The following is a 144,179-nucleotide window of genomic DNA, read 5'->3' as shown; positions in this document are numbered from 1 at the left end:
GTTAAAAGCATCCTCTGTGCAAACGGTGAACCTACCAACCTGATAACAGCAAAATAAAAAAAAACCTCCATCTCCAACTGGAGGAAAATATTTTTCCATTTCACTTTCACGTTGTTGAGATAACATTCTTGCATTATTGAGGGAGGCTGATTGCCGAGCGCATCAATGCACTTGCATTCATTTCACACCACAAAGAGAATACTTTGTCACTCTCAAGGTTGGAACTGCTTAACGAAAACCTGTCGGAAAAAAACAAAAAAACTGGTTTGTCAAAAACGACGACATTCCCGTTTAACAAAATACATACATTATCTGTAATCATAAATCTCATCTGATCCACACACACACACACACAAAAGGATAATGACTTGCTATTGTTTGGTAAAACACAGCGACATGTCCGAAATAAAAAGGACAAGTGGACCACCCAGGCTGCCTTTGGATTCTCACGCAGCACTTGCAGCTGATTTGTTATCACTTAGGTAAGTCCTTTATAAATGAAAGAGTCACTGAGGTGTTTTTCCTCGCCAAGGTCACACGGAGTCACAGTTAATTGCCTGTCATTCAGTACCCATGCGACCGCATTCAAGAGGGAAAACATTTATTTTAAATGAATAAATAAAGAAAGAAAGGATTTGCCGAAATTAAAAACAACCAGTGTCCACCTCGGCTCACACGGTGGTTGCCTAGACGTTAACATGAATGAATCATGTCCATAATTATTCCATTATTCCATTATTCTGTTGTCTGTAGCCCCTGCTTCCTACACACACCGTGAATTTCTCTGTGAGATGAATAAAGTATCTATCCAACTATCTATCACACTCTGCTCTGCTTGATTTGATTCCTTTGTTGCATCCTTTGGCATAAATAGCCGACATAAAAGACATGCTAAAGCATTAGAATGAAAAACTAGTCGTGACTGGGTCCTGTGGCTGTTGTTGGGCTCATCTCTGCAAGACTGCCTCTGCTGGTGAGGATTATTCGGTTTGTATGGATACAGCATAGTTCCCCTCAAAAGAAAAGCAACAACAGCATTTCCACTGAAGGTGTATGTATGAGAGATGCAGGTATCTGCGCTGCTTCCAGGAAGGACTTTTCACTAACAACCACAGTGATGCTCGCCGCTCACAGTGTGCACCTTTGAAGGCACTTTCCACACCTTGTTTTTCACTGATTCATACATCGCACACCTGCTCTAGGACTCTAGGATCACACCATGCTTACTGGGAGGTATTACGCGAGTCACGGTGTACATCAGGGGAAATCCATACATGAACAAAAGTTGTGGCTGAATATGGAAGTGTTTCACCTGCGTTCTTCAGTAAAAGCCGAACTCCACAGTGAAGTGTGTGTCACATTTTCAAGAAATAATAAAAAAAAAACGACAACAAAGAAATAGAAAGATAAAAAGCAGTAGCAGTTTTTAAACCGACTCTATTACCCAACCAAGACGGATGCAAGTCAATAAGCGGATGAACTAGATTCTAAACTGCGGACACTTATAGTATAGCCAATAAATCAGTTAATTTCCCAGTTTACAACAGACACTAAGGCTCTGACTTTGTACCTGACATTTTGACATCCTTTCCAACTTGGGAGGAAAGTTCAAACTCAAACATTAAAAACCATATATTTTGACTTCAAACTATAAAGCCTTGAAGCACATAAGCTCCTCTGAAGTACTTACGAGCAGAGGCCGATAATCCACTAATGGTGCTCTTCCACTCTACAGTTCTGGCACGGTTCGACTCTACTCTACTCGGTTTGGTATCAGTGGGCACGTCGATTTCCATTACTATAGAACCTCGTGGGGACGCGGGCGGGGGTCGCCATAGCACGGCTGCACGGAACTGCAGTGACGTCGTTTTACACGCGACACAAACCAGTGACGGCTAAAGCAGTTGTTTTCGGGTGCAACCGGATCATTGGAATCAGCTCATTAAAATGATTTAAATGAAGTATTTTTTCAGGATTTTTAACTGATCCTGTGTCGGACGCCGCGCTCACGACTCTTCCAGTGACGACACTCTCTGCCCAATCAGTGGACCGTAGTCTGTCAACCTCACATTTTAGTATTGCTCACCAGAACCTCACCAGAGCAGGTACTAAAAGAAACACCAGGTACCAGGTACTATCCCTAATTGAAAATCAAAAAAAAAAAAACACCTAGTAGAGTCGAGCCAAGTCTAGAACTGTATAGTGGAAAAGCGCCATGATGCATTTTCTTGGCCCAGTAGAAAAAGAAGTAATGATATGTTGTTCTGTGGAAATGAGAACACAACTTCAAATTAAAAAGGGAATAATGTGTCATATGATATTCGTTCAAGCCCGAGAGTGACGCTCCTAATAGACGCTCAGATTTATGTAAGACATAATTGGCTAAAGATGGGGGCAGACATTTATTTGACATAATTCTTCACCCAGAGCAGTCGTGACCCTGAAGATAACGCAGCCACAGGACTGAACTGAACATGCATTAACTCCGTCAAGCTACTCTCCAAATGGATTGTAATTTCTCTTAAAAACGTCAGCTATCATAGAAGCTAAGGCTGAATTCATCAGGAGGAACATTTATCTCCCCACTCACTCTCTGCCTTGCTGCACATTTTTATAATGATTAAGATTTCCGACTGGTTACAGAGGAACAGATCATTTAAGGTAACTGGTTTCACTTGTGACAGTTGCTCCTAACAGGGAATGCCTCAAGAGAAACCATCTGTCCAAGATTTGTCTGACTTTCTTTATCACCATTAAAACAGAGTTCAGCACAGCATGGAGCAGCTCGCCATGATTCACATCACACACAGCTTGCCTCTCATTAACGATGCCACCACGGCCATTGATGTCGCACTGGCTGCCGTTACTTATGGGCCAGTGCCTACCTGGTTTTTTTGTGGAGCTCAACAAGCAGTTGAAAATTGAAGTACCGTCTCCTTCCACTGACACGCTGATGAGAATGAATGAGAGTCGCGTTAATGTGTGGCTTGCTCCGCGAAGCAAGGCTGCCTGCCACTTAGCATACGGCATAAAAGCAGAAGGTGCATTGCCTCAACAGATCCAGCACGGAGCGTAAGAGGACTGAATCTGGAGAGGAGGAGAGAAGACGGGGCCTATCACTCTGTGTGTGTACGGCTCTTCTCACAAGGCTGACAATCTGCCTACAGACTGTGAACTGTCATGGTACAGAAAACCTAGCAGCTGCTCACTGCTAATTGCGGGCCTCAGGTGAGTTGGCAGCTGACGCTTTTGAAGACACCTGAGTGGTGCAAGTCAGAGTAAAGTCATCACCGGAATATTCAACTCAGGAACTCGTTTTTAGTGGAAATATGTCTCCGTCTGTAGCAGAAGTTGGGACTGGGCTTATTATGGGAGGTATTAAATAACTGTGTGATCTCATTATGTGACATTTGGTCATTGTAATTATTCTGTTTTAGCACCTGCAGAGTGATATTTTACTTATTAAAAGCCCAATGTGCCCATAGGTATATTTGTATACATGTATAAGAACCATTTTCTACCGCTTTATCCTGCACGTGTGGGTCGGGGGGGGTGCTGTGCCAATCTCAGCTGACATAGGGCGATAGGCGGGGTAAACCCTGGACAGATGGCCAGTCCATCACAGGGCCACAGATGGAGACAAACAACCGTTCACTCTCACATTCACACCTACGGTCAATTTAGAGCAGGGGGCCTCAAACTCAAAATGACCTGGGGCCCAGTGCACTTCTAATCTGGTCAGGAGTCCAACAATGAATATTATATCTTGATAAGCCATCCTGATGTTGCAATTACAAATGTTTAGGATGACATTGCACACCATTTCAAAGTAAAAGGGTTTGTTTTCATATATAAACAAAAAACACATTTATGAGGCAAAATGAATCCGTAAATAACAAAAACAGACATGAACATTAAAACATTCAATCAAAATATAGATGTAGACAATTGTAATTAAAACACCAGACAAGCTTATGTGTAATTAAATGTTGAATTGAATCATTTCAAAATAAGGGGGAGAACATGCAAACTGTGGGTCACGAACCCTGGTCTTCTTGCTGCAAAGGCAAGCACGCTAACCACTACACCAACCGTGTGGCCCCAAGTCAGTCAGTCAGTCATCATCTACCGCTTTATCCTCTGCTAGAGGGTCGCGGGGGGTGCTGTGCCAATCTCAGCTACATCGGGCGATAGGCGGGGTACACCCTGGACAGTTCGCCAGTCCATCGCAGGGCCACACACAGATAGAGACAAACAACCATTCACTCTGACACTCACTCCTATGGTCAATTTGGAGTGTCCAATTTACCTATCCCCACATTGCATGTTTTTGGACTGTGGGAGGAAGCCGGAGTACCCGGAGAGAACCCACGCACACACGGGGAGAACATGCAAACTCCATGCAGAAAGGCCCTTGTTCCAACCGGGGCTCGAACCCGGGTCTTCTCGCTGCAAAGGCAAGCACGCTAACCACTACACCAACCGTGTGGCCCCAAGTGTATCAGATAAATAGAAAAAAAAACATTTAGGATATGCAGCCCCAGACTAAACCTGGAATATATCTATCTGTATTAGATCTGCAGTCTCACCATTAGATGTCACTAATTCTTACACTCTGAACCTTTAACAAGTATCATCTTGTACTTTCTTTTATTTTTTTTAACAAGATGTCAGGCTGTGCAGCATGGTGCTGCAGCGGTTGGTACCGGTGCCTCACAGCAAGAAGGTTCTGGATCAAATCGTGCTTGTGAGGAGTTTGCATGGTCGGTTTTCTCTGGACTCCCTCGGCGCCTGCAGGTGTGAATATCAGTGTGACTGGTATGTGGTATGTTCTCTCCGTGACAGGCTGGTGACTTGTCTCGGGCATAACCTGCCTCTCACCCAGGTTGTACAGTTAGTGGAGGGTCAGAAGATGTTTGACCAAAAGTCGTTTTTTAAGGTCATTACATGTTTTTGCTGTGGGAATGTATGGATATTCTAAATGTATGGGCTAAACTAAAATAAAGAAGAAAAAAGCAATATAGAAAAACAAGTGAAGCAACAGCAGATATATTGCAGACATTTCCAGGCCCAGTGTGGACATAATGGGATAAAAACCCAATGAAACCATACAATCTGATTTTTAAAATAGCATTATAATAAAAGGAGTGTGACAGCAAAGTGTGTCAAATGTGCTTCTAAATCCAATCCGCCTGAACATTTGTTACACCTAAAGCTTTCGGAAATACACACACACACACACACACACACACACACACACACACACACACACACTCTCAGGTGAGATCGCAAGGAAACACATTTGAACAACATTTGCAGCCATTTTGTTGACTAATTCTCTGTTGTCACCACATAAATGGAATCTGACAGGAGCAGCATATGTGTGGGATGGAGATAAAATGTGTACTTTCTTGTTTATTCGCAAAAGTACATACACTCCAATAAACTGCATATGCTAAACTGTAATCAACTTTTTAATTATGGCTTTTTCCAGTGAGGCCGTGTGTGTGTGTGTGTGTGTGTGAAAAGGAAAAAGAACAGGGAGATGAAGTAATGCTGTTTTCTATCCACTTCCCTGTTGCCCCGTGGCGATGACATGGTCTGTAGGAGTTCCTCCATTAGTACGCGCTGACCTAATGTAATAAACATCCAGGGCTGATTCCTCCCAGACCATGGGTACTTTATCACAGATGATAAACCCTGTTCTGGTAAGGCTTGGGGGAGGAGTACAAGAGGGGGTGGATTCAGCAGAGTGAGGGGGTGTTTTTTGGGGAGGGGGGGGGGGGGGTGAGGGTTAGGAGGGTGAACCTGGCCATTACAAACGACAGAAATGGACCATCATGCTTTTGCGTCAGCCTTAAACCCCATTTCTCTCTCCCCCTCTCTGTCTGCATTCTGCTTCAGTTGTCAGGAAAATTGGCGAGCAGTGGGAACGAAAAAAGTGGATCAAGTTGAGCAAGCTCCAAACTCTGAGGCCATGCCCAGACAGTGAAAAAAAAAAAAAGAGTAACTGTCCTTCCACTTGACAAAACAAGTGGAGGAGAAGTTTAAAAAAAAAAGAAGAAGAAGAAAAATAAGGGCTATTTTTAGACCAGCCATCTTATACTGGAAGGAGAGGTTGTCGGATTTGACTAAAACTTCAGAGCACTCACAACCCACATCAGAAATCATAGGACATGAAGAGTGAGAAGATTAGTTTCTGTTGAGAGATGTTAAATTTCCCTCTTAAAGCACTTCAGCGGAGCCAGCCGTGTTCAAATGGAAAGGTTTCTGCCAACCATGGTTGGTTCTGTCCTGAAGCGGTTCAACTTCAGAGGAAAACAGACTTTCTTTTTTTTTTCTTTTCTTCCTGCAAAAACATGAATGCTAAAATGAGCTGTTAAACATTATCACACCGCTCGTCTCCTCTGGTATCTCTCACTTTGAGAACTCGGGGTGTGATATAAAATGTGTGGTATCTGTCAAGGAAGGAAGGTGTTTATCTTTGGGGGGGGGGGATTCTGCCGGTATGTGCACAAGAAGAAAAAAAAAGGTAAGAACTCACAAACCTGAGAAACAGTCTGAACTTCACACACAAACACAGACACACACACACACACACTTTGAACACTGTATCAACAGAAACACACTTGCCTTGCATTACTAAAGGCTGACTTTTCCTCCTATAAAAAGGAGCAGGTTGGGTTCAGTGGAAAAGCAAAGGAGGATTTTGTGTGCCGGTGTGTGGCAACGGCAGCGCTGAGCTTTAGTGATTAATATACCTCCCACAGTGAGTTCTCAGTAAGTGAGAACCGTGGGAAGCTCTGCAATCTGGTCAAGTGCTGGGCTCATAGAAGTGTATTTTCACTTTTTCACCTTAAGTCCCCACCCTCAAGAATAAGTCATTAAATATCTGACTTTCGGAATCGTCGCAGGATGACATCATTATTTCCTGCTGCTTTCCTCAATGTCAAAAGTAATAAAGTAATGACATTGATACAACTACTTCTGTGTGGGGGGGGGGAGGGGACCTCTAACTTCAAACCAAGGATGAAATTTTATCAAAGTTTCAAACAGCGCACGTCGACCAGTGTGGCCGCAGTTGACAACGCGCCATTCAAAATGTTCAAGTGAATGAAGTAAATAGCGGGGAATGCTCTCATGGTTACATAACCTTCCTCAAATCTTCACATTGTCCAACAGGCATCGCAAAGTACGTCCTGAAAAGACTCTTCTCATGCTGTTCAACACTGCGATCTTCTCCATCTTTTGTTTCCCCTTCAATAGAACATGTTTCTGGTCCCTGTCATTTATTAGCTTAAAGGTGACATCGAATGTTGGTAAAGCACATATATGTTAGTTATGGAGGTCTACTTACATATATTAACTTGTTTTCATGGTTAAAAACCTCCCAGTCGCTGCAAACGAGCCAATCAAAATATCTCCTCACTGACGCTCTCGTCAGCCGCGCTGTTTCCGACCAAAATCACACCCCCAGAACGTCGACTGTGTTGTGATTGGCCAGCCAGCGAGAGCTTTCCTACTGTCCTGTGATTGGCCAGGTACCTGGAAGTGACGTAATTGGTAGGCCAGCTCTCAGATACACAGCTCCCCCTCTGGCACGGTGGATGCTCTGCATCTCAGCAGCTACAACGAGAGTAGTTCTTCTTCTTCTGCGGTTGAATGTACGCAACCGGATGTGCCCGGACTATTGCCTGCACCAGGAGGCGCGACGGTGGTGAGAGGAGTGGTGAGGATTTCTGAAGACATCATCAGCATAGGGAAGTGCCGATCCGCTTAGCAGAGCCCAGGAAAACAATACAACACTATTTTCTCAGCAGTGGCTGAACTGTTTGTTTTGAAATTTCAGGGTTTCATAAACGAGGTAATGACGCAGATACACACACACAAACGCAGCTTTAATTGGAGCTTCCGGTCTATGTCGCCTTTAATCACAAGGCTGCAACTAACGACTGATTTAATAGCCATTGATTATTGAAACCATTCGTCGACTTATCGGATAACCTTTCACCTGCTTGACCTCAATATATACAGCCTAAAAGCGCATCAACGGCTCGCAGGCACCAATACACCAGACTCCTCTGTTAAATGATGAGATATTTTAGACATTTCCCTAGTAATTGTTGGAGATTAACACATGTTTTCAGGATTGCTAAGTCTTTTTAACTGATCTACAGTTCGGCATTGTTCGACTTTATTCTTTCTTGCGACGGCACCAGTCAGTGGCCGGCTGTTTGACAACATCACTTCAGCTCAGCTCGCTTGGAACCTCGCCAGAGCAGGTACTATCGCTAATGGAAACGATGAGTTGTAATTTCTGTGCCGGAAAAGCAGTGATCTCCAAGAAGTAGCAGCATGGCTACAGATGAACTATTCTGCAGCCATGCTGCTTTTGTTGCCTGCACTTTGACTTCTTCTCCTGCTAATTACAGTACTGCTCTGGCAGATTGTATGGCCTCTGCTGGTAAGCACACAGTGTGTGAGGTTCAGAGGGATGACACGGCAAAAAATGAGTGATACACTTTTAATCAGCTAAATACTTAACAGTAATTAAACAGCTAAAGGTTAATTATTAACATGGCTAGGTCTAATCTAAGTATTAACTACAGTAGGAAGGTCTTTACTAATTGTAAAGGTTTTCCTTTATTCCCTGTGCATTTGTGGTTTGCTCTACACAGACAAAGGATAGCCATGAACATCTAAACCTTAACACAGTCAGCTGCCAGGAGAGAGAGTAAAGTAATTAATGGATCGCTACGGATGCAAAAAATGGTGGAACACTGAACTGTACGGTCAGGATTGCTGATTTATCACTTGCATCATGACAGGGTGAATGTGGCTCCCAGCATGTGTCTGTAACATTCAGTACAGGGAAATTCTGAAAGGACAGTTTTGGGATTATTTGGGAAAATAAACAGACGTGTGAATGAAAACAGCCAGAGCTCAGAAGTCAGTTTTACCCATTGTGCCAAGGATACGGCTGCATTTAAGGATGTCGCCAAACTATGGATTGATTATCAAGAAAATAATCAATAGAATAATCACAGCGGGATTACACAGTGAGTCACAAACAACATAGATTGTTAGTATTCCACGACTGCTTAAGTATGCAGTGGTTAATCATCATTTCAAATACCTCTGGATTATATTACCACCCACTTTCACCGCGGGAATGAAGCCAAATGTTTGGCTGTGTTATTATACTGTAATTACACTGTATTAGCATTTCCTGGCACGTTTTACAGTTGTTTTTATTCAGTTGTAATTGTATATCCTTAAAACCGCTAAACATTCATCACTTCAAAATCAGTTATTACTCACAGTCAGAGAAACCATTTCCGACACCGTCGTAACATCTGACGGTGTACTAACACGATTTCGCGTCGAGCCGGCCGTGACAGATAACGGTTTCTTGACTAATATGGAAAATCTCATAACAGAACTGTTACATGGGAGGGGGTTGTTAACTCTGCATCAAAAGTGACATTATTAACCAATTAATCACAACGGTCATAAACATTCATGGAGTTTAATTTATGCCTGAGTCATTTTTCCTGACATTGTTATGGCGGCGTTACAGCAGCCTCGGCCCTGGACTGCTGGATAAGACAGCTCCGTGCTATCCAGCTTAAGACTCCCACTCGAGCTCAAATTTTTACTGCAGAGCTATCAAATCCGTCTCCATGCTGAGCGCTGGGTGCACTTCCTGCTGACATATTTGCATTTTCATACATCTTCTGACAAATCTTGGGGGATACAGGCCATTAGGAACCTGGGCTAAAGGTACTATACATGAATGCTAAATGAGCTGTTAAATAAAATCACCATCCTCATATTTCCTGTGCGGGGAGCTTGGCAGGACCTGTCTAGGTGCTACCAGTGACATATTGCTACAAATGTGAGTGAGTGGAACATATAGTACAGGGGCTCACTTGCAAAGCAGGGAGTGCCATGCAGCACATGCATTATATCCCAGTGTCCATATCGTCAATGCATAGGCAGCAATTATGCATTATATGTTTAAAAGCCATAATTCTGTTCCGTTAGAGACACAAGATTTCAGTGTTTGTAAGTAAGACGGTCATGTATCATCCGTATTCATCCTTTTTTTTTTGTGACTCACCATTTTATATATCATCTCCAAACAGCAAATGAATAGCAGCAATAACAATGATGATAGTAAAATAACAACAATAAAGACACATACAGACACAAGGGTCCCAAGGCATATTGGTGATGTTAAAGCAGAGCATCTTTCCAGTTTCTCATTATCATCTGCTTGCCAATCATAATACATGTCTGGACCAAGCTTTATCGTGTGGTTGATGGATTTTAGGATAACCTAGTATATATAGTTCAGGGCATAATTTGTAATCCGTCCCCAATACCTCCTTTATATATTTATGAATCCTGGTCCTGAAAGATATTTTTTGTGAAGGCTCATGTATCAGTGATACATCAGCATCCACACAAATATAAACATGTGCTGTACTCGTGCGCGTCACGGTTGTGTGCGTTCAATATGGAACTTTAAAGCTGCCCCTGTTTTCACAGTGTTCAAGGTCGGTTTCTTGATCATCAATATTAAAGGGTTTATCAAAATGGCCTTTGGCATGATTTGTTTTCGTCAACGCTGATGCGATCTCCCCACCGACTTCACGCCAGTGCTCGTCTTAACTTTGAAAAGCCATTTTTTAATCCTGAAAATGTAAATCCAGCCCATCTCAGCCTTGAACTTAATTCTCTTGGCCCCCACCTCCCGCCCGCTCCCTCACTGTGTCTCTCCTTCTCTCTCCACATCTACCCATCTACCCACACATCAAAGCGCAAGCTGTTGAAGTCCTGCGGTGAGTGCTCAAGAGGCCCCGCACCGTCCATATCCACTGAGGTGTCTGCATGCGAGCAAAGTTTAGAGAACCACCAGAACCTTCAGCAACTTAAAATCTTGTAAAAGCGGGATTATGCTCTCTGATTCTCTTTTATATCCCACAGTCCGACAGCGCTGTCGGCCTAATACCAATCAAAACAACCAATTGTCAAGTAGACGGATAACCACAGTCTCCAGGCAGTATCAGGGGCTGCTGTAAAAACAGAACTTCCACAGAATACAGCGTTTCAGACACCGCTGCCAGAGTGCAGGTTAATAGTAGCCATGTTTATTTCCTCTCAATTGTGGAGGAGGTTAATAAAATATTTCTCCATCACCTCATACTGGCAGCTTGTCTTTTGTTGATTAAGTGCACACAGTCATTTCGGTGGAAGGCTGAGTATAAACAGGTCTCGAATGCAATAAAACATTTTACATCAGATCATTTTATTTCGACTATTACTTAACTCACAAAATGCAGTGTCAAACCTCTGCTATAAAGTGATTTATAGCAAGTATGGGGGGGGGGGCATGAGTTTTCAAAATTCCACGTGAAATATAAGTAGCTGGAAGGCTTCAAATGACGGTGTATATAGATATATATACATACATACATATATATACATATACATACATATATACATATACATATATATACATATATATATACACACATATATATACATATATTCAGTTTCCAGGCATTATATTATAAAAACATAAACATATTCAACCCATAAATTGAGTTGCTGTTGATAACCAGCCATCACATACATAATATGTATTATGTGATGCTTCCAGGATGTGTTACATTCTTTATTTCAAGGATGTTGTAAAACCAATGGATTGTAATGTGTTAATGCTTCCTGTATGTTATTATCTTGACATCGTGGGTAAGAGGGGGAAAAAAAAATGCAGTTTATAAAAGAGGAGGAATTAAAGTGTGTATGTGTGTGTGTGAATGTGCGAGTGTGCCTTAAGGCCAGCATACTTTCCATCTCTTTTAAAACACTCTGTTAATTGCAATTTCACAGCTAATCTGCCAACTGCACACTGAGGGAAGACAGCCGTCCTTTAAAATATACACAAAACATTCTGTTTACAACTTATTAAATACATGTAAATCCCTAATATATACATACAGTATATACATACATATACATATATACACATATATATACATACATACATATATACTTATACATAAATACATATATATACATATATACATATATACATATACATAAATACATATATATACATATATACATATACATAAATACATATATATACATATACATACATACATACATACATATATATACATACATACATACACACACACACACATACATACATATATACATACATACACATACATATAGACACTCATACTACCACTTTGATTGATATGTTTTACAAAACTCTGGTGGAGGGAAGGCGGAGACAATGACCCGAGTAAAGAGAGTCTGCGGTGAACTGTACATTAAGGAATTAACCCCAGTTCTCTCAAATATGAGTGAACACGAATGTTGAAAGATTAACAAAACTCTGCTGAGAATTCTAGCAGTGTTTTGGCGACAGACGTTACACAGCGACCTGAAAACGACAGCAACGTTTGGTACTTTACATTCTATTTCAACGTTTTTGTGCGGGGGGGGTTGCAGGTTTTTAAATAACGCACTCTCCTGGATTTGCCACATGACTGCATTTGTATTTTTAGACGGACAGAAATAGATTAAAATGTTCCTAAATTCTTCTGAAATTCCTCTCAGACCTTGAAAAGCCCCTGGGAGTGGATTATATTTTTAGTGGTATGAGATATGTTTTCTCTGGTGGGCAAATTCTGAGAAGTGACAAAAAAGGTAAATTATCTCAAAGATGCCAAGGGCAGTGGAGGTTGGCTCCTATATTTTCTTTGTCTCGTTATCATGGGCTCAGGTCTTAATGCTGTGGCTGCTGCTATTGTAGTGACCCGAAGCAGTGTCTGTGCTTTACTGCTGTACTTCTTTTATAATCCTTTACCAAAATTGGGCAACTATGACCACGTTCAGACCCAGAATTAACATCTGTTCTGAGGTCTGACCCCTTGTGTCCCGACTGCCCCCTCAAAGGCGGTTTGAAAACACACACTGAAGAGCATACCAGAACCCAATTTGTCCTCATGACGGATTAGAGAGTCTCCTCAGGTAACGTCTTTGGATCCACTGCAGTTTCACAGTGTCTACTCAATCTACTCAGCCGCCATCATTTTTTTTATTTTTTAATACAATTCTGATTTGTAATTCATTCATTTGCAGCGACTGCCCTAATATGAATGATTCTCACACAATTTCCTTTCTTCTGTAAAATATATTTCATGTTACAGCAGAGTGAGTAGTGCATCAAGTCAATCAGGAATCACCCATGTGGTTGTTGTCAGACTATTGAATGGTCGTTATCAAGTTCAACACACATCAGTCCCATACGTATGGGCCAGTAGGGCCTACTTGCCTACTGTTAGGCCCAGTAGGCTTTTATCACCCATTTCTATCGGTGATCCACTAAACGGAGGGTTAAAGCGCTGGGTACTGAACTTCGGTTCTTTTATGGTACTGACCGAAATGCTTCGATAGTACCCAGTATCGAAATATGCCTTGTTTTTAGGCCCCAAGTTTTGGTACCTAGGAGTTAGTCACGTGATCTGATAATGCTGCCAGTGATTGGCTGTAACGTTACACGTTTTTCTTAAGAACTGCTAAGAAACCTCTGTAAGTTTCTGTGAGGCCCTTAGTGAAAATGACTTGTCACTTGTTTGCAATTGCTCTTTTTGCACTGAAAATAATTTGTTTATTTTTTTATGTAAAAAAAAAACAACAAAAAAAAAAACAACTGCACTGAGTGTAAAAATACCATCTATCTGTCATTAATATGGGCATTTGCACAAGGAATGCAAACGTTACTGTTGTTACCGGAAAGCTTTGCCTGACGGCTAACCTGTGACCGTCAATATTATAACCTAGCTTACCTGGTGCTGAAAGAGTAGTTACCAGCAGTAACCAAACCTTTCGAATGTGGTAATGACAGATTTACAGATTTACAGACGGACACATTTTAAAAACTTGAATTCCGCACGATTGTTTGGCTCAGTGGAGCTGTTGAGTGCTATTTTGGTGTTATTAATATATTACTGTTGCAGCTCAGGTGAAATAATAACATTTATTTTGATTCAATCATTCATTTTGAATAGGGACGCTGCACGTTATGAACATCAGCTTGTAAACATGTCAACATGATTACAGTCACTGGCTAATTTACATCTGTTGTCCCTGAGCAGGTTGACGGTATGGAACAAAATACACAAGAACATATGTAAGAGATAAGGTATAACAGCAACAACAACAACAACAGATGAGGAATAACAGCATATGCTGTATTCCAGTTCACAAAACAAGAGACAATATAAAATGTGCGATGCCTCCAGGCAAACGAGGAAATAGGGATCTTCATTTTAAAGTGCTTAAGGGACCACAATGTCAACGTGAACGGCGCTAAAGTGCCTGTTTTGTAAAGAGTTACAATAAACTGCACGTAGCATAAAGTAAAAAGAAACGCTGACACTCAATATTAAATAAAGTTTTAATGGAGCGATGATCAAACACTTTCCTTCAGATTAAAACATTGTTGAGGAATGTAATTCCTTCCACACTTCAAAGGGAAATTTAGTTAAGACGAGATAATTACATTTTCACCATCTCAAGATAAATGATTGTGTGCGTTAAGAAAAAGGTAACGCGCGGTTACATCATCAGCGGTTTCCTTGTTCGCCCCAACAAATGCGCGCATTTATGACACATTATGCATTATGCTCCCAGTTTCCCCCGCGGGGCTGTAAAGTTTAATCTGATTCAGTCTGTGGAGAATCCTAAAAGACCTTTCAGCAAAACTCCAACTCTTCTTTCATCAGCGCAAACTCGTGTTGACCGCTGTGTCATCCGTTCTGTAACTGCGTTTAAATGGAAATGTTCTCTTCCGTTAGCGCTTAATGCAGAAAAATAAATGAAAAACGCAAGAAACATGAACAGCCTGGAGCAGGTTGTAGAAAAGGGGGGAAAATACGCTCAAATAACCCCTGCTCATCATAAGCATCATCTCTGTTGTTCATCTGAAAATCTGAATTTTTTTTACCTCCCCCGATGATCTGCTCTCTTTCTAAATGAAGACAGACACTTTCATTTATTTGCATAATTTAGTGTGATATTAATTTGTTATTCATACATCACATTAACACAAGTGTTTCTTCCTTGGGCTTCGTCAGACAACTTAAATTTGATTTGTGTTGCCACATTTGCCTCCTCCGTCTATACTCGCCATGACATGAAGTGCACAAAAATGCCTGATTTGGGAGACTTTCAGTTGAATAACAAGGTGCTTCAGTCCGGTCGCATCTGCTTAACGACAGATCAGACACCACAAATGATCAGTTTGACCAAATCAAGATTTGACAAGAGTTTGTGTTTTTATACGATCGAGACCCAGTACAGATCCAAGACTAGTACATGATACGTGATTACACAAAAAATGTATTCACCTTTAGCAGCACAAAGTACAGCATTTACAAAGAATTATTATGTTTTCTTCAAGATCCAGATCTGATCATCTGCTTTATTAGATTAATAATTAAAAGGAACAAACCCTGTCAAAACAAGATTACTGACATTGGAAGAAATTGTGCTGAATTTCAATTATTAACAACTTCTGTTGAGAGTTTTTTTATTGAGGAGTATTTAATTGGTTTGTCCTTCTATATAAAATCTGTGAGCTTTTTTCCTGATGCACATCGACCTCATTATCCATTTCTCCCAAGGCTCTGTGAGAATTAGTTCATGTGAGAAAGAAAACTTTTTTTTTTTCTTTTTTTTCCCCCTTTTAATGCAGGTAAATACCTCCGGCATGAAAAACACGCACCAAATCCAAGTAAAATAGGCAGGTGCCCACTGTTTCCGACAACAATAATACCTCACTTCATCCACATCAGAGACTCGCCTCGGGGGACGGGGATGCGAAACACAGATAGATCCTGTGTAGTTCTGTTGGCGACGGTAGAAAGGAGCAGAGACGGTCACATCAATTACAGCTTTTTTTTTGTGCAACAACATGAAGCAGGAAATCACATTTTGTTACCTCCTCATGAGACATAAGTGTGATAAGACCACAGCGGGAAAGATCACCAGGGTGCAGGTATAAGCATTCTCAGTGTGCATTTATATACTGTACATGTGAGCAAAATGATAGCATTGAAAATGAATTCAGCCCTTTGTTCAGTACTTCAGTATGTTAAAGCTGCTGTCAGTAGAAATGTGTGTTAAACAGCTCTACATTCTACAACTGCTGTATCACTGATGTGATGTGTTGGCAACTGGCAAGGGTTTCTTTGTCGCCGGTGTAGGAGAAACCTTTCATGTATTTCCATACACTTCATCCAATCAGTCTGATTTTAGTCCGACTAAGACAATAATTTGGTTTTCTTTGTCCAACTATAATCAATATAGTCTTAGTCGGACTAACATACCTGGATAATTCGCTTCATAGTCCGATTACTCCTGCATGTATACGCTTAGTCGGGCTGAAGTCGCACTTGGCGCTCTGTGCATGCACCAAAATGACCTTTGTCCCAGAAGAAGAAGGAGACGACGTATAGCTATAGCGTCTTTCTAATTTCTATCACGATTAACATGTACTGCAGGTACAAAACAGACGGAGCGACAGCACGACTCATCTCACCGCTCATCTCGCCGTTTGCCGTTTGTTTTTCTGTGATGAACAGGTCAAAAGTAAACTGATTAATTATGCGCTAGCTCATAGAGGGATGCAGCGCCCACACACGGAGACGGAGTCAGACGTACACAGCCAATAAATAGATTTGCTGTATACTGGGACTACTCGTTTTAGTCAGACTACAGCCTTAGCCTGGTTAAACAAGTGACAGCTGAATTGCTCACACGGTATAAATTTTTTTTCTTCTTTGCTTGTTTATTATTATTATTATTATTTAAATCAACAGACCAGAAAATATATATACAAATATTTTATTGTATGTATACAACAAAAGGAATATCTAACTCGTAATGTTTAAAATATAATATAAATCTTTCATGTGTAACAGGGGTGGTATGGATCTAAATAATCATTATTAACATCTAAAATGTCTTTACAATGTGTTTACATTTTTTTACAAAGGCCTGTTTTTGTTTTGCGTTTGTGTTTCGGGCTTGTTGTGCCACCCACCCACCCACTAACACAGCCCATGGTATTTCACCACCCACTTTCACAGAGGAGTTAGTCACTTCCTGGCAACACTATACAATGTTTTTATGGGATAGCAGTACCTGTTTTAAAAGCCGATGGCTGCAGTTTCACACTTTTTAAATAGAGCATCTTTAATCATTGTTTATATAGCAGAACGTTATCATAGACAAACATAGGTCTGGCACAATATTATAAAAAGTCGGAGATGTTTAATATTCCCGATAATGTTAAGTAAACCAGTACCTCTAATAAACCTGGTAAATGTAAACAAAATTTTTCTTTGAAAACTAATTTCTTAATGTAATTATGTAAATGTAGAAGACACGCTGTGTTAAAGATAAACAAAAATATGGGCCTGGAGTTTAATTTAAAGACAGACTATTACAATCACAGGGTTGGTCAAACAAAGTATAATTATCACCTCAGTGCTCAGCTACCAGGAGATCACAAACAGCCACACTGATTCTCCAAAAATAAAAGGCTAAACGCAGAGTTTAGAGCTGCAACTAGGGATTATTTCCATAATCGATTAATCTGTCAATTATTTTCTCGATAAAGCGAGTAATCGTGTGGTCCATAAAATGTCAGAGAACATTAAAAAATGTTGATCAGTGTTGGTCAAATCTGGAAATGATGACGTTATTGAATGTCCTGTTTTATCCATAAACCAAAATGATTGAGTTTTAATGATTTCTTTATTATATGAAGCAAAGAAAGGAAGAAAATAATCACATTTAATAAGTTAAAACAATCAGAAATCCTGTTTTAATAATGAAAAAGCCTCAAAGCGATTAATCAAGTAATTGCTCTAGCAGAGTATGCTGAAAGTAATTTGCACTACACACTCACAAAACAAGCACAGACATAAAAACGTGGAATTTGACCTCTTGAAAGACTAAAAATATTATTTGAATGTCACATTTGTAATCATCCTATAAAAACAGGAGCATCATGGAATCATCGAAACAATTTTTCAGCATTAGAATTATTTTCTAATTAAGGAAAAGAATTCATGTCACTGATCAAAAAGGGAGGAAAAAAATGACTGTGTCGCCGCGCTCAAGGATTTGGTGCCGAATTAAAGACTCAACAAGCTCAAGCTGCTTCGTTAGATTTCCGTCCACATCCCAAACAGAGCAATAGGCACAATCGGCAATGATTCAGGGATAATTGTTCCATACAGTCATCTCTGACTACTGGTTATACAGACCAGTGGTTTAATATCCAATCAATCTGAATGAATTATGAGCTCCTGTCAGCTCTATTAGAAATACAGGCTTGACCATTACATTTTTAATTAACCCCAAGTACAACATATTGGATAGCTGTCCCTTGTGTCACCATTTATAACTCTGGCTAATAGAATGAAATGGCCTTACATGTTCACATACGCCAGTTGAAATCACATTGGAAAGTGAACGTCTTTGGCGAGAGTAGTGCAGAGTTTGTACTACTTATCGAGTGATTAAGGCGATCCCTTTATTCGACTCTAGTTTCCATGGAGATGTGGCTTGATTTGACGAGCACAATGCCTGTGTACGTGGGTCTGCCTATGAGAATATGTTGATGTATATATGTTTGTGTGTGTGTGTGAGTGTGTGTGCACACGCTTGTGTCCGTGTGTGTTCTTTAATTTGCACAGAGGTCTGAAATAAGAACGAGATGCAGCTGAAAGTAAACACCCCCCAAACCATTTCCCTTGGCGTAAAATGCACATCTTCCACTATATGATATTACGATTCCAGTAACCAAGGCAACCAGAGGCCTTTAAGGAACAAAATCCATATATGTTTGATGTCAAAGGCTGCACGTCTACTCGAAACTTGAAGAACTATTTACCAGAATCACCATAATCGACAAAAACTGAACACAATCTGAATCCGACACATGGCAGAGTAACGGGGCCCAAGGCGGCAGTGTCTGGGAAACCAGATGTGATATTAAGTGATTGAGTTTCTCAAAAAAAGAAAAAAAAACCTTGAAAAAGCTACAGGGTGGAGATTTCTTTACCAGAGGCAAGTTTTGTTTGATGAATAATGCAGTCATCTACAGTATGATCAACAAAATTGCAGAAATCCTTACAGCACATGTTTGCACATCTTTCTCGCCCGCGTTTTAAAGTATGCACAGCAACCAAGTGAGTGTTCAGAGTGCTTCTAAAATGTTGTCTCCCACACAAATTTAAAAAACAAAACAAACCGATAATTAACATCTCTGTGACTATGTTCGCATTCACTCATTATCAGCTTCACAGGATTTATTGCAAAGCTGCTGCATTAGATCTCACCGTGAGTCAATTTCTTTCATAAAGCAACAAAGTGAAACTATTTCACCTTAAATTTAACACTTCTAATTCATGGTGACTTTTGAGTAAAGCTGGGGACTCACGATTCAGAGTTGGGCAGAGTCTGCTCCAGTCAGCACTAAGTCGGCATGGCTATTTGGCACAGAAACATGTCAGTGTGTGAGGGGTAAAGACTCAAATCGGCAAGTATGTGAGGTAGGGCTGCAACAACTAATTGATTATTAAACTTCATAAATCGATTAGTTGGGTCTTTGTTATTACACGTACAGTTGCTACCCCCTCATGTGAGGCAGTAAGCGCCATTAAGCTGGATGCTGACCGCTGTAAGAGAAGAAGAGAACAATGCCAGAAGAAGAAGCGTTTGAAAAATGGCGGACACAGCAGAGAACAATATTAGCAGAGAGCGTTATGTGCAAAATGTGCACAGCTGCTCTTGCACGGCACGGCAGCACAACATCGCTGCATGAGCACCTGTAGAGGAAGCACCTTGGAGCCATGGGTGAAGGAGATTCACGGTAAGTTCATTTTATCCGATTGATAATCGAAAAAAATATCAAAATAATTGTTCGTTGCAGCCCTAATGTGAGGGTAACAGACCAGACCCAACTTCAGTCGCAGTCAATCAAACTGCATCCGCAGTCAATGGACGCAATCAGGTAGTGTGTACGATGTATGACTTGCATCTGTTGTTATTACATCAACGGGCACTTCTGCTTTAGGGAGCCAGGAACTGTGAGGCATTCAACTAATCACACTGCGGCCATTTTTAACCTGAAAGTCTCCTGAAAGACTAAAGGACCTCTCCAGGATAAAGCCCCTCAAATTAAAGGACCCAAAGCACTCAACAGTTTGGGAGTGTGCATCAAGGTTAATTACTTTACAAGGCTATTGAAAACCCTCATTATATTATAAAACTGTTTTGACGAAGGCTTGAATACAGCTGGACAGCGACAATGACGGCAGCCAACGTTGTCCATGTGGACTGCATTGTGTAAGATGAGTGATGGGGACAAGGAAGACTCATTTACAAGTGACAGCTGAGAGGAGGCAGGAGACAGAAACACGTAGGCTATTTAGCGTTACAGCTGTGGTAAACAGGATCACTGGAGAAAATGGCTGCTGACTTTCATCCACAAGTTATTAAATTACTCATGTTTCGGGATCGATGCTCTGTGTCCTGAGCTCTTATCAGATGAGCACGGACTGACGCATTTGTTTCATACACAACAAATGACCTGAAGCAATCACTCCATCTCTGTTACTCTCTGCCCGTATCGACACATGCGTTATTGCATTTCCTGTCCGACTCTCTTTTAGACGTTCTGTTTTTAGGTTTCTCTGTACCATAGTACCACAGTTTTTGCTCAGTGCATCCAGGACTGTAAATTACCTTCATGTACTGTAGTCTCCTGTCACTCTCTGAACTTCCCTATGACTTGAGATCTTTTGATTTGTGTTGTATTATGTTTGGGAATTTGAAGAACTATTTGTGTTTTATCCCTGAATGTTGATAATTTATTATTCTGTTTTACTTTTGGATGAATTTTTAATCTAATAATAGTGTATATTCTGTTTATTTCATTTGTCTGTAACCCCTATTATATGTGTTGCTGATAGTCTTGTCCAGGACCTATTATGTAAAAGAAATATCAAATCTCAATGAGGCTTTCCTGGTTAAATAAAGGGTTTAAAAATGTACATTATGCTGAAATGTTATAAATGGAACTTTTGATAAATAATGCTGCAAAATATCTGCCCAATGTGCCTTTAAAGGAATACTTTTATGAGACACTGTGCCTTTAAATGAGTATTTTTGAAAAAATTTGCTTCCCAATCTCAGTTTCCCCTGAGTTGAGAAATATCTTCATTCTTTTCTTTGTTACGTGCCCACCAGTGACACTTGGTCCTGTTAGCGTAGCTGTTAGCAAAGATGGCGGGTCCCGTCCCCCTACGAGTGGGTCTAAAAAGTGTTTAATTAGCGTTGCAGTTTCAAGCCTAGGACCAAGGCTCGGACCAAGTGTCACTGGTGGGCACGTAACAAAACAAAGAATGAACCTCCCAACCTAAGCACAATTTTTCAAAAATACTACCCTAGTCTAGAAATACAAAGCTAAATGCAAATCGGTGAAGTATTCCTTTATGTAAAAAAAACAAAACAAAACAGCAAAACTAATTATCGACAAAATAAATACATTCATTCCCTTTCAAACACCCAACAACTTCAAAGACTTTGACTAATTTCAGGGGCCTGTGTGAAAGTCTGAGTCAGACACACTTATACATTGAGAGACACATTGTACATGTGCACACGCAGATTGACTGAGCTGAATAGAATAGAGAAAAAAAAAGAGAGTTTCGGGACTTCCTGAGGTGATACTGAATTCACTTGATCCTAATTATGCTGTCCTGCTGGGGAGAAAAATCTACATCATTATAGCCATTAGTTGCAATCATGACCGTTTAAGGCCGGGACTGTCATGCACATTGGCCAGCCCACTTTACCCTAAAGTACATGATCTTGTGCAGTGGAGCTGGCTATGCAACCATCATCGCATGCGGCGAGCAGCAGCTCCCATCGAGGTAATGCGACTTTGATTTCTTGGCTCCCATGTGGGGTTGTATCGTCGTAAGGTGCAGGAATGCTGCGGTTCTATGGGAGGAGTGGAGGTGATTCATGACGTGCGATGATTGGTAGATGGTTGTCATGTGCCACAGATTAACCGCCATGTGTGACGGAGAGCTGGCTCAAGTTTCCAGATCGCAGAATACATATCTTTGAAGATATGTATTTGTGGCCTGTAATCCATCATGATTACAGCCTTTCAATGACTTTTTTGGTAGCTTTTCTTTATTTTGATGAGGTTTTTAAAAAATTTAAAATAAAAAACATCACATCTTCGCCTTTGCTGCCACAGGAGAGCCTGCACTAATCCTTTGAGTGCATAATTTCTCCGTGGTGAATCTATTACACTTTGCTCTCAGGGTATTCACCGTGCGGCAACAGAGCAGTAGAGGTTACCTGCAGTTCAGTCTGCAATTAACTCTACGCAATTAATTGCTGATTTCAGGAGAATAAACTGTAGAGGAAAATAAGGCACAAAATTTGTCAGGCTATGGTTTGATTGGCTTTCATGGGAGCTTAGGCTGAAATGGTTCATGCATAATAGCGAACACTGCGCATTAGTATGCCATTAGATCCCCTTTTGCATACAAGGATGAGTATACATTTGGAGAGGAATATATAATCAAAAAAAGCCTTGTGTGTTTGAAAAGCTGCGGAATACAGGGGGTTCTATATTTGTCCAGGACGCCCATTAACTATCCTTGACTTTCATACGAATGAATTTAGCCTTCAGTGACAAGAGGAAGACACAGCTACTCAGTATGCATTGCCTACTCTGTTATAATTGTACAGTTTGTGTGCAAGCACAGGTCATAGGCTTTCAGACAGTTTCAACCTCCAGTGGCAGAGTGGCATGAGCTCTATTTGAACTGGGGTTTGATCTCTGGAGGCAAGGGGAAGACGAAGAAAGATGGGCATATTGTCACAGCCGGGGCCGCGATCCGAAAAAGACAATTAGGCTTCTTTGTCTACTGGAGGAAAAAAGACTTTGAGACAGAGCCATCCCTTTACAATTAGCTCAGGGTCTGGCCCTTTTTGCCAGGAGAAGAGAGGACGCTGTTGATTAATTTAGACAGAGAAGAGTTTGCAGCCTTTGAACCATTTTCGAAATGACATGGAAGAAACTAATCACAAAAATCCAGCAGCCTCAAAGAAAAAAGATATGACAGCCTAATTAGTTTGGATCCAGCCTGGTTCAGGACAGAAAGTACTGATGCTGTGCTGTGAACCAGGGTGTAATGATGAGAGAGCTGGAGTGTGACTGCCAGCATGGCCCCTAGACCCAGAAGTTTTCAGGAGGCGTGGGAGGAGAGGCAGCCAAGCTCTCCCCTGTGACTTGACAATGTTTGTTTCTCTTTGACATAATGAGCAGAAAGTGTGTGTGCAGGCTTGTGCTTTCTAGTAAGCATAGACTATAGGCTGATCATAATAAATGGGGAAAAGGAACCGAGCGCTCCGTCTGGTGCTCGGCACTACAACTTCCCCTGTCAACAATCTCTAATCACTGAAGACAGGTCCTATTAAAGGACACAGACCAAGATGTCCGGCCTTCACCAGCGCCCCCTCTGAGTGCTAATCATTACTCTCTGTGTGTTAAATAAAGAGAGAGCTGGCCCCCTTCTTTCTTCCCAGCACAGGTCATTAGTCAGTGTAAATTTGTAATGCTCTGACATTTAGGCTAAGGGATAGGGCATAATGTAAAAGCAAAGCTAAACTTAATAATTGGGGTGGAGTGAAAAGTGGAGAAATGAAATGACAAATAATGACAACATAAATCCACATTTTCCCATTTAATAGAGAGAGAAAAATCAAACCTCATTTAACACTAAACAACTCTTTTTTTAATATAGTTGTTAAAAGCTCCAAGATGCATGCAGAAGATAAAATGTGATTCATAGGAAGTATTTTAATCCTCAGATAATAACAATCTGGAGGTCATACATTAGTGTTTATTGCATGTTCTTAATTATATTTCACATACCTCGCCACAATTTAATTATAATAACCAAATCTCTTTATCTGTTCATCTATGAGGGTGAGAGGGTTTGTGGCTGTCAATAACACATGCAGTGAGTTTACGCCTTCTCTCCCAGTTATGGTCCATTTAATCCGCAGAGCTTTTTTACTCCAGGTTAATATGTGCCGTTGAATGGGAGACCTTATTGGGTTGCGTTTTAAATTGATTTAGCTGTGACGATGACCAAAGCTCAGCACTAGAGTTCTCTCAGACAGCACATTTGAGGCTGGGGGAAAGCCAGTTCTGACCACCTGTCAACTTAAAAGCCACTTTAAACAAACAGCACGGGGGAGATGGAGGGAGAATATTGACTTGTGCTTTCCCCAGGGGGATAGCAGAATGCAAGGAAATAGCGGCGTGTCGAAGAAATCCAAAGAGGTGAGACTTAGCCTGTTTTCAGATCCTGGACAACTGTGTCTCTGAAAAACTACTCTTCATAACAACTAACCTGTAACAAAAAGGGTTTTTTTATGTGGCCCCCTTTACACATGACTTTCGAAGGTGTTTTTTGTGATCAGATAGTGCTTTACCGCATACATTTCCCTGGTATTAACATACATCTCCGGTGTCCACATCAAGATGCGATTACAATCCAATCCCCCTTCTTCTTCCACCGTGAAGTTGCACTATTGTACAAAGTCTTTGCAGGAGAAGAAGTTGTCTTTGACAAGCGGAAAACCAGCGCATATCCACAGAGATGCATCAGAGACTCATTCAACGTGGTCACAATGTGTCTCCGACCTCCTCCCAGATCGGACAACAATCCGTCTTCAATGCGTCTCGTGTGTATTTACACGTTGGGGAGGCTGTAAAGGGCGGCCATTGAGTGTATCCCAATTCAGGGGTCACGTAATACATACTAAGCATGCATGTTCACATCTACAAATGTCAGTAAAGAAGATGTTTCGTGTTATATTATAAAAAAAGATAATAATGCACTAAGTAACCAAAATTAAACAGAATGGGCTTAAAGTGTAAACCACCACTTGAGATATTGGTAATGAAGTCACTAGTGTAGCCTGGATGAGACAGAGGTCAATCATGGCACTTGCCACAAAAGGCCCCTTGTTTATTTTAACATGTATACTATCAGGTATTCACTTGTTTTGAAGGATGGTTCTTGTAATTAAAAGTGTATTCTCCATGGTTTGTCCTTGTTGGGCCACATCTCCAGCATGCACTGAATAATTGTAGAACAGGTCATTCCCGTTGAGGATATACCTTCCATTGCTCAGGGTTTGAAGGATGCATTTGTCAGGCGCAATTGGAGACGGCTGCAAAACGGGACAACCAAGCCATGGTGGTGTGTCACAACACAGGCCATGAAATGCATCCTCTGAGGAGGTTGGCTCACGAATTAAGATACAGCTTTTGATACACTTCTACATGTTTTTGGCTGTGTTTATTGGTCTGTGTTGCGATCCACATATAAAAAAGAATTCAGGAGTTTGGTGCTCTCCGAGTGCTTTGTTTTAATTATCAACATAATTTTATTGTCTGCCACCTTTCACGTAAAGCTGCCTCCGAACACGTTTCAGCCAGCGAATGTTTCCTGAAGTAATTTTCTCCTATGTTATCTGAGAAACAGAAAAAAAAAAATAAAAAAATTCTAGGAGACGGGGAAACTGTGAAATACTTTGGCGGGGTTTCTTCTCCGTGCTGCAACCTGGAAACTTCGTAGTCATTACAGCTGGAGGATTTAGTCTATTTCATTACTGAGGCGCTTTACCGTCCCACACCATATCTGCGCTCGTCACTCCCTGTATCCATCATATCCTTTAATGTAAGCTTTGCAGGATAAGCAATTTAGAAGGACAAAAAGGGCAGCTTGTGTTAATTCCACGAAGCTCCAAACTTTTAATTAGGACAAGCCACGAAACAACAACATTAACAATAGAATACGAAACAATAAAAGGGTAATTATCATGAAGCCATACTGGGGCTGCCAAGAACATCATAAAACTAATTACCAGTGTCTGACAGCAGATGGTTTGGGGGGGTGGCAAGTATAACTGGGAAGGTATATGTGCAACAGAGGATGAACTTGTGTGTGCATTGTGTGTGCGTGAATGCATGAAGAGATAGTTATTTCCACACAGACTTATTTAGTTCTCCTGAGTCCATGTCTTTATTGCATTCATTGAGGCAGTGATTCTCAAACTAGGGGGCGAGCTCCCTGGTCACCAACAGTAAAATATACATGGTGTCCATAAAGTCTCTTTACAATTTAAAAAATGTATTACAAAGGCAGTTGATAAGATATCTTAACCCGATTTGTTCTATTGTAATCAGTGTTTATCAAAGTCTGTAATCATACGAAATTGTGTGTTTCAGGTATCCTGTTGGTGAAGAGAAGGCACAATGTGTATCACGGTTTATTGAGACAAAATCGGATGTGCGGACTGGGGGTTATGTTAAAGACATCGTGTATCGAACAGACACGGGACATTACTGTCTTGAAGCAAAAGATTTCTGATGTCATTGCTACCACTAATGAGGCTATGCTACTGCGAACATGGCAAGAAATCGAGTACCGTCGTGATGTGCTTTTTTTCTGCCTTTAAATGGGGGACACGCCATAGCCGTTTGAGAGCCACTGCATTGGAGTGACAGAACAGTAAAATGAGATTTTGAATTCAGGCCGTTAAGAGAACAGACGTTACATCATCTCAGACTGGGACTATCATGGACTTTTGAAGCTTTACTGACAGGTCTTGTCCTGCACATTTTTAATTGCCTTCAGATGTGACTGCCTGCAGTCGAGGAAGAACAGATCTAAGTGGAGGCAAAACGGCTCAGCCAAGGTCAACTAATGTGTCAATTAAAGAGAAGAACAAGCAAACACGGCGGAGTCAAAGCAAACACCCTCGGAGCGATTTCCTGTTGACATAAAACAGTTTGATGTACACTATGTCAAACTATCCCCCCCTGTGCCGGTCACCCATGCAAAACAAACTCTCGCCTAATGGAAAAACATATTTGTGTATGTCAGAGAAGACTAATGGCATGTTTGGCAACGATTTCCAGTGTTTAATTAGAGACAATCTGACTTTTAGTTAAATAAAAACGTTACTTCATACGGCTACATAAGAACGCAAAGAAAGGGGTGCTTGCTTATCAAATTTCTCCGCCTGATCACTGAGATCCATTTAAAAGCCTGAACCTGGAACATGGTGAGGACACCACTTTATATTCTTGAAAGCATCATGGCTGCATTCCAACTGCACAGGAATAAATGTAATTAACAATTACAGTCTGCCCCATTTGACATCTCATTATTTGAGCGTTCCTGACGTCCTTCGCCTTTCCTGCTCGCATCTCCATCTCCCTGCCACAGAAGTGTTTTTGTTAGTTCAAACACACAATGACAGTTGGTGCAGAGACAGACGGGAGTCTAAAGGAATGCTTGTGTTTAAGTACATTTTTGGCTTGAGCTTTAAAACCCGGGGGTTGAAAGAACTTCAACCAAAACCAGTGGATTAGAAAATCCATTTGTGAGCTCTGACACTGTGCTGCCCACTGATATTCTGACATAAAGAGAGTATGTGGTATGCACATAACAAACACAGAGTCAAACATGTGGTAAGCCATTAAGCCCAGGAGAAGTGGCTGATGGATGATATCTCTGCCTGCCTCGAATCACTCACATCCAGCTCAGAGGGATGTAGGGTGACTGGATGAGGTCTTGTAAAACTTTTCAAAGTCACAGAGTGAGCTGACCATCTCTTATGAGCACGGTGACAGCAACATATGTTCTCCTCTGGAGTTACTGGAAGAGCGGAAGTCCCTGCTCATCATAATGACACGCATTTTACATATAAAACACCCAAAGCGGGGGGCGTGTACGTGTAAATACGTGTACTATTCTCATTTAACAGTCAAAAATATGATCCAGTAAGACATGGAGGACGACACCCAACCATGAAAAGGGAAAAAAAAAAAAACACCACAGAGGCTGTCTATCCAAAATGTCCGCAGGCAAAGAAAAACCTTGTCGCTCGCTCCGAGTTCCCACATTAATGTCAAACTAATATTACCCACCGTCAGTGGCCATGTGCATCAAAGAGAAACCGTGCATGTCTGATGAAACACTTGCAAAATGACTTCTAAGCACTCTACACTGGGTTGACAGAAAGCAGCTCTAATATGGGCATATAGAAGGCACTTGAGCACTCCAGGCAAGCTCACTCTTTGATTTTTCCATGGCAATCCCACTTAGAAACTAAATTATTCAGTCTGTTTTGGAAAAAGTGTGCACTTCAAGTGTGAGAATGGGGTGGGTCTCCAAAAGAGGCCACAAAATAGAGTGTACATAATGATAAAAGAATTGTTAAAAAATTGCTTAAATTATTTGAAAATACATACACGCAAGCGGTGGTGGCAACGGATGTAGAATCATCAAAGATGGATATAAACTTTTCTCTGATCAGTTGTAAAAACAACTCAACCATTTGGTGATGAATAACACCCAGGTTTTGGTAATTTACACCTATAGCTACACTCTGATCAAAAAAGTCTATTATTATCATAATGATGCCATTTCACCACATGCAACACCTTTGCCTGTCTTCATTATCAGCTTTATCTTTTTGCAACATGGTGTGTTAACTAATTAAAGTGAAGCAATTTCAGTGATTTCCTACTGTAGCAAGTTATTTCTTATTATAGTATTTTTTTTTAGTTCTTTGAATTATGACCATAATATACTACATTGTGTGTCAACAAAACCTATTTTTTTTTCATCTATTTCTCAGCATTTGGACTGCATTTCGTGTCCTTTCCAGATAGCACAGGCGCAGGCTTTTCACAACTTTCCATGAAGAGAACATGGCGGTGATTAAACATGACACACACCAGCCAAACGAAAAAGAAAGGTGAATGCCTGTGACATGTCACGCCTTATAGCACAGAATCGTGAAGATGTTAGATGTAAGAACAACTGCCAGTACAGGTTAGCATCTGCATAGACATGGTTAACACACTTGAGAAAAGGTATGACAGGTAACATTACATATCACATTCTGGATATGAAATTGACTGGGTTTGGTCACAAAATTCCTCCCAACATAAAGACAGCATCTCTCCTCCACATGACAATTTATTAGAAGGGAGCCATTCAACACAATGTGCAAAAACACAACATCAACCATTTTTATGATGAAGGTAAAAAAAGCATTAGTGCTCCAGAAATGACATTTAAACATAACACAGGGATATTCTCCACTCCGAGAAAACAACAAGCTCCAATGCATGAGAGCTTGTGTGAGTAATGCAGAGTTTACAGCAGGGCTGTTCAGAATTAATCAAAAATCTTATCAAAATTGCAATGTTTCTTAAAGCAAAAATGCATTTTAAAATTACAATTTTATATTAAATATTGTCTGCAGACTGAAGAGAACACAGATCTGCACAAATATCACACACTAATCATTTTAAATATGTTATTCAACTGGAAATTACAATAATTATGTATAAATTACCATCCCCTCTCATATCGTGAATCATATCAAAATGATCGCAATTGGATATTTATAAAAAGAAAAAAAATCCTTCAGCCCTAGTTTACAGCATGTTCAGCTAAGTGAAGAAGCTAATGTGATGCATTCAAGGACCCCGGTTAAGTTTCATCACCTTTGCCAGGTCAACATAGATAAGGAAAATAAGGAAAGGAGGGTGAAAATGAATAAATAAAATTCCATTCTCAACTCAGTTATAATGTTTATGCACACACACACACACACACACACAATACAGCCTGAGCAGTATCCTGCTCTCGCCATTTTACCTTTACTTCTCGCCACGTCTCTGTTACTACAATACAAAAAAGTGCCTATAATCTGTTGGATAGTAATGAGTGACAAATAGCCTGACAGCAGGAGGAGGATTTTCGCAAAAAGGAGCAAAGTGCTCTTTCCATGTCCTTCATGGTAACAAATGGTACCAATTTAGGTACATCTAAGTGAAATGAGCAATATTAATCACAAATGAAATTACATTTTTGTTTTTACAGAGACAGTGAAGTACCGAAAACAGGTAGCATGTAGTACTGGTACCAAATTCGAGCACAGGTACTGGTACAAGTGTATATTAAAATGTAAGCGGCACCCAACCCTATTCCATTATTGTTATTACTATTAATAGAGCCACTGCAGGCTTGTTCAGGCAGTCACCTTGAGCTGGAACTGCACAGCGCGACATGCCTCAATCTCTGCACATTATCATATATACCCTCCAGATTTGTGAGTGCAGAACTCTTTTTAATATTACCCATTTCTTCTTCTGCCTGTCAATGCCACTGCTGCCCTGCATCAGTGCTGCTGCCTGTGGTTCCAGCCCCACCACCCGACTCAGCATCCACCTGTAGCACTGTTCAGATTCAAAATGGGAATGTGCGTAAACAACAGCAGGAACAAATGCTCTTGTAAACAGTATATTTCACCCGCTATTCACCCGTGACATTGAATGTTATTTCTCTGTGCTGACATGCTGCAAAAAAATAAAATAAAAATGTATTTGCAGAGCATCAGCTTTTCAACATTCTGCTCCACCATATCAATGTTAACAGCTTGTCTAGATGTGAGACGTGCGGCCCAGATAACAAGTAAAAGGAGTATTCTCTCTCACTGCTGTAGAAATCCCTGCTAAGAGAGAAAAAGAAGCTACACTTAGGGGGGATCAATACTAGCTCTGACCGAAGTAAAATGGATGACACATCTGACCTGCTGAACTTGCTGCAACAAAACGTCGTCGGACCATAATCTGTGCATTCGTTCAGGATGCTCACACAGAGAACTACAGAGAAAACAAGGACATACCTTCAAGAGCAGCTTGTTGAGGACACACAGAGACTGTACTCGGTAGTAAAAACAACAAAGGTGCTAGCTGCCATTGAACAATGACAACCTCTTAAAATGATTTTACAGTGTAATAGGCCTGCAAAGATAACATTGAACTACACTGCGTTGGCACTAAAACAACAGTAACAACAATGTCAGGAGGACATTAAACTGTAAAACATTCTACTCTGCAGTGGGTAATTTTGTTACGTTTGTTACTGGAACTTTCTCTTCTGCTAGATTGGTCTAATGCGTTTGCATTACTGTCCGCCTAAGTAGTGTCTTCATTGATTTAATGAAGCCTGTTCATGTACCGTTTATCAAATATGTTCTTTCTATTGATCAGGTGAAAATATCCAATTGCCATAAGAGAAGAATCGCTCAAGGGAAACTGCCTCATAATTAAGAACCTGCCCAAAACCATTAAACTGCTTCGTAGCTCAATCCACTTTAGTTTGGAGTGCACAGCCTCCAATAGTCCATTACTTTGATCTACAGGTCACAGAGGATCAAAACTCAATACACCGGCTTAGATGATGATATAAGCTATATCAAGTTCAGTTCAGTATCTGACTTTCCTGCAGTATATTAGCTGTAATTTCTCAACGCGATGGAGAAATGAGGTAAAAATAGCTGAAGACTGTCACAGTGCATCAACTCAGTAACACAGTTGTTACAGCTCAATGGTGACAGAAGAAAGGAATACGAAGAACCCATTCCAAATAGCTCCCTCTAAAATCACCATAAAAGGACAGCTGCATTCCATCCCGTTTGAATGTCAGTGACATTATCTGCTGTTGGCGTTCCAAAGTTCAAAAGCTAAACTAAGGTTCCTGAACAGCAACGCCATATTTGCAGGGCTTTTCTATGCCGTCTACATTTCATCATCAACTTTCACCACTTGCAGATGAGAAAGGGGGGAAAAGTAACCATAGAAATTGCGACAAAAAACTAATTATTTTTTAGTTTCTGCGCAAAAAAACATTTATGGACATTTATTTTGATGTTTGGGCAACACTGCAAGCTGTGGACCAAACAATACACTGATTCATCAGAAAGTAATGAACAGATTTATAGAACATCCATCCATCCATCTTCTACTGCTTTATCCTCCACAGGAGGGCCATGGTGGGGCACATCCTGGACAGGTCGCTAGTCCATCACAGGGCCACATAGAGACAGAAAGGTCCTTGTTCCGACCTGGTCATGTAGGGCTGAGTACTATACCAACCTTGTGGCCCTAGTTGCATACTATATGAATCCTTAATAATAAAATCTAAAACTTACAATACCTACCTCATTTCTAATTGGACACTCTAAATTGACCTCAGCCACAGAGAAGACACATTCAATGGGAGGGTTGTATCACGAAGGACATCCGGTGTAAAAAATCTCTGGCAAATCGAATATGTGGATCATCCACAGTGGCAAAATACTGTTTGTTTGTTTTTTTTTTTTGTCTCATTGGAACAAGAATGGATTTGCTGAGGTGAAAAGGTGATCCCAGAGTTACTGTCTATGTCCTTCATTAGGCTGTTATTTCAGCAACACCCTGAGCTCTCCGAATAATGAATAAAACCAGTACCCATAAAGTACTCAAAAGACTTAAATAATTGTACAAAATGTTTTTTTCACTGTAAAGCCTGTCAACGTACAAGAGAAACGACAAAGAAATGAGACAGAAAACATCACAACCTTGGAGGAGGTAAAAAAGAAATGTGGTCAGAATACAAAGCAACACAGAGCCACGGGGCCCATCAGCATTGACTGAGTAGTATCATTTAGTTTAATGCTATTTAAAAGATGTGGAATCCTGTAGTCTTGGAAACATCTTTTGGTAATGCAGTTTACGCTGACCTGCAGTCTGATTAGCACAATTCTTCCATGAAATTGCTTAATTTTGAAGCAGACATAAAACGTGGAGTTCAAAGGCTGCGGGTGCATACCAACAAGCATGATGTAATGCTTCTTTTTAGCATCAACTCGGGCTCTGTGCTCATGAATGTGGCGATGATCACAGCTGTACTTTGAATTAAAACATGAGTCAACTGGCGTGGCGTCGTTTTATACACGACACACACGAATACAACACGACACTCTCTGACCAACCAGTGGCTGGCAGTCTGTTGACGTCACATTTAGTATCAACTCAGCTCAGCCTCGCCAGAGCAGGTACTGAAAGTACTAAAGAACTAAAGTACCAGGTACTATCCCTAATGGAAAAGCAAAAAAAAAACCAAGGTAAGTCGAGTTGAGCTGTGCCGTGCTAGAACTGTATAGTGGAAAAGCGCCAAGAAACAGGTTATGCTCTTCGTTTGGTAAGGGAATTATTGACCTCAAACAAAAGTGGAAAACAGAACAGTGTCTGTGGGAAATATTGTCCAATTAAATATATGAAATGTCCTAAGCTACATCATCTACTGTCTCACAGAATTTCTCCTGGCATTAAAACATTTGCACATAACTAATTTTAAGCAGTTGTTGTTGTTTTAAGATTTTAACTTTTCCCACAGTTGGGATAAACTTAGGTGATTTGTCTCTGTAATTACCTACATACCTTTGCAGCAGCAGCAGCCTAAGAAACCTTGTTGGCCTTCTGTACAGCTGCACCATGATAATATCCAATTCCAGCGGTCTCAACATGCAGGTACAATAAGTGGTAAATGATGCAGTTAGTCGCCCTACGGAGAGAAACGCTCTACCTACTGCAAAGAATTTGCACAAACCCTAGTGAGCTAATTATGTTATATTTCAGGATAAAATCATCTGACTCCATCAGCATGGAAAAAGAAAAAAAAAGAAAAAACATCTTAGCAAAATTTCCACTCTGTGTTGTGTTCACTTCTGTAAAGAAGCAAAATGCTTGCCGCCCCTTTCAGTATAACCACCCTTTTGACACAAAAATGAAGGAGTCCACGCTCACCCCCGTTGTCTATTTGATGTTGAAAAGCTTCCAGCGTTTGATTGAACGCATCCTCTTTTCGGAGCTTTAATTACATCATTTACGAGGCGAGTAGAGTTCCCACGTCAGGTGAGGAGCAATATCCTTCTCATCATAGCTCCCTCCAGATCACAGCTGTCATTGTGTGTGACAGCAGCACCAGCGTCCAACATTTTAGTCTCTGAACATAGCCAGGAGTTTTTCTGGGTTTCTTTTGGAACGTTTTCTGACAGTTCGACACCAAGAGACCCCCCCCCCCATCAAAAAGTCCTTTTCAACAGTCATGTATTTGTGCCTTGCATCTTATCAGCTTTGATGATAATCATGCTAAACTAAATTTAGGTATCAAGAATGCTAAGTGGCTCCTTTGAAAAAGAAACGTACCTCGATTGACTTGAGCAAACGCACAATACTCTCCGTCTCTCATGCAGCCAAACGGTGGCCAGTCCATACTTCACATAATTCCCTTCCAGCTAATGTGACATGTTATGGTCAGTGCTCACCATGTTAATGAAAACCACATTTCACATAACCTTATACTCTGGGCAGTATAAGAATTAAAACCACAGATCAAATGCAAGACTCCACCGATTTGTTAATGACCTTCTCCTGGCTGGAGTGTTGTCCAGTGAGTGTAATGAGGAGAATATTCAGAGTGAGAACAGAAGTAAGGCTTTCTTCATATGATTCATTTACACCACTAAATACCACTTCATCTGTATCAACTGTCTTAGTGGAGGGTCTTTTTTTGTTATCCTCTTTCTCATTGTACAATTACCAACATCTCAAAAGCCATATACACATATTTACCAAGCAACAATTCATCATGCAGCATGAACACAATTAGAAGTTAGAAGAGTCACTCTTTCTTCTGTACTGTGCCTTTACTGAATGAGATGTTTTGAAAATGTTCCAGTTGCATTACTGACGACAGGCTGGAATGTTTGTTTCAGTTTCATGTCCTTGTTACGTATGCGTCTAAAGCTTTTTTATTTGTTTGATAATATTTCAAATTTATGGTTCGACATTGGCTTGTCGGTTTCAAAATAATGGTGTCTTGTGAACCCATTTGGGCCGGGCACATTGATGATAAATCAATCACTTAATTGTTTATTTGTTTGTGTGCAGCATAAATCAAAACGGAAACATTCTTCTTCTTTTTCTGGAGATGTAGGTTACAGCCCAAGGAGGGAATGCTTGATTTGGATCTGGTTCTGGATTCAGGATTTATTTTTAAACTAAATGTTAACCTTGCAAGATAGAGGAGTGTAAATGGGTTTTGAACTTTCCCAAGTGCTTTCTCTTGGAGACAAATGTTTGCACTTGTCTTTGCTGATTTATCCTCCCGAGGTGTCACATTGACTTCCAGCTTATTTGAGAGGCCCAATATTGATGCATTGGCTCCAGTCAACTCATTTAATAATGTCTGAAACCTCATACTATTCCTATTTGTAACAACTAAAATGACGACCGATCTAAATAATGGACATGTGCTTTGTCTGAGGGAGAGGTGAATAAAAATAAATTCAAATTGAAGCTAATTTAAAGGTCAAAATTAGGTCAAATGTACAGATCAACCAATGAGACTTGAAGGAGAGTTATATACTATATATTAGAATCCCTATAGTGTCTGAGATCCAACTGTTCCACAATAAATTACACACACCAGCCGCTTCATTAGAAACACATGCCACCTAAAAAAGTGGCTGGAGCGGCACCCAGAGAGGCCTTTTGCTGTCGTAGCCCATCTGCTTTCAGAGATGGTCTTCGTCATACTTTGTTTGTAGCGAGTGGTTATTAGAGTTAATGTTGTGAGTTACTTTTCCCTTGTGGCATCATCAAGGCATTGTTTTGTTGTGTTTTTTGCTGTGGAAACTGCCAAACTGCCATATTTTTTGGGACAATCCTCTGTACACCCTAGAGATAGCTGTGTTTGTACCCAGTAGATGAGCACATTCTAAAGTACTCAGACTAGCCATGCTGCATTCAAAGTCACTTAAATCATCTCTCGTCCCAATTCTGTTGCTCACTTTGAACATTGGCATGTCATCCTGACCATGTCCACATAAATGTACCTAATAAAATGGCTGGTGTGTTACACATATAATATTGACATGAGTACCCAAGGAAGCCGTGATAGACAAAATGGCAGCAATACAGGGGATGCAGAAATGCAGCTATAACAGTAAACGCAGCACAATAAAATCAGTGTGAGATTGAGGGGGGGAAAAAGTAGAGTAAATATTCACTCACCATTATAATAACAGCAGGGCGAGAATGAAGATAAGTGTCCTTGGTCCAATAATGTTGCAGCTGCATCTTCCAAGTGTGAAGAATGCCTCGTTTATACTCGCTGAAATGTGCTGAAAAGAAACAGTGTTTACATTTGACAAAGGAGGCATGGGGAAGTCAGCGTGGGGGACATAAGCGTCCTCTGCAGTCAAGCGTTCAATAACGTGTGTCTACAGTGCATTATTCTCATATGAGCACCTGTATACCTTCGCACGATGAGCGGCGCAGTTCTGACTGGACTTTGTTCGGTGGTGTCATCCATGGCCTGCGGTGGAAGACGGCGAGTGCTGCCGCGGAAGCGTGCGGGGGAGGAGGAGGCGCTGAGCGGGCCAAACTTCTGTGACCACAGGTGTTTTGGTTTGGAAACTTCCGTTGTTGTCTACTTGCGCGTTGACCTCGCCGTTTTACCTCAGCTGCCAGCAGTATCACAAAAAAAAAATGTTGTTCTAAGTTTACTTTGGTCCCTATAACATACAGAAGTTATCTCCACAGTGGGGAGGAAAACAAGTCCAGAACCGGAAGTTCCGCAGTGTTTCCGGTAGTAAATACATTTTGCGTTTGGACACCTTATTAATTAATTGATTAGAAATTAACTATTGAATTAATGAAGGGATGTTTTAACAATCAATAAATATGATATTGATTTTTGACATTTGATGTTTTCTCTTAATATTCAAATTAGTAAGTAGAACTAATTTACAACATAATCAGTAGTCAGATGGTGGTGAACTGGCTACCAGCAACAAGGTCACAGGTTCGGATCCCAGTTCCCCTCCCACTGTGCAAAAAACATGCAGATTAGATTAATTGGACACTCTAAATTGACCTTGAGTGTGAGAGTGGATGGTTTGTCTCTTATGTCCCCCTGCGACCCTCATGTGGAGGATAACGCATTGGAAGATGACTGAATGAATAAATGAACATAATCAGTAGCTCACACGATGGGGCAGTGTCTAGCATCGTGGGCTCACAGCAAGAGCCGCTTTACCTGGCTGGATCCTGGTTCCTGGCTCCCACAGTCCAAAAAACATACAGATTAGATTAATTTGACACTCTAGGTGTGAGTGTGAGAGTGAATGGTTGTTCATATCTGTATGTTGTCCCTCATGTGGAGGATAAAGTGGTAAAAAGTGAAAATGAAATCAGTACAGCAAGCAATCCGTTTTTTTTTGACATTTTTTGGACACTCTATCTTGGAGGGTTAAGAATTGTTTTTGCAAAAAATACTGAATCCACATCCTTATCCCAAAAAAGGCTCTTTTATTCCTCACCGACATCAGAACATTTTTACTTTTTGAGTTATGCTGCTGCATGGCCAAAAAACACAAGCTCCTCGTTGAAGGTAATAAGTTCAATCAATTGACTGATTAATCTCAACACGGTCATCAAGGCTTTCCAATCATCGAGTCAATTAATCAGGAAAATCAAGGGAACAATCATTAGAACTCGCCGCCCTCGTTCGTTTTAATAATTTAAAAAAAAAACAATCCAGGCATCACATAAGATTTGATGCTTTGCATGTGCTGCTCCATCCAACATTTAAAAGAGGAAACTCCCTCGCCTCTGAAGAATGTATTCTGTGTTGCGTTACTGTTTTTGCACTCCCCTACTGTCAACACGCTGAGATAAAACACGCATGACTGTTAGCAAAGCTTGTGCCAGGTCAGGGAGGATGTGTCACTGCTGGTCCAAGGCATTTTAAGTAAAGGCACTCAGGCCAAGGCCTTTCGAGATATCCCCGGGTGAAACTGAAACGCTGCCAGCAGCACAGTTTAAGCCTAACAGTCACTGAAGTAGTTTCGGTCGGAACTTGAAGTCAAGCCAATAAGGTGTTAAGTATTTGTTCAGCCTATCTGACTGAGATTCCTTTAGACATGTTTATTTTATTACATATTCCCAGAAGCTGTGCCGTTTTCAAGGAGGGAAAGGGCAATGTGAGAATAATATCTACTGTTGAAATCTGGTTCCTGCGAGTATGAGAATAGTAAACATATTCAGCAGAGGAATGTGCTTACACATCTCTATTTCAGTGATTTTTTTATGATTTTTTTTCACTCCACTTCGAGCCCATTGTAAAAGAGGTCTAATTTCAACTTCCTGTCAAACCCAAGGTGCATGGAAACGTATGCTATCATGATATGACGATGAATTATTTGTTCTCTAATGGGGCTGGGAAATCTGAGTCCAACTTTTTATTATTCCCCAACTGGGAAATAATCACCTGGAAGTCTGCTGTGCAATTAAGTGCTCCATCTTCCTAAAGGCTAAAAGAGGCCAAGCATGGGCCAGCTCATTTTTCTATTTTTGACATTTTCAAATATTTGTGGCACCAAAAAAAATCCACCTGGCAGAGGTTAAGCATGCTCACATTTGGATTGTTTCTTACTTTTTGATAAAACTCTACCGGCCGCAACATGAATGTTCATTCTCTTCCACATGAGGGTCATGGTAGGGGCGTCATGAATGCGCGAAACATAATTCAATCACATAAATATCAGATTAAGCTCATTCAATTGTGTGCACTTCAGTAATGCCTTTGTAATGTTTCCCAACCTGATGACCACGTATTTAATTGTTAAAATCACGCAGAGCTTCTATAACGAGGGTCCATTATTAAATCAGGGATGATTATTGGAAGCAATGGTGTTCGCTGCGACCGACACTATGCAAATCCGCGAGGTAATTTGTTACCGCGGCAGAATTAGCGCTATCCCATTTAACGGAGCAGCGGGGAAGAGCCGAACAACAAACAACCACGGACCCTGGCACTCTCCAACTGGACAGGGTCATCAACAGATCAGCGTGAAGCTGATAGCGCACGAGTCACATTTCTACTAACAAGGCCAGATAAATGTGATGGTAAAAATGTGGAAATCGTAGGGGATTCATGTATGGGATAAAGAGTCGCATTCATGACTCTTTCAGTGATGACACTCACTGACCAATCGGTGGCCGGCAGTCTGTTGACCTCTACTAAATTAACTGACAACTATTTTGATAATCGGTTAATTGGGTCAAAGCTTTTTTCATGATTAAAACAAGATTTCCGATCGCTTAAGCGTCTTAAATGTGAGTATTTTCTTAATTTCCTTGCTCTGGATAACAAAGAAATCATTAAAAGTTAATCATTTTGGTTTGTGGACAAAACACGACATTTGAGAACATCATCATTTCCAGATGTGACAAACACCGATCAACATTTTATGGACCAAATGATTAATTGAGAAAATAATCGACGGATTAACCTATTATGAAAATAATCGTGAGTTGCAGCTCTACATTTTAGTATCGGCTCAGATCGCTTGGAACCTTATCAGAGCAGGTACAAAGTACCAGGTCCTATCCCTAATGCAAAAGCAAAATAAATCAAGTGGCGTTGAGCTGTGCCGAGCTGAGTCATGTGTATTCAATCTTCTTGACGATGACTCATTTTGTTTTGGGGGGGGTTGAGGAGAAACAGATCTCCATCCAATTACTGCAATCACGTATCAACTCAAACATGAAAGGCCTCAATCCCAAAATGTCCTGCTCGTCATCCAAATCGCTCCCCGCTCGCTTCTTGTGTGATTAACACCACAGATTTAGGACGACGATGGTGGTATAGTGTGCCGTCATCCACAACAGAGACTCGGCTGTGTTCCATGTTTAGCTATGATGTCATGCTGTGTTGTATTGGCTACTCAAAACAAAACGTCCCCTCCCCTCTTACAGCTCATCTTAACCGATATACATAAATATGCGGAAGGCATATAGCCGTGTCATGGCAACTTTGAGAGGAAGTGTGTGGACATAGATGCTGGCTGATTATTCTATTATTCTATAGATGGAGAAAAAAAAAATCAATACAGTGTGTAACTAATTTCATTTTGGCTCATATGTCTTGTCAGCCTGTGCTCAGACGAGGGGGCAATGGTGGCCCTGGAAGATTTATTTAGATATATGCTGTATGCTACTAGTTATTTATATTTGCATTTAAAAGCATGACTTGAAGAACATTTCTGTACTATACATGCTGCTGGCTTTTTGTTTCTGCACACCACTGCATATTTATCGAACATCTGTGTAGCCTAAGTAACAGCATTGTTTGCCATTTGAAAAAATAAAATGAGTCCTGATTGAGAAATTACTTCAGCCCAAACGCTCAACACCAGTAGCTCAGCACAACAAATTATTCATCATGACTGAGGAGCTCCGTGGCAGCTCGCAGACGTTTCCACTCCATTGGCAGGATTAATATAAATCATAAACATGACTGTGTTCCATGAAGGACACTGGTAGGAGAAGCCTGTTTAACATGTTGGTATTCACATAAGAAATCTTATTAGCCCTCATGAGATAATGCTTTTTTCCTACTTAGCATGCGGGGAGCTCGTCCTCTCAAATCATAAAGACGGTAAACAAATTAAATTAACGTCATAATATTGCAAGGACAATTTTCAGCAACCATTCATCGTTACCTAGAGCAAGGCTGACGGTATCGAATGTCTGACGCTTGTGGGAAGAACAAGCGACGCGGTTATGCATGAAATGGAACATAGTGAGTTTTTGTGTTTTATTTATTCCATATTTTCGGGCCACATTTGACCTTTTTTTCACCTAATTCCCAGCAAAGTTTGGAAACAAAGATGTCCAGCTTTTCACCTCAGAGCTTCGACCAGAATTTCATCTCTGCCTCTCTGACTTAAAGAATTATCATCTCGTCATTGTGTTTGAACAGCAAGTCATGAAAAATAGGATTATAGACCAAGCAAAAACATGCCTTTGAAATCTGTCCTTTTTTACCCTGCTTAAACAAGGTGATTCACAGCACATAAATAGATTAAATAGCAAGAAATGAGCTCATATAAAACTGCATCCCATACAGGTAATTAAAATCAGCAGATAACCAGCAGAGGCATTTAAGAATAAACAATGTGTCAAGGACGATAACGGTGAAATAGCCCGCTGGAAGACACAGAGGAGGAAGCCAGTGTTAAGTAACAGGCGAGGGAAGGGGCAAATGTTACAGTGAAGATTTCTCAAAGTTTCTTAAAAGCTTGCACTCAACGGAGTGGATCGTGTGAAAGAGGTCACATAGTTTGGGGCACAGTCACCTTTACTTACTTTCCTGGATTCAACATCGCTTAAAAGGATTGCTAAAAATAAAATGCAAGTAATGGGAAGTGGTAAATCTCAGCTGGGTTCCTTCTCTGCTGTACCACCACATTTTGTGGTGCCACGGGGAGACGGCGAGTTAGACCTGCTCCACGTTTATACTGTGGACGGCGAGGTTTTTTTTTATTTGATTGTTTTTGTGTTATTTTAAAGGGCCAGTGTGCACTATGTTGGAGGATTTATTGGTAGAAAATTAATAGAATACCCTTAAGTACATTTGCATGTGCATAATTGCTTCAAAATAAAAACCAATTGTTTTTTGTCGCTTTAGTCATCTTAGTACCGCTGCCTGAACACATCCAGCCAGAGCATATACTGTATACCTTTGTTTATTTTTTTGATTTCCAAAAAATGGTGCAAAACACCAGAAATTCGAATTTATAGTGCTTTAACAGCACTATAGCGTGTCAGGAGTGAACAGTCTCAGCTGCTGAACGCTTGCCTCCACCTCAGTGCCACCTTGTTTATCCTGATCCGCCAATCTTCAACAGGCTAATGCGAGATGACACTTTGTCACCGGAATCCTAAACTCTACCCACAATACAATTTGTCATCACGTTCAGAAGCCCATGACATTCATAAGGGCCTCTCTGTCAGTATCAATTTCGGTCTAATTTCTAGGTTTCGAAAGCGCTGACATTCTCACAAGCAGATGCTCAAACGCTGTCCGCTGTCTCCCCCGTCCACTCCCCAAGGGTCATTGCCATTGAACAGCTGGTCATATCCACAACCTCATGTCCACAATTCGTCCGTATATTTAAAGGAATACTTCACCTTCAATTTGTTTGCTTTATAGGAGTAGTATTTTTCAAGAATTATATTTTTATTAATACTCCTTAGGGAAAGTATTCCTCTGCATTTGACCCATCCTAGAATTAGGAGCAGTGGGCTGCCCCACTCAGTAGTGCCCGGGGAGCATTGGGGGTTGGGTACCTTGCGCAGGGGTAGCCCAGCTATTTTTGGCCTGGTGTGGATTTGAACCGGCAACCCTCCGATTACAAGTCAAGTTCCCTTTCCACTTGGCCACGGGCTGCCCTGAGTTGAAAAATATCTTCATTCTTTTTCTTTGTTGCGTGCCCACCAGGGACACTTGGTCCTGTTAGCGTAACTGTTAGCAAAGACGGCGGGCACTGTTTACATTCTGGGAATGAGGTCCCGTCCCCCTACGAGTGGGTCTAAAAAGTGCAGAATTAGCAATGTAACAAAAAAAAGAATGAAGATATCTCTCGATTCAGGGGAAACTGAGGTTGGGAAGCACAATTTTTCAAAAATACTACCCCTATTCTAGTAATACAAAGCTAAATGCAAGCCTTATTTCAAGGCTTGAAATTGCAACGCTAATTCCACACTCTTCCACTCGTAAGGAGACGGGACCTCATTCCCAGAATGTAAACAGTGTCCGCCATCTTTGCTAACAGTTATGCTAACAGGACTGGTGGGCAAATAACAAAGAGTTTGCCCCTGACAAAAAAAAGAAGCAAAATCTTACTTTATGTCTACTTTGTCCTGACCTGTGCTCATGGAACTAGAACGATGTATGCATCACATCGATCAAAAGTGCTTACTTTACGGACTCATGGAGCTGAGACTTTGTAACAGCCACCTCCAATCAAGGTGACATCTGTCTAATTTGGCCTTCAAGGCAGAACTGGACAGGCGTAATGATGCGTTCATGAGAAGTAATTTCTGACCCTCAAGGAAACTAAAGTAAATTAGGCACCAGGGCATTAACATTTCAGCTCTTGACCCAGCGGTTATTATACTAACATTTACATTAGCGCTCCCCGTATACAATGAGAAATGTGGCGACGGGTTTTAATTGAAGGTTGATATAACCTTTTCATGTGTAGGGTTGGGCAATCAGTCTTAATGTGTGTGTGTGGGGGGGGGGGGGGGGGGGGTTGGTGCGCAAAGCTCGGTGAACCTACTCAGGTTAAATCACATCTAATATATCTGCCGTTTGCAATCTGCCTGCATTACAAAAGCAGAGTAATGAACCGAACATGGAGCCTAATTAAAAGTTGACTGTGAACCTGATTGGCGAAAGGTCAGAACTCTGTCATACTGTACACTGGCTCTCGCAAAATTAACCTCGTCAAGTTAGATTAGGTAAAGAAAATACTTAGAGTGAACCCAGAAACACAAACACTCCAGACTCAACGAAATCGATACGAATTTGAAAGGTGAGGCCGTAACCCAGCTTCCCACAGCGAGGCCTTGCAAAGTAATTAATCTTTCTATTTTTAGATCAGCTTTCCCACCTATTTATTTTCTCTTTTCTCTTTTTTTTTATGTAGAGGGGAGGCGGCAACTCTGCCAACAGAAATACTTTGTCAGCAACTTGATTGCATTTACATGGTAGAGTGAAGCCAAAGCTGGAGCAAATGAGAGAGCTGCAGCCACGGGCTGTGCTGAAATAAAAGGCACGTGAGGCAACTTATCAAAATCAGCACCTCAGGAATATGATTTAGTTTCATAATATGTCCTGACATATACTACTCGCCATGTTTGTTCAACACAGCGTTTTTTTTTTTAACATATTTGCTTCCATTTTCTACCTTAAAGATCGGGCTGCTACTATCTATATCTATTAAGATAAAAAAAATCAGTTTGAGTTGGAAATATACAGCATAGAGGTGCATTAGACTGTTTGAAGCCATGACCAAGTTGTTCTGCAGAGGGAGCAAACAGAAGAAAACCACAATGGTTTTTTGTTGTTTACTGTGGCAACGGAGGAGATAAAGAAGCTAAAAAAAACTGTCGTCCCGAGCAGACAATCGCGACATCAAAGCATCTGAAGAGTGATGTATAGAACTGTATTTCTGTTTTTGTTGACAATTTTGGCTAATGTGAATTAGTAGGTAGTAGTAAGCACTATCACCTCAATCCCATAGGAAAGAATAACTAGTTGGATAAGAATTTGAAGTTAAGTTCATTTACAGATCTGTCCAGGGTGTCACCCTCTGTCAGCTGAGATTGGCACAGCACCCCCCGCGACCCTCATGTGGAGGATAAACCGGGAGAAGATGGATGGATGGATTTAGAAGTACTATAAATACAGTTTTGCTTTACCAGTTTTCTCAAACTGACACATTTTTTTGTTTTACTTCTTACATCTCTTGTTTTCTGTGGTGGTTCTCAACGCCAGGGAACTTGATGTCAGTCAAATCTGACATCAAGTCTGACAGTTAAAATGTGTTAAATAGGCCAATGATGATGTGAGGAAAAAATGGCTTTCCTTTCAGGTGCTGAAGGCTTGGTAAGAAAAGGTTTACCACTGGTTAACTTACTGTGAAGTATTTATGTTAATGTTAGCCTGCGAGACTCTTCAAGTATGAAATGAGTCAGGTTTCTACAGGCTAGAATAAACACATTCATTTCTTATTTATTAGGCTTTTTTGTGTACAGCATGAAAAAGTCTAGATTTACACATCCAGCAGAGACAGTGAAACAGCCATTAAGCTTTGGCCTCATTTGTTCAGGACATATTCTCCCCTTTTAGTTCTGTTTTGGTTATTCACAAACCATTTTAATATCCACTAACTCCTAAGGAGATTGCTGCTAAATGTTGCCAACTTTTACTGTATTTTTTTTATGCCCTGCATGGATAGATTTAGTGTATTGTGGTTTATCCGAGTTTCTTTTTCTGCCTGATGCAGCTGGAAAAACAATTGGGTGATGTCAGGTGATAACACTGAGCTGGAAGACACTAAATTGTTCTGTAGAGGTCAGTGGATTTTCTACCTTGGGTTGAAATTGATGATTGACCCATTTCACATTATATCCACCGATCTGATCAAATTATTGATTGATGCAACGACATAAAATATGCTTTCTGTGTGACGCATTCAATATTCTGGAAAAAAAAAAAAAGTATAAAAACTATTTATGTGAGTTAGTGTAAGGTACTTGCCTCATAGGATAGAAAATGTACCGCTGTGTGTTGTGGGATGCAAATCTTCCCCGTTTTGTCCACTAACGTCTACTAATGGCTCCAAAATTAAACAAATATGGGCTTGTGAAAACGCCAGTGGTCCATGGAAATCTAAATTAAGCAATAAAGGGCCACTTTAAGCTGTGAATTTGGATCATAGCATTATGAACACAACAGTTGTGTGAGGCTGATTCATGTAATATTCCCCTCTCTCTGGCTCCAGAGTCCCGCTGACACAGCAGCTGTGAGCAATACGTGTGTGTGAGCGCGCATATGTGTGTGTGTGTGTGTGTGTGTGTGCAGGTGGTAAAGGGAGGGTCCACAATGCCTGTGAGCTGAATAACAAATCTAGCGTACTGCACACCTGAGGAGCTGTCACTGTCATAATCAGCCGTGTATAATGCATGGCAGAAAGGGGACAGGAGTCGAGAGGAGGAAACGAGGACACAGTCTGTATCAAAGCTTTGTCTGTATTACATCCTTTTCTTCTTATCCTCTCTAATGATGGATCATTTGAAAGAGGAGGGCTTTTCTTTTTCTTCTTTAATGTTTTATTTTTACCCTCTGCCCAATTGTCCTCCCACTTTTCTTTTGGTCCATCTTATCCTCTGAGTCACAGATGTCGCACGTGGAAAGCCGGATAGTTAGCTGCCCTTCCTCTCTGCTTTCATCCAACCTCCTTCTTCACAGCCCGTCTGGCCCAGCAGGTTTAGGTCCGGCGAACTCCTCCAGAGAGCTCAAGGTGACACATGGTTGCTCAGGCACAGACTGTGTCCTCGGCCTCTTGACGACCGCCAGTTGGCTTCTTCTCTTTTTCCCCTTTACAGCCGCACTGAAGTCCCTCAGCAGTGATTACAAACACCCCCCCCCCCCAGTACTTTGTTTTTTCTTCGCGACTCTAATCTATGGTTCTGCTGTGAGGGCCACAGGAGCGGCAGGTTTGATGCACTTCCAGATCTCTGACACAATCGTTCAGCACTTGTGTTGGGAGTGCTGGGTGTGTGTGTGCAGCCAGAACAGTGCCTGTTAGACAGCCGGGCTGACATTTTTTTTGCAGGGTCAGCAGAGAGTTGGCCAAGCCAGCATCATGGAGGAGTAAATCAATGAAACCCAATTAGACACCAAGAAAGGTGAGAGAAGAACTGAGCGGCTAAAAAAGTACAGACTGAGACAAAAGAAATGACTCATGAGACCTTTTGTGTGTGTAAATAAAAAATATTTACCATGGTGACACACGTGAGGGAGCTCTGATATTGATATTAAAAATGACATAACTTAATAAAGCCTCACTCACGATTCATGGGTGTATTGTATGGGACATGCCGGGCGAAATTGGATTGCGTGAGTCACATTGATGCATCGTTTTGCTTCACTTTAACAACATAAAGCACTGCTATAAGAGGCTATGAGGGGCTATTGAAAGCACAGTTATCATAAACAAACAGTGAGGAAATCCTGAAAACTAAAAAGGTGTTCCCTACAGACCCTTTATGGTATCCTTGCTCAAAAACAATTGTAGCCAACTCTATGATTTATATATTTTAATTACACATATTTACATAAACTTTTTTTTTTTTTGTCAAACATAAATGAAAGGAGTCCAAATTAGATTTCTGTAATATCACTAAATAACCATGTTAATGCTTGTGCTTATTCCTGGTTATTACATATATTTTTTTAGTGTGTGTGTGTGTGTGTGTGTGTGTCGGGGGGGTGATGCTGTACCAAGCATGTGAGGAGTACAGTTGTGTGTGTGTGTGTGTGTGTGTGTGTGTGCGCGCGCCCGTGTGTGTGCGCCTGTGTGTGTAGGGCAAAAATAAAGGCAATATGTCTCATGATCACCTCCAGAGCGAGCCAAGTGAGACACCCTTTCGCTCTGAGCAACCTGCCACTAACATCTGCTGCTTTGGCTTCAAATGCCCTTTCCGAGTTGTATTAATCCCGTCTGCTTATTGGTTTGCACCAATGTCTATACGACTCAGGTAAAAACTTCAAATAAAATGGGAATGATTAATTTTATGGATGGCAGGACCTTGCTTTCCTGAGAGTGGAGGCAGCTTAGCTTAAGAGCGGACGACGCACCGTTGCTTGAAAAGCACGCAGGATGCAGCGCCGGTGAATTTGTGACACATATTGCTGGCGTGCTGGGGTTTTCTCTTTTTTGTCAACCCTCGTCTGATTTAGATGAAAACACTGCATTCATTTGTGACTTAATGAAAGAAAAACCATCTTAAGCTCTTGATAACCTGCTGACGGATAATGAGCAGCAGAGCTTACATTAGACACTTTATAATAAACCCATTCACATTAACAATGGAGACAACAGATACTAATACCCACCGGCATGCATACTGGAATAGGTATGGAAGGCAATTAAAATGAATTAGGATCATATTTTAATCTCGTTAAAGCACAGTATCTTGTGTCATATCAACAATATTGACTACTGCAAAGCAGATAATGTCCCTAATTTAACTGCCTATTTGGAGGATGGCCATCTACAGTGTTTAAACAGTGCAGAGCGTATGTGTTACGTAAACTGGCTATAAAGCACTGTGATAAAGGGAACTTCCCACATCTCAGTGTTCCAGTGTTTTATACGGTTGCATATTGCCTTTTATATTGTACTTGTCATCATGATTTTAATCCTTTTAATGAACACACTCTACCTATTTGTGCAATCTGAGAAGCAAGCTATTTGCCACCTCTTAGGCGCACGGTAATTATTAGGCTAACAGATATTTGTAATCAGGCGTCACCTCCATTTGCATGAAAGCAATCTAATAAATGTGAAAAGGAATTTTTCCCCACAGAAAACATCAAGTCACCCCCATCACCCCTCCCCCCTCACCCACCAAAAAGAAAGACAATATCAAGCATTTATTCGAGCAACCTCTAATCTCATTGCCTCTTTGATTACAAAAAAAAAGGAAGATTGTCTCATTCCATGACTGCCTCTAAAAAGAAGCCCTTGATAAGAAAGCCCCAGTTTGAGACAGAAGTGAGGCACAGAGGTGGATCAGCCGCCACAGCCGCCGTCATAAATCCATCCAGACTCCTGTGCCCAGACAGGCTTTTTGGTCTGCTCCTAAATTAGACAGGCCAGACTGTCACGACCAGAGACCTTGTCTTCTTGCAGATCAATGCTGATAAAGGAAATAAAATTTTGAGCCGCAGACAACCAAGAGGCTCTCAGGTTGCTAAGAGCTCCATAGGCATGTGGATTTTTTTTCAGAATATCACTAAGGAAACATTGCTCACTGACAGTTGTGATAATGATTTTGAGGAGAAGAGCAGGAAAGGGCTTAAAAAGAGTGATATAGGCCACTATGAAAACCATAGTCTGATAGCTGACATTGTCACTTTTGAGCTGAATAATATGTGTAAATTATTGTAAAAAACAATATTTGGCTCAAAGCCATGTGAGGACATTTGTGTAGCTGGTCCTCACAGCTTCAAAGGGCTGTGTAAGAGTTAAGGCTTGTTCTTCGGATAGGTTAGAGTTTTATACTTGTGTTCCAGTGTTGTTGGTGTGTGTGTGTGTGTGTTTGGTTTCAAGCTCTTCACTGCTGACTTATCATGTTTGGAAGATAAAGCTATTTATTAAAACAAAACTTTCCAATTTCGCCCCGAAAGCTCAGATAACAGCGCCACAGCCATTTATTATTTTCTCATCCAGTGCTGAAGAGAGGAATATAAACTTGTTCAATTGCTTTCTTTTGTAGTGCCTTCAAAGTCTGAGGAATTTGTATGCTAAATATCTAGAATCATGCTTGTGGCTTGGGTTTATTCACTAGTGTTTGTTTTCTTCCCCTGGTGGTGAGGCTTGGAATAACTTAAAATGGATGGTCATTACATTTTTTTACAGACATTTATGTCTGCACCCACAATAGACTATAATCACTACTCCGACCCAGTGTTTACTGTTGCGCCATCAATGTAATTTAATTTTTTAGTCTATGCCATATTTTTTAAAGATGTCACTTTAACCTGTCTCTGCTATGACTTTTGAGTTAAACATCAGAGTACCATGATTTAGCCACAACATTTTTGTATGTATTTTGACTACTAATTTGCTGCTTGCTGTATGATGAGAGACCCCTAGTGTCAGAAATGACACACTGTGTTTAAAGAGCTCCAGATGGCATTTACAAATAGAGGTGTCACAATTCACCAAGTTCTTGATTTGATTCAATTCTCAGTCTTGTTTTTCTTCTCTCTCTTAGCGCAGATTGGTCTGCCATCTTTAGACTAGTCTAGTTTTAGTCTAGGATCATTGGTTTTATGTCGTTTCATTTTTTTAAATTAATCATTTCGATTGTCTGCATGGTGTCACGCGTGATATAATACCCTTAATGTAGGCCTTAATGTCAAATTTAAATGATTTATTAACAATATATGTGTGACAATAACCATTCATAGTTGGTCATAGTTATAGTGACTCTTTTCTGTCATTGCAGTCTGAACAAAATTTATTTTGCGGCGGTTTCGGTTCCAAATGAGGACGTAAGTGTTCACTGAGTTGTGTTTGTAGTCACGTCTGCGTCCTTACAGCGCATGCGGAGATGCTATGCTACACGCACATAGCATCGCTTACACACCGTGTCGACAACTTTTTCTTGATGACAACGCAATCTCTGTTGACATAACTCACGGGAAACGCAAAATATTTCCACTGGAATGGTTAGGCTACTATTAGTTAGCAGCAGCTTTAGGTTAGCGGGAGGAGATAACGTGTAGTCGTGCTACAACGGCAACAACCACAACGTTTTGTTACCCTCTGGTACGTCACACTGGGTGTGGTTAAATCCTCAATGACATCATTTTGATCCATATTTGATTTACAATCGAGATTATGACACCCCATTTACAAATTCAAGTGTTGTGGAAGTGTTACCTAGCTAAGCTGAACATGCTAAACCTTATTGTCAAGCATCGGTGAAGCACAGTGGTGTCTAAAAACAGCCATACAGAGCCATCATGACTCATAGTCCTGTTAAAAATAAATGGACCTTCTACTTCTACTTTCTGGCTTGCCCAGCTAAGTGCTGTTTGTGTCCAAAACTAATTGGGTGAGTTTTACAATTTTGAGGAGCAAGCAACCAGACAAGAACACCATTGTGTGTGATTTTGTAAAAAACAAAGTACAGGACAACTATGTCATTAAATAAACGAGACAGCCACCTTCTTGTATGTGCTATTATAAATCAATAGCCACACATGTATTGCATCGCTAACTAAAGATGCTCTCTACTCTCATTGGGTTGTTGCTGGGGTTCAACACAATTTGCCTTGATCAGGCAATCAATCACTGTTAGTGTGCCACACCGGCACACAGCAGGCAGATGTGCTTCCCTAGAAAAAACCCTCCAAACCCTAAATTGGGGCTGACACACACTTGTGCGAGCCTTGTGACACAGCAGACATTAACAGAGCTGATGGCAGAGCTTGCAAAGAGCATTTTGCCTTTATTTGTTGATAAGGAGGTGGCACCAAGCTGCTTTACTGGCATGTCTTTTCACAAGAAATTACAGACAAAGCACTCAGAGGACGCGTTCTTGCATGTCTTTGTCACCGTTTGTCACGTTGCATTCAATACAGTGCAATCAGATCCTCTCAAGGCGACGTTTTTGTGTAGTATTGTGTGGCTATTAAATGTCATTGGTGTTTGTGAAAGGTAACATTCCGTCACCTTGCTACACGTCAATAAACCGGATTACATGTACACATTTACTATACATGTGCATATACTCTCTATTTGGCTTCATTGTTCACATGATATAAAAGACTGAATGAGCTGATTTGGCATGAGAGGACAATAATCTGAGCACTACTGCAGTCCTTAGAGATCCTTTATTGAATGCATCACAATGAAGCTTGATTGGAATTGATAATGGCTTTGAGGACTAGGTTACTCCTTTCCACTGACTAATTTGTTCCAAAGCAACCTTTGACATGCAGAGGGATTGGCAGTGACAGGGTAATTAGCCAACTGTTGAGCTGGGTCAAAAAATGGGTGTTTATACCAGATGTGAATACACGCCTCCTCAATAATTGGATGTTGAAGCTCGGTGTCATTCCAAAATACTGCATCTGTCACTCTTCGATAAGCAGCCGGTAAATTCAGCAGGATTAAAGTGTATACACATGTTTGCATGTGGGTCACTAAGTGTTATCACTTATGGTTGCCGTAGTCTGAGCAGAGCTGACTGAGCTTGGCGTTGCTGTACGTGGGAGAGGAGGGCGGAATACACGGTATTCCCGTATCGACACAAAGTCAGCATGAAGAAGTGCCGCGGATGGGAAAGTGCTGCTGACCTCGTCCATTTTTCTTCCAGTGCCATCAAGGCCACCGCGCTGCAGTGCTTCACGCCGCATCCATTTGTGCAGAGTTAAAGGTGTAGAATCGAGGGCGCGTCCAGGCCAGCGGCCCTCAGACACCCGCACTTATGAGAGTCAACTGCAGTGTCAGCACCGCGACCAACATGCATCATCCCAGGCTGCCTCGCACATGCCTGCAAAATAATGTTATCAGTCCACGCAGACATTGCAGGCATTAGTATATTAACAGACTGCAGAGCCGCCATGGTGCTACACTTGTGATTCCACATTTTAGACCATGCAAACTTCAGATATGTGCGCACAGATTTCTCAGAGGTGCCAGATTGGTCTTATGAATCATGCAACATGATATTGTTTGATTGAATGCACTAAGTCCAAATTGGATTCCCTCTCACGGCTCCTCCCCTCCCTGCTGAGGCAAGTCCTGATGAAAGATAACCGCTTCTGCATTAATCAAAGAGATGGAGCATTTTGATCCCACTCGAAAGTAGATTAGATTACATATATTTAATAATTTGCACAAAATGCAATATCAATTATCAACAGGTCATTTGGTTTGATCTTTTGCCCTACTCTGCCACAGGAAACTAACAGGAGTGCACTTTGAATCTGAATCTCATGGTTTTGCCATGTTCTAGAAGAGATGTGAGGGATGCTACTTGTGGCAAAACATGGCCATATCCCGACAGGCTTCTTTAAATAAGCTTATCTTCATTTTGCTTACACCTTCTTTCTTCTTTGTTTACATTTGTTTCCATCAAAGCGGAAGTGTCATGAATTCCAAAACCCTGGATGACCAGGCATTTTAGTCACTGACAAGAGATTGAAGTGACATGAGTCACTTCTTTAAAGAAGCACTGTTCTGAGCACTCTCTTCCTGTGTATGTGTGCTGACTGTAAGTGGGATGTGTGACGGTGCTTATTGTTTGCTAAGGATTACAACAGACTCTCAGGGGCGGATGGTTTGATTTGTAGTAGGAGGGGAGCAGCATCGTTCCTATCACATACTTGCCTGCACCTCAAAACGCCAATAACTTGAAAAACAACACATTGCCCAGGAGGAGGTGAACCAAAAGTCAGCCCTTGTTTATTATTTGGAGATGGAATAAGTTTTTTTTTTTTTCATCATGTGCCAAACTGAAATATCTCTGTATCTTAGCTACAACCTTCTCCACTGAGCCATCTCTTGATAGTTAATTAAGGTGTCAGCAGCACAACCGAGGTAATTTAACCTTCATCATTCTGTATCACATGAGAAGATAATATAAGGGAATTATTCATTGCATATTTTAACACAACATTAAAAAAGCTTTACTTACAAACTCTAGGCTTAAATGAAGATGAATCAATGGAATACAAAACTCCATAGTTGATCAAGCCTTCAATCATAAGTTTTTTTGGAACTATGAGCTTCTTTTAGGCGGCAGCGACAAGGGCGACCGAGACTCAATCGTACAGGTTTACCAAATCACTGACAATTAATAAGCCTTAAGATCGAATCTTAAGGATTGGCAATTATCTAAGATACATTGATCAAACTATTCTAGCTAATGATCAATACAGTCTGAACTCTTTGTGCAAGCTGAGCGTCTCCCATGATATTGGAAACACATTTTCCTCAAAGGGGTCTGAAGTTAATGATCAATGAACTGAGTCATCTACTGTGTTATAAAACAAACTAACAAGGAAAAAATTCTTTTTAACTACTTGTGGTGGAATTCAAATTGCTTTGCCTTTCTTAGTATTTCTTAAACTCCCATTTACATATAATGTACATGAGTAACCAGACAATAAGCAAATAAAAGGTGGCCTTAAAGTGACCTGTAATCAGAACTGATAAGGCATTTCCTTTCAGACTGAATTACTGAATTTTATTGGAAAGATAGCAGATACTTTATATGGGAGTCAAATATCATAATTGGGCTGGATGGACATGATATAGATTTCATTATTTAATTGACATGCTTTTTCTTTTTTTAATCTGACAGAGACACTAAATTATCTGATTAGAGAAGAGCGCAGAGAGCGCAAACCTCTGCCAAGGCTGCTCAGTTTCCCACAGTGTCAATACACTCGAAGCAATCATTCTCATCAACATGATGAGCGCATAATAATAAAAGAATTTTGAAAAATGTTTTTCATGCTTCAGAATCCAGATCCTGATCCAGATACGTAACTACACGCTATCTTACGAGATACTATTGTGTGTTTTTGCAAAGCAATAATCAAAACTGAAGCACAGTTAATGATGACAATTTTGTCATAAACTTACTGTACGCACATGAGAAAGAAAGAGCATCCTTTCTGATATGTGTTGGCCGCTGTAGTGCCTGACACACTTGGGGAAGGGAGGGTTGAGTGCAAGTAGGAGTTGTGTTTGTTACGATCTGTATTACCATTACTCTCACTTTTATTAATAATTGTAGTGACAAACTTAAAACTTTAATTCCAAAGCCACTTCATTTGGATTAATTATAGGCAGGTTTCAATTGGGCTTGACTCATATGTACTGTTTCTATTCCTCAATCACCAAGGCACGGAAGAGACACTTATTTCCACTTGCCATACATCCAGGTTACATTTCCGTCCACATTAACCAAACCTCTCTCGGATCAACAACACATGGAAATATTCCTTTGATATTCCAATGTGTAGATGACTGCTTTATAGCTTTAACATAGTAACATAACAGTCAAAAAACCTTTTCACAACAAACTGCTTTCGCACGCTCGTTTCAAGCCGGAGTCACGTGATAACAACACAAGTGACATTTGGTCCTGCTAGCGTAACTGTTAGCAAAGATGGCGGACACTGTTTACTTTCTGGAATTAGCATTGCAGTTTCAAGTGTCACTGGTGGTCATGTAACAAAACAAAGAATGAAGATATTCCTCGACTCAGGGGAAACTGAGGTTAGGAAGCACAATTTTTTAAAAAAGTACTACCCCTATTCTAGTAATACAAAGCTAAATGCAAATCGGTGAAGTATTCCTTTAAGGCCAATAGTTAATAGTTTAACTGTTTGCATATTACACTGTAGCATGTAATCCTGCATTAATCATTTAAACTAAATATAAACTAACTCAATACTGGCTCCTACATTTCCCGTACCCTAATTGGGAAGCAGTGAAGGCTACCAATTGCTCAAAAAATATAACACAAAGGAGCCAGCAGTAAACATAAATGTGCCCATTTTTTTTTGTTGTTGCTCACAAACAGACAAGGTTACTCCCCGGGGGAGGTAAACAAGAATGCCATCAAATCACACAATTTATGTACAGAGGACACCTAATATACCTTCAGAGACTGTCTTCTGCATATATCTCGGTTGTAAATGAGTTACAGTTGCGAGTCAATATTGTCTCGCATTTTGAACCAGTCTGGCCATTCTCCTCTGACCTGGCATCAACACGGCATTCCAAATCCCAGAGGATCAGCAGTTTCTGAAATAGTCAGACCAGCCTGTCTGGCAGCAACACGCCACATTCAGAGTTAGTAGTTCAATCAAAGACAGACACATAGTCAGCTCACATGATATAAACCACGAATAAGCACAACTATTGGACACAACTCCATGATGTGATGTGGAAATAATAATATTAATACTACTCATTTGTGGGGTGCTGGTTAGCATAGGAGTGCATGGCTTTGTCTCCTCGGCGGTGAAATGTGAAGTTGGCAGTGTGACCGGCAGGGTGAGACGGTGAGACAGCGAGATAGACGGTTTATAGAGCGCTTTTTTATATATGGCCGGAGCTCGTTTTTTGTTTCGTGTGGGGCTGACTGGATGGGAGGAGGGAGCAGCAGCAGCAGCAGCAGCAGCCTTAGTACCAGGCAGTGCTCTCTCTTTCTCTCCCTCTCTCGCCGCTGACTGGAACTGGATAGACAAATAGAGGAGGAGGAGGCTGAGCTGTAGCTGCCACCACCACTACTGCCCCTACTGCTGCCGCCTTTGGACGCTTTCCACTGCACTTGAGTCACAGGGATATTTCGCTCCATTTTTCCTTCATTTTTCCCTCTTCCTTTTTTTTTTTTTTACTCGGAATTCGAAGTGGGGAATTTATCCGTCTCTGGCGCACCAATGTACCCACTCCACGAGGGCAGCGGTGTGCTCGTGCTGCTGGCGCTCTTGGCCGGACTGCAGGTAAACGGAGTTCCACCGGACACTTCGCACGGCTGCTTGTTTCGCTGTAGCGATGCTGGTTTTGTTCACTTGCGAGCTGCTTGCTCGTCTACGGGGCATTTTAACACCGCGTACAGTTGGTCAAATGTAACAAACAACGCTTTGTGTGAAAGCTAACACACACACACACGCACAATCACAAGAAAGTAGGTCCCGCTTAAGCTTCAGTCACCGGCTAACGGTTCTTCTTTTATTCAACGCCCACGAGATGCTGCGTGGTTTAAAAAAAGAACTACGCATGTTTAAATGAACCACACCAGGTCAGAGAAACAAGATTCGTATTAAGGCCTACGAACATTCACCTGCTTCTCACTTAGATTTATTATTTATGCAGATTGCTGCAGCGTGTCCCTGTTGTATCCCCCCGGCGAGTTAATTGCCTCTTTGGTTTAAGAAAAAAAATAAAATAAAAACCGGTAAATATTGGGAGCAACAGTGTAAAGCAGCGTCCTGTAAATACAGGTTATATGAGTACATGTACGCTGGCAGGGATGGGATAATGATTGTTGTCCAACTTTTCACTGAGGGCTTTGCTGGAAACAATTTATTTTTTCGTGACTTGCGTGGCTGCTTTTGTGAGAGCCCGTTTCCCCAAACAGCTCAGAGCTACTAACAAAAAAAAAATCAATAAAATGGAATGACGCTGTTTTTGGGGGCAACTGGAATGTGTGTTACTCAAAAGAGGAACAGGTTTTTGTTTGTAGTATTTAATCTACACCAGAATATTGTTCAGTGTACTGTAAAGGCTGGTGCCATTGTTGTAAAATACCCTCCTCCTCCTGCTCTGCCTTTCCCTTTACACGTTTTTCATTTAAATGACCACGATTTGGAATGGCAAGTGGCCCACAATGCTCTTTTTTTTTCAGCTGGACTCCTCTTGTTTTACATTTTTCTGCAAGTGCATGTAAAGAAATAGGGCCCAGCCAAGAGCTGAATCAATGGTGATGTTGTGTGATGGAGCAAATTTGGATTTTGTTGGACGTCAGAGTTATGCATCAGTTATGCTCTTGTCTGTTCTTTCTTTCCTCGCGTCTTTCTTGCAAGACTGATGCTTTACAGAAACACCAGCCCCAGTCACTTACAGATTTCCTTTTCTTTCCAGCAAACCCCCTTTATTCCATACATCTTTTGTGTTGACACTCAGTTAGAGTTTTCCGTTTTAAAAACGAGCCACTGAAACGCATTACATTGATCACAGTCATAGCCCGGCAGTTTCTTGCGTCTGCAATTGTTTTTTTTCTTGTTTACTCAGACTATCACACGTAGGTGTTTATTCCCACAACAGTGGATCGTTAGCGATTACTTTTTATTCCCTTGTTCCTGCTCTTCAAAGTGGGGGTGTTTGTCCAGAGTTCCTGGTGTGTTTGTTGATCAGAGGGGGCCAACGGCAGAAACATTGGTTATAACCCCTGCCTGTTCCTGGGCCCCTCTGTGGGGGGGGGGGGGGGGGGGGGGACGACGACAAATGGAGCTTGTTCTTGCCTAGCCATGGTTTTTGGCTAATGCTTAACCCTTTTGGCCTCATTATCCTAATTGCAGCCCCTGCTATAAAAACAACAGATGCTTTTGTACAACTGTGGGGACTTAAGAACGTGACGAAGAGGTTTTTCGAGGCAACAGTGTGCATTTTTGAAGGTTGATTTATGACTCATTGTTGACCCCCCACCCCTCTCTTTCTGTCTTCCCCCCCCCAACCATTACAGATTGCAGAGGGCAGGGGCACCGCACCATGCAGACCAGGCTTCTCTGAAGATGTGTACAAGGTTGTGGTGCCTGATATCACAGAGAAAGGACAGCCCCTTTTCAATGGTGAGTGAGGAATATTCCCTGTGCTGTTTCTGTGGTGGATTCTTGTTATGTCTGCGTTTGATTGACTGTGTGTATGTGTCGGCATGCGAGTCAGTTGTGTGCGCTTGCCTGCGTGTTACATTTCAGGGGATGATCAGAACAAGCCTGACATATTTAAACAATTAGCTTCGGGTGTAGTTGTGTGGCATTGCAAGTCATGTAGTTTGCCTTGTAAACCAGCTACAATGTGGTTCAAATTTATATAGCACTCTTACCCAGTTTGCCTACATGCTGTTTTTCCCCCAGTCTTTCAAAGCACACACAGACACTGGCACATTTGCATTTTGTTGAGATGAATGTCAAACTGCTGTCATTAAAAGCAGAAAAAAACAACATTTGTTTATTGCAGAGGTGACACTTCTCGTTGTGATGAATAAAACTCTGTTACACACAGATTTTAATATTATGCAAATCAGCAAATAACCTAGCTATGAAACTTTCAATGTCTATAACGCTACTGAATTTATGTTTTAACATTTTCACGTGTCACAATTATGCATTCGTCTTGCCCCAACTATAATATCGCTTCTGCACAGATTGAAACCATGTAGTAAATATTTGCACTCATTACTCGAAATTAGAGTTTTTATGTGTAAAGAATCCTGCTTGACTCATATAATAATCTGCCAACTTTCAGGATTGCACTGCAAAGTCCAGCCAAAGGCTGTAATAACAACATCTTTCAAAAGGTTTGTTATAGCAATAGACTTTCTGCCTGAAACAAGACTGTAGTGATTTTTTTTGGTGACATTCAGTTTAACCTGGTGCAAACAAGAAAGTGAAAAATAATGATCTTTTGCAGTAGTCCTTGACATCGCAACAGACATGGCCAACACTGGAGTTTACTATTGGCAAAATAAAGATGCAGCTACCTTGGAATGGCATGCTGGCCCACAGAGGGTAATAAAAACTGGAATATATCACCATTGTGCTATTAAAGAGGTTCGAGCCTTGAGGTCATTTGGACCAGAAGACATTCTCACTTGTGTTGGATTTCACGGTGTGTGCCTAAAACTTGCACACCGGTGTTGGTGTGAGTCAGCGAGGTTGTGCGGGAAGTAGTGATGACGAGATAGGAAAGGAGAGAGGGAAGAGAGTGCTCAAGTGGGCGGGTACAGCTTTCACTGGGCTTTACCCTGTGTACAAGTTTCTGTTTGATCCTGCAGGTGATGGATTTCCCTCTGTTGGCTTGTGGATGAGCTGTGATCGGGGGTAATCAGGTTCCCTTTTGTTTGTTTGGCCCCCCCCCCCCACACTATCCCCTGTCTTCTTGTCTCTGCCTTCCCCTCCCCCAGTGAGCTGTTGCTCTGTGGAGATTTCCTTGACAGAGAGGGGCACTCCTGTGTCATTGTAATGCAGCCTGGCTCAGCAGTGTGGGACGATGTTAATGAAACTGCATTCTCTAATGAAAAGCTCCTGTGGCATGTTTTGAAAGACAAAGCCCCCACATTGTGGAGGGTAAGGCCGAGGTTTTTCAACTTTGCTCTCACCGTGCCAGTTAAGAATATTGGTTTTGACTCAGAGCAGAAGGCTTTGTCAGACTCATGCTTCTATAACAGCATGAAGTGGGGCTAATACTTTGCGCTTCCTGGCAATTCATTAACACTGTTAATTGTTCCTTAAATGTTGCCTTTAAATTGAATGAAAAGCTATTGTTTTTTTAATTAACATACCTGAAAGTCTGAGTACAGTGGTGCGGAAAATTTAGGCTTCGCTGTTAGCGATTTGCATACATTTAACAAACAAATTACTGGTGAGCATTGAGCAGTTGTCTGTAGTTCTGCCTGGTATTTGTGTAAGGTGTCCGCAACGTGACTCCCTCGCTTATATGGTATTGCTTTTGACCCCCACATGGACATGAGATGCAATGGTGGTGAGTCGTTACACATCTTTGTCCCATCTAATTGCAGTCTTTTCCTTGCTATTGATTACAAGAATACACATCCTGAGACTTGTAAAGCCTGGAAATGGTGATAGTGCTCATGTAAACAGCTGGCATTGTATGTGCTTATTTTAAATACATCATGTGGATGTATTTGTGGATGGCCAATTGGGGCCATGTTAATCGTTAACAGTGAACATTGTCATTTGATTTTAAGATTAAATCACTTTCCTGGGGCGTAAACTGGACTTTTAACTGTCGGCTGACCAAGTGATGCCTCATTGATTTGCGATCGATTTTTTAAAAATGCATTTCTTCAAAACGAGCAGCTCGGAGAAAAGCGAGGAAGGACAAGGATTGCTCTAAAAGAACACCTCTCCAATGATCCATTAAAATGAGGTTACACTCATTGTCTGCAGTTGCAAAACCACATTTAGTAAAGGAGTTAAGACACTCCAAACTCTCAGGGCCATATGACCTTGCTTTTAAGGTTGCGGTATTTGTTTTGGGTTGATACTGAGTGAAGAGAAACAACCAAACATCAGTATTTATTATCAGACCTTTGCACAGATGAAAGGACTCTTTAAGCATTGGTCCCGTTTTCCCCCTTATCTTGTTTGGCTGCTCGATAAAGTCACTTGTTTTACTAAATTGCATTTAATTTCAGGTAGGCTGCAGCTGCGGGTGGTTTGCCCCTGGGTGTCTAATGGAATTCCGGTGGCTTTAGAGAGCTGACACACATTGTGCATTTTTTTTCTTTCTTTCCTTCTTCCTTTCCTCCTATCCAGATGAGGCCTTTAAAGCAATGTCGCAAAGTGAGTCAGTTGTAGCATTATTCAGCAGAGGTTTCCCCTCACTAAAACTGGGTTAATGAAAAGCCCAAAAGCCTAATTGAGCTTAATACCACCTCTTATGCTGTTGTTCTTCCCTCCCTCCCTCAACTATCTTCATTTTTCCTTTCGTCCACCCCGCAGCCTTCTTTTCCTGACAATTTTGTGAACTCAGCTGATGAAAGAGATGTGTGTTAATACTAACTTTAGCCTGGGTTCAAGTGCTTTGAATGTCTGTGCGTCAAGAGGGTACAGGGATCTTTATACAGTACATTAAAAAAAAATCTAATTATTGTGTTCACTTGACTAAAGCCAGACGTTTAAAATACACATAGACAGTTACACGTTAGTCCGACTGGCATTGTATGAAACCAAGTTTCACAATGTCAGACTAACACACCCAGATAACGCTGTTTGGAATTTGGAATTGTACTCGACGTGCTGCCAACTACCTGCCAGCTCAAGTAGTTTGTGTGTGTGATGTCATAGGTCAACCAAAACACGCCTAATATTAACAAGCTGAGGTGGCATATTGCCACCTAGTGTAGCAGAGGCAGAAAGGCTTTCTTGTATACTGAGTCAAAGACAGTAGTCCAAACAAATGGTGTAGTCAAGCTAATAACGTAGCCCTATTTCACTGTGCATGGTACTGAGTGACGTGTTGGTACAGTTTAATAACATGGTGGAACACCAACTTGAAGGCCCACTAAAGGCTAAAGCTGTGAATTTTCTGTTAATCTATCATTAGGAATAATTGCTTCACTTTGCTGTGTTTGTTTAAGGCCAACCTTTTAAAACAAACCACATTTCTCCCTCTAACAAGAAAAACATATTCTTGAAACCCCAAACCTTTTTTTTTGCTGACTGAACCCATTTTATGTTGTTCTGGTTCTCTGCGCTCTGTTAGGATTCTGATGGCCCAGGGTACAGCTGGGGCCACTCATATGTGTTTAAGGGGCCCCAGTGTTTGGTGAGACATGACCCTGCTCGACCCTCTCCTGTAAACTGGGCCAAGTGCTTAGAAGCATACTCAATCCCCTTTCCTGCTCACAGATTGGGAATGGGACCAGTGGGGGTTTCCTGCAGAGGTGTAGATGAATGGAACACCAGCCTAAGAGGTCCTGACCCATCACCAGGGAGGCCACAAATACACGGCACCCATACCTCATGTTGTTTTGACCTATAGGGTCAATCATTTATCACACGAAGAAACAGACAATGCCAAATTTAACAGATCCTGGTCTTTAGGTAGTCTGCAGACAGTGTGCCTTTATATTATTCCTCCAGCAACTAATGAATAGTAAGTATCCTTTGGGGCCCTTGTGGTATGGACCAAGGGCCGTAAGAGATTATCTGTGGAACGGAATTTCAGTTTGATAAAGCTCTGTTGTTTATTGAAATATTCAGTGACAACTCAGGGAAATAGCTTGAAAAGGAGTATTTGCCGAAGCCCACAGTGTCAAAAAAAAGAGAGTGTCTGCTGTGGAGATCTTTGTGTTTGAGGTATATGAGGTCTGCACTGATGTGCCGGTGCTGAATTATTCAATAGTCAAACATGACTTTCTTAATATTCAAATCCCTGCTCAAGATGAGATCCATGAGCACACAGGAACCATCATGCAGTAGACGGAAAAAAATATGAAGAGCAACATGACACGCTGTGCAAGTTTTCCTTTTTATTAGTATAGGGGCTGGCACATTTTACACATTCTCTTTTTCATTGTGGGACATCAAGACCACCCTCTGATTGTGGTGGGATTCAATCTTAAGCTCCCCTTCTTTATTTTAAGACAAGGCTGTGTCTTTATTTTAAGTATGTTCATAAGAGCAGTCCCACCCCCACCGGTTTCCCCACCCGAGCTGGATCAATGAATCCAGGGTCTTTGTTTGCAGTGATCAATATGTTGTAATGAAGGCTGCGCTCCAATTCTCTGCTAAAGCATCAGTGGCAGGCTGGGGTTGGATTTGTTTTATTCTTTATTGTTTCAGCCTGCATAAATTTGTTTTCATCTCCCATCACGGACTGATTTTTTTTGTCTTCCTGGGAGCGCCGTGGCCTAGATAACCACCACATATTGTGACAACAGATTGGATCTTGGCGGTTTATGATTTTGGGAGGTAACTTTTTTTTTTTAATCCAGTTTGCTTCCTTGATATATTGTCAGCAGAGTAAGTTAAGTACTTCTACTGCTAGCGTCAGGAGCCATTTGTTAGCACATCATGGCGCCGTTGCACTCCTAAGGCTACATCGCAACAATGAAATAATAATAATGTAAGCCTAATAGAATAAATGCACTCATTTGTGGCAAATTTGTGAGCGTGCTCCCTGAGCCTGCTGGGTAACATGATGGGATAGAACATATTTAATTGATGACTGACCTTTTTTAGGCTTGAAGTTCTTAACAAAGCCAAAGGAGGAAGAAAAGTGCTTATGCCTGTATGCCTAAATGTAGATAAAGTATTTTGCAGAGGGCTGACATTACCCTGGTGGCTTCTCATCACCTCTTCTCATATCTTGCTTATCAGGTACAGGCCCTGCCCTCTGCTATTGGCACCTAACTGTTGACTTCTAACACTGAGCAGTAGTTGAGGTGTGTGAAGAGTGTTTGTCCTTGTTATATACTATAATAAGAATATTCTACCCGGGCAGCTAGTGATGTTGGTGGACAAATATGAAGATGTCCTTCGAGGCTGTTAGGCCAACAGTGTTTGTCAACACCAGCTGTCAGATCCATACTATGTAATCTGCAGTTAAATGATTATTTGTCTCTTAAAAGGTTGCATATGACTGTATTTATTACAACAAAATATCATTGTCTATTATTATCCGAATGAATATTTGAAATGAGGACATTGAGTGCATTGAGCCTTCACACAGTTATGTGAAGGTTGGGGGGTGGGTTTGCGTTAATAGGTTATTCAGTTGTAGATCGCACCTGGGCCCCTCTATTCGCAATGTCATATCGCCATGGTTTTAAATTTGATGTGTGCTTCCACCTGAATCACTGACAAAACAGCAGAGATCTGTTTATCCCTTTAAAACAAACCCGGCCCGTCTGCAGTTGGCCGTTACATGGAGAGGCGCTGGAATCATTCGTAGTGACTGTGTTGTGCCGTGCATGGCACACTTCCTCTGATGTGTTTTATTTAATGTGAAGAACACCCAGAACGTAAAATCAGATGACCCCACTATATAATGAGGCCGCGTGTATAAATAGCTGTATTGACCTGACTTTCTGCATATATGCCTCCAATAAAACTAGGCTAGTGTTGTTTTTCTCAAGTGAAATGCTAGAGCCCGTCTGGAAAAGAAAATGCCAGCTTGCACTTACAAAACAATGCATCAGTAGTATGGAATGAATTGTTTACTTTTACAGGCACTGATTTGTGGTTTTTTCATGTTGTTGTTTTTTTTTTGGGTTGGTATAGAGCAAACACTTCCATATTTCTTTAACAGATCCCGTCTCTACAAAGAAAGGCACTGTTTGCATTGATGCACCAGCTGTTTTCTTGCAGAATACACTTATTTGATTTAGCCCAGTGTGACTCTTTGCCATGCTTATGTTTCTCATTATGCCAAGCTCGATGAGAATAGAAAGAGCCTTGTCCTCACATTTTCCATCGGCAGGTATGTGAAGTAAAACCACTCCCATTTGCATCTACTCTCCCGAAGCTTTTGTTCGTGAGGCAATAACGTTCAACTCCAGCTTTGTTGCTTTTAGACAAGAGGCCATTCACCGACTACCATGATGCAAATGCAGCAGCATTACCTGTCTCACGTCACTGTGAACGACAGGGCCCCTGGCAGACACTGTGTCTTTGTGTGCAGGGTCAAACAGGGAAGCTAATACCCGAATGAATATATTAATGAGAGTTTGAGCAAATGTAGAAAACAGACACAGAACAAGCCCCCGTGTTAGGCACTTAACTGCATGCCAGTGACACAAATGGCTCACATTTTCAAACCTCACGCTGTGTTCAGGAGGCTCGTGAATTGGCACACCATTATTCCCTCTGACAACAAAAGAGCAATTTGAAGCAGGGACATGTTAATTGACCCAGATACTGTAACCGCGTTCATAAAGGCCAATATCCTGCCTGGGAGGAGACGTCTACCTCCTGCGGGCAACACCAACTATTGTGTTCGACAGAGGCTTCAATTTCAACACAGCAGCTCTTCTCTAGCCACTAGCCTCTGATGAGTTGCCTGGTCATATCTCATGACATTCCCCATGCATCCTCCTTTCTCCTCAGCCCTCCGTCACCTCCACCACTCCCCTCCACTGTCGTCCCTTCCCCCTCCGCCACACGTTAGCTTTAAGATAGAGCGGCTCCCTTTGCTCTCCATGATGATTGATGTGCCTTAATTGAGTAATGCAAGCGCAGAACTGAAGCATTTAGTCCTTTTACTCCGCAGCCGAGGTTGTTCCTTACAGTCATCTTGATGGCCACATGGTTTCTGTGTGACGCTCAGTTGTGGGGGCTGTGAGTAATATGTTTGATGGATGGCTGTCTGAGGTTTTGTGTGAAGCATGTGTTTTTTTTTTTTTTTTCCATAGTTCCTCAAGAGTAGTATTTTTTTTTCTTTTTTTTACACTAACTTGTGTTCTGTGTGAAGAAAGAACTCACTGCTGATTGATGGTATAATTCCAGGGAGCTCTGGAATGACAGTTATTTTTATTATTATTATTTTCCGCATGTATTACAAAATGAAGAACAGCATTACTTTTATTTATAGCCATAGATGGGTGATTTGGTAAAATTACCTCCATACCCCCAGAGTGTCGCGTCATCAGATAACCATGTGGCCCACAGCATTGCTTGTCTCAAGTGATCTACTGTCACCAGGCCTTGCTGACACCAGTGTCTGCAGTCGCCACATGGATATTATAATTGACCTACAGCAATTACCAGTCTCCATTTGAACGCATACTGTATGGAAGTGAGCAACGTGTCGCTCTGCAGACTGTGTTGTCTGAGTTTATTTTATCTCTTCCTCTGTCGATATTTACTGAGGCATTAAAGAGCGTGCAGCATGTTGCCACTTTATTTCCTGTAGCACTGCATGCTCAGCAGGACAAGAGCTGGAAGGAGGTAGATTCGTAAGGAGGACTATAACTACTGCAGCAAACTGACTAATTCCTTCAAGCCTTTTGACTGTGATATGAATGCAATTAAAATATGTGTTAGGGGGAAAAATGTGCACCCGTGAGCTGGCTAAGACAAAGACAAATGGCATGTATGTTATGGCATATGGCACAACAGTTTGAATATCTCTTTTCTGTTGTTGCAGAGTACTTTCTGCCTCAAGTTGTGATGAACCAAAGGTTACGTCATCATTTGGCCGAACCAAAATATATCTTAGCTCACAACAATATTTATAATCTTATGCAAAATCATCCCCTGCCCCCCCCAAAAAAAATTGCATTCATCAAGTAAATGTTAGAGCAGCATCCCAATAGGTTCTTTCCATCTGTCAAATGTAAGATAGTCATTCTCAGCCTTTTTTTTAATGTCAGATTTCCAAGTAATACAATACCTGGTCCTTTTACCCCACAAGGTGTTGTTGCCATTTCATCCCGGGCAAGAAGAATCCGCTTGACTATGACTTTGCTAGTTTTGGATTAGTTGAAGACTACTGGCACGATGCCAGACCCTAATTTCCCCATAAATTCGGAAATGGTGACTGTAAGGAAGAGGAAACTAAATGTTCCAAGCTAAGTCTGACGCTTGCTTTTATTAAAAAATAGGGTCACATGATGATTAATGACATCCAAAAGCACAGGGTTAAAATACAAAAGGTGGAACTGCAGCACTGATGCATTGTGATATGCTGTGAGTAAGTGAGTTTTGACCAAAATACATAAAGCCAAGATAATGTTTTTTTATCAATGAAATTGTTGTTAACCATGTTAACTAAAATATTTTTGACAATTGCCTTTTTTTGCGTCGCTTAACCTTAAAAGATATTCATGAATTGATCAACACTTTTTCCTATTTTTCTTCACTGAGTGCCCCTGCTGCCTTTTTTTTTGGACTGTCCGTTTTCTTAACTTTCTCTTAAGATCGAAAGGATTGTCATAACTAAATTGTTTGCTTAACAATCATGACGTAGGTGTCTAAATGCAGCGTCTCACCTACCTTTCACCTGATTCCATCTGACTGCAATACACACGGTCTTGTACAGGTCCCATGTCAACCCTTCACTCTCACACTAAGTGTTTCAAGCACCATGACCTTTGCAGAAGATAAGCTTCCTTTGGCTGACTTAAAGAGTTTGGAATAACGGCCTCAGCCATTAATTTATGGCGTTGCTAACCATATGAGGGCCATGAGCCAAGGTTATTGACCTTTCATGCCTGTCACTAGTGATAGAGGGAGCCAGACCCAGGAGGAAAATGAATTGGGCTTATTAAGGAGCTGGGCTTGGAGGCAAACAAAGCAACTTTAATCTTGAGTTTTTCCTCTTATTTAAATAACTTTTTTCTTTGACGTTCAAACTGTTTTCTTCTGGTTAGGTGTCACACGAGTGTACACACACACACACACACATAGAGCAAAGACTTACCCTGAATCACATTGTTACCGTGAATGTGTCAGGGAGAAATCAAAGCGCAGTGTATTAACTGCCTGAATGGATTAATAACTTTGAGCAGAAAAAGCACTACAGCCAGCACTTCTAGAACTGAGGTCATCAGATGAAGGATTTTGCATTCAGAATCACCACATGATCCCTTTTCATTTGGTAATGCAATTTGAACTTCTAGACACAAGGGCTGGGCAATAATTCAATGATACTATAAATCATATCAATATATATATATATATCATAATGTTCTTCAAGTATCAGTACAAGTGAGGCTCAATATATATATATATATTTATGTATATATGTATATATATATATATATATATATATCGTCACATTTTGTTTTGACGTTAGGGCTGCATCGATTATTCGATTAATCGATTACTAAATGAATCATTAATCATCTATTTTGAGTCTTTTTTTCAATAATTAAAACAAGCTTTCAGTTTTTTCATAATTCTTAATTGTGAATATTTTCTTATTTTCTGGTTTCTTTGCTATACATACCAAAGAAATCATTTAAACTGAATCATTTTACGTTTGTAGACAAAACAAGACGTTCGAGAACATCATCATTTCCAGGTTTGGCACAACACTGATCAGCATTTTCAGACATTTTATCGACCAAACGAGTACGCGATTAATCGAGAAAATAATGGACCGATTTATCGATTATGAGAATAATCATTTGTTACAGCCCTCGTTGACATATGTACCATAGAAAACTCAGTCTTCAATTACCTGAAATGTATCATAATAGTTATTGATATTGACTTAGTTGAAAGTATTTTATCCTCCAGCCTATCCTCTAGATAGATACTGCAGTTTTATTTCAGCCACAAATCTCCGTTGTCTCTGCGTGTCTTCGCGTATGATTTACTTGTACATTTACTTGAAGGCTGAAAGGCAGACAATGATTTGGAATAAAGTGAAGCATGTAAAGAATGCTGGGTGGACTACAGAGAAACAGAGCCACGGATAGAGAAGATTGAAGAAATGTTATTTTAGCCCTGTCCTCCCTCAGCGATCCCAGCCTGTAAAACCTGGTGGGAGGCAAGGGAGGCATGCATTTATATTGGATCAACATGCTATGATGTTATTTTTCCAGCGCTACTACTTGTGTTCATAATCATGTGCAGTCCCTTATGGGGGTTCATCTAAAGCCATTTTTATTGACTCTGGAGAAGCTTATCTCTGTTGTTTGTACATAGGACCACAATTACATGCCAGTGGAAATAAAGCAATAAATAGAAAACAGAGAACTCGTACCATAGATGTGTTTCTGTGATTGGAGGACATCCAGATTAAAGGACATATTAACACTGTTATGTTCATACCTGTAGCTAAAATATTACACGTGGCTTAGTCCTAACCTCATTTACATTTAGCAAGGATACAGACAGAATCGCTGATGCTGCTTCGGCCATCCTCTGTAGTATTAATTTAGAGGAGCCCGTTGAATTTTTTAAGTGCTGCTTTTGTTTATTTGCAATGCTATAGCCAGAGGACACGAGAAGAGGAAAAAAAAGACCATTGCATGTGAATTTCATGCAGCGGTGTGTGCCGCTTGCAAATGTAATGCACACTCGTGTGTGGCGGGGATTTATTTGCTCGCCCAGGTGTTACTACTTATCGAAATGTACAATATTTATAAAATGAAATAAACAACAACACTATCTTTGCCTGTAGGTAATAGTTTCATGTAAGAGCGCTATTTCGGACCGGAATACCTCCATATTGCAAAAGCTTACCTTGAGCTGGGTCTGTGGGCAAGTGGGTGTCAGCTGAAGGAGGAGACATGCACTCAGCGTATAAGCACACTGCAGCTAAATATGGTTGTTGCTCCAAATCTCAAGTTCAACCACAGTTCAGCTTTTAAAAAAGGACGACCGAAATACTGGAAGAGTAAAGTGAAGATGAACAATTTCTGTGCTTTTGGGCAGCTTGTTTTTTGGCAATGTCAAAGTTAAAGGCTGCTCGGGTTCTCACTGCCTTTCTCTTTAAGGTGCTAGTTCTCCGTTTCTCATGTAAGATGCCAGTTACTCATAGCAAGATGAGCTGTAACATCCTCACATTTTCGACCCAGACGCCACCTTTTTCCATCATAGTTGCTCCCGTCGAGTGTTATTTTGTTCTCTTGCACCAGGCACTTTGAAGTTAGCAGATTTGTCAGAGAAAAAAAGAAAAAAAGAATATGAAATCTCTGTAAGTTCATGCCACTGTGAGGGATAAAAATCACACATTAGGTTGTTTGGTTGTCTACATAAATGTTGCTGTGATTGCTTGTATTATAGGCATGGCGCTGATTTATGAAAACATTGAGCTGTTACGTTGACAGTTAACATCTTGGGTGCCCCGTTAGTCCATCAGACATCAGTTCACTGAGAAATCCTTTTAATGGTTCTTGGACATTTTAGGGATGGTAATGTTGAGGAAACATCTTAAAAGATGCTGCTGTGAATTAAAATCCTCTGGGTAGAGATCAAAGAAGTCTCAACTGTGAACAGTCCTACAAAGAATGCCGTGGTTGTCGTTCCAGTAACATAAACCATTAGGCTGACATGACATTATTACTTCAGTATTTAGTGTTTGTTTTAAGCAGCCTTCCCCCCACACACGCACACCTTGTCTTTTTAACAGGATTGTGTTGGATAAAAAGGGAAAAAACAACTGTGGTGAACCAGCGTGAATGTTTCCCCCCTCTGTCCTACCAAGAATGTGTTGTCTAGGAGAGCCACATTCAAAAGACACAAATGAGGCTTTGTTCTGGATTTACTAGGCTCATTCTGTGCACAGTGACCTACAGTGGGCAACACTGGCACTCATTGTTCTTTGAAATCTGTTGATATATCGAGTAGTTGATTGCGAGAGAATATTTATTCATGAGCTTTAATGCCGTATAAAATGATATTTGTTTTCCCTTGTTGACAGCCAAGAAAGTCTCACAGGGTTGTCTTCTAAACTGTTTTGTTCTAAGTTGTTGCATTTAGATTTTTATCAAAATGAACCACAATTGAACCCCTATTTCATACTATACTATACTCTAATCAGCACATTCTCAGAGAGAACAACTAGGGGTTGGGTTGGTACCAAACTAGCAACCTAACCCCCCACCGGCTTGAAATTCTGCCAAGTTTTTATCACTGTTGTCTCATTCTTCTATATCCTCACTTCTACTGTTACTTTCGGGTATTAGCAGGGGGCGGCACCAAGGCCAGCTTGAGTCCAACTCTGGTCTGACTTTAGGTAAACATGGAGTAGCAGCTTTACTAGCAATTGCATCATTCTGGTATGTTAGCACAGTTTTGAGGAATTCAGTGTAGTTTCTTTCAGACCAACATGTTTACATGTATTTAAAAAGTCCCTTTTTAGTCATATGTTTACATGACAGTAGAAGAAAAACAAATGATTGTGTGTGTGTGTGTGTGCGCACGCAGCAGTAGGTGTTGGACCCTGCTGACAGCTGAAACAGCATTCTCTGAAACTTGGCCACAGTCTGTACTGTACAGTATCTGGCATCTCCTCAGTCTATGCTGTGATCCAAGGCGTTCCTTTATTGGTTTGTCTGCTATGTGCTTGGAAAATGCAATTGCACCACCATTGATTTATGTCCGTTTGAAATAAGGCGGTCCAGGCAGTGGGGCACATGCATAAGTGGGAGTTTTTCTTTCTCTTTTTTTTTCCTTTTCTCTTTTTTAACTCCACTCCTCTCTTATCCTCTCTCCATTTCCATTCCTATCACTCTTCCTCTCTCCATCCACTTCACAGGAATCCATTCTCTGTGTGCCACACAGGCGAGACAATGTTTCCTTTGCCGCTTATCATGCCTTTTATACAGACCACCGAGGGTTCTGAGCACGTGCACACGGGCAGCTGTGCACCACTGTTGAACTCCGGTCTGTGCCGGATAAGTGTGGATTGGCATGTTCTCTACCTGTCTCAGTAGTTTAATCTGGTCCAAAGTGTGACAGCTGAGCAGAGCTCTTCCCACTCCTCCCATATGAGGAAGATGGACAGAAATGAGTCAGAGAGACAGACCATGAGTGGAGGGACATAGTGAAGTAGCCACAGCTTCCTGACTGTGGCTGGGAGCACAAACAAATGTTGGCACATGTGTTATGAGTTAGCACCGTCATAACAGTTTTAAAGAGCTGCCCAACACATTAAAAATGTGTGGCTGGCTCATCTACTTTCTTCTTTTACTCTTTATGCTGTAAACACTAAGCAGTAATGGGAGGAAGGGCATAAGAAGAGTAATTTATGTGTAGAGGAGAAGCCTGAGATGAGCCCTCCCTCTGGGATTAATGGGAGTCTCTGTCTCTGTTCACAGGAAATATGAAAGGCCCTTTGTTGGTAAAGAGCTTGCTGCTGCCAGCAAATAACTAGCCCCTGTCATATCGAAAATCCCTCAACCTCTAAATTCATTGCCTCTTCTACTGCTCATCCTTCACCTCTTTTTATTTTTTTATTTTATTTTTTTTAGAAGACTATGTGTTTTCCATCAAAGTCTCTCATTTATGATTCTATGTCGTGCCTGCCGTACAGAGACCCAGGAGACAGTAGCTTGCGTTGTTGGTATTCATTATCATTTCCAGTGTTACAGCCAGTGGGTGAGCAGCAGGAGGACTGAGAGAGGCAGCGGCGTACAGGTGGTGATTCATAGTTTCACCTTTGATGCTGTTAAGTGTTGTTTTCCCCTCTCCTATTTTTGGCATTTTGTGTTTAAGTCCAAGTGTCGCTATCATATCAGGGGACAGACAGGGGATTCTGTGGTTAATGTGTGACTTGCGGGCTGAGCTGGTGTAATAGTTTATTTTTAGTGCTGATGCCGGTATGTGTGTTGGTCTGCGGGATGGCTAAGCACACCTCCTTAGGCTATGCTAAATAAAGAATGGCCCATCAGTGAGGGGAAATGACTGTTAGACACTACACTTGGCAGTGTGTCTTTCATCAGGTCACACATTGGTCTCCTCACACCTGCGTCTCTGGACAGGGGGGTGAAAGGTGATGGCAAGTGGAAAAAAGCTCCAGAAAGACAGACAGGGTGCGCACACACACTATGTAAAAGTTCTGCATTTAAATATTTTAAAGTGATGACAAATTTGATATATTTTTTTGAGTTGTGTTCTTACCTTACATTAGAATATATTTCTATTTCATAGAAATCTGTATTTCTATTCTAGGTAACAGACCGTTTCTTCACGGTCACCTTTCAATGTTCACAATCCAAAGACAAGCCCCATATGAAACAAGTTAGCCAGTGTGTTGTATTGTTTTTTCTTCTTCACTTATTGTGCGTATTTGTCACTGATGGCCCATGATACCACGCCACTGCCTGATGTCTTCATATTAGGTCCTTTGTTATTGTTTTGATTGAGAGACCCCAGTGGCAGAAATGACAAACCGTGCCGTTTTGTCCACACCAAACTTGAAGGAATAACATATTCCATGTCTCCATCCTCTGCCTTGCATTTCAATTTTGCTCATGCAATTTAATAAACTATGCAGATTCTTGTGCTTGTAGAAAATCCCTCTATTCCTTAGTTCCGAGCTTACAACACTTATTCTTTTCTCTGCAATACTCAGGTTTTCCTTCCAGCAGCGGGAAATACATTTAATTTACTTGCACATTGCTCAACAGAACAAAAACCTGTTTATTGGAACATCTCTCTCACACCCAACTGAATCTTGACTGTTGATGTGAAGAAATAGCAGTTCAATTGTTGGTTGTATTTTTCCTTTTTTTCCTTTTTCCTGAGATGGGGGGGGGGGGGAAGGATGCTTTGAGCTGTCCATGATAGTTTTGGCCAGGTTTGATTTCCCTGCCTCTGGAGTTGCACAGTGAAAGCAGAGAATCTATTGGCCTCGGTGACTTCCTCAGGCCGTCGACAATGGATTTGGCATGGATAACGTGGTTGGGTTTGTTACAAACAGGGGTGGGGACTGAATGAAAGCATGAGACCCCCAACTGAAAAAAAGGGGGGGGAAGGAAGAGTGAAATGAACAACACAGGAACTTAAAGGAGGCTCAACTTGACAAAAGCCATGGGTTGTCAGGGGCAACGAAAATGATCTGATGTAACCCGTGTCCCTCTTAGCCTCCCTCTATGAGATACTCAGTTACAGGTATATAGTTGGACTAAATAAATACCTGAGATTGAAAGGGTGCAACAAGATATTTAATATCTGCCTTATAAATGATATATAATTGAGTTTCCCCGCTGAGGGTAGCTGCATCTGAGCTTTAACGATCATCATAGTTACATGTTATTCTATGCTTTAATTGTAATACTGAGGACGCCATTCATTTGTTTAATTTACTAGGCTGGGAACTGATGGCTGGGCTGGCATGGTAGGGGTGAGTTTAATGGCCATTCTCTGGAAGGGATAAGACTTATTATGTCTGATGGGCCTCCTGTCTCACATAACCTGTGGCCATGATAGACAGTGGATTCTGGGTTTGGATCCATTGGAACTACAAATTGAAGCATATTCCCAGGCCCTGGACTCTGTAATTGTCCATTAAGGGCCATGCTTCTAGATGGAAGGGCCAGATGTCCCTGATGTGGCTGAGGGTCAAACGCAGGCTTCGAAGCAGCATGCAGTGAACATGAGGGAAAAGCATGGGCTGGACATTGCCCATTATTACGGCGACTTGCTCTCTATTAAACAGACCTATAAAAAACCTTTAACGTCCTTACCAGAGAAACTCCATAATATGCCCAGAATTCCACAGCTGTAAAAAAGAAAAAAAAATAATTTTGTATGAATTCTCTGCTGTCATAGCGCACGACACCAGCTGTCTGTCCATGTTTAAATCTAACCCTTGGGCGCCACTCCCTCTCAATTTGGTGCGTTCCATATGTTACATTGATCTTAAAAGCTCGGCTCCCACTGGTCTACTTTAGCAGTGGACCTTAGCCTGATTGAGTGGGACATATGCAAGGACAACATCAAACATTTCACTATTTGGTGTAAGATCACATGACCCTGGTGATGTTATCCCGATTGATTTATGATACAAATGGGGTTTCTCATGTTACCGCTGACCTCATCTTATTCTCATGTCCAACCCATGTCTTTTAAGTAAACATACATAAATGATAAATGTGTAATTTGCTTTTTATGAAATGGTGTGTGAACGTGTCAGTGTAGCGGTATCGCAGCGACCACCGGTCTCTGAACACCCTATCTCTTGTTTGTGTTTGTGCTGTAAATGCCCGTGCACAGCTGCCATTGGACCATGTGTGTGTGTGGGGGGGGGTGGGGGGGGTGGGGGCGTTCTGTAATGCCAATGACCTCCTAATGTGAATTCCAGTGAGGCAGAAAAGCAAATGTTTGTGCTTCCAGGTCCTCTTGGTATCCTGGGTCGCTACAGCTGTCACGTTATCCCCTTCCTGCACAAATCTGCTAGCTCAGAATGCAACACAATATACTGCCAGCGTCCGCACTGCAGATACTCTGTTACACTGCAGATACGTTATTTTCTGACAGAGGTCTGCATACTTAATCGTTTGGGCTTCCGGCACAATAGCCCTCTTTGAGGTTTCAGGAAAGGAAAGGAATTCAATTTAATGCCCTCATAATGCCACGCACTCCTATTAGCACTGAATGCATTTTATGGGAACTACACATCTTGCGATAATGTGCCCTCTGAATGTTTTTCAGGGTAAAACGCTCTGCTTTGCTGCACTTTGTGAGCGCACGAGAATCACCCCTCCCACCGCGTCTTTAATTTTCTGTTGTTTTCCGTTATCATGAATTGTTATGGCCTTGTTTGTATTCTGGCCCTAATGAGTGCCAAAGGACATGTTATTTACACTAACTGGGTTTAGGAGTGTTGGCTAGTGCAGTGGAAAGTGTCCCCTCTCTGCCAGTCTGTAGGGACAACACCGAGCTCTGCTTCTGATGGATGGGTCTTTTAATGTGACAGCTGAAAGAAGCCCCACGTAGACCTGGATACAATAAAACAGCTACCAGTAGAGTTTTTTTTCTTTCTTTTTTATGCCCTCCCCTTTCTCTTTTGTTAGCTAGTTTTTTTTCCCTCCCTGCCTTATTGTGTTCGCTCTTTCCTCCTCCACATCTCTCCCTGCAGTCGAAAAACAGTTGAAAACTGATATGCAACAGACCGCTTCAGGTTACAAGGCAGCGAGATACTCCAAAAACTTGGTGGATAACGGGATGTAGTAGAGGCACGGGCGCGGGGATGGAGGAACGCGGCAGCAAGGGAGGAGCCTCTCTGTTGTTTGCCGCTAGGCTAAAAGCATTCAGCTCCTACCCATTGTGTGTTCGCACTCTAAGGGATTTGTGATGGGGATGCTCTTTGACCCTTCTACGCCTACATTATGTAAATGAGTGCAACAAAGAGAGGGATGATATAATTATTTTACTACACACACACACACACACACACACAGATAGATTTTTGTGAGTTTTAGTGCAATAAAGTGGTCCCGGTCAATGTGACATTCCAGTTGTAAAGTAGACTCATCGTTAACATGCAACAGTTCCGTTGTTTTTGGAACGCTGCCGCTTCTTCTTCTTTCCCCTGTGTGTATGTGTTTACTGCTGAATAGTCACTGTCCTGAGGCGTCTGTGCAGCATGGCAAGACATATAGGAATGGATGGACCTGTTGTCATTTAACGGAGCTCCTTCCATGTGTTGTTATGGCAGTGGTTGGGAAGGTAACCAGATCCCACCCTCTCCCTCCCAAATGCTGTTATTGTCCCTGTGCACAAAGGATGGGGGGATGTGTAACACAAGATGGAGCAACACGCTGAGGTTCATGGACAACGCCCTTTCCCAGACTGTACCTCCGTGTATCGTTTCACCATTTCTGCTCTTAGGAGTGTTACCTTTCACACCAAAGAATCAATCGGGGATAACGCCGGTCTCTTTGTCGTGTGAATCGGTTTAACATTAGTTTTCTGAACTGTGTCCACATCGCTGGATTTTGCCAGTTTTGGTATGAATTAGGTGAAAATCGATTGATTGCTGATGTAAACTGGTCATTTTTCCCAATTTATAGAAGCAAGGCTAACCATTTTAACTAATGTACAATGGACATTAGTTATGTATAGTGCACGTGTTGTTTGTATATGGACATGACATGAAGCCATGTGGATTATCGCAATAAAATGAATAGAATAGTTTTGGTCCCAAGTGAAAGTTGGATGAAACCAGTTTAAAATTGCACAGAAAACAACAAACAACAAACCCTTGTTAAAAAAAAACCACCCCAAAACATTTCACATATCTGAGACAAAACATTTACCAACAAGTATGTTATGAGTCGAAGTGTGTTTGGTTTGCACATTGAAGAAAAGCACTTGTCGATATGCTGTTGAATGTTATTGAATTATTGCTCAGCACCACTCTTATACTTCGACACGCAGTACTTTTTCGATCACTGGTCGTTAACGCTTTATTGCTCTCCCGGGAAAGGCAACTTAACATTTATTTAGCATTGTGTTGTTTGCATTCGCCAGAAACTAAAAAACCTGTCTTGCATGGCCGTTTGTGTACGGGGGTTAATGAGCGTAACAGAAGCCTCTTTGACACTTAGCTAATGGAAGTTTCACAGCTGGACTTCATGGCTTTCAGTATTCTGTTTTATCTTTTCGCATCCGTGCTTTCCCCCTGCTTTTATGTTGATTCTTGTTCAATACAGAGATGCACTTCAGAATGGAATAATGCATTTGAAAGCCATGATGGGCTTCACGTCCTTTAAGGTATATGTAAGCTTTACCTTTTGGTGTTGTTGGCAGCAGCTGGTTAGTATGTGCCTAACCACAAACATGCATATTGTATAAAAGAATCCTTGCAAAGCTTGCAGCCTGATACTTTAATGTTTTCCTGTGCTGATGAAAATGTGATACATGTTTTTAACTTGAACAATTTTCATTGTTGAGTATTTCCTGCCTAAACAACAATTTTAGAGGTTTATTCTAGAACTATATCACTCAGTAGAATTTTTTATTTAAAACACTTGGATGGAACTACGTTGTACGTTTTTGTGGTCATCGTGTCAGCATTTTTACATGTCAGCATTCATTTGGCGATGCATCGCTCAGTGTTTTTAAATGAATCCAGTATTTGCAAATGCACTGGGGCCATTGCTTGTTTTTACAACTCTGATGTTCTTGATTCAAACCATATGCCGGACAAGGCTCAAAACACCACAGCATGAACACGCACAGCTGGCCACCAGTCTGTGACCTCATGCTATGCCATGATTGCCATATTTTCGCTGCAGCCGTAAGCCCTGCCAAAGCCTTACCTCTGCTGACTAATTATTTGCCCTCGCATGCCAAATCAGATGCTGACGAATGACCTTCAAATGTGGTCTGAGTCACGCTTTTCTGGGGTAACAATGAGGCCCGGTGAATTATACATTGTGGTAAGTTACAAAGGGCTTTGCGAGTTCGGTGCGGACGCCACAGCCCGTAAACACGTTAGCTGGACGTTATTTACGGATGCTGCGTCGGCCTATTTTTGAGGGACATCTTTCTGACACTCGTGTATCGTGTTAGCATGAGAATTACAGTGTGCAGTGGACGGGAAGTGGCCAAGGACAGTGAGTTACAGCTGAACTGCCCTCACCACTGATCATTAACACTTCTAACACACTGGGATATTAAAGTTTGTTTTACAGCTGCCATCAACAACCGTGCAGGGCTATAGACATGTGTATTGAATTCATATAATGTGAGTTATTAAGCTGTACATCTCGAGTGTCCATGTATATTGCCACATCTGTCCTGTGTGGTCCTAGAGGAAATAGAGAAGTGGAAGAGATCATAATGGTTATTAAGCAGCTGAGCCTTCCCCTGACCACTGAAGATAGGAACACAAATTGTTGTTATGATTATTATATTGTTGTTGTATATTGTTTTTATAATAATAATAATTATTATTATTGACTGCTTGTCTGAGCAGGCAGTCTCTGTTATAACACATTAAATAACAAACAAGGTTACTTTTAGCAGAGTTTTATGGCCAATGAAAGTAATGAGATTAAGCCAGAAAAAAAGAAAGAAAATAATAATAATTCCTGTGCCCACTCCAGTGAATCAGGGGCATGTGGTTGAGTGGAGAGAACAGGCTTTAGATGAGGAGTAATAAAACCAGCCACAAACCAAGTGATGCAGTCATCATCATTCCTGTTGGTCTGTTCATGCACTTTAAAAAATAGTGTCAATTCCAGTCTTGGGAATCGCTATTCATATACCTGCAGGCTTAGCAGAGGAGTTTTAAAGAAAATAGAACCCCACCTGGAACAATTTAATCCTCTAACTATTTCCAACCAAGCACCACTGCTGTCTCATGTGCCAGCTGGTCTTTTGTCGCCAACTTTGCCCAACTATTTTCCAGTAATGATAAAGCAGACAGATGTCCTTTAAAACAAAACAAAACAAACCAAAACCAAAAAATCACATTTTTGTTCATCAAACTAGTTTTTTTTTTGTCTTGTTATGCATGTAAGCGACAACAACGGACAATCATCTCAGCAGTGTGAGAAAGTCAGGATCTAATTGGGGTATTTATTCTGATTTGTGTGAGGACTCTTCCTTTTCACATGACGGAGTGAAGCAAGGCAAACAGCAGGAATTGGACGGTGGTTTAAGGTGCAACATTGTGGTTTGATGTTTATTCACTCCGTACTGTATATGCAAATGTTTCTAAGGGGGGGAAAGAAAGGCTTTTCAGTGAGTTTTAGTGGCAGTGGGATGTTATCCTGCTTCTGTTGGCATAGTACACTTGAACCTACAATTTTAGTTTGCCTGAGAAGAGCCAGTGAAGCAGAATGATCGGGCAGCACAAACCAAACAAAGCGCCTCGCATTTCTCCCACTTGTCTGTTTTCTCCTTCTCTGGGTTTGTTTAGGACATTCGGGTGAATCCATCGTGCTTTTTTAAGCTTAAAAGCCCACTTCACAACTGTGTAGATGCACTGTCAGGCCTGGCCAGAAAGCATCGTGTAATTGGGCAACATTGCCTGATAGCGCAGGTTGTTTTTGTGAAGTTCAAAAGAAATGAGCAGACAAAGAAAAGCAGAACAGCGTTTCATTGACTACACAACTAAGGATCATGATACAACACCACGGGCTGTTTCCTTTAAATACATACAGAGGGAACCCAAAAAGCACCAGAAGCTGTCTACGGTGATTCACATGTTTGTGCCACCTACTTGTTTGTGCTACCGCTGTCGATGTTAGTACGACCCTGGCAAACACTGCTATCACTGCGAGGCGACAGCATATTCCCACGAGTCGTTGCGTTAAAAAACCCAAGGTCTGGAAACATTTCCGCAGGTGGCCTTTCCAAGCAGAGAGTTATTTGTACATGGGCAAGCTTGTGGTTTGGTGTTATACTGCAGACAAACTCGGGACAGATGTGTTTGGAGTCATTTTCAAACCCCTGCACCCTTCCTCCCTCCTTATGATCCTCTACTCCCTCCCTCCTTCCTTCCAGTTTCCCCTGATCTGGGACTCATTGTGTCTGTAATAAAGCACAGCTGCACAGATCCTTCTCTGAACCTTTCCGAGTTCAGCTGATTACATGGGGGTAAGAGGGGCTCTCCTCTCACGGAGTCCAGTCACACACCATGCGCCCCCAAAAAGGCAATGCTCTACTGTTCCCTCAGCACACATCGTGCATGTGAGAGGAAACACTTCCTTGTGCTCGACTCATGCCAGAACTAATTGTCAGCACCTGATATTGTGTTTTGATTTACTGCTACAGTGCAGGGGCAGTAATGTGTTTTACATGTCTTACATATTTTTCAGTGGACAGGCGTGTTTTATCAACTAGCTAGTGTCGTTTCAATGCTGCTCACATGTAAAGGCGAGACGCCAGTGTAGCATGTCAATGTGCGAGCGTGGATTGTGTTAAATTACCTCTGCTCAGAATTGTGAAAAATTAGTTGTGCATATGGACGTCAACAGCCCTAATAGAAAGATGCGTCTCTCTTGCATACTGATACCACATTAAACTTAAGAGGTTGACCTTCTGCATTTAAAGACAAAACATTAAATATATTTAAAAAAAAACCAAAAAAACAAGAGCTCTGAATTGTGCACGTGTCAAACAAGATATCAGATAAACACCTCAAGTTTTCAAGGTCTAACTAAAGGTAGCTTTTGAACAAAGCTCAAAGTGTGTTTTTTTGTTATGACTACTTTTTCAGTTGACACATTTGCAGTATCAATTCAATTAAATTATTTGTTTGCACAGATGGATGCTACATTTCCATCCATCCATTGAGAAACCTGCCTCCTCCTCCACTTGTCTCTGTTCTGCACAGTTGATTTCTTTGAGCTTTAACTGTGTGTGGGGGAAGGGTCAAGGAGGTCAAAGTAGGTTAGCGGTAAGACGCATTCGTCATTTTCTTGTTGTCGCGCCCACAGCCCTTAGGAACCCACATGTTAAAAAACGGATGAGCTTGGTTGACGCTTTGTAAATTCGTACAAATGTATGCTTTCCTCCCCGTTTGGTTTCTCTGACTGAAGGAGCACATAACAAGCTGTCATGCGGGTGTAAAATTGAGTGTGTGTTAGATATGAAAGCTTTGGAGAGGAACATTGAGCTCCTCTTTAATCCTCCCTGTGTATTTTTTTTGTCATTTTATTCTTTTAGCAGGAACTAATTGCGTTGCAAGTGGAACTTGACATGTATTGATTCAAATATGCAATGGCAAATACACACACCCTGTGTATTGGCAGCTGCCCTAATCCATCTCTTTGAAGAAGGTTTATTTTTCTTGCTGTCATTGTTTAGAAGATTCTTTTTCCTTCTTTTCATCTCAACCGTACAGAGGAGGCGTCCAAACTTTACAGAGTTGGGTTTTTCCAAGTGATGTTTGTTTTTGGCCCGTGAGGGGCTTTTCGGAGGGAATCTCGCGGTGTGTGGCGAAGGGCAAGTGGGCAAGTTGGTAGCTGTAACTGTTGTTGTCTTCCCCCCACAATGACTCACTCTCTATGCTTGAAAAACAAGCATTGATATGTCGCCGTAGCCACTTCATCACAAGAGCACTCTCCTCCTCTTTCTGCGATGTTGCTTTGCTCGGAAAGACATTTCTTATTTAGGGCTGCTACGATTATTCAACATAATTGAAGGTATTGATTATAAAAAGAAAAGGTGGATGCAGAATTGTAGTGTTGATGTGAAATATTATTATCGAGCGAACAAAGCCAAGTAAATGTTTCATTTGATACTGCACTGCTTGGCAGGAAGTATCATCTCCACTGTCTGCTATGACTACAGTCACTCATGAAGAAGAGCGTATGAAAGACGGCAGAAAAAAAAGAGATGGAGACTATTAATAGTGTGTGAGCATTCCTTCTGAATATTAAATCCCCCTGTTACCCTTTCAGCCTCTGGCTTAAAAATGTAGTAAGAGGTGCCGTGCTATCCGGCTTAGTTAATCTAGAACGGATGCGAAATTAGCTTTTATCAGCGGTAACAACAAACACTGTATCTCTGCGGTGCACAAAAGCACTTTTATTGGATAAGCCTCCTTGTGATAATACAGCTTTGTTTTTTTTTTATTTTTGTTCCATTAGTACTGGACTACCAAAGTCATCCTCAGGTGCATCCCTATTATAGTAATCATTCATTCATCTTCCACTGCTTTATTCTCCATGTGAGGGTTGAGTGGGGTGCTGGTGCCAATCCCGGCTGACCAGTCATGCAGTCCATCACAGGGCCACATAGAGACAAACGACCACCCACTCTCACACCTATGGTCAATTTAGAGTGTCCAAATTGCCTAATCCCCAAATCTGCATGTTTTTGGACTGTGGGAGGAAGCCGGAGAACCTGGAGGAAAAAGAACTACATACAGAAATACCCTCTTTTCTGACCGGGATAAACAAAAAATCATGTCAAGTCATGAGACTAATTGAAACAATTCTTATTCTTCCCATCAAGGTATAGTGATATAGCATCAACACCGACGTACAGTATATTGTTTGTATGCGTGCTAATGACTCAGTAAATTATCGTTCTATACTGCGAGAGAGCTGCGGAAGCTGCCACTGTCAGCCTCATCTTCCTTTGTCTGCTGCCCCCGCCCCCCCCCCCCCCCGCAACCAGAGAGGATTCATATGCCTTCTCCTTGTTCCTCCCCATGCCCCCGACTTGTGCAAAGAAAAAAGACACAGAAGCAGGAATTCCATTAGCTTTGTTCTCAAAAGCTCTTTGTGAACTTGTGACTGTGCCATGCATAGCATAATGGCCCCAGAGCTGGTCCCAGATCCTCATGCCTTCTTCTCCAGCTTTTATTTGACATCTTATGCAGAAGGTGAGTGCATCACATCTTTCTGCGTCTTTTCCCCTTCGCAGACACTCTGTGTTGTATAAAATCCCCCACTTTTTGAATCCGGCTCAAATTGCTGTGCTGTCGCAGTGGCATAATGGGAAATTGTAAACGTGCACCGCGGTGTGTATGTGTGTTTGTGGGTGCGCGCGCTTGTGTGTGCGCATGGTTTTTGGAAAAAAAAAAAGAAAGAAGAGAGAATAGAATTGACATGTTTGTGTGTGTGGTTAGGTTTGTAATTGGACGCAGTGGAGTGTGTCAATCTTGACCTGAGCTAGTCATTTGCATGTATTTGACTGACAGTCTATGTAAAGCAGGCGGCCATATTATTCACAATGAAGGTGGAGAGGCTGCTCGAATCCCACTCTTTTCCGTGACACGCCACGCTCCTGCTAATTGCAGCCGAGTCATTATTGCAGAAATGTAAAACGGCTGAATTTTTATCGAACAGAATACAGAAATGTGTTCACCTTCATCGACCAGAGTGTTGATATCGGCAGATAAGATCTCACCAGGTAGTTAATGTAGTTGGAGGTTTCTGTAAACCAGGAAGTCATCAAGCTTAATGTATAGACGAGCATTATAAACACTTTATTTCACGCTAAACCACAAGTGAGTGAAATGTACCATTCCACAGCATCGTTATGTGTGGTGTGTCCACAACACACACATCAAATTGACCTCTTTTTGCTGTGTACTTTTTCTACTTCTATTTTTTCTAATATACAGGATATCGTTTTTGCTGCGTTTCTCTATTTCTTTCAGTTTTACAGGCGCAGTAATAAGCTGCCTTGACTACCAGTCACTTGTGAATATGACTAACTTGGCAGGTACTATGGTGCTGTGCATTTAAATTGGAATATTAGTAAAATTCAGGCAAACCTTTCTCTTATTGGTGAAACTAGGGTGGTGGTGTGTTGTAGGCGATCCAGATGGTGACACTATATTAAGAAGTGCTGTATAGCATGGAGGTGGTGGTGGTGGTGGGGGAGGGGCTTGTCACATATGAAGATGACTGCGACAATGCATATTCTGCGTTAACTAATAGCCATGTCAAACAGTGACACACAAGGTTAGACAATTTGTCAGCATTCAATCACATCCTAATATACAACCATACATGCCCCCCTGCCCCCCCTCAAAAAAAAAATGATAACATGCCACTTGCTTCCTTGGTGGTCAGTCGTCTGGGACTTGCCTTTGTCTGCTTGAACATCAATTGGCTCAGCCTTTCTCCAGTGAGAAGCAAAGTTTTAATGAACTCTGTGGTTTGTTGTGTCCCAGTCTAGGTCCTGTTTGTCTTTTAACTGCTCTGGAACTCGTCCCATGTCAAATTTCATATTTGCAGTATGTCTGTGACTGATTAATTATGTCTAGAAAATATTCAATTCCCTTTCTTTCTTTCTTGCTTATATAAATTCCTGTTTCGACTTTTATATTTATATCATAATCTGATGTTTACACATATTAGTTCTTCTTAGGATTGTTTCACCTCTGTGTCACTGGTACCTTAACCGCAGTCCACTTAAGCCTAATCTCATACGCTGATTTTTATTTTACCTCTGCTCTGAGCGTCTCAATGCGATGCCAAGGGACTCTTGGGATGAGAGCGGGTTTTTGCTATTTACAAAATGTAAGCCTTTTTCTTTTATATTCCAAAAGTTATAGCCCATCCACTGATGAAAAAATAATTGTCTCAGACCCTGTCCTGCAGCACGATTGCTCTTCCATCAATATGTATGCAAAAATGTAGCCCAACACACAGCTACCATTTGTCACTCTGTAATTTGGTGTTGGCCATAATTTGGTTGATACTACTTTTGTTTGGTCTTCAAACAAACGGGCGCCAGAATGTGTCTGTTTGGCACCAGCCGTCGCGTGTTTTCCACATTCTCAGCGACCATCCCGTTGCACAACAACCCATAAGTGATAGTTGATGTAATTTCCATAAACGTCTGACTCAGTTAAATGAGATAGTCACAGTGGCAATGCCGAGGCATTTCATCTGAAAGGCTCCTGCCTTTAAAGACATAGCATTGGCTGGCAGCGTTTGATGGATAGTGTTTACTACAGATGGAGACAGTGAAGCTGAAGAGCACATGATTTTAACACTATTATTCCTCCACTCGGTGAAAGCAAAATGAGACGTTGACATAATTGCACGAGTCACCTCTGCTATTTTTTTCCACCCAATGCTCTGGCTGGTACGATACTGTGCCGCAGCATGTTTATGTTCCTTCCTCTCTGCAACAAATCAAGAGATGGGAGTCACTCTGCTGGTGTGATTCGAAAAGTCGTATGGGCCCAGTGAGCGTTCCAGCAGAGGTTACTTCATCCCCGCTCCATGTCTCCTGCTTTGTCTGTTTGATTTTATGATGGTATTCTGACAGAAATGATCAAGGGGAAGAACTAAATAGCTTGGAGTCTTAGCTTTGGAGATCAAAAGAACCTAATCATGTCACATTACAGGTTTCACTGAGGCAGTTTTAGAGCCTAGCCCTCTTGATCAGCTTTTTTGAAAAAAAAAAGAAAAAGATATGAGCCCTGCTCAGAACCAGAGGAGTGGGAGCTCATGGTTATCAGCTGATGTAGCCACTGGCAGCTTTACTTGTATACTCTTGTCTCCAACCCAAAATATATTGACGAAAATAATCCTCTACACCACTGAGCACTTTCATCTCAATCAAGCAAACAAGTTCCACACATATATGTACACAATATACACATACAATATATATAAATATATATGTGTAGGATTTTGAGTTTATTAAAAATAGAGAAAAGTGAGCATGTAAATTTGATTTTCTGACTGTGCAAAATTGATAGACCTTTTTCTTTTTCGGTGGCGTCTTTGTTTTCATCACAGACGATGCATAATAATTGAAAAGGATCAATAGCTGATCTTTTTTAGGTATTTCCTACCCAGCCAGAGGCTTAGAGATGAGTTCATTTCATGCTCAGTTGAAAATGCCTGAGAAAGAACTGTAGCAGCACCGTGGCACCGCAGAGGTGGATGCACAGAGCAGTGATGCATTTCCTAAAAATGTGTATTACTGTGGTGTGTGCTTGTGCCAGAGAATGACCTAGCAACACAGAAACAATAAAAAGTGATGTATGTGGACATCTCAAATGGGTTATTGTCCACGTTCTGATTTTCTAAAAGACATCTCGGTGTCTCACCCTGCGTCTTGCAGGCAAACTCCCACAGATTGCTTTATTTTTACTCCCACTGGCTTTTTTTTTTGTTCTCCATCTCCATCCCGTCCTTCTTTCCCCATTAATCATCACAGCCTTTGTGGAGGGAACAGAATGACCAATGCCAGCAGTTTTAAGGTGAATTAGGGTATAGAGAGCAATTAACACTCAGTGACCTTTTATGAGAGGACACTCTGAGGTCAAAGAATATCTTTTATGGACATGAGGTTCAGCACCTCATTTCCAATAACTCTGATTTACATCTTAGACGCCCGGCCAGCTGGGTGTTGTAGACTGTAGGCTCCAAGATTAAGGGAGAGGAGGCTGTGTTGTTGATTATATGGTCACGTATACCAAACACTTGACATCATCATAGTAATTGTAGTTTTTAGTTTTTGCTGTTAACCCTTTAACACCTAAGCCTCTCTTGCTTATTATAACCATAAAAGGGCCTGTGAGTTAAGTGCTTTTGCCCATCTGGCAGTTATTTACAGTTTGCTGCATGTTGAAATAGCGTGTTAACAATTTGAAATGAAGAAAAGCAAACGGTTTTATTTAGAAAAAAACACTGTAGTTGTGCATGAACACCAGATTGTGCGTGTCAAATTTGAAGTTTGAACCGTATAACACATATTTAAAGTGACATTTGTTTGAGTCTTTGTCTCAATGTCCCAAAAATTGGCCAACAGGTAAGACACTGATTCGTCGGCTTCCTCCAACAGCGGGAGTGACATTACCGTAAATGGGCAACTTCTTAGCTTTCAGAAACTGTTGGAGTTTTCGTGTAATTACGGTAAAGCAAATTGTGTGTCACCTGCGATACGCGATACGTTCTTTCGATAAAAGGTGTCAATTATAGTCCTTTGAACGTATAATGCCTTCTTCTTTTTAAATGTATAGAGTGTCACCTGTAAGCTTCTCCAGGGGTCATAAAGCTTTGCTCAGAGACATCATAAAGAGCAAGGGTTCTCACATCCCGGTAATGTGGTCAGTTAAATACACCGCCAAAGCCTCTGTATCAAGCCGCTGGTTTCAAGAACTCACAAATCCCAGTAGCTGCACACAGATAACTGCAGAAGGATGTAGCTTAGCCCTTATCAGCTCTTGGCTCCAATGACACAGTAATCCACACAATGCGCTGCTGTCATTGTACTGGTAAACACAGAATCATTTCATTTACCCAACAATGCCCCAAGAATAATTGTGATGTCCCTAATGTGCCCCCCCACTGTTAACCCGTTGAGATAGCTAATTTTCAAAAGGATGAGAGCCCAACTGTCTGTGCACATTGGGTTTTTTTTCTGCAGAGAAATGTGCATTGCTACTAGAATAAGAGGCTCCCGTCAAATGCAAGTTTAAAAAATGCAATTTAAAAAAATGCAACAATTTGATTAATAATTTTTCTGTGTTATTTGTACAAATTGTCAGCTTCTTAAACGTGAATGTTTTCTGGTTTCGTTGCTCCATTTGACAAAGAAGTCGTCCACAAACCAAAAAGTTTGGTCTGTGGACAAAACAAGACATTTATGAACGGCGTCATTTTGAGATTTGGGAAACGCCGATCACCATTTTTCAATATTTTCTGACATTTTTATGGACCAAACGAATAAATCGACAGATGAATCAATAATAGAAATCATATCTGTATGAGGAAGTCGTGAGGGTGTCGTGGCAATGCTTCAACACTTTAAATCTACACTTACAGTATCGAACTGATTGCTGACAAAAAAAGATATTGTCAGTCAAACGGCGAGTGTTTTATTGTAATGACATTTTTCCAAAATCATTTGTATTGTATCTACAAAGCACAGAGTTGATGTGTAGGCCTGGGACAGACAGTGGAGCGGGTGATGGCAGATTGTCAAAGACATTGCATTGACTGGGTCTCACTTGAAGAGATTCTCATCCTAATGTGGTTTCCTGGAAAAATGAATAAATAATTACAAATAAATCGCTTCCGTCTAATCATCACTGCGACACAACAAAACAGGGAGGCATCGTAGAGCCTCCAACTGTATGCACAAGCAACTCGAACCAAGCGCTGGGGCGATGATCACTGCAATCAAGCTGGGAAAATTATCCAGCTGCCTGTTAAATGTGCTCTGATGCAGTTCCTCTCTAGTTTTCCTTAATTTCTAGAGACACTGACTGTAACACTGCATTCTTTTTGGATGCAAATCCTTGCATATTTTAGCAGCAGCATATATATGCATAGAATGCTTTGAGCGTTTGAAGTGCAGTGCATCAGTAAAACGCCTTCCAGGGCTTAGTCTGTAAAAGAGAGGCCTTTTTCTGAAGAATACCCTATTTTCTTAAAGACAGAAATATACCTCAAAATGCATCTATGCACTTCAGCGTCTTAAAAATAAAAAGGATGTTTAGAAACATCCTAATTGAGATTAATAGTAGAACATGGCATCAACTCACTTCGCGTGATTACCCTCTTACCAGTGCTGGTTGTTTTAATAAAAAAGGATGGATGATGTTTTTCAACATCAACAGATTAATTATCTCCACAATTATTTGAAACCTTAGATCACCGGTTTAAATGTGCACGGTGTATACATTTTTAATAAATGGTAAATGAACGTATTGATTGCGCCAGGTCAGGGAGCAACAAAACAATTTTTCCTTTGGAATGTTTTCAGCATCTCCATGGAAATGGCCATAATTGTGAGGGATCGGATTTAATTAGTTGCACAGTGACATTTGGTTACTTACCAGCCTTGAAAAAGAGGAAAAAATGCATACACAATTAAATGTAATAAAAGGAGTCATCTTATTCAAACAAAAGGTTTGTGCTCTGAGCATTCTGTCCAATTACAGAATATTCTGTGGTTGGTTTAAGGTCGTTGAATGCTCGGATTGATTCCGTGTGTCGGTCCTTAAGTTTGGATGGGATTATAATTTCATATCACAGAAGTTTGAATCGAGGTGCCAGAGTGTGAGCTCCACCGGGGCTTCACAGGATCTGATCTTATAAACTGTCATGCTGCCACGGATGTCTCGCACAGCACATTTAGGTGAAGCCCTCATTTCATATCGCATTGTTTCATTGCTTGTGCAGACCTCTGTACTAAACGCGGTGGCAGTCATTTGTTAATAATGCATTTTGGCAGGGGTGTTGTACCACTTGTAAGGGGTTGGGTGGGTGAAATGCCTGTAGGGTATTTGCCTGAGTCTTCATTTTTTCTGTGGCTCCTGATGAAACACCTACACTGGGTATTTCTCAGCTGTCAGTGACCTAACTTCTCAGAAATGAATAGCGGTACATTGGGATGATCTCACAAGAGGCGGGGAAGGAGGGGGGGGGCAGTCTTGTCACATTTACAGTACATTAGAGGGAAACTCAGTCCGCCAGCGTACTCGGCAGACAGACGTAGAAGCCGAGATTGGGGGACATTTTCGTCGCGTCTGTGAAGTCACAGCTTTGACATTTCATGTTCCAAATTCAATGTATCTCTCCCTGCCGCTGCCTCCTCTCCTTCGCTAACTATTTGTGTCTGTCTGAGTTCCAGTTGTCACGTGATGAAGCAGACAATAGCGAAGCACTCTGGCTCTACGGAGAGGTTAGCTGGGGTTTTTGTGTTGCTTGTCAGTTGAGAGGGGCGCATCTAAGCTGTGAATGGGATCGTTGAGTCGTGTGTAATTTCGGGCCCCGGTGGAGGGCATTAGTTGGACAGACCTTTCTGCTGACAGGCATGTTGCCCCCCCACCCCCCTTTCTCCTTTCCCGTATTTTTCAAACCCAACCCCCAATTCCCCTTTGCTGCATAGGCATTTCTGTGCAAACCAGAGGCCTTTATCGCCATGACCATGACGCCATGGTCTGATAGGGTGTGGCAGCCATGGTTTCCTTTCGCCCTGTTACCGCGAGGAGCCAATACATCCACATAGTGGCGAGTTACTGAAGCTAGGATTTGCGCTAAGCCATACTACACATCTCTATGTTTTTTTTTTTTATAAACCACAAGAGCCCATCTGATAAATGAATAGAATCACGCTGGACATTCCCATTCATTATCATTGCGAGCGACCGTGCCTGCAGGGAGTTTGTCTTGCGATTGCTATGGGGGCTGCCTGTTGAAAGGCCTCTCAGAGGCGTCCCCATGGCTACATTTCAGACGGTGTTAAAAAAGTCGGAGACCTGCGCACGAAAGTCCGTCAGAAATAACTCACACGGGAATAACCGCTGTCAAGTGGATCTCACCACACGCGCACAGAAATATATAGTCAAATGTGGCAGCAGGACAAAAAATGGAAATAAGGGCTGCAGCTTTGAGGCTGCGTAATGTTTACGGTGTCTAGTTATGAACAATTGCTCGCTGTAATGCCTTGAAATAAAGTGTGGAATGGAATTACTGACCAAAATAGTGCAGCAGTAAAATAAAATGGTCATTTATTTTAAATTGTTGGTGCTACGCGTGTCCATACATGCCAGCTGCAGACTTTAACTCTGACTGATTTAGATAATCGGTAATAATATGTTTTTAGCATATTTTCCTGAATGTAATCAGTGTCTTCAAATGGTCTACTAAATTAGACATAAAATATCAAGATGTGCCCATTTTAAAACATAGCCAAAGAGCCACTTTTGTTAGGGTGGTGAATACACTGCTCAGATCCGAATGCAACGGCTTTCTTTCTGAAAGCAGAATTAACAAGACAAAACTTGACACTACAGCTAACTTAGCAAAAGGCGAAACAGACTTGGACTCTGACGTGTTCTCTGGAAGCATAAACGACACACTGGCACATGACAGAGAGACTGGGGACACTATATAGTGAGAGGGAATCAAGGGCAGGTGCGAGTGGTTACTTAAGGATCACCAGGTGAAGTGCATGTGGGAATTAGGGGAGATGTGTCAAGACTGATGAAAAAACAACGCGACAGGAAGACATGAACGTTTACCAAAATAAAAGGGGAAGTGAAAATCAAACCCAAACACCAAAAGTGACATGAACTTAACGTGACTTTAAACCTTAACTAACACAAGAACTGAACTAAGCAAGACAAAAACACTAACAGATCTGGCGCCTCGTGACAACTATTGATATTTGAGAGGCTGGAACCTTGAGATAGTTGTCATTGCTTTTCGAAATGATGTGTGGTTCAAATAATAATAATTGACAGATTATTTTTCCAGCTCTTCTTAAATTTTCTTAATACTAGGGCTGAAGTATTTGGGTAAAGTATATAATTGTTTATTATTTCTCTGACATTGCAAATGTGATTTGATTTGGGATATATATTTATTTAAGTAAAGTTAAAAAAAATTATTTTATTATTTAACCAATTTCTTTTGTCCATAAACCACAGAAAAAGTAAAACTGTAAATTGGATAAAATAACATGGTCGACTGATGTTTTGTTTTCCCCCCCACAAACCTTAGATATTCAGTTTACGGCAAAAGTGCAAAACATGAAATCAAAAATAAATTGGAAATCAACTCGTTAAATGGATTAATAATAATAATAATAATAAAAAAAATAGAATGATTCAATAGCAGCCCTTTATTTGTTAATAAAACTAATTCAATTTGTGATTTCAATTTGAATGCGATTCATTGTTCAGCCTCACAGTAAGCAGCAACAAGCATAAAAAAAAAGAATGCATGGCATTCAGAGATCCAAGTCAGAGCAGTGTGTTAGACTTTCCCCAGCAGCACAGTGAAGCCTCTTGAATCTGTGGACTATTCTTCTGCTGTATTGTGAGTTATTTTGACAGTCTCCTCACTCTGTATTCCACTTCTGTCTGAGTATCTGCTGACTTGGGCCGGGCTAGGCTGATTGCTTGAAGGCTCTGACTTTACAGGTGGCTTGCTTGAAGGCAAAGCCTTTAGAGAGAGAGAGAGAGAGAGAAGGTCGTCCCCCTTACCTCTGCAGCATTGTCAGGTTCAAAGAGAGATAAAGCTAATTGGCCACTGATAATTGAACAGGAAGGACACACTCAAGTGTATTCCAGGGGAGAGGAAAGTACTGTGACATCACTTACCTCGATTATTGGGACTCCTGTCTCCCCTGAACTGCCATATCACCCTCCGTGGTGTTAATATTTTAGACAATTTAGCAATTCTCTCGGTTACAATACAAACTGCAGTTTGCAGCGCTGCTTTCGTGTTGTGTCAGTGTCGACTGTAATGAAAACCTCACAGAAAATGTGTCTCCGTTTGAGATTTGATAAAGTAGATTGCATTTCTATTCGTCGGGGTGAATACACACAGCAAGTCAATTTCCAAACTTTCCCCAGAATCATAGGTTTCAGTCATTCTCCCTCGTACTCTCGTTCACGCACGCACGCGCACTCACACACACACTCTTCTGTGTTATTTAATAACATCACAGTTTATACGGGAATCGGGAGTCCAGCCATTGTATCTGTAGTCGCTTTTTGTGAAAACAGGTACATCTTTGTCAGGGCTGCAACCAAGGTACTGCAAACATGTACCCTGTCCACTATTACAAGCAGCAAGGAAATTGTTAAGTTCACCCCTGTCATCACCGGGAGATTTATTAGTTGAAGGGTGTGTGGTGCACTTTCGCCAAATTTATTGCAAGTGTTTGGGTGATAATATTAAATTAGGTCTGGGAGTAAATGTATGACTTCCTTTAGGCCCCAAACTGATCGACTGCATCCTTCTCCCCAAGCCCAGAGGAACTCAATGCACTCCGAGTGCAGATGAGACTCTGAAGACATCAGTGAGTCCCCAAGGTAGCAGCACAAAGGAAGATTAGGCACCCTCCTCCTTCAAGGCTTTTGTTAAGTAATTCCACATCTGCTTTAATAATTCAAAGCGGCACCAGCCGAGCCCCCACACAAACAATATATGGTAACTTTGTGTGATCTGTGGCCTGGAGGTATTTTTATCTTTCTCTTTGTGCCGTTTTGTGTGTTATAAACATGAGGTGGGCCTGTCAAGGAAATACAACCATACACACAAGAGGAGCACACAATAAAGCTCCTAGGTATGTGTGTGTGTGTGTGTGTGTGTGTGTGTGCGTGCACATGTAGGATGTATGTAGTGTTATACTGTTGTCACTCTCGTAACATGAACCCGGGCCTGTACCTGTGTCACAGAGGAGCCTGTGGGAATGGAGCGCCCATGAACCACCTGTCTCTATCACATGGGCCCGGGTGTGTGTGCTTTCTCTGTGTGAACATGCTGATGAGAGCGAGCACCACGTGCACTCCTGTCTCTCAGGGATCTGAAGTCATCCGTGGAAGACATCCCGGAAACGCCATGAGGGACAAAGCTTGCATGGAATGGGCTTTAGCTGAATAATAAATGAGACTTGTTTAGTGGAAGTCAACACGTTCATGGGTACATTTCTGTAGCTGATACTCAAACCCTCAAAGTGGCGGGACATTTAGACAGTCTAGTATATTCCTCAGGTTTTAAATGGATTTTTTTTTTAATTATTCCTTATAATAGTCATTAAGGAGAGCGCATCCCTGTTTTATTTAGATTTTCCCCAACTTGCTCCTCCACTGCACCTGTTTTGAGCAATACCGTCGGGGCACAGCTTGAAGTGAATAATGCATGAGTGAGAAGAAGAATCAGAAAACCTTTGTGGACCTTATGTCTGTCTTCCACTGCCTTTGTCTCAGTATCTAGTATTTTGGCAGTATTTATCTCTTTCTACTTTTCCTTTTTTTTCCCCCGTCCTCTCACTCTCTCTCTGATAGGATGATTGTCAAGTTGAATCCATTTGTCTCCGTCTTTTACAGTGAGGTTTCTCGACTGTGGCCGAGGTGGTCTGGTGAGGTTTGAATGCAGCAACCCCTCTGACTTCCGGATAGAGGCCGATGGAGTCCTGTACGCCGCCAGGAGTCTCAAGCAGTCCGTGCTCCCCGGGTCTCCGTTGCTGATTAAGGCCATTGATTCCACCACCCAGGAGCGATGGGTGACACAAGTCCAGCTGATGCCCTCTGCCACCTCCACCCACCAGGTGACGACCACACATCAACCACTTGTGCAGCATTACTCATGTGTCCCTGTTGATTGTCTGATGGATGAAAAAAAAAAAAAAAAAAAAGTGGAGCGATCAATTGTGCCCTCATATCAGATAACCGATGGTTATTAGGCACACTGCACATTCACAGATGACTAGTTCCCCAAATTGTAGCAGGTGTTCTGAGAGACTGGATGAATGCCTGCTAATTAAAACTTAATGTGTCACTTTACAAGGAGTACAAACATATACTCAACATGGTCAGTGGGTAGCAACAGCAGATGCAAAGTAGCTCGTCATAAATTTGCTTTTCGGCGAACATACTTTGTGTGTGAGGGGGTTATTGCCTTATCATCCAGAAGGGGACGCACCTCTTTCAATAATTTGACGGCAAGCATCTGTCTGTGCTGTCAAGTGTCGCTAAAAGTGCTCCGCTGGACGTGTTGGCACATTCATCTGCAATTAGTTACAAAGACTGTGTGCTTGTATGTCAACGTTGCGGTTGGCCAAGGTTCAGAACTAAAAAAAAGGCGCCGCACATGTTCTAGCCATCTGCCTCGTAGTCAGTAAATGAAAAGAAGCCGTAAAGCCCCGTGTTATTGTAGAGGTTTAAACTTCAGTACCACCAGATTATGCGAGACTTGGATAATTAGATAATATATGCCGCTTTAAACTTATGGTACGCTGCACACACAGACACCATTTTGTCATTCTTTTCTGACACATTCATTACAATCATTAGTGAGCCTTTATGTGCATATGATGATAATCATTCCTGTAAGATGTTTAATCATTAGCCGTCTGGTGTCTTAATGAATGCCCCCAGATGTAGTAATCGTATTTGTTTTACAAAGACTACTGCACTTTTTCATTTTAATCCCTGTGATACACTTTCAAAAAAATGGCCTATTGTGGCCATTTGTTAAAGTCTACTGCAGCCAATAATCCCAGGAAAGGCAGGCATTGTATTTTATTGGACACAGATTAGAAGTTAATACTGATAGCCATGCATTGTTAATGCCAATGCCGCGGATGCAGTGATGTGCCTTGCTTGAAATGAAACGTGTAGCTGGCACTGATCTCGTGGCGTTTGGGAAACACGTTTGTTAGCGACTGACAGTCATTAACCACAGGGACTCCAGCAGGTATGTGATTTTAATGATACCATTAGTCACTGCTGGAGCTTGGTCACAGGCAAACAGCTAACCAAAGACTTTCTGCACATGTTTTTTAATGGATTTTAAACAACATGAGTTATACATATGTAAATAAATTACTGACTGTCTGTTGAGGGATGTTGAATTTGCCCTAATTTCCATGTAATGAAATCAGCGATTGACTTTTCCTGTAGCCCACACGTTTATGAGGTCATGAGTAGTTATATTCCCCCCCCCTCCCCGTACAATTATTGTCATGAATCACTATGCATCTCTTAATCACATCAGCGATTAGATTTTTTTTTTATTAGTGCCATGAATGCTGCAGCCTTGGGGGAAACATTTTAATCAATGACAACCAAACAATATCCTCATTAACATGACAGTGTCCTCGCCCTCTATTTCCACCTCTATTAGAACCTCGGCCTTGCTGCAATCTGTAAGCTGAATATGTTGTGTTTTTTTTTTTTTTTTGAATCTGAAAAGAGTGACTTTTTCTAAAAAGGGCAAACACACAAACACACACACACACACACACACACACACAAGCGTAATCCTTTCCACACACACACACACACACACACATACACACACACACAGACAAACACTCAGGTCATCACTCAGCCTAACACTCTCCTGGACTCTGAAGTAGACTCCTAGTCAGAAGATGGAGGGGTATGCGGAGAGCGTGGATGGGTGCAGACCTCCTGTGCAACCAGAGATAGATGTGCGTTGGGCTGAACAAACCCACGACGCCATTCATCATTCCAGATGCAGGTTGCAAATAATTACTGCTCTCACTCGAGCCCATTTTAATAGGGTAATAGATATTTCTGAAGCATGCCCCCTCGCTATCTGTCTGCTCGCCTGTCTACATTTTCAGTGTGTGAAAGCAGCATAATCGGATTTCAAACATGATTAGTGGAAGCTTTCTGACAGCTCCCCAGATGTCAGACAAGAGGGAATTCAGGATGTGGGTCACAATATAAGGTGACAAAGTGGTAATTAATTTGTGTGTTTGCACGGGGCACTTTGTAATAGTTTGTTGGCCTTGAGTACGGCACAACCAATCAACATGCATATAATTACAGGAAACAGTGAAGGAGATACATCAAGTGACATGACAACTAAATATAAACCCAAGCTAGCTATCACTCATTGACATTGACAGATTCTACATATTGTTTTCCTGTTTTCTTTCCTGCCCTGTTTTGTTCAAGGTTATTTAAACTTTCTCTGGCACTCTTTCAGTCTTCCCAGTCTCTGGAGCAGCATAGGCAATTTGAGCCATCTGTGTGTTTAGTGTCTGGCTTGCAGGTACCATCCTCCTTTGTTTCAAATCTCATTCATTACAGCCGAGGGAGGATGGCAGATCCATTATGTAAGCCGGCCTGTCTGTGTGGGTGCATTATATCAGCACATAAGAAGAAGCCTGACATTTAAAGCAAAACAGTGCCTGCTGCAGTAGCCACACCAAAGGCGTATCATCACATATTTCATTGTAGATATTTTAAGCTACAAAGAAAGTCAGAGCGGAGTAATGTGTCGGTTGAACACGCTCACATCCAGAGTGTGTATCAAAGACACGTGAAAAGGCGAATTAGGTTGTACAGGAGATGTCAGGAAGTTTCCTTTTATTATCACATCAGTTTCATCTTGTGCTACCGAAAAGGAAAAGACCTCCGATTGCAGTGAGGTGTCTCCAGTAAGTGCACTGGCATGTGCTGCTGTTGATTGTAGTGATTACATGATGAGGATTAAGGCCCTCCAGTCCCACAGGGCAAACATAATAACAAGACTCTGCAGCAACGCTCGCGTCTCTATGGAGGATGCCCTCAACTGTGATTTTTAGGCAAAGCGCTAATGCCAACGGTGGCAATGCTGACATGCCAAGTACTGGGGAGAGAAGAGAAACGGCATTTCTGTATGTCCTGTACATATAGAAAATGGACAATAAAAGTCTTTGAATCTTGAATGCCGACATCTAACAAATAGAATATGGATTAAACCAACCATCTGTTTCTACCGGATGCTGAACCCAAATGACATCACAGTCAAAACAATACTCACAATGCTAGGTTTTCACTCGCTTTGGCGGACCGACGACCTTGCCGTCCACACAGCCATGTCGCTAGCGTGGCTAAAAATACACGCACTCATATTTTATTGCATAGATGTGATCACCACCCCAGCTCTTGAATCAGACAATTTCCTTTTCCAACAGGTCCAGGAAGTCGCCGTCCCTCCAGTCATGTCCACGGATTTGAGGGAAATAGTGTTCCCATCACGAAACGCGGACAGCCAGCTCAAGCGCATGAAGAGAGACTGGGTCATCCCCCCAATCAATGTCCCGGAGAACGCACGAGGCCCATTTCCGCAAGAGCTTGTCCGGGTAATGTAGCTCACGCATGCACACACACACACACACACACACACACACACACACACACTGCTCTCCAAACTTAAAACATGCTTCTTTCTTTTTTTTCTCCCCTTGATTTGACAACTTCATAGGTCCCTCTTGACCCACTCAAGAGGGTCACAGAAATCAGATGTATGCCTTCATATTTACAGCATTTGTTAAAGGGTGTTTTCAGTGTAATGTTGTATGAGGCTTATGCTACCAACGTAACGTGTTATTTTGAAGCTGAGCAAAATATGAAGTGCTCACCAGTGCGGAGATATTCTAGTCCTTTTGTCGTGGCCCAAGGACACGAATGGTCCAGTTCATATGCAGCAATCCTCTAGTCGGTGCTGAGTGTGGGTGGCTGACAGAGGACATGTAATACCAGGAAATTTACAGCAAATTAAGTGCACGTCCTCACCGAGGGTTAAATCGTGTACATGCCATACGTATGTATCATATTAAATCTGGACATGTAAGAAGGGATCTTTCTGGGCTTTAGCAGACGATATCAGGATGAGGAAAATGTGTTGTTTGCTCTGCATAGATCTGTAGGCACAGAAGTTCTCAGCTTACATGGCAAACAGGATAGACGGCCCAGCGAAGGCAGAACTTCAATACTGCGCCGCCACACTATCCTATTATGCACTACTTACTTACTTACACAGCAGCCTATTTCTAAAACCAGTGCTGAAATGATTGGTCAATAAACCAACAGGAAGTTGAAATTCGAATGAATAATTTAGCAGTTAAGTCGCATTTCCTCTTTATTTGTTTATCAATAGAAATGGTAAACGGTTTTGTTTTTGCAGCCGAGTACAGTTCAGTGGCCATTCCCAAACTTTAGAGTGACAGGACCCACTGTGAAATGAGACACGCCCACACCTGAATCTAAATCTGAACTCGGATCAACACACAAGACTAGGATAAATAATTCCCATATTTATGGGTATTATGTGTATTATATATATATATATATATATATATATATATATATATATTATTGTTTTTATCAGTATGGGAATAAAAAATAATCACTGCCGTTTAATAATCACATCTTGCAACACATGTGGTTATTACAGCTGGGCCCCATGTAATATTTTGAAAGGTTTCACCTCACAACAAAGTGCATAATTAAACATGAACATTAGCAATGAGTGCAAATATCGAAATGTTCGGCCTGTATGCCGGATACGTACACGTAAAATGTCACACTATTGATTTTTATATCACCTGGCTTTGTTTTATTCCTTATAGATATTCCTTAAAATCCACTGCACATATTTTACAGCAATTTAAAACTGAAAATGCGAAATGATTTGGTCTGTGTAGGGGTCTTGAGAGAAGCATTAATTAACAAATCTTTCCCACAAATCACCCACAGATTCGATCGGACCATGACAAAAACCGCTCCCTCAGATACAGCGTGACAGGCCCAGGTGCTGACCAGCCCCCCACTGGCATCTTCATCATCGATCCGATCGCTGGGGAGCTATCAGTCAACAAGCCCCTGGATCGAGAGCACATCGCCAACTTCCATGTAAGTCTCACACACGCACGCACACACGCACACACGCACACACCATCATTTATGGAAACAACAATTGCTGTAATGCAATGGCTATGATTTGTAAATGATTACTTTGAAGTGTCCTTCATCATGAAAGGTGTGTATGATGGGGCTTTACATTCCTGCCTGTTGGCATGTGATCGAGAGTCATGTGTTGCTTAAATGGCCTCCTCACACCCAATGAGGAACAGGGTCTGCTGCTTATCAAATTCTCAGACTTTATCCGTCTGAGAATTTAAAGGATTGTGTGTGTGTGTGTGTGTGTTCACTTGTATTTGTTATGTCTCAAGGACCAGGAGTCCTCAGCCCTAAAGAGGCAGAGCCTAATTCCTGAGGAAGGGCTAAGATTTGAATTGTGGTTAAGTTAGGTTAACCAGTTATGCTTGAGGCTATGGGACAATGGTTAGTTAAGACTGTCCAAATGAATGGAAATCAATGCAAGGCAGATAATGTGGCAGATTACAAGAACAGTAGCTACAGCCGTCTCCTTTATTCCTGGGTTTTCTTCATTGCATTGCTATGGTTTGTATAAGTATAAAGCTTCATTTTCATAACTCTGTATTTGTGTACTTTAATACAAACTGGTGGACATCCATCAACGTTGCAGTGCAGATAAAAATACGATGTAATTTGAATTCATCTTATTCACTCTACTTACATGGTCTGTGAAGACAAAGAAGGTCCCCAGATTAAAGCAGATATGAACTGTAAATTATGGAGGAGCACAGAAGCATTGAGTCAATTGTCCATTTATTTCCTGTAATTCCTTTGTATTTTGAAAGGATGCACAACTGTAATAATTCATGGTTGATATACACATGCACTAGATTATTGTTATACATGCACAGACACATTGTGTAGTGTATTACTGCGTATATATATATTCACTCTACAGCATGAATCCTGTGTTAGACACCGAACTTATGTATTTACAGGAAGTGCATCAAGAATTGGTGTGAAACAATTGCAGAATCCGTGTTGATCCCGTGTTTGGCAGCAGTAGTGAATACAATCAGCGTAACAGTTTCAAGAGACAACCTGAAAATGCTGCTAAAATGTTAGTGTTGTTGTCAATTCTGGCAGGTGTCATGCTAAATGTAATCACTGTCTGTCTTGTGTCCATCCATTGCAAGAAATGAGTCTCTTATAATTCCTGTGTGCTTTGTTTTTGTCCATACCAATGATTGAGAACGAGTCAATTATTTCCTAAGTGAAGTGGACGATGTTTAGTCAACACTTTCTACCATGACACTGTGTGCACAGTTTATTGTTCTCACTTGAACAGTTTACACTTCAGATGTGTTTGTGTTTTCCTCCAGCTGAGAGCTCACGCTGTGGACCTGAATGGCAACCAGGTAGAGAACCCTATTGACATTGTGATCAATGTCATCGACATGAACGACAACAGACCCGAGTTCACCCATCAGATCTGGAATGGCACCGTTCCAGAGGGCTCCAAGCCAGGTAATGTACCACGGTGAACGAGCAAACGATTGGCTGAAGTCTGAGCCTCCACCACATTTTGCCTTCGTGTTAGCAGATCAAACGCCTTTGAGGGCATTCCTGGGGTGGCCATTTTGTCAACATTGCTTCCTCTCCATTAAAACGCATCACTGGTATTTTAACAGTAGCTGAAAGAACGTTGGATACTTAAACAAATCTGTTATATCTCTTGCATCCTATTATCATCAGACAAAGAGGAATAACACGTCCTCCTTTGCCAACAGGAACATTTGTTATGACAGTAACAAGTGTGGACAAAGATGACCCCAAAACGGCGAACGGGATGCTGCGATACAAGATCCTCTCTCAGAATCCAGAGAGTCCAACCTCCAATATGTTCACCATCAACAACAAAACAGGAGGCATCATCACGGTGGCAGCAGGCCTGGATAGAGAGGTGACTGACCGTTTCTTCTCTCTTTACCGTCTGTGTATGACATAGCTTTCTTTGGATTCCACAAGCGATGATACTTTTAACCATTAGGCTCCCTATTTAGGGTCATGTATGAATGAATATGTATGAATACAATTGTTGCAATGGCATCTAAGAGAAACCCTCATTAGCGAGGACTTCCATCCTGTTGTTGATGCATATCAGCATACCCACTTTTTCCATGTTTACACTGTGCATTTTTTATATGGCAACACAAACACAGCTTTAGTATCTTTGCTAATATTCAGACTGTCTGAGAACTAATGAGCCAAAGTGAAAGTGAATTTTGCAAATTACCAATTAAATGAGAAGCAGAAATGGACTTGGCTCTTTCACACTTATTTACTCTTACAAGGAGGCAACGTGCCTCACTGAGCAGCTAAATGTTTCCTTTCCCTCATTCTTGCCATTTTTCTCTAAAGTCAAAGCTTTACTTGCATTTTCTTTCTCGATGCACCATGCTGTAAAAGCCACCACTCTTTCATTTAATTGGATCATATGGCTGTGTGAGAAAATAAATAAAATAATGTAGAAAGCTGGAGCCAGTTGGTGCAATTCTAGTGAGGCCAATCTGGCTAGGTGGCTGTTCAATCACTTCCACCCTGGGGCTGCCGTTTTATGTCTGCCAGTTGCCACCGCCATGAAAGTAATTTGCCCAGCTCTCATTACCTAGCAACTGGTCCATCACCTGAGTGGCTTTTAATGTGAGAAGAGCCATTTGTTTGCTTCATGATGGTGTTCATAGCAGGAGTGTACGTTTCACAAATCTCCTCGCAAACACACACCCCTATAGGGAATAACTCGGATTAATATAAACCACCGTCGTTTGTCATATTTATAATACCCTGTCCAGTTTGGATTTGGTTCATTTTAGTTGAAAACATTTATACTCTTGCATAGAGTTACCAGCTTAATGGGCCTAGTAAAGGGCACTGTAAATGTTTGTTTACTGTGGCCCAAAAATAAATCTTAATGTAGCTAACTACTGAGACTCAGTATGTTTCCATGCACAGTTAAGTTAAGCTACAGTTGCACCCTGTACAGCTGTTCAATTGGACGACTGCCCTTGTCCCAGTGAACAAGAACTAGTGGGGAACTGATTCATTGAAGGAAGGGTAGCCACCTCCGCTCCGTTAGGGGGTGAAATGACCCCTTTCAGCTTGTCAGTATTAAGGCAGTTTCCGGCTTACCATGTGGCTCGTTGTTAGCATGGTGAATGCCATTTTCTACCATCCAATAACTTGATATACAATTCTTTAAGCTGACGTGTCTCTTCGTCTGTCGAATATAACTATACCACTGAATATCTGCAGGTTTTTGTCACTTTTGTTTTACTCTATGTACTAGCTTCTTTGAGTTCTGGTCCAACTGAAGGTATACGTGCTTGAGTCTGTTGGACTAGTGTGTATTTTCAAAAAGTCTGGTTTTAGTTGGACTAACACAAAAATAGTTTTTTCCTAATGTCATGTACATATACTGACTGGGGTCACATGTGTTTATTTTTTACCCTGTTATTTGTGGTGGTTTTAGAACAGTGTGAATTCACCGTTAAATAAAGTGGTTACATTATTGCTATACAAGGAACTGTGTTTCACCTCTGTCGCTTTTCTTCCCTCCCATACAGAAAGTGCCCCAGTACACACTGATTATCCAGGCCGGTGACATGGAGGGCAACCCCATGTATGGCCTCACCAACACAGCCACCGCGATCATCAGAGTCACCGATGTCAATGACAACCCACCAGAGTTCACTGCTGAGACGGTAAGAAGACGACAACGCCGCAATCTACCGAGAGCAGCCCCGTTTCACCCTAATGTGGACACACGCACTCAGCCATCAACACTGTTCACTTAACCTACTTCTGCTTGCCCAGCATTTCCAAAGCCACACAGATAAACAAGTAGTCAGCCATGTGAGAAGTGTATTTTCCTCCAAATGTTGACATATGCAGCAGCGCAGATGTCTGCCCGGGTGAAAGAGGCACTTACTGTGTTTGTGAATCACTGAAATTTGTAATGCTACTGTTATGCTATCAGGGGAGGACGGGGGGGGGGAGAGATGACCATGACGACATGATAAGTTACCTTAGATGTCTATTTACTCAAGATTGGTCCCGCTGTGCCGTGTAAGGGAAGGCCTGGTGTGTTTTCTGCTGCCACAGCAGTATCACTAACAGCTCACTGTTCTGTTTGTTCATGGTTTATTCATGTAGTTTTTTGGTGAGGTGCCTGAAAACCGTGTGAATGTCATTGTGGCCAATCTGACGGTGACTGACAAGGACCAGCCCAACACGCCGGCCTGGAATGCGGTCTACAAAATCACCGGGGGCGACCCCACTGGCAGGTTCTCCGTGCCCACTGATCCAACCACTAACGAGGGCTTGGTGACGGTCGTCAAGGTGAGGCCTCTTCTTCAAAACTGCATCGTTTTAATCCGTGGGAGATGCACAAATGTATGTTTGCTATACCGAGCGAGGTTTGTGGATGGTTGGCTCGGCATTATTTTTCTGTCAGTTATGATATTCTCCTGTGAGAGTGCATTTATAACGTTTCAGGAGGTTATTCAAAGTGCATTGAGGTGTTGTGCCCCTGGTCGATGAAGAGAACAAATTAATAATCAAACTGTCCATGTAAGTTGTTCAAAGAGTCAAAGCAGTTTATGTAAAGCTACTCGAAAGAGGTTAGAACTGAAAACATTGTATTGATTGGGAAAAAATGTTTTGCATTTTACAGACACTGCTTACTGTGAGAGCGAGGCTGCTTGCAAATTCACATCTTGAATTATGTGTTAATTCTAAATCAAAATACATCATTTAGACTGTGAGCAAAAATTTAAATTCAGGCCACATCCGAGATTAAATTGGGTAGTTGCACATCTCTTACAGCAGCACTCTCGCTGGTATGTATCCTTCACTGACCACAAAAGGATACAATCTCTTTGTGTGTCAACACTGAGCTCTCACAATAATATTTTTAGGCAGGAGGAAAAAACGGCTCCATTATTTGTAAAAAAAGAAAAAAAAGAAAGGTAAAGTGTAATGTGATGAAATTTATCCTGCATTTTGATGGGTGATTCACTCCATGCGTGCCCTTCTCTGGTGTCTTCCAGCCTATTGACTATGAAATCAGTAGGACGTATGTGCTGACAGTGGAGGCGAAGAACGAGGTCCCCCTGGCCAGAGGCATCCACTCTCCTCGTCAGTCCACTGCCACTGTCTCCATCAGAGTGATCGATGTCAACGAGAGCCCCTACTTCGAGCCCAACCCTAAACTCATTAAACTGGAGGAGGGAATGATGCCCGAGTCAACCCTGACCACCTTTACTGCACAGGACCCTGATCGCTTCATGCAGCAAAATATGAGGTAAATTGTACACTAAAAATGTAACAAAAAAAAAAAGAACTGAATCTTCACATTGCACGTCAATGAATGTCTGCTCATGCTTTCACATATTTTGCTGACTGTCTGAAGTAATGCAAAGTAGCCAGTATGTCTCCATCTCATCCCGTTTAAAAAAAAGAAAAAAGAAAAAAAGCCCCTATTTTCCTCCTTGTCGGCATGTGCTGCAGAACTGTTTGGCTGTGAAGGTTTTTCTGCCTAAAAAAGGCCCATGAAAAATAAGCTAGCTTTGTAATTCCACGGTTTGTCCTACAAATTACTTTGAGCTAATGATGACTACAAGCCAGTTTTGTGTCCAGTGGGAGGCTGCTCTCAAATCCTGGAATAATTATGTAAAATTTATGACGTCTAAAATATTTATTCAGCACAAACAAAGCATTTTTAGAAAAGAGAAGAGGCACAATGATAAATATATCAAGGAGATAACCTCCTGAAGAAAATTTAATTGGGTCTTTTTTTAACCTCTCGCCACTTTTTACTTATTGATAGCATCCGACAAGAAATTCATGAATCAAAATTGTGAATTACTGTGTAAACCTCTTTATCTGTTCCCTCAGATACACCAGACTCGCGGATCCAGCCAACTGGTTGAGGATTGACCCCAACACTGGTCGTATCACAACAATTGCCATTTTGGACCGAGAGTCGCCCTTTGTGAAGAACAGTTTGTACAATGCAACGTTCCTGGCTACTGACAGCGGTATGTAACTCTTGAAGAAGTGGTTCTTCAGTCGCCCAAAGTACCTTTTTTCAGCTGCTGTGATGCTGCAGTTTCATGGTCCGTGTGCTTTAGCTAGGCTCATACATAGCCACTCTGTTCCATGCCATTATTGTGAGAGCATTCAGGGGGAGATAATGCTGCTTTTTCTAAAGGAAGCCTAGCAGATGTCTAATGTAGCTTACCTCCCAAAGGTCATTGACTTTCTCTGCAATGTTTTTCACCTGAAGCCAGTGCACAAACACACCAAATCTGAAAAAAACAAAAACCCACTACATCAGTTGTAGTCACAAAGACAACCTCCATGCTTGAAGGTCAACCTTTTACCAGCAACTTGGCCTGTCTGGAACATTGACCACCTTATTTGAAGGTTAATGTGCTAGCTATCTCAGAACAATCATCTAGCATGTGGATGTATTCACCTCTTACCCGCACTGGTGGGATTTACCTCTGTTCAGGTTTACCCTGTTCTCCGGAGCATAGCTTAGGCCAATAGGCTTAAAAACTCTACCACTAAAGAGGTTTCTCAGCATTAATGGGTCAGGATTGGATGACTAGCTCCTTTGAGCGTGGCCTGAATGGTAAAAAAAAAGGAAAAAAAAAGCCTCTTAGCTGAGTGAATACATAGAGAAGCCTGAGAGGAGCGACAGTGGGCTCTGTTTGTCTGCTTTAGTATTCCCATCTCGCGTCCTTCATCAGGAAGACGTTTAGGCACGCATGCAGACAACTCACACACAAACTGATACACACTGCCCAAAATGTTCCGCTATCTCCGCCTTTTTTTGTCTACCTCCTCAGTCGAGATTAGATTCTCAGATCAGTATGCAGTTTAGATGCGTCTTTGCCCGCCAGAGAAAATAGCTGTTTAGAGTGTCCCTTTATACCATGAGAAAGGATAAACTTCATACTTATTTTTTTTTTCTATCAAGCTCATAATGAGTGCAAAATGAGGGCCAGAATTTCTGTAGTATGTATTCCAATCCAAATGGAAAAGTAAAAAAAAAAAAAATTTGTATGTGTCATCTAAGTGTGTGTGTGTGTGTGTTGATCCATTCAGGTGTACCACCAGCAAGTGGCACAGGTACTCTCCAAATCTTCCTGCTGGATATCAACGACAACGCTCCCAAGGTGTCTCCTCGGGAGGCCGAGATATGTCAAAGGCCAGAGCCAAACGCCATCAACATCACTGCACTGGATGAAGACCTGAACCCAAACGCGGGCCCATTTGCCTTCGAGTTAGCCCACAGGCCCTCTGATGTTCGGAGAAACTGGACAATCACAAGAATCAGTGGTAAGACACAGAATACACACACACACACACATTGACTTCCATTAACAAAGCCTTTTATCCTAACCAGTCAATGCCTAACCTTAAACCACATTTGAAATTGTAGTCTTGCGCTTAATCGAGGGTTCCAGGTTTGGGTCTCCATGAGGACTACTGGTCCTGACAAGGTCAACGTTTATGCCAGAAAGAGGGAACAAATACAACTACACACATTCATTATTTATATATCAGTAACTAATTAGATTCATATTCTATACAATTAAGCCAATCCCTTCTCTGTGTAATGTCTGAGATGCCCTGCCAAGGACATTGCAACATCTGTTTGCCCCCCCCCATTTTATTAATTATTGGATAAATTAAAAAGGCAAGGCGATGACCATTTTTGGCCTTTTTAATCAGTGGCATTTCATATTTAGAAAACTGTACTCAGTCTGGTAATTAAAGATTGCACTATTCTTTTTAAAAAAAGGGTTGAGAAGAGCTGAGATCTACAGTACAGTAATGGAGTAACCTTTGCAAGCACCTTATGTTCATTTGGAGCATACATTCATCAGTGGAGGACATTATTTGTTGGCTATTTGATACCGTGAGTTGAAATGCAGAGAATATACATGTATCTTAATAGGATTATGGTATTTGGATCATTGCAGCTGGGAATTTAGCCTAAGAAGCATTATCAAAAATGTATTCAGTAGATAGTAGATTTGTAAGCCCGACATCTAAATCCTGGCCATGTTTTGGATTAGATATGATGATGATGATGCAACTTCCAGGTTGGACTTTTTGCTGCATATTTGTAACGTGTAATTATATTGTGAACATGGTTTAAGCAAATATCTTTTCAGAGTTTGGTTTAATCCCCTCTCCCAAACTTATCCGAATACCGCAATGTTATTTTATATCATAATAATAATAATTTAATTACACGAACTTAACCTTATCTCTGTAGTCACTTCCCCATGATGTGCTCCTCTGCATAGATCAGCCACTCACTCTTGTGTTCTTGTCTCCGTCTCACAGGTGACTATGCTCAGGTGAGCCTGAAGCCGGGGTACATTGAAAGTGGAATCTACGAGATCCCCATCATAATAACAGACTCGGGCAACCTGCCCATGTCCAACACCTCGTACTTGCGGATCAAAGTGTGCCAGTGCGACATCAACGGAGACTGCACGGACCAGCAGCACATCATGGCCGCCGGGCTGGGCACGGGCGCCATCATATCCATCCTCCTCTGTATCATCATCCTCCTCAGTGAGTGTCTCATTGTTTCTCTAAAACAGCACAACACACATGCTCAATGGATTATAAAGACAGCTTAACATTATGTGACATACCACTAGATTATGGTAGGATTACAAAGATAGCCCAGATCAGGCCCCCAGCCAAGCTCCAAAAACATCTGATTTGATTGCATTTGTATGAAAATATGCATGTTATTATGGAGTTTGTTGTTTTTTTAATATGAGATCTTTCCCTCTATCCATCCGTCTGCCAGTTCTCGTGCTGATGTTTGTGGTGTGGATGAAGCGGCGCGATAAAGAGCGTCAGGCTAAGCAGCTACTCATTGATCCCGAGGACGATGTGAGAGACAACATTCTGAAGTACGACGAAGAAGGAGGAGGAGAGGAGGATCAGGTAAGAGTCATGTAGTAAACACAGAGCATCGCAGTAGTTCTGGTTGTTTCTAAATAAAAAGACTTTCCGTCTGTGCTGCCTTGCCTTTGACCTGTTTCACTCACACTTAAAGAGATGCCTCATACCCATAAGCGCCAGTCAGGATTTAGTAATTTGAATCAGAATCTGATGACAGCTGTGTGGGAGTTTGCGTTTTTTTTTTCCCTCGCCAGGCCACTGTCAATCACATAAGATCAAACTTACTTTCTTAGTGAAGCAGATATGCTGAGTTTTTGAGAAATAAAGTTAGAGTGAATCACACTTTTCGGCCTGAAATTAAACTTTTTGGCACGACTCATTTAGATTTGATTATTAACAGCAGTGACCAAATGCCTAAGATCTGGGAACCAGATTGCTGTAGGAAAGGATCTTAAAGGATCATTGTATTTTACCTACAAACATTGCGTTTCTTTAACAAAAGACCACACACACTTGAAGAAACACCATCCAGGTTCCAATTGTGCAGCACAGTAGCAGTTTGTGTATAGTTGAAGAAGCATGAGGACAAAAGTTGTCTTTTCCCTGCAAGCATATAGTCGCTGTCCTTTTAGTGCTCTTCTTCATTACGCCTCTCTGAAAAACACCTTGCACTTACAATGCAGAATTGGATTGTTTTCAACTGGAAATAGATGGCTCTCAGACCTTGAATTAGGATTCAAGGAAAATGCACTTGGATGAAATTGTTCTGGATAAATTGGAAACTTTTCCTTGGCTGAAAATGGTTCCCGCTTACCAACATTAATGCGTGTGCACACACAAACGTGCAGACAGATACAATACGCGTCAATAAAGTCACACCTCAGTATCCCCTTGCACTGATCAGGCACATACAGACACAAATTCAATTGTCCTAATGACCTCTTGTTAGCATAACGGAATCATTTCATCACAAAGGCAGTAATACACCAAATGGGCCATTTTCGTGCTGCTGGCTGAAGTGCAGCAGTGGCTTAGGTACAGCAGAAATGAGCAGGAGACCGTGGTCTGACCCAGCACAATGCCAAATTAGCCTCGGAGACATGTAATTGGTAAGCTGATGTCATTTGGAGACAGGCATCTGCTGTGGCACAATAATGAAGCTCTGTCCAAGGCAACAATATGACTGCAAAGCCATTACACATCTGCCAGTGATTAGGCAAGAGGGAGAGCACCCACTTGTGTATGCACAGCGCCACTTTTTCCCACACGGATCGCACAAACTTGTGTGCCACTCCGTGTTGAAAACGGAAATGTCGCTTGATATAATGTTCCTCCAAAGAAAATGAATGGATTTGGCAATTTATTGAAGGGAAAACAAGCTTCCGTTTTGACTGGTGCAGAGGAGGGCAGGATGCCAGGAGAAAATTGTCTTGTCTGCAGAACTGAGGGAGTCAGTGTCGGGTTAAAAATGGACCTGACTTTCCCAGTGATTCCCCCGTTTATAATGCCCACCTCTGTCCTCCCTATCTCCAGCCGGGGGAGGAAATTGAAGTGTCAGACCATTTGGTGATCTCAAAGTATAGGATTTTAGTTGCTGCTGCTGCCATCGCCCTGGTTTGTGTTGGTCTGCGAGGCACTTTTATCAAAGGCTGACAGCTGATCAGACTGCTCTCAGTGGACGTGGCAAAATTAAAACAAAAAGGAAAGGCAAATTGAGGTGTTGTTCACAGGTTAGCAGGCTGACAATATAACAGAAATGAGTCACTGGTTTTAATTGTCCAGAGAATAATTTTAAGCGGCATGGATTTGGAAGCAAAAAGAATCCAGACGTGCACATTGGAGATAGGGGATGAGATTTAAAAAGAGAACATTTTTGATAGACAGTATGCTAACTTCTTTTGCTGAGAGTTATTTCATACGTATGCATCACATAATGCACATTTGGTGGCCATTAAACTTGCAAACCGGCCGGAGGAAAACAGCCACCTTTGTCCAAAAGGTAACAAACTCTGCCTCCCAGTCTTACTAACACACTAAGATAAACGCCATGCTTTTATTCCATGGGCAGACATTAGAGTGGCATAATTCCTCTGATCTAATTCCCAGCAATAAAGTGAGTAAGCATGCAGTAATTACCTTGACGCACAGCGGATGCTGCAAAGGAAACCAATCTGTACTCACGGCCACAAACAATCTATTGTTCTTTGAACTGTACAAACTATTTGGACGACAGTGTGACCGTTCCTTTTCACGAACACGCGTGATCACGCGAGCGCTGACGTTTGAATGCGTCGTCGCTTTTCCAGGTCCCAGCAATTCAATTTGTTTGTATAATGCATTAGGATGAACAGACCTTTAAAACAGAAATACACCTTTCATTTCAAGATAGAGTTGCCCACCCGTTATTTGTCTCACAGCAAATAGAGTGTAAAAGGCTTGGCAGTGTTTCTATGAGGGTCATCATCACGAGTGCCCGAGGCAGCCATTTCACCAGGCCAGTGTCCGTGTGAGTAGACAATTCCCTGAAGGAGGCAGCGATGTCATTAGACCTTCCTGCTTAGTTCCGTCGTTATGCGGCGGGCGCCGTTGCAATTCCTGTCACCGACTCCTGACCCCGCTGGTGTGTGACCTCAGAGAGGGTCAAACAGGAGTTGGACGGAAATTGGACCAAAAAAAAAAAAAAAAGAAAGATGGATGGCTTTATTGCATGATGCGCGGTGACGGCTGTTCCTGTGCCGCTCGCCTCTGGGCGATCGTCGTTCCCGGTGAAATCAAATTACACATGAATAATCAATGTGTTTGCTTTATATTTTATGATACTTATTAGTGTGGAGTTGAGTCGGAGTGTGCGTCAAGTGCCCGCTTGCGTCGTCATGTTTCCATATCTTAGTTTGTGCATCGTCGTAGGATTTTGTATTCATATACGTTTAGTTTTTCTTACCTGCGAGTGTCTGCGTGTGTGTACATGTGCAACTGAGCAAAGACAATTTTGAAGGAGGATATTAGAGATGGATGGATTACTGAAAATCTTCTAAAGAGGGACAATCCATCATGCACGCTTATTAGGCACACACCCTGATTCTCAAATGGCACTTTCTCTATCATATCTGCTGTCACTGTGATACCATCCAGACATTCGGCTCGGCACAGTCTCTCTCTCTCTCTCTCCCAACTCCTTTTTTTCCTCTTCACTCTTTTTCTCCTCCCCCTCCCCGTCCTCATGACTTAACACAAACCGCGAGCCATTCAGGTTGCCTTGGTAATGTTAATAGGATTAGCAATGGCTTATGCATATCCACCATCCCGTGTCTGGGCATTGATTAGAGCAAAGCAGTCGCCTGCACATCCTTCCTGCAGCCTGATGCCCAAGTACAAACACTTTGCCGCGTATGATGTGGTCCTCATCTTGGCCCCCTTCAGCTCTGGCTCTTTTAATGTGTCAAACTGTCCCCAGGCTTGTGCTTCACAGACAAGAAGATTAAAGTTTCCCCCTCGTGTTCCCTCAGCATCATCGCTTCATTTTAAACTTCCTCTGTACTGCACAAGATGTGTTTGCCTATTTAAATAAATCACACTCAGTCTGGGGTACACTGCTCAGCTAACACGCAGCTCTTTTTTTTTTTTTTAATGCATTTCCTAGGATTATGACCTCAGTCAGCTCCAGCAGCCGGACACAATAGAGCCCGATGCCATCAAGCCGGTGGGAATCCGTCGTCTAGATGAGAGGCCGCTCCATCCCGAGCCACAGTATCCCATAAGGTCGGCAGCACCCCATCCTGGAGACATCGGAGACTTCATCAACGAGGTAAAAACACTTCTCCGCCAGCAGTAAATCCCACGAGCTCGGCTGAAATCGCTGAAATGAGAGGATCGGCGCTGTCGCAACGCTCGAGTTTCATTTTCAAGTCGACCGGCTTTCTCATAATACATTTGTATCTAAACAAACAATTTGTCTCCGTGTCAAAGAGGAGAGCATCATCTTGAAGTGAGCGAAAAAGACCATTAAGTGAATAACATTATGAAAATTGTCATGGAGAATCTTTATGCCAGTGACGAAGATGAAAGTTCTTTCAGCACATCCATCCACCCAGACACTTGCGAAAGCTCGGAAAAGTACATGACATTAACTCACTTAGATACAATTGTTTTTCTCTCCACTTTCTGCCCAAGTAGAGTTATAGATGTGTCGGCAGAGAAATGGGAGATGAGAAGCGATGCACTGGCTGTCTATGGCATGGCAGTGTTGAGAGTGCCCTCATTTGCCTGAGGCCATCATTGACTCCAGCATGAAGGGAGAATGTAAAATGAAAAGAGCAGTCATGTATTTTTCAAAAGCTCCAACAGACAAGAGTTTCGCAGCATTACAAATGGAGTTCTCTCCTAGCTTTTGGACGGCGCCCATGTTTTTAGATTAGAACTCGCTCTTTCATTTCTGCTCCCCCAAATTCTCTCTCTCGGATCCCTTCATCCAGGCGCCGCTCATTTTCTGTCTCCCCGTGTGTCAGGAATACTCCCTAACACGCTTGTCTTAATAGCAGATATGAAATGAAATCTCATGTTTTACACCGTCCAATAAAGTTGCCATTCGACGAGGCGCTTTGAATATTCTCACAAGACCTTTGGGACTTTTCCAAGTCTGAGCATCCTGACCCAGAAAACACTCGCCGCGGCCGGGCAATACTGATCGTTTTCAGTCCCAGATTTGACCGTCGACGAGGCTCGGTCGTGGTAGCTCCACTGCGCACATGGAGCTGGAATCTGACCCAACTGATAAGGGCGCGCTGCCAGAGGAGGAGGGAGACAGTGAGGCGGGGTCTGATCTCCATCCTGAAATGTGCAATATGCCCCCTGGCGCTTGTGGCTCTTAATTAAATTAGGGACCAAAAAAAGAGGCATAGGAATAGTGCAAGGACTCACTGTTGGAAAAAGAGACAACTGCTCTTCTGAGAGTGGGGGGGGGTTATCATTAAATACATAACTGTCAAATTTACAAGACACAGACTATGTGCATTTACGCGTGCTTCCGTCAACTGCTGTAAAGTGAATATTGGGAGTTAGTTCGCCACGATCAGCAGTAGGTGGCATTAAAGTCTGTTTGCCCACAGAGGGACAACAAGGCGCAGCTCAATGACAAAAATAAAGAACGCCAATAGCGGTTGATGAATGACGGTGGTGGTGGTGGTTTTGTTGCCGCCTCAGTTCATTACTGCTTGTTGTTGTCGTGTCGTCATCAGTCTGCACACAAACCTCCTCCCGCCTGCTGTATCCGTGGTTCCAGTACAGAGAAATGTGTTAGTGGAAGGCAAATCCCACTCATGTGCTTTAGCGGATTCCATTACTTACTTTTTATAGAGATGCCAGCCTCTCCACCTCCCTCACGCCTAAAAACTAACGCTGCATTTCAAGACTTGAAAATGTTCTGTGTTTCCATTCAGGTGTTTTTATGTACAAATAACGACAGCGTACAGTTTCTTGCTTTCAGCGCTGGCAACGTTGTCTGAATAGAAATAGTTGTGGTTGTTTGAATCACTGTGGATAAAGAAGCCATGAAGTTCAGTGGTTTTGCAAACCGATAACCAGCAGAGCGATTACGGGTCGCGACCATAAAGAACAATCCATCTGTCATATCTCCCACCAAATTATCAGCAACACGGCCATGAGCACAGACTTAAGGAAAGCCAACAAGTGGAAAATAATCGCTAAGTGCCCAGGTACTTTAATTCAATCAATCTTTTTTTATTTGAGAGCATTTGTTGACTATAATGGCAGCACGGAGGAAACAATAAATCTTTGACAAGTTCCCAATGCGATGAAGTCTCATTTCTCTCGTGTTACTCTGCTCTACTTCTTTTAATTTATTTATGGTTTGTTGGGTGTCGGCAGCGAGAGGGAGAAACAAAAGCGTGGATCCAAAGTGGTTCATGGTCAAAACACAGCTCAACTCCCAGATTAGCAATCCATCAAGTGTCCCCGCGGGGATCGATAACCGTCCATAAGTACGTCTCATGGAGCTGTGGGGATTTCTGGGAATGGCGAGCACAAAACCAACACAAGCGGCGCCTCGGTCGAGTCTTTATCGTCAGGAGTAAGATAAATCTGGAGTATTAAATATATCTCTGTAGATTGGAGATGAAAAAGTATCCGTACACGAGTTGAACGGGTCTGCAAAGCCCTTGAAGAGGGGCAGTCGGGGGGGGGGGGGGGGGATGATTTCAATCACTCGAGGTTGCTGTTCACGCTAAGGCTTAGCTTGTGCTCAAGATGTGGATAATCCTCCATCTCAGAAACATCGGGAAAATCCCAAAAACAAAACACAGGGGGAAACTCGGCGGCAGGAGCACAGAAGTTTTGATTTCCTGAACATGTCGAGCCAGAAGCACTGACTGGTTTCAGGATAGATTAGCTCGTTTGTGCGCGGCAGCAGGGGGTAAGGAGCTGCGATCATATGGCTTATTCCTTGTAGCAGACGGTGTCGGCGTGCAGACATGACTTAATCTCTTCGTCTAACGGCGGTTTTATTTCTCTCCGTGCAGGGACTCAAGGCGGCAGACAACGACCCCACCGCTCCCCCCTACGACTCCCTGCTAGTGTTCGACTACGAGGGCAGCGGCTCCACAGCCGGCTCACTAAGTTCCCTCAACTCCTCCAGCAGCGGGGGCGACCAGGACTACGATTACCTCAACGACTGGGGCCCTCGCTTTAGAAAACTGGCAGACATGTACGGCGGAAGCGACGACTAGGACACGCAGCCACTACTTGAAGGATGAAAAGATGGAGGAAAAAGAAAAAAAAGAAGAAGAAAAAAGGAACGATTTCCTGACGATGGACATCTATCTGCAGCTTCTGATATTCCCCACGAGAAGGTGACGGATCTGTGACGGAGAAAAAAACAAAACAAAACAAAAAAATAAACATTGATTCAGAAAGTTTTTCAAAATCTACCAACCTAGGCTTATTGTTGTAGTCTACGCATACATATGCTTGTTGAAAGCTTAGGCAAATACCGTGGTCCCGTTACGGAGGATGTGGGAGGGAACACTGGTGGACTGTCACCACTCGGATTGTTGGTATTGAATGCGCTCAGTTACACTTGAATTTCACAGTACAGAAGCACTGGGATATAATGTGCCTTTTTGTACATTTTTTGTTTTCGTTTTGATCTAAATGATTAGTTTTATGTTCAAGGCTTTAATGGTACTGACTTTTGGAGTGATTTCAAACAGTATGATGTTACACTCTGGTATGCTTCTTCTACACATGCTTTTGTTTTTTCCTTTTGGTCACACAACGCTCCTGCTTGTTGAAGATTATTTAAATAAGGTACGAAGAAGAGAATGAAGGATCATCTGTTAGCTTTGATGGAAAGAAAAACAATTAAGAGCAGCACTGTACAGAACGCTAGACTTTTTTTTCACTAAAAATTAAAATTATGCAGCTGGTTGCAAATAAAGGGAGTTATGAATAATACTTTTGTAGCAAGTTTTGTTTTTTCCTCTTTTGAAGTGATGTAGTATTTTACAAAAACAACAAAAAAAACAGTTTTGGTCTAATCTATGTACACTTCATTTGCCTTAGTCATCATCTGATATTTTTAAGTTTTACTTCACTGTAAAAAGATGTGTGTACATAATTTTTTTTCTCTTTTATCTAGTTTTTTCTCTCTTTCTTTTGATGTAGTATATGAAGAAGTGCAAAAAGTTCCAAAACTTGTAAATGTATAATTTGGACTACAAATTCAAGTTTTTTGCATGTTTTTATCAACGGAATTGAAAGCTGTTGTTCCCCAAATTTATTTACAAAGTGAGAAAAAAAAAAAAAAATCTGGGTGACATTAAATGTGTAGAAGTTAAGAGTTTTTTTTGTATAAAACATGAGAAAAGAAAATAAAAACTGAAAAGTAGTGATCTTGTCAGCACAACTGTTCAATTTGTACCAAAAAGGGGTGTGGGGGAGGGGGGCGGGTCGATACGCTAGGCATTAATTCATGAATCAGCTTTAAGACTGGAAAAAGGTTTTGGATTGAAGCCTTTGTGGACAACCATGTGTACTGGAAAACAAATTCTATACATCTCTGACCCCAACCATCCAAATAAAATGCTAACTTTGGAGCTTAAACTGCCTCTTTATTTTATTTGCTTTCCTCAAACTCGCCAGCATTGCAGAGGCTAAATTACACTGGGTTTTGTGCTGCATCTCCTTTAAAAGATAGTTTTAAATAAAACACAGTTCTTAGGACGGTATTTTATAAATCATTTATATCCTGATTTGTTTGTCGTTTGCACTGCTTACTGTATAGGAAAAGGTACACATGAGGGTGTCGATGAGACGTTTGACTCGCAAGCTGAGAATAATACGCCAATCCAAGTCAAGGTCAACCCCCCCCTGCAGAAACACCAAATCCATTCAGCACCTGTGTGATATCAGGGATTTGTACTGTAGGTCAGCTCAGACTTGGACCTCGAAATGAAGAACGCCTCAGAAAACTCCAAAGACTCTAGGGACACTGCACGTATCTGGACTCCTGAGCCCTTTTAGTCTGCACCTTCCTCTCCCTCCACCTTCCTCTCCCTCCCACCACTGTGCGACTCATAACTCACAGAGCCACCACTTGCACCCACACTTGAATAAATACGTTGACACGGTTTATTAATTCAGCCAAATTAGACAGAGGAACGTTTGACAGACATTCATTACCCCTTTGTGTGAGGACTACAAAACCAGAGAACACGCACTGAAGTGTGTACAGCCCTTTGTTTAGCAGCCAGTGTAATCAGTGACGCCGGTCTGTTCCACAACCTGTATCTCCTAAGAACACGAGTAGTCCTCGTACGTCTTCCCCCAACGAGCTGAGGAGTTCCATTCTTACCGGGTTGTGCTCGAACTCCCTTGTGTGCGGCGCGTCATCACTTCATCTCACATTATACGAAGCTGAGCATCCCATTTGCCAGAAGCAACATGAAATCTTGCCCCAGTCAGATGAAATGTGAAAGCAACTCGCCCCGACCTCGAGGTGTCAATTCGACTGCAACTCAAATCCGACTGCTAGTCAGATTTGTTTTGCAAATCACTTCCTCCAACTTTGAGGATTTTTCCAAACCAGACGGCTGATTTTCATGCATTTCCCTTTGTCTTTGGTTTTCCTAATCGAGGGGTTTGACAACGTCAGCCTTTGCCTTGATCTGTGGCGAGCACGAACATGGTAAGTGACTCACCATCTGAGAAGGGCTTCATCAAATCCTTTTTATAGCTTCGATGGGCCCAGTTAACAACTGTGCAGCCGAGCAGGGCAGGTTTTTCTTTTCCACAGCATTAACAGTTTGAATTTTTGAAGCAAAAAAAAAAAAACCACGAGGTTAAAAAACTCAGCTCTTAAATTAAACACCAGAGGCATCCTTATTTTATTATTTATGTTATTTATTTATTTACCCGATAAGATGCTGCACTGCTGCCGTTTACTCACAATAAGGGCATTTTAAAGTTAGAGTACACTTTCAAATGTGGTATAGGATGAAATAATAGTGCAGAGTTAGGCTTCAAATGAGAAGAGTCTGCTTTTTCATAGGTTGTTACAGGTAATGAAAAGCTTAATAATACCTGTAATAATTGATTTATTTAGATTCTTTTTTTCATTTTTAGCACTACTCGGCTCTACTTGGTACAGCTGAACAGGGGTTTTGGCAATGCTGTCACTAAATACACCATCTCTTCTGTTAAATATTGAGATTTTAGAACATTTCTTGCTAAATGTTGGAGATTAATGCAGGTCTTCAGGGTTTTTAAGTCTTTTTCAGTTGGGCATTGTTCGGTTCGATTCTTGTATCGGACGTCGCACTCATGACTCATCCAGTGACGACACTCCCTGATCAGTGGCCGTCTGTTGACGTCACATTTTGAGTTTCAGCTCAGCTCGCTTGGTACCAAAAAAAGCCCTAATGGAAAAGCCTCACTTATAAAAGGGACAAATACGGGAGCGGTGCCACTTTTTTCACCCAACTCTCCGCCAGAAAGCGAATTAGCATTTGCCCAAAACACCACTTCTTCAAATAACACACCGATAAGTGAGCGAATTTACAGCTGCAGCACCAACTACTGTGTACTCTCGCTCAGTTCTTAATGCCACCACTTCCCCGGCTCAACTCCTCCACGGGCACTTCCACCCCGCTGTATTGTCATATTGATGTTGAGATTGCTCCAAAAAGGGTTCACGTCCACGGAGCAGGCGAGTCCCGTTTCAATTTTTTAACCCTCAGCGGAGAGAAAAAAAAAAAAAAAAAAAAAAAAAAAAAAAAAGAGATTGATATTATAGTACTGCACTTCAATTTCACAACATGGATTATCCCTGAAGGAACGCTGGCAATCTAAAAGAGCCCGGGATATAAAAGGCAGCCACTACACGGCTCCTTCACCGTCCACGCCCCAAATATACAGTTCTGCTCTATTTATAGACATTAGAGACTTTAGAGGAAGGTCTTTAGAGTAAATATAATTTTTTTTTGAATCATAATCCATGATAGTTACTGAATGAGCTGTAGCTAATTGGAGAGACTGTTGTGTGAGAAGCATTTTTTTTTTATTTACCATATGGTCCAGCGACAGCGTGTGAAATAATTGCCACATCTTATTTGCACGTTTTATTCAGCCAACGATTGGATAAAAATAGTGAATGCAAGGGAATTTAAAATATGTGCAGGGCTAATTAAGTCGGACGGGAGCGACCCCCGGTTTCATCCGTCAGTGCATGTAAAGCAGGTACACAGAGCAGTAAATAGATTATGCTACCATTTCTTTGTATGGAGTGAGAACTGGCTCTCGCGGGGCTATTTCACTCCAGTGATTCCATATTCTTTTCCCCATTAGATACTGCAATATGTGCATTGTTTTGGTTTCTTGTGTGTGTGTGCGTGGTGTTTCCTTCGAAATATTACCTCTTAACATGGGAAGAAACTCGACTTGTAATGTAACCGCCCTCCTCCCCAAATACTCCCAAGATGTTCTTTGGAAAATGGCTGCAAATTGCAGTTCTTACAAGCACCCGAGGGCCCATTTTATTGACTATGAAACTATGCCTTCACCGACACCCCCCTCACCATCGCAGATCTACAAGACAGCCCGTCGTCAGCTCCTCAGTCAGCGTGTGAGGATGTGAGGATGTCTGAACAAGTGTCACAGAAACCGCCCCAGCCCTCCGCGGAGCGACTGTCAGCAAACATGCAGAATTCAGACTCCAATCCAGCGCAAACCACCGTCTAAGTTATGCCGCTTCTGACCTTTGGTGGACTTTGGGAAGACGGATGCTACCCGGGCTATCGATAGAAATTTCTGGCCTGCAGCAGCAAGAGCATATTTCTTATGGTTTCCCAGCCACTGCATGCTGCCTTTCGAATGAATAAGTAAGTAGGCTGGATGACAGAGAACACACACACACACACAGCACATGCAGGTTTAAATGTATTTGTGCATGGACCAAGTGTAGAATCAATCATTTTAATTTTTGCTCCGTTGCCCTCAAAGCGCAATATTAGATCAATTTGTTTGGATTGCTGCACTCACCGAGAGTGAAACGGACCTGCTCTCAAGTCCCAGGTTGTTGTTATATTTTTATTTTTCTCCCCCTCCAAACACACCAACGTCCAACTTTGATCTACAGCTCCCTCATCTCTCCGACTGCAGGCAGATATCTCCGGAAAAGGCTCACCCTCTGTTTCGGCAGATATTGTTCTACCTCCTCCTCACAATGCTGATTTATCCGCTCTCATTTATCAGGCCCCCATCCCGCCATTATTCTCAGTCCACATGCGGCCGTGACACCGCGGTCACAGAATTGTGGGGGTGGGGTGGTGCATGTACGAGGGCGGAGCACACTGAGATGAAAATGATGAACGCTGTTACTTTCACAAGATGCATATCGGGCTGAGCGCGAGATTTTCTGCTTGTATACGATCCGTTCAATGTCACTTTCGGCTGCCTGCGAGCGGCATTTCTCATACCGCCGCGGTTCCTCGTGCACGAATGGCTGATGCGCTCTACGCAAAGGAGGACATGTGATCGTAAACCATGGCCACGCAGACACACTTTCCTCAGAGGTTTCTCATTGCTCTCCGTTTCCATCACCCACATGCACCGCACTTAACCTTCTTTAACACCTGCAAAGCACTAAATGTAAGCAATTGCATTAAAACAACCGCACATTGAAGAGAAAGACGTTTTAAAATAGCCGAAATAAGAAAATGGAATGAGGGTAAAAGGGAATTAGAAGGGGGGAAAAAAAAAAAAGCAGGGAAACAAAGACTCCCTCGAGAGCCTTTAGATTTATTCATGCTTTTAAACACTTGACATTCCATCACCCTGCTGTCATTAAGGCTTTATTTCCCTTGGCCACATCCACACAATAACTGGATCATTTTGCCCAATGAGAACAAATAAGTTGCCGCGGCGTTGTTGCTGACTAGTGAGGGACTCTTCCGTGATCAGAGGCTAATAAATGTGCTGAAGGCGAGACGACCCTCCGATCAATGTGCTGCTGATTGTACAATGGGGTCGTTATATTATCGTCTGTGTGGAGCAGAAAGGAGGCCAGTGTGTAGGCCTGTCTTTCCTGTCTGCTGACTCCATTGTAGTCGCCCATTTGTATGGATCGCCGAGGGGTAGAGTGACAAAAGTGACAAGCCATCAGCCAAGGCAGGAACAAAGCTCCAGTGCACAGTCAGCCTGAAGAACATCAGCTTTCTTTCACACATTGTCAGAGAATGCACACTGGGAGATGAGTGCACATTAATTCAGCTATGTTTTAATTTATTTGACATCTGTAAAATGTCAGTAACTACGTGAATTACGGACTCATTAGTATTACATAGTGCTGAATTAGTGACTGGCAGTCGTCAGTCAGCACTGGCATACGTGTCAGCTGCGATGGGCGGATAAACACTGATAAAAAAACACCCTTTAATCCTCTTTGTGCTTCAGTAAACAAAGTTGCCATGATGGCTCTCGCTGGTGTTTCATGCTAATATTGGGTTGCCACAGCTCCTCTCCAGATAAAAAGGTGTAAAAAATGGATCGTTCTCAACCTTCTGCTGAATCATCTCTCTTCATACCGCTTGATTTGACCCTTCACCCTCAATTGGAAATGAAGAGCTTCAAAAGCAGCGTGGTTTAAACTGGGAATGCTCTCTCGTGCGGGAAGTTTTTAGTCCGTGCGCAGATTTCACTCGTCATTAACTCATTCACACCTCTTCTGTGGATGGAACAAAGGGAAAGCGAAAAAGAAAAAGAAAAAATACACCCATCCTGTTGCTTCTGCACAGGATAAAATCCCTCCTTGCACATCCATGAAATACATCTCCAGAAGGGGAGAGCGGGGTAAGATGAGCCAGTGGGTAAGTTGACCCACCCCTTGTATCTAGGTAACCATGCATGTTAGGAAGCACACATTATCATTCCCAACAGGTAAGTATTAAGTAACAGGTAAGTAACATGAATGAAAATGGTTGCTATGGGGCAAAGTGAGCCAAAAGCTATGGGGTAAATTGAGCCAACAGTTCAACTTACCCCCACCATAAGACACTGAAATTCAGTTAAGTCTCTGACGGGCCCCAGAGACTGACTGGCCCCTAACCTGGGGCAATTTGAGCCACAGGAGGGCTTTTTTTTTTTGAGAAGTCATTGTTTTGGGCAATTATGTCAGAGATGCATTGTGATATTTTCATTAGATAGGAGACATCCTGAAATAAACACATATGTTTTCATTCTGTGTCATTTTTCCTTACCTCCAGGACAACATAAGTAAAAAGTGGCTCATATTAGCTATAATAATACATTATGTCAGGCAGGGAATGGACTACAATACAGTAAGTAAGCGTGGCAGCTCCACAGTTCAGATTATTTCAAAAACATTTCCAGCTCCAAAATTCTATCCATCCATCCATCGTATATGTGTTATTTTCTCTTTTCTTTTTGGTTCTTGCAAGTATTTTTAGCCCAAAAAAAAAGGAAAAAAAGAGCAGGGCTTACTGGTGGCACACAGAAGGATCCTCAACTGCAGCAGTGAGAAAACTCCCTCACTCCACTTGTTTATAGCATGGAAAAAAATTGTATTATGGGCAAACAAATCCAGACTGGCCAGATGCTACCCAACAGTGTGACGGCACTGTGTCTGAAATCATTACAGCAATGCGGGATTTCACTTTTACTCAGTGTATTATTCACATTTGTCTTTTTTTCTACCTAGGCTTTGTACTCATCTCTGGGGGGTGAGACGTGCTGCCAGTCAGTCTCTCCTAGAGACCGTATAATCTTTCTCCCTTTTATTATTATTATTATTATTTTTTTTAAATGCAGTGTGACCAAAAGACAGATGCAGACAGCAGCGCCAAAGTGACAAGCCCTATAAACTCTTCAGTTTATAAACAAGCAGAAATACATGCATCTCAGGGTGAATATGAAATGAATCATCCCCTTGGCCTCAAAGCCCCCCCCCCTCCCCAATACAGAACTCATAACTCCAAATATGAGTATGCAGTGGAAGTTGTTTTGGTCAGTCAAACAATGCACCTGACAGAATCTACAATGCCCACGTGCCCTTTTAAGTAGTCCCTTCTGGCAGTTGTAGGTAGAGTAAGAGTCAAAATAGAGGCTGATGCAGCAACCACAAATATCAGCAAGAAGGTTCTCCGGTTTCCTCCCGCATGCAGATTTGGGGATGAGGCAAACTGGACACTCTAAATTGACTTGTAGGTGTGAGAGTGAATGGTTGTTTGTCTCCATGTGGCCCCGTGATGGACGGCTTGTAATTCGGCCATCGTTAAATAAGCAACTTACATTCCTAAGCACAAACCTAACAACTCCGTAATGAGTGTGCCTCATCATATCTCTGTTGTACACAACCAGCAATAACAAAATCGACCGATAACTCAACTACGCGGTCCTCCCCAAGGTCGATTCCAGGAAGGCACCAGACATCTTGAATTGACGTCTCTCCCCCTCCCTCTTTTCTCCAAAACCCTTTAAATACCCTAACTCTGGGATTCACAGGCAGACTGCCAGAGGATGCCCAACTGTTAACATCTACTTGTTACTTCAGTTCTCCTCCAATCTGAACCGTTTCCAATAAGCTTTTCAACTTAACTCAGCACCGACTGCAGAAACTCCATCCTTGGTCGTCTCACCCGATAATCAAATCTCGGCAACACAGGCGACCTGTCCAGGGTTCGCTCTATATGTCAGCTGGGATTGACACCAGCGAACCCTCGTATGGAGGATGAAGCGGTAAGAAATGAGGGTTTTTATATGAACAAGTACGGCCAATAACACATTTGCACACATGGGGAAACAAAGGATTATATAACAACCATATGATAAAAAATAATCAGTGGACAGTCAGTGATATGCTGTATGTTCTAGTGTGAGAACATAGCACCAGAGTCTTGTGTTCAAATTTTCTGAAATGAATCTATTTATCTGATTCATTTAAATTCATACCTCAGAACTGAATGACATCAAGTGCATAGGGATCTTGGCTTGTACGCAGAGAGTTGCCGGTTTGAGTGCCCACCAGGTCAAAGGGCATGTGGAACCCCATGAGCAAGCTACCCAACCCCCAAATGCAGTGAAGGAATTACCCCTAGGGCACAGGTGTCAAACTGGCAGCCCGAAGGCCATATGTGGCCCCCAATCAATTACATGCAGCCCATCACTTAAAGTCATGTTATAATGAAAACATGGCCCGCGGCCTCCTCAGAATGTAATACTAATTATATCAGCCAGCAATATTTTTAATTTAAAATATTCATTATTCATTTATTTGTTTTTGATATTAATGGATTTATTTTGTGTCATATACATGTTTTTAATCATGAATTGTCATCATCCCATATCAGTACAAAGACTTTTACTTTTGTAAAATATTATCACGTATATCTTTATTTCGATATCATGTTGTAATATTGTGTTGTACTTGTAAGATCATAAAGCCCACTCGCTACCCAACAGTTGTTTTCCTCACTTGTTTTCCTCCAGACCATCCCCCTCTTGACCAGACTAGACGCTCATTGGCCGCCCAGTTTTCCACAATTCCTTGTTCAGTTATATAAGCAGCACTGTCACGCAAACACACAGTCACCCTAATCACGTGTTGAACAAGGCGGGAACAGTGTCCAACATTAATACATAGAACATAGCAATTCCCCGCCCTCATTATTCACATCCATCGACACAACAGCCAGGTCGCTCATTGTAAATGCATCTCCATGTGTATGTTCATTGATTTCACCTCATTTCAATACCGCCGATAAATTGCATCACAGCAGCTGAAAGTGTGTCTGCATGACGCTCCGACGGCCTGATGCGTCTGGGCTCCGGGCGCGCCTCGCAGCCTCGGATGAAAAACGCATCGATAACAAGGTATCCAAGGAGTGAGACATCAATTGCATATGAGGGTGGGATCAATAATTAATTTAATATAACACCACAGTTTGACATCTCTTACTGCCCATTAGTGTCTTAAATAGAAACCACAGAGACGTCATTAAGACGCATTAGCTATGAAACTACTCTGCAGAGCATTATAGTTGGCTGCATGGAGGAGGAAGTCATGATACATTCATATGTGTAAAAAAAAAAAAGAAAAGCCCTTTAATTATCATCATAATGATATCTATCTATCCATCCATAGATCAACAATATAAATAACAATATATATATTAACAATATAAATAACAAGCTGAAAGAAAAGCTTCGGCAGTGATTCAGTCAGAAGCAGATACATTTGCCACTGTCAGGGAGCTGAAAACATGACCTTGTTATCCTGGCATCTCGATGTGAGCTTCAACACCATTAATGGCATGATACTGTGATCAATCTCACCCTATAATAAGAGAGGGAGGTGAATCTCATCTCAATCCCTCACCTGATTGCTTCTTTTACCTGTTCTTTTCTCTCCATCTGCTATTTCTGACACATTAAGCTGGTTTTATTAAGATGGGTTTTTTTTTGTTTTTTTTACCCAACGCTCGGATTTTCCTTACCGCAAGTTTCTCCTGTGGAGTCGCCGGTTTCATTTCGAAACATGTCTCAGTGCATCTCTCAAGTCACTCAGACTTTGTTTTAATGAGGGATTGGAAGGAGACGACAGATTGGTTCAAAGTGTGAGACTCCAGAAAAGAAAAAGAAAAACAATCAGCGCGGAGCAGTGGCGACACCTTTACAACACCTTGTCATTTTGATCATGTTCATCTGCAGGTCACAAAATAATAATATCTCCACCGCACAAACGTGCTCATTAGGTGCATTTAAAACCAGCGTGTTTCACAGAGCAAGAGGGACGAAGAATGGATTACACCTATAATCTCATATAATCTCTTATGACAACATATCCAGCTTTAAAATGAGACATTGTACAAGACCACGGATAAGCTCATCTCTGACAGAATGCACACGGACGTCGCTTTAAATACACTGGTGGAATTCCTTTTCAATAAATATATTATTTTTTTTTAATGCCAGCTCAAAGAGGAGACAGAGCTGAGCAGAATAATAATCCGTGCCACTGATGAGCACGTTCACAGGGACAGTGAATAACACGCGGTTGGATCACTGGCCATCCATCATCATTGCTGGACTGTTGAGCACAACCTCATCAAGGACGACATACTTGTTTACACATTGAAAATGACCTGGGACGAATATGATACGGCTTTCTCTGGGGTATTATTCCATGCGTTACAGCCACAGATTACGCAAGAGCAAACATTTACTGAAGCAAAACAAATGAATATATTATATTATCTCTACTATAGTAATACGTTTTTCTTGTTCATTGTATTTCTGTGAGGAAAGTTAAAATATCTGGTTTCAAAATTCAGATTAATTACTGCACATAAGTGGTAGTTGTAAAGAAAGGCATCCAAGGCAGTTAGATGTAGAAAAAAAAAAATATATATATATAAAAAAAACAATTAATTCATGGATATTTATGGACAGCAGGTGCATAATATAGACTAATCAGTAGATCACATGGTTGAACACCTTCTTCCAAACCCTTGGTTCTTATGTGCATGTATGAGTGCGTTGATGTCATGAAGAACTGACTTTTACTGGCGTTACGGAGCTGTATTTTAGTAGCAGCGTTCATAAATGAACTAATATACAGTAAGTGTGTTCATATGTATTTCCTGATTACAGTTGCTGTAAACGACACATGTACACTTAATACTGAAATAGACCCGAGAAGGTCATGACATTTTAGCCAAGCCTTCAAAGTTCTCAGGCTTATGTGAGGTCATTAAAAGTTTGGAAAATAACTTAAATCAAAGACATTAGATACTTTCCATGTCTATCATCCTGAAAGCATGAAGCAAGAGACATAAATTGTTATTAAAATACAGAAATAAGCAGCCACACTGACATTTATTTTTGTGTGTCAGCTGGCAGGAACTGAAAGTGTGTCTGCTTTGGAGCAGAAGCTACAAAGATAGAGTTCTCCATTTTGCTTCGTTGTCCGGGAGAAAAGTATCCACACCTTCACAACTTCCTCTCCTTTTTTTAGTCGTCTAAATTTAAAGCCATCTCAACTGCAAACCCTCATTTTGCTTCTCTAGTAGAGAGGCTTTTTTGAGAGGGGTACCGAGGCTTTTTAGGTTCACCGTCTGTAAGCAGTTCTGACACTTTGCTGGCAATCTTGTGAGTCAGAGAGGGACGAGCTGTGTTATTGGTACATTCAATTAAACATATTAATGCATTCATTCTTAACTTCATATTTATTCTCTCATTTGTTCGGTATAGTGAACACTTTAGGACTCCATTAGAGACATGACTGGGCATCAAGCAGTGGATACAGTCTTTTATCTAAATGGTGTAATTGATGAGAGAATATGACTGGCTGCAGTCCAGCTGCAGCCCTGCAGTGTTTGGCAGGAAAAAGCCATTGTCTTCTGAGCACTTGACTTGAATTTACCTCAGAGGTTTGATCATCCACCATATGAAAGAAGACAGAGACTGGAAGCCCTCAAGCCGAGGCACTGTTCTTTGTTTTTCTTTTTTTTTTTAATACCAACACTCTGCATTTCTCAGTGCAGGGACCACATGAAGGTAAACACGTTTCTTTTGTGTTTCAGACACTGAGGCCTGGCAAGATTTGGAGGGACTGATTGGCAAAAAGGGGGAATGTTTGAATATGTGTGCGAGTAGGACGCAGTATGCAAAATCAAGAGGAGCTACACCCACAGACTTTCAGGAGAACTGTTCCGACGAAGCTGCCTATAAAGTTGGAGGCGGAAAGACGACGAGAATAAAAGAGTGAATTTGTCCAATCTACTGTGGACAAACTGCGCGTAGTCAACTTAGCGTTTTTTCTTTTTTAGAAAACAAAACACCAAATGTGAGGACGTTAACTGTTCACACAAGTTAATTGGTAAATTAAATGTGAGCGATCATTTTCACACAGGTTCGAGAACATTGTCTCATGTACAGTGTAAAAAAAATCCTGACATCTCTAATACTTTAAAATCGCTTGTGGGTATGGAGCCACATTTGAAAACGCTTCATAATTGAATGCAGTGATAATTAGCGGCAACAACTGCCAGTGTTTGTCAGCATTAACCGGCGTTAATGTTGCAAATTACAACCTCAGGAGGAACACATTATAAACTCTCCAGAAACCTATAGGACACGGCTACACGGAATGCGCTTCCCATTTTATGAGGTCATTAAATATTGCACGTCTCTCTAAACCCACGTCTTGCTATAGGTGAGCAGAGAGGTGAAGAGGCACTGACCTAGTTCAATAATGAGGAACAACGAGATCCATCCCAAAGCATGCGAGGGACGGGGGTTTGACCATCCCTCATGCACAGCCTATATTTCATTCATATGGATATTAACATTATGCTTGGGTTGGGATAAAGACAATTAATATCAGTAGCTTGACAAAACGAAGCGACAAAGCGTCGGCTAACTTGCGCTCCAGTGAAACACTTTTCAGAGAAAATACACGAGGCTGTGTGATACGTTAAGGATCAGTCTGAACTAAGAAATGAACACTTCTTTTTACATCTTGTTAACAACCCCCAACCCCCAACACAAACACGGTCCCACCCAAGAAGTGGCATCAGCGATTAGAGCGTCATTAGCTGAGCATGGGGGAGTTTTCAGCTCAGGACTGCAGCAGATTTATGACAGCAGGAGCCCACGCACCAGTGACCCTCTTCGCGCTGGCTCTTTGTAAGGGTTCCACCATAGAGATGGTTAATGGACGCACACAATGGGCCTCAATGGCTCTGCAATGATGGATCTGGGGCATTGTGAAAAGCTCTACAGACAGACCAGGTATTTCAGAAGCCTGTCACCCAATCTTAGCAGTGGGAGGAGTGCGAGCAAAGTGCACACTGCGAGGGAACAGTGGGAGAAATATAATTGATGTACAGTGCAGCATTTCTTGGCCACGTTTTAATTGCACATATAGGGAACAGATTGGATTAACATCGTGCCAAGAAACTGACCCAGAAGTGTCACCTGCACATGAATTTATAAGCACATACTGTTCATACACACAATTAAGAAAGTGTAATTGCTCTTTGGGACAAATAAAGTTGTCTGAATCAGAATAAAGAACAACAAAGTAATCCTATGTCGGACACTGTGCCATTGATGTAGAAATACATTCATGCTTACACTCAATATGAATCTATTCAAATTCACTTAATACATTTTGTGTTGCAATAATAGACGAAAAGCCTGTATGTTTTAAACACATTAATGGAAACAAACCTTTACGAAAAGGTTGGAATTAGTTGTGTCAGTGCAGCCATTAACGGAGCCGTCATTTTTTCATTTGATTATCACTTCATATAGAATACAGTAACATTTATGGACAAGTATGGAAATGTCTTAATTAAAAGATAATATCCAGGTAACACAATTACTGTGCGTTTACCTTCACATTAAAAATGGTATTTTATGTTGAAATTCACAGCACCTTAGAATACCAAGCTATTACTTAGTTATTACTATAGAAGATGGTATTACCATATTATTACATCCTTATTACAAAATTACTATCACACTTACAATTTATTACTGTTAATTATTAAGTGTTATCTTTATTTGATTTCAGGTTGTTTTGCCTTTAAATCAGTCCAACCCCTAATTGATGCAAGTGAAAAATAAAAATATACCTCAGAAAAGCCTTGAGTGGATGTGTGTTGAGGGAGAATGACGACATCACATTGTTGGGCTGAAATTACTGGGCTTTACTCACTGCCCCACTGTCTCCAACACAATTTGTCCATGTCAAAAATCATACCCTCCTCCTTTTAATTCCAACAGCCCATTATCACTTCTTACTTGCCTTGTCCACAATCATCTACTCATCCCAACAGGCAGCGATTAGGCCGAATACAGGAGTCATCTGCTGAACTTTGCCTCCACTCAGTGTCTAATGACAGTGCTTGGTGGGTATGGATGTTACATGGCTATCTCCCTCTACAGGGTTGCAGTGCCTTGCGGCAATGCTCTCTGCAGGGGAGAGATGTGGTTATTATGTGCAAGTAGGCAGATAGTAAATGTGATACAGAGTTCGAGGTCGTTACCTTATCATTTGGATAACAAATGGTGTGGCGATGCCCGAGCGTCACTCCGACATGTTTTGTTGTTATTGTTGCTGCTGCCTGCTGTCAGACCTCAGGTAATTGTATGATAACCGAAGAAACAACAACTTTAATTGTGTGCGTTTACAGTTATCATGTCTTGCTTGCTATAAATTTAGACCGATGTGTTGCAGTGTACACGCTGCAAAGCTGCTGCCTGACATTAATATGGTCGTTATGATTAATGGATTGTAACTGCACCCCCATTCCATCCCATGAACAGCAGTGTCAGAGAAACTTCGTGTTGAGGTGATCCGTTTCACTACAGTGCCCCCCCCGCTCCAATTATTGTACACAGTGTTCTCTTCCACTCAGCAGCTTTGATCATGCTGGGATTGTTTGCTCGAGCTTGTCACTGCTCTCTTTTTCCCTTCCAATCATGTCTCAGTGCCAGCAGCGTTGTCCCGAACTCTGGTGACATGGAGAAAAAGGAAAACAATGAGCCTCATTTGCCAAACGAGAGGAAGAGAAATGTGCACCGAGAGCCCCGCTAATAATTTGCAATCAGACATAATTAAACTGCCAGTTTGACTGCGGATAATCTTTACAAACACTTGGCAAGATGGTCTTGTGCTACAATTCTGTTCTGGCTTTGCATCCTGATGCCTGTCACAACCATTACATAACCAACTATTATGTAAACACAGACAAATTGAGCGTCATGAAACATTTCAGCAAGGGGTTAAATCTGCACTTGGGGGGGGTAGGAAGCCATCTGTGACTGTCCCGGCCGCAGAGACACTGGAGTCTAAGATTGATGACAAAATGGCCCTCAGGCAATTGTACTCCCAGGAGGAACCTGGACATGGAGGGTGCATTCAAAATGTTGATGATCAATGTGCACTGCAATTCAGTTCTTTGACACAGGAGATCCAGAAATCCACCTCCAAGAGTTTGAGTCATTGTTTTTACCCATAGTTCAAATAGGTTCATCCATGGCTTTGGATTTTAAAAAAAAAAACACCATCTTCTCTACCCTACTCAGAATTCATGGTCACCCAGTCTAGCCTGGTGTGACAGATATCACATGGACTCTGCAGCTAATATCCATCCTCTTCAGTTAAGTATGGCGACAGATGAATGAGCTCCATTTTAAGACACTAATGCAAAAAAAATTTGCAGTTATGCATTTCATTTCAAGCCAAGGTGCCAGTGTAACCTGGTACAACAATATCTCTCCTCATGTATCCCACTGGGCCATCTCTTCATTAGCCCCTGTCATTTGGAGTCTGACGAGTCTATCACAGGTGACTGTGACAAGGAGGTCCCTCATTATACTTCATATCGTGTACGACTGGTACGAGCACAGCTGTGCACTTCAGAAGAATTCCTCGATGTCCTTTCTGCTGCTTTCAATCACTTAATCACAATGACCCCATTTGGCCAATGAATTACAGGCCATGGCAGATAATATTTTAAGCGTATCTTATGAATTATTCGTCACATATATTTAGCCTAAAGAGGAGGAATTGTTCCATTTAACATGAAATATTCCCTATACTTTTCTTACTAAAAGAGGGAACTATGGCCACCAGAAACTAGAAATAATTTAATAATAAAAAAAAAAATGTATTCTTATTTTCTTATGAAACGCATCTATAAAGGTAGACTTGTCAAAACGTAACCATGTGTTGTATGCGTGAGGTACTTTTTAAAAATAGGCACCCCCTAGTGGTAGTATAAATAACGGCAATCTGGTATTTTGGGTGTGTCATCGAGTAGCTTCGAAGAAGTTTCCACCAGCAGTTTGCTTAGTGGTTACAGGATTATACTTTGGTGTGATTGACATGGGTTTAACTCCCATGTTAGACTTTGACACAATACCTCTTTATGTCTGCGTTAAGTGGTCCCTCACTCACTGCAAGGTTTTAAATGTGAAAAATTCCCCACTTGAAATGGTTGTCACTGGATTTCACTCTTCATTTTGAAACTTTGATGCAGTGCAGATGCTTCTTCCTTGTTTGAACAAGCTTTATTCTGCACAAAGTAGTTTTGGTCCTCTTACTTCACGGCGGGTTCGTAAGTCCTCCCCAGCCCCGCGGTTGTCTGACACAGGTAATTATTTCAGTTTGTGGACAACATAAGACATCTGGGATCATCAATTCCAGGTTTGACAAAGCCCAATCAACATTTTGTGGGTTTTCTGATAATTTATGGACCAAACAATTAATTGAGAAAATTGTCAGCATGTTTCCAATCAATACCTGCACATACTATCATCTCTTTTTTCATAGTTATTATTGTTCTTTATAAACATTTATAAATAACGTACATATGACCCAGGACACAGTGGCTGTAATGCATATGCAAAACTTGCCACTGTGCTGTGCAAGTCAGCTGAACCTCGATCTCCGTGTTGGAGACATTTTTTTAATTTTATGACAACACTTCCCAGACATAATTGTGTTTATCGTGGCAAAAATTAAGTATCAAACAAAGACATTTCAGCATAAAGTACATACTTTTATTCAAAATGCTGTAGGAAAAACAGTGTCAGTGATTATAACAAAAACATTTTGCTAGTTCACAACAAGCGGCGCATCCAACCCTCACGTGCATCTCCGCCCTCCTTTGCACCCTGTGCCACTTCAACCACAGGCTCAACGACTGTTGCTGCTGTGAGTGCATCCCATTCATTGTTATAGGTCTCCCCATGACTTTCACACAGATTGTGCAGAGCACAGCAAGTCACCACCATGGATTTCACAAGCTGTACATCAGTCATTCCTTTTTAAGAGGCAACGCCACCTTCCCTTCAGCCTGCCGAAAGCATTCTCAACCACCCGTGCTCTACTGATTTTTTTGTTAAATGTTTGCTGTTCTGCTGTGATTCGTCCAGTGTCATGGAATAGTTTTAAGAGCCAGTTCTGCAAGGGATATACAGAGTCACCTAGGATGTAGTAGCTGGTATTCACCCCACCAATGTTCCTGGTGTGAGCTGGGAAGTGGTTTCCCCGGCTGGCTAACTCCCACAGTGCAGACAGTCTCAAAACCCTGGCATCATGACAGCTCCCTGGCAGTCCAGAAAACACATTCCAGAAAAGCCCCTTTTGATCAACAACTCCTTGAAGAATGATGGAGTGCCAGCCTTTACGGTTGAAGTAGTCAGTGATGCCCCTCGTCAGTGCATCAGGGAGTTTGCTTTCAATTGACCCAGCCACCAGAGGATTTCTTATGGCACCAGTGTCACTCAGGTCTTCAAGAGCTCTCAACAGTTTGGATGTGCCAGCAAACTTTCTAGGTAGTCGAACATGAGGTAGAAGGCTTTGTTAGTTTGAAGGACGACACACACACCAACTCATCCTCTGCAGCCTTTACTGACATAGTCCAAAGTTGGCCCAGAGTGTCTTTTGGATCAGCTCCTTTGGTTTCATCTCAGTCACTTGCAGTTTTTCTCAATATCAGCCTTCTGCTGCTCATTCAACATAGGATCTCCACCCAGCTCTGTTCCACAACATACTGGGCCTCCACATCACTGGCTTCCATTATTTTTGGCCTCTATTGTGAGCTTTTTGAAACCGTCTCCAAGCTCCTCTTCAGATAATATTGCATGCATCCTAACGTTGTTGGCCAGCCGGGAGAATTGCCTGGCTTTAAGGGGTTAGATTTCACTAACTGATCACCCTTTTTCCTGTTTCTTTGTTTTGAAACTTTGATGCAGTGTTCAACTGGTCAACTGGATCCTCAGTCCATGTTAGCTCTCAATCACTTCTCAAAGTGTTCAGCTGGTGGGGGTGTGTCCCACAGTTGATAACAGTCTGTAGCTTACTGCCTAGCCCTGTCCTTTTTCCAGTCCCAACCTCACCAACTTGTGCATAGTTGAGTTGAAAAATACCTGTGTGCTAAAAACGTCGTATTCAGAGGTTGGCCAAAACGATCCATCATTAGGTTTCAGTTGGACAGGTTACTGTAAGGAGCTTAAGTGGTTTCATAAGATATGCAAGTAAACCTTATCTTTATATCATTATATTAATGACCTTGATACACTGTTGTCACCAAAAAAGAAAAAGGGTCACATACTCGTTGAACCCCCTTTAGCTTTGATTACGGCACTCATTTGCTGTGGCATTGTTTCCATAAGCTACTGCAATGTCACAAGATTTGTTTCCGCCCAGAGTTTTTCACCAAGATCTTGTATTGATGATGGGAGAGTCGGGCCACTGTGCAAAGCCTTCTCCAGCACATCCCAAAGATTCTCAATGGGGTGAAGGTCTGGACTCTGTGGTGGCCAATCCATGTGTGAAAATGAGGTCTCATACTCCCTGAACCACTCTTTCACAATTTGAGCCTGATGAATCGTGGCATTGTCATCTTGGAATATGCCATCAGGGAAGAAAAAAAATGCATTGATGATCATTATATTCAGGTAGTCAGCTGACCTCATTCTTTGGGCACATAATGTTGCTGAACCTAGACCTGACCAACTGCAGCAACCCCTTACCTATTTGCTTAGTTAAATCCAGGTGGCAACTTTTTTTTGGCCAGGCAGTGTATATTGCTATTGTAACATTCAACCAATTCATTGTTTAACTACAAATTAACCTGCCTGACAAAAAATAGGATGTTGTGGATGTTCATAGTTAAAAAGCATGAAAATCAATCATATCTTCCCCCAAATGATTGTGAATGTGTTGAGTTGTTTTTGCGTTACGAGGAGGATCTGGCACTGAGCATATGCTGCTCTGCCAGTCCTACTTTCACAGTTTGGTAGGTGCCAGCTTAGTCAAACCGATTTCTAACATGCCATGTGTTCCAATTGTTCTCAATTTGCAGCTATGGTGAGACACACTGAGGAAAGTAAAATGTGGGAAAGTAGTGTGTCCAGCACATTATCCCGTTAGTCTATCTTTGCTTCATTCACATTTGTTTAGCTAAGCAGCTTAAATTGTGCACAGGGAAAATGTATCCTACAGTGTATGAGCTGTGTGGAGGTATTCTGACAACCCATCCATCGCTGTCTCTCTAGTTAGCTGCAGCGTGGTGCTGACCTGGTGCCTCTTCCTCTCCCAGTTTACTGGGCCTGGACTTAAATGAAACAGCTAATGTTTAAAAGAAGTCTGAGGCATTTCTGCCCTGCAGGGATCCTGACAAACTCACATGCCCAACTAAACTTCTGTCAGCTCTACCGCTGTATTGCTCTCTTTATTTTTGGGATTGATTTTTCTGCCATAGAAACACGGCTGCTGCCCTTTCCCCATATTCTTGCATAGACTCCATTTTCTGATGTACTTGTATGTTGTTTTTTTAAACACATGTTGCCAGCAGCATCCTCATATACATACATTTGTGTAAGAAAAGCCATGAAACCCCCCCCCCCCACTGTACATCTACTTTATTGCTTACACTAACATGATATGTTCATGTAGCGCTCTGCCAGAGGGCAATATGCTCATTTGCTTTCTTGCCGAGTGTGAGACGAGAAGATTGATACCACAAGACCAGAAACAGGCGGGAAGCAGCTTATTTGGCTCAAAGGCAACACTTCTTTCAAAAACTCATTCAAGAACTCATAATGCCTTAATCAAATGATTCTTGCAAAATCTGTGTCAACTGCACAGTGATTGTTAAAGGGTTTACGGCTGGTTATTTTATTTCCTCGAAGGTTCTCTTTTAAGAAACAAGACTAAAAAACAGAAAAGTATTAAACACTCCTGCCCCATAAACATACATTTTCACTCAGTGATGACATTGTAGCTTTCAGACCCACTTCAAGACCAGAAACATTGTGACACTGACACTCATTTATAAAAAGGTAGCTCACTCCCACTTGACACGTGCTGGTGATCACAACAATTAGACACCACCTGTTGGAAGGGGGCAATCAGTCAAGGAGAGTTTGACCGTTTTACTTACATAGATACCAATACAAAACGATGTCTAATAGACGAAAGGGCAATGTTTTGACATCAATATACATGTCATTGTCTGTACAACTGTGCTTCAAAAGTAGATACATATGCCCATTACTAGAAACACTTAAAGTCAAGAGTTTTTAAACGGTGAATTCAAAAGTGTTCTCGTCCTATTTGTTTTCCCAACATATGACTTACCACAAGGGCAAGTAATGAGATGAATGACAGATGTAGTCAGGCATGAGATAATTCCTTTTATAGGAATTCCAGTGACTGTATGAGGAAGCTGTTAAAAATGCTTACGTATAATTACACTGGCTACAACAACCACCATGGCAGTTTCCACAATAGGAAAGTCCCTTGAGATTATGTCAATTTAGGGGCAGATACATATAAATGGACTAAACAGTTTCTCAGATGTTTCCCACTTTTGAAAACCATTAAATAACCACTCCACTCAGACCATCAGATTGGTGTATATTCCAATGCTTTGTTATTCAGCACCTTTTGAGTATTCAATTATAATGTTTACATGGTCACTTGTTCTTTATCAAGCCTTGTTATGTTCTGTATTGTAGTTTCTTTAAATATTCTCTTCGCTGATGTAACATGCCATTGTTGTTCTGAAAACAGTGCCGACATGTTTAATACCCGTGTGCACATTCCTCATTTGAAAGGCTTGACTCATTCCCCCAAAAGTTATAAAACTGGCTTCTACTCAGTGACCCAACAGTTCCCATTTTCCTTTGCCCTCTTTTTGAAAGCTTAATTAGTTCATAATTCCTGCTAGTTGCAGCTCAGTTTGTTTGCTAAGCTTGCCTGGAGCCACATGCTGACCACAGTGAAATGATATATAGTTCATATTGATGGTTATTCTGGAACAGCTTCAAGAGACAAACGTTATTTGCATTCAGGAGAATCAGGGCATTAGGTGTAATGACTAAAACTAAGGCACAGTATGCTCCAACATAAAACAACCCCAAACATGTTTGCACACATAGTTTCCCCTTCAGGATCAGGCACATAATGACACTGGCTCTCATTTATAAGGTAGGCCACTCCCAGTTGACACATGTGCTGGTGATCACAATAATTAGCCCCCACCTGTTGGGAGGGAGCAATCAGTCACAGAGAATGTGACTGTTTAAAATGCATAGAAACAGAATAAAACAATGCAAAAAAAGATTTCTAGATGCATAGGTAAGGTTTTAACATCAGCATACATGTCATAGACCTTTTATCTGTACAGCTATACATCAAAGATGCCCAGTATAACAGACATTGTAGGTCATAGTCAATGTTTAGTCCATGTGGTGGCATTTTTTATTTATTTTTTTTATTTTTAAAAAGCATAAAACCTCCAGTCCCGCTTCTGTGTTCTGTATTTCATTGTTAGTAGTTACTTCTACTTGTTTTTCCAACATGTGAACACAAAGTAATGAGATAAATGACATGTAGTCAGACATGCGATCCCTCTTGTTATAGACCTTTATTTGCCTGTATGAGGATGTTTGAAGCTGTTGATTAAATATAATTATAGTATAATTGCATTGGCTTCAACAACCATAGTGGCAGTTTCCATCAGGAACAGGTGGTAAAGTCACTTAAAGTCAGTTAAAGGTGGAGTTGGTAAATATTAATCTCTCAGAGTTCTGCCTCTTTTGAAAACCATCAGGTGTTGTTCATTAAATACATTATTGAGTTGATCATAATATTGGAGTAGTTCTTATCATTTTAGGATTTGGCTTATTAAGAATTCATTTGTTTATATCTCTTTGCTGAAATGTGTTCATTTCATTCATGTCCTTACCAAAATCATCAGTGAAGACTCTTTTTGTTTATTTGTTTTAACAGACGTGCGTTATTCTCTCTGATAATCCATAAATCCAAAAAATCATATGTGTTTTGAGGTCATAATCCATTAGAAATGGCATATATTCAGAACATAAATTAAGGTTTTCGACCCCTTGAACAAACAAAAACATCATCCACATTTTTATATATAAAAAATGTGTATATTTCCAATTATATAAAAATATTTCTGTTAAATTTATGGTCAAGGGGAGAAAACTTGGAGGTTTTACTTTTTAAAGAGAGACCTCTTTTGGATTAATTCATTTAAAAGCTCACCACATTGACTGTATGTTATCATGGGCATATTTATCGCTTTTGTATAGTTGTGCAGTTAAAAGGCTAAGACATTATTCATGTAAAAACCTTGTCTGTTCATCTATTAGACATATTTTTTTTGCATTGGTTTCTGTTTCTATGTTAAAGTGTCAAACTCTCCTTGACTGATTGCTCCCTCCCGACAGGTGGAGACTAATTGTTATGATCACCAGCACATGTGTCAAGTGGGAGTGACCTACCTTATAAATGAGAGCCATGTGTCACAATGCTTCTGGTCTTGAAGTGGGTCTGAAGGCTACAGTGCAATCACTGAGTGAAAATGTATGTTTATGGGGCAGGAGTGTGTTAATGCTTTTCTGTTTTTTAGTCTTGTTTCTTAGAAGTGAACCTTCAAGAAAATGAAATAACCAGTGTGTCAAATGGGACCTACCTTATGAATAGAGCCAGTGTCACAATGTGTCTGATCTTGAATGACATCTGAATGCAAAAGTGTTCTTTCACTTGAATGAATGCAGATCCACACTGTACAAGGCTTTTTTTTTTCTCCTTGTTTTTTTGTGTTTTGTTACTGATGTGATTTGCACATACTCTGTTTTTTTTCCCCAGTCTTTGTTCTGTGTTAACTTGTGAGGCAGATGTGAGAGTGCTAATGAATTCCATCCAATTTTCAGCAAAGCAAGTGTTATTTCCCAAAATGTCATCCCGATCTTTAATGAGACTAATTCAAGGTTTTCTCTCGAAACAAGAATGCGTTACGCAATCAATTCAGTTTGTTTAAGTAATGACAGAGCTAATCTGAAGCCTGCCCAGTGTCACATTAACTTCAATCAGAATGGAAATGGTTTCAGTTTAAAAAAAAAAAATTAAAATAAATATGTGAAGCTAACATTAATTGTGTGCTCCCCCAAATGAAAGGTTGGTTCTGGCTTTGTAATGCAATGAAAGCTGATTCCCCTCCCCGCCCCCCCCAAAAAACACGTTCGTTTTTCAAAAAGTCAAAGATCTAGCACACACTAAATGGAAAAATGTCTGGAAAATAAGTCAAAAAAAATTCCAGATGATCATTATTGCCTTTGTGTTTAATGCAATCCAACTTTATTATATCATCATGGTTTATATGGCACATAAAAAAAAAAGGTGCAAAATGGGGAAGCATGAAGTGTTTCAGCGGTTTACAAATCCCTACATGCAAGAGTTACAGATGCCTTTCCTCTGTATTTTAACATCAAGTATACTTTCAAGTGACTTGACTTTAGCTCTGTTTTCCCACAGATGAGCAGTGCTGGAGAATGTGCTGATGATAAATGAGACTGAAAAGTTGCAGCATCTCCTGCTAATTGCAGCCAGATATAAGGAATAACAAACAACACATGGTACCATCAATCATGTATCCTTTCATTTCACATCATATTGTACCATAGCATATACAGTATAAGTGTAGCCAAAGATATACACAATTACTATTATATTGCTATGTTTAATCTAAGAAGGTCATATCAGGTCAAGTGAGGCTGTAATTGGGGGGGCTGCTGATCTGAAATCATGGTGCTGGCAATAGGGGCTATATGTAAGATTAAATCATAAAATGTACCTTGTTCGTCCATCAAGTTGATGATGACCATGGCATGTCTCAAATTGTCCTCAGTGGTACATGCCATGACTTGCACAGGGCCCCGTCTGAAACCCAGTGGCAAGATGATGGTCAAGACGGATGTAGGTGGTCCTGGATGCAGTGGATGATATTGCGCTTTGAAAGCTTCATACATCTCTACTTCGTAAAAGGAATTTTCAAATGTGTCACTAATTCAGCACCAGAGCCACGATGTGGTTTCATCCAAAGACAGGGCGGCAGCAGTCTCACCTGTCACGAACAACTGTAAAATATCCCACCACTGAACCACATTCGGTCTACTTTCTCCATCAAAGGAAGTCACATGTGGAATACGATGCCTAATTAAATAAAACTGAAAAGATTTGAAAAACTTTCAGGTCAAGAATGGACTGAAAACAAGACAAGATTGTACCCACTTCTAATGTAATCTCTGCCATGATGAACGACTAAAATAATGCTGTTGCTGCCTTGATCGTAGAACTGGAAATGATGAGCATTTCGAAACCTTAAAAGCCTCACTACCCCTCTCAAAAACTATTAACCAGAGGAAAACTAGAAATTGCAGTGGTGATGCATTAAAAATTGATTTGAAGTGTTGAAGACTTGGCCAAACAGCCAAGGTAAGCTAATGCTTTCTCTCCCTCATGCACATTATTGGGGAATATTTAATGTATAAAATGTTTTTATAGTCCGTTACTGTTGCATTGGCCCCTTCATCATGTGAAAACTCCAATGCAGTGTATAGCTCCTTTAGTGCTTTGGAAATGTTGGCAACCACACTCTATAATGTTTAGCAGTAAACGTTGCTCTTGCACATGTTTTGCATATTCCTGACATGTTGTGTTGCTTTTCTTGAACATGGCTGTTCCTTTTCCATGGCAGCTGTCACTGGTGCGCTGAAAATAAGTGATTTGATGCTTTTATTTTAAAGTCACTTGAAAAAAGTTTTGTAGTTTCTTTTTAAATCTTGTAGTTGCTTGATCTGACAAGTGAATCTGGTTGCGGTTTTCTTTAACGCAGTGACTGACACTGTTTGCTCACAGTCAAAGACATGACATAACATTGTGAAGAGCCCCGGATCTATTTATGTCACGTCTATCTTGCACTGAAAGCCTTGAAAATGATCTATTCATAAAATCCTGCAGATTTTGGAACTGCTGTGTCCGTCATTAAATCCGCTGATCGAGTTATGACATGCCAGTGAGAACATCTGCACTGACTGTTTATTATTTGCCTCTGGATGCAAGTAGTGAGATAATTGACTGAGGCTAAGGTTCTAAGCCTGTGGCTAAAAGGGAATGAGGGCAACAGGTGAAGCTGGATGAGGTGGAGAAAGGGTTAACTTCCTGTTCTAGTAGCAAATGAGTCAGAACAGCAGAAACAATGAGTGTTTGATCATAAATGAAAGTGATTTCTGCATGGGCACATCAGTGTGTGCGTGATGGAAAAGCGAGACCAACAATGTCAAGGGAGTTAATAAAGAGAGAGGGAAGGGAGGAGGGATTAGATGATGTTATGGAAGACATGATACAAATATTATTAAAGCACATAATCCACTGATTCTGTGGGTAATTCAATGAGGATTCAGAGACAAAGAAGATGAAGACAATACAGTGCAGTAATGCAACCAGCCAATGTGAAATACAGTATAAAAGTTACTGATGAACATCTGTTTAAATATTGGTGTGTATATACCTGTATAGCAGAATGGTTTATTTTGCATAAATAATGATGCAATACATGATAGATAAAAATTACAAGACTTGGTTGAAATATCCTTATTTTCTGGGGGTGTGACTGACGGATGAGAGCTGGTGAAGAAGAGGAGGGCATCCGACAGAAAACAGAGTTAACAGTTTGGACACACACTCTCATCATATATTATTTTTTAGTCTGAAAAATTGAGTGAAAATGAAGATTTTTTTTTATTTTTTGTGCTGGGTCGAAACCCCCTGTGTTTTCAAGATCCTATCAACTCCTCAGCAGCTGGAGTAAGTGTGTGTGTATATATACTGTAGGTGTGCATAATGATTCCCAGTCTCTCTCCGTCTCTGGCTGCTCAGTGGAGATCAGTGGACTGTCACAGGGGAAATAAACAGCAGCAGCGCAGCAGGATGGGCCTAGTTAAACATAGCGCCTCAGCATCTTAGACCAGTCCAGACATGACTGGTCCTGCCAAAGGCTCACTGTTGCCATGAACACCGGTTGACTCTGCAAGTGAATGCCAGGGAGGATTAATGGGAGGAGGGAGTGAACATAATGTTCAGAAACTCGTCTTTGCGCTGTGCTACAGTTAAAGAGAAAATGGACCATGGAGTGTTTTTTTTAATTTATTTATTTTACATTTAGAAAAACAATTAGACTTAAAGATGACTTATTTAAAGGCTCAGGAACATGACATGAGGCTTCACCAAGTCTTTTAAATGTTCATAAAAGGAGTTGTGCGCCATTGCTACAAGTCCAAAGTAATCCTTTGGACAGTGGCATTATATTTTATAATTCATGATTGGGTAATTATGAACACCCTATTTAATAAACTGTGAGTTGTATGCTGTAGTTTAAGCATCATCTTCAAAATGTTTGAAAACACACACTTCTGTTCACAGTAGCTGGCCATTTCAGTGGGTCAGTTAATCTATTTATGATATTGGCAATGACTTAGTCCCATCTTTGAGGAGTGACTCTAAACATTACAAACAGTAATGGAAACAAGTTAAAGAAACCAAAAAAGCCAAGTAATGTGAGTTGCACCAGTGAGGCGGTGTGAACATCAGTATTACAAGCAAACGGGTTGTTTGCAAAATTGAAGTCTTCAGACACACTTAAATGGAATGGCAAACTTATGTTAAGTGACTTCATTTCCCGTCTTAACCCTCTTAAAAAATCCTCTCCGAGCAACTTTTTGTTTCATTTCAATCACGGAGACAAACTATTAGCTACTATAAGCAGACACAAACCTATATCAGACTATAGGTCTTGTAGCATTGGTACAATATCAGTGCTTCACAATACTGTGATTATTATAATATTCTATATCCTGGTCAATCAACAATTTCTGAAATACCTGGACAGGCAAGGTAGCATGGTTTGTTATTGACAAAGTCACTTAGATCAGTTTGAACTTCAACAAATCACTTGAACACGTCTAAATGCCTTGATGCTTGATGAGTTGCTGCTGTCTTAATGACTGACTAGATAATTGCAATGAGCACTTTACCAAATAGAGTAGCGAGTGAGTCTACATCACAATATTCCTGTCAATCATTTAAAAGTGTAGATATACATATAAAAACCTTTCTATTTTTGTGACGTTATATTACATTGTGATATGAGGTGTAAATACAGAAGTTGGTCGAGTTTACTCTGAACAATTGAATGTATTTAACATAAAAAGATCAACGTGAGATCCTCGAAATTACACTACATGTGCTTCGACTACTGCGATATCTGTCAGGTTAAAACAGTACAAGGTAAAAAGCTATTATATCTGACAAAAGGGTTACATGGTGTAAGTCCCACTAGCAGTACAGAGTGTTAGTGTAATATGTCATGAGACTGGAAGAGATATTCCACGGGCCACTTTTCTCTCACTGGTCGATGAGCAGAGAAATGTTCAGCTAAAATGAAATATCAGAGCTGCTTTTATGTGATTTACAGCATGAGCCTGCAGTGAGAGCTGTTCCTGACTATCTTTTTTTTCTTTTTTTGTTCTGTAGTCTCACAGGAAATTACAACAAGCTTTTGTGAATGTTTGCGAGAAGGTGTGAATTGGATGGTTGAGAGCGAGCCAAGTCTCGGCATAGTCTTAATGCAGCCTTTTTGGTGTAGCATTTGAAAGCCCTGACTCACGTTTCACATCCTCCCCGTGTTTTTCCCCCCCTCTCAGTCTCGCTTCCTCCTTTTATTGCATGGTACATAATGGAGGATGACAGCAATAGACAGAATAACATGCACCGTTTTGAATGGGAGCCAAAGCCACAACATATCCCGACGTGTACCTTCCGTCATCCGATTCCCCCTCAGCACCACGCTCTCCTCTTCTAACCTCATACATTTCATTTGACCTTCTGACTCTGAGGGTGCCACTAAAATAAGCAGCTCCATCTCTAGTGCTATTCTTAAACCGCTTATACATGCAGAGAGAGCTGGGGGGAGAAGGAGGAAGTGTTCGCAGTGTGATGTTTATCTGACATTTTCCACTGGTCCGTGACTCGGTGAGCTATGATTGCTCGCAGAATACACTGAGCTGGCAGGCGCTCTCCCACGGACTATAGGGCACCACTTACTGGACGCTGTGCTCACACAAGACGCGGCAATGAGGAAAATATTCCGGCACAATTAGGAGGGCATTTTCTGTCCTAATATATGCTTCATACGCATCTGTACGACTATTGTTCGGAGAGCCCCTTGATGTGTTTAATTCAAACCCTGGGCCAAACCAACGCCCTTAATCTTAATCAATAATTCACTTCATCCTATAAAAAGCTGTGAGACGGTAATTAACATGCTGCAAAGATTACAAGAATCCGTAAATAATGAGGGGGCCACACGGTCCATCGCTCTCTCCTGCACACAAACCTGCTTGTGTTTGAAGAGACGCAGTCGCGGAGTTTCCACTTAAAAGTCAAAGTGATATATAATTATCCCAAGAATTTTAGCTTTGAACTTTTCTGATCCTCTTACTGAGGCTTGTGAGAAGCTGGAGATGAGATGTTTACTCAAACAAATGCATGGAAATCTATTTTCCTTCTTTACTCTTTTTAAACTTTCATCTACCGGCGCGTGTTTCCGTACAGAAGAATAAAATGACACAGCTCACACAAATGGAAAAATGGGTTCTGTTTAAAAAAAAAATATGAGGACAGGTACAGCGCAGAAGTTTTCTTGATCAAACTTGTCTTGAGTGGCAGCGTAATGGCCAGGTGCATCCTGAAACAGCCGGCATGATGGCACTCCTCCATATTCATATTTCAAATTAATTTGTATTTCACAGTGAAACGCTGACATATCCTGTCAGATCCACCTGCTAACTTATTTCAAGTTCTGTTCCTTCAGTGACTTTCACCAAAGGCCAGAAAAAGTGAACTTTAATGATTCCAGATGTTGCAAACTCATGTGCTGGGTATACCGCGTATATGCGGTGTGGGTTTTCAAAATTGCTTGATGACCATATTAAGACATTTCAGAGCCGGCAGTACAGCAAATGCAAAATAAACATTTTGGGAAGTATATTCCCTGGTCCCTGATTCATAACAGCTCTTCAGCATTAAGGGTCATTGCTTTCCCAAACCACAAGGCCTCGATAATCAAAGCCACATGTTGACCGAGATCAGAGTCTGGTCACCAAAATCATCAGTGTTAACAGTCTGGAGCATTAGCCTTGACACTTTTTCCATCATCTTGCTCTAATTTTCTTGTCTGCTTTCAGAAGGGCGTCCTTGATGATTTTTCAAAGCCGTTGAACAGAGCGTTGCCTCAAATACA

At 41.5% G+C, this 144,179-nt stretch overlaps 1 protein-coding gene across 1 annotated transcript; it reads left to right on the top strand.

The window, feature by feature from the left end:
* Nucleotides 1-55,398: 55,398 nt before the first annotated feature.
* Nucleotides 55,399-115,363, top strand: cdh2 (cadherin 2, type 1, N-cadherin (neuronal)). Its single transcript, XM_058650704.1, has 16 exons — nt 55,399-55,742; nt 57,485-57,590; nt 93,172-93,392; nt 96,777-96,944; nt 98,341-98,496; nt 99,846-99,990; nt 100,254-100,426; nt 102,087-102,224; nt 102,676-102,861; nt 103,572-103,825; nt 104,419-104,561; nt 105,637-105,870; nt 106,888-107,121; nt 107,366-107,505; nt 111,104-111,268; nt 113,997-115,363. The coding sequence occupies exons 1-16, from the start codon at nt 55,680-55,682 to the stop codon at nt 114,201-114,203; spliced, it is 2,733 nt and encodes a 910-aa protein (XP_058506687.1). The 5' UTR covers nt 55,399-55,679; the 3' UTR covers nt 114,204-115,363.
* The last annotated feature ends 28,816 nt before the right edge of the window (nt 115,364-144,179 follow it).

This window comes from Solea solea, chromosome 1, assembly GCF_958295425.1.
Source record: "Solea solea chromosome 1, fSolSol10.1, whole genome shotgun sequence".
In the NCBI taxonomy this organism is placed as follows: Eukaryota; Metazoa; Chordata; class Actinopteri; order Pleuronectiformes; family Soleidae; genus Solea; species Solea solea.
Note: the sequence above shows the minus strand (reverse complement) of the source record. Positions and strands in the feature narration are given on the sequence as shown.

Excerpts from the sequence above, each read along its gene's own strand:
- cdh2 (XM_058650704.1), top strand. The coding sequence starts at position 55,680 with ATGTACCCACTCCACGAGGGCAGCGGTGTGCTCGTGCTGCTGGCGCTC. Across the intron at positions 104,562-105,636 it reads GTTCCTGGCTACTGACAGCG|GTGTACCACCAGCAAGTGGC; the intron begins GTATGTAACTCT and ends TGATCCATTCAG. Across the intron at positions 107,506-111,103 it reads GAGGAGGAGAGGAGGATCAG|GATTATGACCTCAGTCAGCT; the intron begins GTAAGAGTCATG and ends TGCATTTCCTAG.